This window comes from Ambystoma mexicanum, chromosome 10 (assembly GCF_040938575.1).
Source record: "Ambystoma mexicanum isolate Mex_15411 chromosome 10, UKY_AmexF1_1, whole genome shotgun sequence".
Taxonomy (NCBI): Eukaryota; Metazoa; Chordata; class Amphibia; order Caudata; family Ambystomatidae; genus Ambystoma; species Ambystoma mexicanum.
The window spans coordinates 52,413,759-52,557,937 of record NC_090932.1 but is presented as its reverse complement, the minus strand read 5'-3'; positions in this window follow the sequence as shown (position 1 = coordinate 52,557,937).

The following is a 144,179-nucleotide window of genomic DNA, read 5'->3' as shown; positions in this document are numbered from 1 at the left end:
CCTGTCCTTGTGCACATCCAGATGCTAAGTGTGCAGCCAGGTTTTTGGTCAAAAAGGTTTTCCCTCACTGGGGCATGTGTGATGTATTGAGATATGATAACGGCACGCATGTTTTCAATGAGCTGTTTAAGGAAATAACAGCATTACTGGGTATCAAGTATAGAATGTGCACAATTTCCCACCTCCAGGCCAACAAGGTTAAGTGTTTCCTGTTTATTTTTTGTTGTTAAGAGATCCTGAAGTTATACAGGCATTTTAACCTGCCTACATTTATGTGTAATTACCAGTAGCTGAAACTGGATCCGTGACTCAACCGAAAGCCAGTGCAGAGATCGTCTAGCCACTGATACATGATCTCCCTGGACGAGTCCCATGACTACTCGCACTGGCCCGTTCTGAGTGACCTGCAGATTATTACAGAATGAGTTATTAATACCCACAAGCAGGCTAGAGCAATAGTCAATCCTGGCCCCTGCAATTGCTCTCGCAATAGTCTCTTCATTGGCCTGTGTGATAAGAGGCCGAAGCTGAGCCAAAAGTGTAATATAAAATGCAGAGCTCGACACCAAGCTCCCAACGTGAGCCTTCATACTAAGGTACTGATCAAATATGATGCCTTATGTCTTGTCCTTCTTTAAAGGGACTATTTTTGAGGCCACAATATAAAAACTCATATGCCGGGCCAGGTTTCTGTATCATATAGGGGGATTCGACGAGCAGAAGCTCGGTTTTATCCCTGTTCAGAGCTAGGCTATTTTGAACCATCCAATTCTCTATTAGAGCATACACCTTATTCAGCTGCCCTTCATCATTGTCCAGAATCCCAGTATTAGGGATGACAGACTGCGTATCATCAGCATAGTTTGTAAATCCCACCCCCTCTTGTGCCAAAAGGGCAAAGAAATTGTACTGTACGGACATGGCAATGTACATGAGCCCTGCGGCACAGCAAATTTTAAGGTTATGGGCATCGCTGCGGCCTCCTTAAAATATACTCTGCTATCTCGGTTACAGAGGAAGGATGATATCCACTGAGCTGCTGATCGAGTAAAGTTTGCGATATCCCTCATCCTGGTGACCATGATGGAATGGTCCAACAGGTCGAAGGCTGCCGACAAATCCAACAACATCAGCATGGATGCTTTATTCTTATCCATATGGTCCAAGAGCCTGGCCTTCAGTTCCAGAAATGCCGTCTCTGTACCAAACCCCTGCCTGAATCCTGATCGTTGATCATCGAGAACGGGAAATTTATTCAGATGCTCTGCAGTTTGCATACATGCACCCCGATCTAGAATTTTTTAACACGAAACGGGTATTGGTGATCGGCCTGTATTTAGTTGGGTGTCTATGGGTAGTCCTGTTTTTTTGAGGATTGGGGTCTTCCATGCTTTTTTAAAATCCTGGGGCACTGAGCCCTCAGCGAAGGATAGGTTAACGAACTTGCAGATGGCTTCTAAGAGAGTTGGGGAGCACGTTTTTATAATAATGGCCGAGCAAGGATTACTTTTGCATTTTGTGGCATTCATCTGATCCACTATAATAGCTAATTCAGCTACCGTAATAGCAGAGAAACTAAATTGCAGGATGGAAGGGCATCTAACATGAGCCCCACTAGGATTTTCTCCTGCTATCTGGATAAGCTCTCTTTTTGTAAGGCAATATCAGCCCTTATACCCTTTAGCTTGCCCTGCATGGCATCCTGAATCTCTGCGCACCAGACAGTGCCCTTAACTAGCAGTCCTGAGTCAGGAGAGTGCATATTTTCTTGTTCTTTTAGAATCTTAAAAAGCTCCCTAACGTCTGATTGTGCATTCTGAATTCTGGAGTTGAACAAAAAATGTTTAGGTTCAACTATCGCTAGCCTGTAACATTTGACTTCTCCTCTGTAATCTGCCAATGCTAGAGGGGTGGAATTAAGTTTCCATTCATAGAAAAGTTTGAGTGTGGATGATTTAAGTTTTTTGGTACTGGAGAGAACCATAAGTTGTTTTTTTCACTTCCTTATGCATTCTCTTTTTTAATGGAGCTAGAGTATTTAGTGATGGGGTCGAGGTTAGAGGAGAGAAACTTTGACAGCTCATCGAGGATTTAAAAACCGAGAAATCAGCCACTGGGCTCAGAAGAAGTTCTATCTGTTCCAATGTAATGTACTTAAGATTTCTGGCCAATACCCCTTGCGTCCTTCCATCTTTTACTTTCCTAGGAAATCCTGCCTGCACAGTAAATTCCACAAGGAAAGGATCACACCATGGACAGGGTGACACTTGAAAATCCTTGGAGACGACCATGTGAGTGGATACCCAGTCTAAAGTATGCCCCAAACAATGAGTAGGTAAGTGGATCTTTGGTTAAAGCCCAGACCTGACAGGGCCAGCTGGAGATTGGAAGCTATGTTATCCTCCTCATGCCCCAACCAAAAATGAACATCACAACATGACAATATTTCAAAACACAATTTTGTAGAAGCATTTTATGCAAAAGGAGAATGGTGTTAGTTTAATATCAGCCAGTCAACTATACAAGTACTAGAATATTAATTGATGTGAGCTTAAAAGATTTCATGTTTTTTTTTTATTGTGTTTTAAAGCTTTCAAAACACCCCATGCACAGACTTGCAGACTTGTATTTATGAAGTGCAGAAGTACCTTTGACATTGAATTAAAAAAATAAAACCATTGTTTGTGCCAAATAAGCAGACCTGAAAATATGTTTGCTAGACGCCTGTGACATTTGCACCGCTCTCTTGTGTGTAAAACCTTTCCACTCAAATGGCCTACATAACAAGAATGATCTTTCAGTGGGCTAAACAATGCTGCTAGCAAGTGAGAAGGCACACCTTTTCATGTAAGACACCACAGCACTATGCAGTGAGATAAGATGATTTGCCCAGGATCAGTGTATGCTCACTGATCACTGCAGGAAAAGCCTGAATATGAGCCGCAGCACTTTGGTTCCACCCTCTCGAATTTGACTACATAATCACTGCTCACAATTTACACTTTATGCTCTCCATTTGGGGATGGCTTCCAGTTTTAAAACCCTCGTTTCGAGGAATCAAGCTCTAGACCTGAACATACTGATGCTGAGTTAATATAATTTCTATGCCAAGCACTGTCTGGTACAGGCACGTTGCTATGCAGCGCAGGAGGTGTTAAGAGCACATAAGTATACATAAGCACACACACGTTTATCAGCTTCAGACATTGGAAAGGCTGAGTCAACCTGACTGGAATTTGGTACTGTGATCTGGCATATGAACACAAATCTCTAACCCACTGAGCTATCCTGGCATGTGTTATGTTTGTTTTAAAATAAGTGCACTGATATCTACGAATCAGTCAGCCATGTGGGTTCCCTGTCACCCATTCAGGCCTCCTGCCAAGGTGGTAGCCCACAGCACCTGCCCCTTTTGCCCTCCCTTGAAGACGCAGCTGAATTCGGGTAGTGCTGGCATTCTTGATTCCCACCAGCCCTGGCATCAACCTGTTCAGGCGGCTCTTACAGGGTCAATTCAGAAAAAAGTTCCCTTCGCTTGGGTGTGTACAAGTATGTGGAGAAACCCCCACATTCTGTGGGTGTACGGATTCACAAAACTAAACATGTATGGGCACACAGATGGGCACACAGAAAGTTGCTGTTATGTCGCGTCTTGAAACACTTGTGTATAGGCATGTTATAAATGCCATATCATATCATCCCTGATCTCTGTCGGGTCCGCTAGTTTTATGCAGCAGCATTATGCAGACAGACCCCATAGAGATCCAATGTTAATGCTGCACGCCGTGCCCGCAAAGCATGCAGCGTCTACAACTACAATGAAACCCTTCCCAACAGGGTTTAATTCCATTTGGGAACACTGCTTACTATTCAGTTTAAGGTAAGCAGTTTACAACTTTAAAGACTTTCCATATTAACAAAGGGTGCATAGCTGTCTTTGTAAAATTAGGCCAGAAGGAACCGTTGATGGATTTGCTAATTATAAACATATACTGGCGGCCGGATTGTGATTTGAAGGAAAACTGGCAGCCGGATTGTGATTTGAAGGAAAATATTGAGTCAATAGACTTAGTCATCCAGGAATGCCAGGATATGAGTAATGAACTGTACAATATTATGTGTTGGGACTTCAACTCTGAAATTTGTTTGGAAGATGGTGTTGGGGAATGCACTGCAGGACGACTGCTCAATGAAAGGGGTGATACAAGTAAATCCTATCAAGGGGACATATGGGCTCAATTCCTGGGAGGCTGGGGGATGCAATGTGTACATAATTTAGTGGAAGATTGAATGGAAACATGAACTTGTTCAAATGGAAAGTGGCACTGCACTATTGATTCTATGTGTGTGTGCCAAGACTTTCAATCTTGTACAAGAGTTTAGGCTGATCTACACTCAGGAGAGTGACCATAAAATATTAAAGATGACACTACAGGTAGACCAGGATAGGGGTGAGGAGCAAAATGATAGACCGATGGTATCAGTCAATTCCTCACTGCATAGAATCTCTTGGCATAGTACGAATATTGAGAAAGTAAATATGCTTTTCCAGGTAGACTTTCAAAAGAATGTTTACGAGCAAAAAAAAAAGATGTATGCACACGACTCTTTTGTGAATTATATTGAGTCAGTAATAAGAGGAACAGCGGGAATAAAGAAAAATCCTACAAGCATAGAGATGCACAAGCATGCATTCTCGGAAGAAATGAAAACTCTTAAGAAGGATAGGAACCGTGAAATCCGAGCCCTTTATACACACTGTAAACATTCCGGTACAGAGTTGGATCTATGTGTAATTAACAGCACAAAGAACAAATGCAAGAGAAAAGTAAGATGTCTGCACGCAAAGCTTTATCAGGGGGATGCAGAGAACATGTTATTATCTTTGCGTGATGCCAACACATGAACATTTTGGGCCCTGGTAAATATGGGAGGGCACGAGCAAACTAAAGCCCAAACAATATGCATCAACTCTGAGATATGGGAAGGTCACTTTGGCGAACTATATAGCCCCCCGATCCTGAACTGGAGTCCTCCGATAGACATTAGAAATGCTGCCTGGAATATTGTAATTTGTATAAAGGATATCGAAAGTATCATTCTGAAAAGCTCCCCTTTTAGAGCTCCAGGTCCGAATCTGCTCTGCAACAGGGTTATGAAGGGCAACGTAAATCTATGGGCCAAAATGCTATTTCTTTTATTTAAAGACATTCTCAACACGAAAATCATTCCAACAAGCTGGAGAATGTCATACATAGTGCCGATTTATAAGAAGGCGGACTGGTGTTTCCCAACTAGTTACAGACCAATAGCCCTTCTGGACATTGATTCCAACATTTTCGCAGGTCTTGTTTTAGAGCACATTCGGAGTTGGATTGACAAATTTAACGTCTTGTCACCCAAACAGTTTGGGTTTAGAAAGAACGTGGGTACAGACGCAGGCGATCTACTAATTAACATTCTGCAGCAATTTGCGTGGACTTCAGGAAATCTTCCAATTTATGTGGCGTCAATTGACCTAACGTCCGCTTTTGATTTAGTGGACAGATAAATTCTGTGGACTAAATTGGTAAATCTAGGAATGCTATCGTCCCTGCTGTCAATTGTATATAATATGCATGAGGACTCAAGATTAAAAGTGCGACTCAATGCGGAGGGGAGATTAGCACAAGAAATCAGGGTAAAAAAACGGCCTACGAAAGGTTGTATATATGCACCAACATATTCAATTTATACTTTTTGGATGTGGGAAGGAGTTTAAAAAACCTGACTATAAATTCACCAAAAGTGAAAGGCACAAAGATGCATTGGACAGCATATGCAGATGACGTGGCCTTATATGACCACACCCCCATAGGCCTTCAGCGTCTCCTAACTGCTTTTAATGAATACAACTACATGAACGCTTTAAAGATTAATTACAGCAAAACTGTGATTTTATGCCTGACCCACAAGAAAAAGCAAAGAACATGTTCATGGTTCCTGAATCATGAGAAAATGGCCACAAGTACGGCCATAAGATACTTAGGTTATCCCGTGTTTGGAGATAGAAAAAAGGCAAATTTTCGGGCTCTTTTGGATGCGAAAATCAGCCAGATGATAGCACAACTATGCAAAATTGATTGAAAATATGGCAAATTCTCGTTACTACCATGCATACGTTTGTATAAAAACAGAACAGTAGCCCAATTATGCTATGGTCTAGAATTAGCGCCACTGTGGTGCAGGGAGGAAGCTTCAATATATGAATCCAAAGTGGTAAAATCGATGGTGAGATGTTTTCCCAAATGTGTGCCTCTGGCAGCGATTCGTTATGAGTTCGGATTGCATTCAATCAGAAGTGTTATAGAATGGCAGAGAGTATAACTATATTGGAAACTTATAACCAGCAATGAAACAACATTACATGACATCATGGGTAAGGGGATCAGGACATCAAAGTATCTTAGAGACATGATGGAGGGAGGCAGCAAATGCCGCCTTGGATAAACTGGGGGTTCCACGAGATATGCTCATCACGAATCCAATGAAGGTAAAAAAAACTACTGCTTCACTTTGATTGGAATCTTACTGTCCACGAGGTTACGAAGTCCAAATTATATAAATATATTGTATTTGACTGCAAAAAAATGGGGGTGCCTGAATCATATTTCACTAAATTCCCTGATAGGGAATGGAGACAGGAATACATGAGATTTCGTTTTAACGTATTGGGAACAGGAGAAATAATGGACATCAGAAATGGACAGAGCAAGTGTTATACTCCCTGCAGATTCTGTAAACAAACGGAGAACTGGGAAACATTAGTACACATGTTGACTGAATGTGATGGATCAAGGGAAGAACGCATCAGTCACTTTAGTCAATACGTACCGAATACTGAGTGTGTTGATTTTGAACTTTTGTGGTTAGACATGTTACACGGTAAACGAGTTAAACTACAGATTGCAGTATTAAGATTTTTGAAAAATATTTGCTGTCTATAAAACAAATGTGTTAGTGGATCATCTGACCAGATGTTATAAGTACTAGTATTGTGGGATACTTCAATGAATTTGGGAGTACTGTTGATGTGTGTTCTTTTTTTTTGAGACAACGAAATTGAATGAGGGAAAATTGAATTTTATATGTATATATGTATTTCGGAACTTCTATGATCCTGTTTTATGGTATAGTTTAAAAAAGAAAAATGAGTATTTTGTAAAAGTTACTATGTAACTACAAACAAATAAAAAATAAAAATAAAAAAAAAGTAAGCAGTGTTCCCAATTGAAATTAAACTGCATGTAGGAGGGTTTAATTGTAATTCTGAGCGCCACTTGCCATGTAAGTATCGCAAGCGGTGCTCACAATTAAAAGTAAATGCTGCTTGACATGCCAGCGGGCCAGGCAGCATGTATTCACTTTGCACACTCCAAGGTGAAAATGATGAAAATTTGGCAGCGGGTGCCGTTTACGTTTCAGTGCAAACATAGTTCTCCGCCATCCAATCTCATTTCAAAAAAATGAGCGCCATGGACTTTCAAAACTATCATTCATGCAGAAATAGCATGATATTGATTTTGTGAGAAACGACCACTTTTGATGTGGATTTGCGAATGGCATGAGGCCAGAAATGTTTCAGGCAACAATGATGATGCATAAATGTATGTTTTGGAAATAAGTAGCATCTCAACTCTTATTGAAAATATCAGTTTCGAACTTGGAATAAGAGATGCAGGCACTGGGCCTCATTACGACCCTGGCGCTAAGTGACAAACGATGGCGGTAAATGCTTACCGCCATCGTTTTCCGCCAGGTCCGATCATGACTCCTGACCGTAAACTACGATGCCAATAGCGGCATCGTAGTTAACGCTGCCGCTAACTGCGCTAAGGGTGCGCGCACGCGACCGCCCACACCGTACTTAGCGCCATGGCGGAAAGGCACGCAAATGCCGACCCAAGCGGACATGCACCTAACGCCATCACCGAGGCCGCAAAGTACCTTACCGCCATGGTGCAAATAACGCCATCGCGAACCAACCGTAAAGGGCCAATTCAAGTGAATGCAGCTGCCACAGGTGCACAGAAACAGCACAGGTGAAGGCAATACAGACTCAGGGGAGTACAAAAAGAGCACACCCCACCCCTACCCACACCCAGTCACACTCCACAATGATGCCAATACGACTAGCAATGTTGGGGCTGGAGGACCTGATAGCAATGCATGTGCTACTACAACAGCAACAACAACAACAACAACAGGCAGCACAGAGGAGACGCAGGAGGAGAAGGAGGGCAAGGCAGGCCCAGCAAGCCCCACCAGCACAGCCAGTGCCACCACGCAGGCAGCCCCCAATCCCACGCATCAGAGCCAATCCAAACAACCTCACTGCTGAGCAGATCCACACCCTGTACCGTTTGGACCGGGACACCATCACCGCCATCGTAGACATGATACACGATGACATCGTCAGCATGATAGAAAGTCCAACCGCCATCCCCCCCCTACTGAAGGTAGTGGCTGTACTCCACTTCCTGGCCACAGGCACCTACCAGCACACAGTGGGGCACCTGCATGGCATTTCACAACCATTATTCTCACGAACACTCATCCAAGTGCTCGATGCCCTCCTCAAGCACACAGACGACCACATCTCATTACCACGGACTGCCCAGGAGATTGCAAACACCAAAGTGGGTTTCCATGCACTAGCCAGCATACCCGGTTGCATTGGTGCCATCGACTGCACCCATGTGGAATTGGTGGTTCCACGTGCCATGGAGGTACCGTACCGCAACCGGAAACAGTTCCACTCTATCAACGTGCAAATGGTCTGTGACTCCAACAAGATCATCACACATTGTTGTGCCCGATTCCCCGGATCAACCCATGATTCCATGATCCTGAGGAACTCCACAATACCACGCTACATGGAGCGACATGCAGGCCCAAGATCCTGGCTACTCGGTGAGTGCTATGTCATGGAAGTGGGCATGGGAATGACGTACCAGTGCATACTCCACCTGGCAGAAAGGGGGGGGGGGGGTGATGCATACTCCACCTGGCAGGAAGGGGGGGGGGGATGATGCATACTCCACCTGGCAGGAAGGGGGGGGGGATGATGCATACTCCACCTGGCAGAAAGGGGGGGGGGGGATGATGCATACTCCACCTGGCAGGAAGGGGGGGGGGGATGATGCATACTCCACCTGGCAGAAAGGGGGGGGGGATGATGCATACTCCACCTGGCAGGAAGGGGGGGGATGATGCATACTCCACTGGCCTGTGAGTAACACAGAGAACGGATACAGAGGAAGGGCACTCACAATGCACAAAACCCCTCTGCATACATAGGGTGATGGCATGCAAAACAGGCCATGGCAGCAATGAGCATATACTGGTTGCATAGTGTGAATCAATTAGTGCATGTAGAAGTGAGCCAAGGTAACAGTTCCATGCCAGCCATGGTGGAACATCATGTTCCTGATCAGACAACATGACTGACACATACATTCTCGCCTACATACAGGTGATGCAGCCTACCCCCTGAAGAGGTGGCTCCTCACGCCAGTCCGGAACCCGCAGAACCAGCACGAGGAGGACTTCAACCGTGCACATACACGTACTCGTGTGGTCATAGAGCAGACATTCGGCCTCCTGAAGGCACGGTTCCGAAGCCTCAGCAGGTCTGGTGGGGCACTCCTGTATGGCCATGAGAAGGTGGCAAAGATCGTCATGGCATGTGTCATGCTGCACAATATGTGCGTCAGACGGAATGTGCCCCTGCCCCCTGACGCAGAACTGCAACCACCTGACGATGAGGATGAGGATGAGGAGGGTGCAGATGGGGCGCCACCACATGGAGGAGGCGATGTACAGGAGGGGCGTGCCATGCGCCAAAGTATCATCAACCACTGCTTCTAGCACACACGGCTGGTGTTCATCGCATGGAGACTGCACTTGGGGCACTGTGTGTCTCTGGGGCATGCACACTGTGGACTGTACACCAATAAAGCACACATACGCAATGAAAATGTCCACACATTTCCTTTTTTTGAAAGAAAAAAGTGTATTGGAACCATGAACTGTCGTGTCACACCCCCTCCCACCTCCCCCCTGCACACCCCAACACACCCCCTCCCACCTCCCCCCTCCCCCCTGCACACCCCAACACACCCCCTCCCACCTCCCACCTCCCCCCTGCACACCCCAACACACCCCAAGTAGCTGTCAACAGATGCCTGTGACAGTGTCCACAGGCCGTCACAAGCCCCCTCTCCCGGCACCCGGGGCACCCCTGGCTGTGGAGCGCAGGTTGCGTCCGGAACGGCGCACGGGGCTGCTCTGCGCAGAACTGGCAGTGGAGGATGTCCCTGGCTGCTCCTGTGCATGCACGTCCTGTCGTGTGTGGGTGAGGCCAATGACCGCACGACGCAAGGCCGCAAGTTCTGCACAGATGTCCCTGGACATGGCCTGCATGGCATCCCTCAGGGTGGCAGTGCTCTGCGCCACTTCCGCCCTTAGTGTCTCCGTGGCCTGTTCAATGCTAAACCTAGCCCCCACACATTCCGCTGCATGCTCATCCAGCATTGCGGACAGTTGATGCTGCCGTTGAGTGATGTCCTCGAGGGACGGCTGGCCGTGCTGGCCCATGGCCAGTGCAGGTGGAGTGATGGAGGGGCTGGTCCCCTCCTGTGGAGTGTGGACAGGGCATGGGGTGGAAGGCCACTCCTCTGCCTCAGTGTGCCCCTGTGTGTCGCCCTCATGGGGGCTGGCGTCTGAGAAACAGGGGGAATGTAGTTGGTCAGTGGGGTTTCTGACCTCCTGCTCCATGTCCGAGTCAGAACATGCAGCTGTTGCAGCTGTCTCCCCGATGTTGCTGCTGGCCGCTGACCCCCTGCCTTCTGTGGCAGGCAATGTCGGTGGAGGTGGAGCAGCAGCTGCTGGCCTGCTGCCAACAGGGGTGCTTGCCGGTGGGACCTCCGGTATGCCTGCAGTGGGACCTGCTTGTCGTGGGGTCTGCCTCACTGCAGCTGAGGTTGAGGGTGCAGGGAGGTTGTTGGTGGACTTTGCCCTCTTCGGCGCAGGGGTCTCCTGGTCCTCTGGGTGTGATTCTGTGCCTGTGGTGGAGCAAAGGTGGGAGGGCGTTATTGATGGGTCTACGGACTTTTGAATGACAATGGTTGACATTATTTTGGCCAGTGGATGAGGCAGATTTCAGGCAGTGCCATGCAGGTTGTCTCCTTTTGGTGTGGCATGTGGATGCAGGTATGCGGGTGCCAGCAGTGTATGCAGGGTGGTGCTCGCATGTGGCTATGGGCAGTATTGATTTGTGTTGCATTTACACTCTAGGGCAACCTTGTGCTACACATGATTGGACTGCTGTGACTATGGCATGTCTTGTATGAGGCACCTACCTTCATCGCCTGATGTCGGGGCTCCCCTTTCCATCCCTCCAACGCCTTCGATGGATTCCATGCCGATGGTGGCAGCACAGATCTCCTCCCACGGTTGGAGTTTCAGGGGGGATTCTGACCCTCCACCGGTTCCCTGGGCAAGGTTGCGGTTTGCCGAGATGACGGCTCTGACCCGTATGCGCAGGTCATCCCAGCGGTCCCGGCACTGCTGTGGGGTGCGGGGTACGGTCCCCACCGCGCTGACGCGCTCAGCCACCAGGGCCCAGATGGCCTTCTTCTTCCCGATTGCTGTCCGGCTCATTTCAGGGGAGAAAACAACACCTGCGTTGTCCTTCAGGGTCTCCGCTAGCATGCAGAGTTCCTCCCGGCTGAATCGCTCCTGGCGCTGGCGGTCACAGGCCTTTTTCACGCATTTCGGCATTTTCGGGAACTTGGGTGGGTGGGTGTTTTGTCGGGACAGGTGTCAGGGTTGGGTCTGGTGTTGTTTGGTAGGATGGCGATGGATTGTGTTTTTAAAGATGGCCGACGGGCTGCTTCCCGTTCCGGCGCGATGACGCTATTTCCGGTTTGGCCTTTTACGGCCACCGTAAATTACGGTGGCCGTAAATTATGCTGGCCGTAAATTACGGTGGCCGCTACTTACGCTGGCGGATGGGCACCTTGCTCGCTTAGCGATGGCGGTAGGGGCCTTTTCCGCCATGGCGTTATTTGCATTACCGCCATGGCGTAATGCTCGTGCGCGATGGGTCGTGATGTGGCGCTCTTTACGCCATCGTCCCACGGCGTAAACGCTCTTTACGCCATGGCGTTAATGACGGGCGCTTACCGCCAGGGTCGTAATGAGGCCCACTATTTGAGCATTAATACCAGAGGGTGGGTGGCACAGCTAATCAGGGTGCTCAAATCCCACCATCCAAGCTTTTTTTCCGAACAACCGGGAGGCTGCTTGCACCCGTCCCGTCATGTTCCCCCCACCACCTCTCTGTTCTCTGCTCCTCTCACCCCTGTCATTCATCTCCACCACCCCATCCCACTTAACTGTTTTCTCTGGTCGCGACACCACTGCTGCTCCCGCACCCCTGGCCTCAGTGGAAAAGAAAGAGGACTTACATTTCCATGGCAGGCATGTTAGGTAAGTATTTGTTTGAATGAACGGGACACCGCGGGCGCACATCCCATTCATCCAAACAACTTGATGGCTGTCAACACCCCGGATTTAAAACCTGGGGGGCTATTAGCAATACCACTCTCGGTCAGCGGGCCGGATGGCTGGTAACGGCACCGGAAAGAGTAGGATTTGACTAGCAGACAAACGTCCTCCTATAGTTCGGGGTATTTCCTTGAGGAGCTCCTGAACACACCCTGTGTCCCCTGAGTTTCAGCGCACTCCTTCCAGCATGGTGGGGAGTTCAGGGTGCAGCGGGTGGGGGTTGAGGGGGGTATCATTCACTCCATCGAATGTTCAAATTTGAAAATTGTTTTCATCTTCAAAAGTCTCAAGATCACTAGGGCTTTTTGGACCCACAACCTCTATTGACATTTGAATTTTGGATTTTGGGACAGTGGGTTAAAGAGGATTGTCCTGGCCTTTGGCCATACCTGGTGACCTGTAACTAGAGAAAGGGCATGAAGGATATGGCTGCAGTGCGCTCTGATGTTTCGGGAGGATAGATCAGGGGCAACGTGCTCGCTTTGGAAGCAAGACGACCCACAGGTTGGAATCCCCGGGTCTGCGCTCAGAAACCTCGGTGTATTAAGCTCGTTATAAATAACCAATCATCTCATGCAGGAGCAGCAGGTGGCGGGTGGGTCAGTAAGCCCCCCTCCAGCACTGTTCCCTAATCACACAAACGAGCAGGTGCTTTCTGTTTATCTTCTATTCACTCTACACTGCCAGGATGTTATGCAAGTCTATGCAAAAAGGGCGCGCATGCTCGTCCTTGGCACATAAGTCAAAGAAAGTCAGATAGGCCACCTCCAATCCTGCACTCTCCTATCCCTTCATTTTGTGTCTGTATACAGTATTTACTAAAAGAAGCTTCTCCCTGTTCCCAAACGACCTCAAGGCTCCCAATGATGTAAAAACCAAAATGCCCAGTCATTTGTTCTGGGGAATTCCAAGTGCGCTTCAATCAAATAAAATATTAGCAACGATAATGACAATTCCTGACATCAGACCTGTAAAACTACTGCGTGGCTATCGCAACATATTGAAATCTAGAGCCACCTGCCTGGAAAGAGCAGGGGTGGAGTTCAGGAACTAAGTTAGCAGGAAGTAGACGAAGGTGGGAGGGAAAGAGACCATGATGCATGAAGTTTTTTGGACAAATCAAAAACTATAGTTAATTTTATTCTGGATGCCTATAATATATAGGAAATGCAATATGTGAGCTAAGGAATACCAGGGCGATATGAAGATAAATATATGCCCATTAGATACATGGCGGGTCCTGGTGAAATGACTTAAGGCTCTGAAGAAGCCCTGGAGCAGTGCATTGATTCTGCACATGTGCGAAACACGCGCTAACCACTGTCAAGGAGCCATTGTTAAATGGTATGTTATTACCATTCAATACTAAAATCCACTAAAATGAGGAATTGACTAATTGTAAACAAATGGTGTTATAATATTATATTTTTCTAGGATGAGTAATTGTGACTCTAGATGCAATGATGTGATTGATGTGTGAATGGTTTGTAATTCCTGGATATATGGAATTAATCAATAGGTAGTCAGTAAAACCTTTGTTATACAGATCAGATTTGAGAAATTGTTAATACATTTACTAACATTTTAGTTTATTGAAGCGCACTTGTAAGATCCCAGAACAAATTACTTGGCCTTTAAACATAACCATACACTGTGTTCAGGCTCACAGGGTTACATGTTTGTTAATGGCCACATTTTATTCCTATGCACTTTTTCTCAAATGGAATTTGGCCAATTTGTGTTTCTATAATGGGGGTCCCCCCATGACTCCAGCCTATGGCCCCTAACCCCCCCCACGCCACACCGCCCCTATCCCACCACCCTGCATTCCCCAGTCCTCTACCCCTACATACAAAATAGGTTGGTAGGTCTCGGGAGGATAGCTCAGCGGAAACATGCTCTCCTTGGAAGCAAGATGATACAGAGCAACACAGGTTCGATCCCCGGGTCCGTGCTTAGAAACCTCTGGGTATTAAGCACGTTATAAATATCATGTGTCTAAGAAGTCAAACTATCAGCTGCACCTCCTCAAAGGTATTCTTCCTTTCCTCACTTCCCCCAGAAGCTCACTGTCTCCAGAGCTCTGGTCCTCTCTAGGCTGGACTACAACAGCCTCTTTCTAAATCTTCCTGCCTCTACTCTCCAACCTCTACAACTTATCCAGAATGGGACTGCGAGACTTGTCCTTGGCCTCAAGCCCAGGGATCGTATCTCTCCAGCTCTGAAATCTCTTCACTGGCTCCTTGTGGTGCCAAGGATCACGTTCAACAACCTTTTCATCGTCCACAAGGCTTTCTGGGTCCTAGAACTCTGCACTACCTCCAACTCTCCCTAAATATCTCCCTTTTTGAGCTCTCCGCTCATACACTTCCAACTCTGAGGGTCAATCGCTTCTCCAAGAAGAGAGTTGGTAGCAGATCTCTCTCCTCAGCTGGGGCCTCCCTCTGGAACAGCCTCCCTGCCTCTCTCAAACTTGAACAGAACCACCTCTGGGTCCGGAATCAACTCAAGACCTTCCTTTTCACTCCTGCTTTCACTCTTCCTATCCCCTGCTGATGCACCTGACTGCTCTGCAAACTGGTCACATGAATACCCTCTGAAGTCGGGCCAAGGCTCCTGCATATACAGTTGCCCTTGCACTGCCTCCTGGCTCCCCCAGCACTTAAGGGTCCGTACCTGCAACCCTACAGTCCCTTCTCTCTGCACTTATGAGCCACCCGCTGGCTGAACTTGTGAGTACACTGCACTTCCTCTTTCCCTGCCCCTGGCACTTCTCCCATTCCCTCTTCCCCGCACCTGTGTGATCTGAATGTCACAAGGCCTAGTAAGATCATTGTTTTGTCCTCCTGCTGTTTCGCCCCCCTTGTCTTGTCAAGCCTAGAAATACGTGTGTACAGGCACATTATAAATGGACGGAAGGAAGGAAGGGAGGGAGGGAGGTAGGGAGGGAGGTAGGGAGGGAGGGAGAAAGGAAGGAAGGAAGGAAGGAAGGAAGGAAGGAAGGAAGGAAGGAAGAAAGGAAGAGAGGGAGGGAGGGAGGGAGGGGGAGAAAGGTGAGGTAGGGGAGGGAGAGAGACGTCACATGTCAGGGATGCATTATGTGATTTAGGGGGTCATTACGAGTACGGCGGTAGGGGGTTAACGGAACCGGTAAGGATGCCGGTGCCATTAACCCCCTTCTGCCACATTCCACGGTCCCTTAGCGGGTCCCACTAGGGCCGGCTGGTTTTACCAGCTGCCCTTAGCGGGACCCGTTAAAGGACCAAGGAGCTAATAACGGGCCCGCTATTTGTGGGCCCGTTATTACCTCCTTCCCCAGTCCCATTGAGCCCTATGGGGGCTCAAATGGGAGTGAGGAATGGTTTTCAGAATGGGGACTTACCGGGTCCTCCAAGGTTGGAATGACCCGGTAAATCCCCATTCCGACTACCCGGACACGGGCTTGGAGGCAGCCATGGTGCTAATAGAACCAGGGCTACCTCCAACCTCGGAATGACCCCCTTATTCTGCATCCCCCTATCAGTGATCCATCCTTATTCATTACTTGCTAAGGAACCTCCTGGGCCTCATTACGAGGTCAGCAGTAAGGGGTTAACGGCAACAGTAAGGGTGCCATTGCCGTTAACCCCTTACCGCTGCATTACAAGGTCCTTTAGCGGGTCCCGCTAAGGGCACCTGGTTTTAACATGCGCCCTTAGTGGCAGCAGCTAAAGGATCAGGAGCTAATAACGGGCCCGCTATTTGTGGGCCGTTATTAGCTCCTTCCCCATTACCATTGAGCCCTATGGGGGCTCAAATGGGAATGGGGAATGGTTTTCAGAATGGGGACTTACCGGGTCCTCCAAGGTTGGAATGACCCGGTAAGTCCCCATTCAGACTACCCGGACACGGGTTTGGAGGCAGCCATGGTGCTAATAGAACCAGGGCTACCTCCAACCTCGGAATGACCCCCTTATTCTGCATCCCCCTATCAGTGATCCATCCTTATTCATTACTTGCTAAGGAACCTCCTGGGCCTCATTACGAGGTCAGCAGTAAGGGGTTAACGGCAACAGTAAGGGTGCCATTGCCGTTAACCCCTTACCGCTGCATTACAAGGTCCTTTAGCAGGTCCCGCTAAGGGCGCCTGGTTTTAATAGGCGCCCTTAGTGGGAGCAGCTAAAGGATCAGGAGCTAATAACGGGCCCGCTATTTGTGGGCCGTTATTAGCTCCTTCCCCATTACCATTGAGCCCTATGGGGGCTCAAATGGGAATGGGGAATGGTTTTCAGAATGGGGACTTACAGGGTCCTCCAAGGTTGGAATGACCCGGTAAGTCCCCATACCGAGAACCCGGACCCGGTAGGCGGTAAGGGGTAGCCATGGTGCTAATAGCACCATGGCTACCTCCATACTCATAATGAGGTCCCCTGTTTCTTCTGGTAGTATTGCAGACCAGACATCTCTTCTTCTGCCAGTCACTTCAAATCATGGTATGGACCCCTTATAAAGGCTCTGTGCCCGAACCCCTGAACCTCAGCTGAACTCACTAGCCTTTATTGGTTGGGGGACAGTTTGAGATCTGGTGCACCTGACCTAAAGAGATTCAGGAAGTTTAATACGTTTGTGGAAATCTGCTTTGCAATCCAGTCCCACAGCAGAAAAGTGCAGATCTCTACAAGTCATTGCGCATGAGATTACCAGAGCACACATATACCACTGTAGTGATCACAGGCTTTTGACAAACTAGACGGTATATTACTGTTTCCTTCGCTCGCATTAATTAATTAATTCACCTGGTATAACCTGCTTAATACCGGAGACCAGCCTCTAAGCACGGGATGTGGGCAGGAAGGCCAAACACTGCCATGGTAGGACCTCACGGTATAGCAATTAAGCAATTAGCAAAATAGCGTAGGAGCAACATGCGTTCTCAAGGATTTGCGCAGAGACGCAGCAACATGTCCTAGGAAAAAATGATGCTCAGGGAAAACATATTGCTGGGATCTTAGGGGTTAAGGAAAATAGTGCAGAAGGCAAATATTGGAATGTGGATTCTCAGGGATTTTTTTAGCGACACAGCAATTTGGCTTATGGACATAAGTGCAGGAGGCATAATATTGCTGGATTCAGGATCACACGTATGTGTGTAGAGATGCTATAATTCAGCTTTGAAAAAACAATGCAAGAAGCTAAATATTGCCATGTGCAGGGTCTCTCGGATTTGTGAAGCGACACTGCAGCTCAGAGTAGGGGAAATAGTGCAGGAGGAACTATCCCTAAGTCTGGGATCTCAGGGATTGGTGCAGAGAGACTGCAATTCTGCTCAGAGAAAATAGTGCAGGAAGCTAAAAACTGCCGGGTCTCTAGGATTTGTGAAGAGACACTGCAGCTCAGAGTAGGGGAAATAGTGCAGGAGTAAATATCCCAAGTTTGGGATCTCAGCGATTGGTGCAGGGAGACTGCAATTCTACTCAGGGAAAAAAGTGCAGGAGGCTAAATATTGCCATGTGAAAGGTCTCTAGGATTTGTGCAGAGACACTGCAGCTCAGAGCAGGAGAAATAGTGCAGGAGGAAATATCCCTAAATCTGGGATCTCAGGGATTGGTGCAGGGAGACTGCAATTCTGCTCAGGGAAAATAGTGCAGGAGGGTAAATATTGCTATGTGAAGGGTCTCTAGGATTTGTGCAGAGACACTGCAGCTCGGAGCAGGAGAAATAGTGCAGGAGGACATATCCCTAAGTCTGGGATCTCAGGGATTCGTGCAGGGAGACTGCAATTCTGCTCAGGGGAAATAGTCCAGGAGGGTAAATATTGCCATGTGAAGGGTCTCTAGGATTTGTGCAGAGACACTGCAGCTCAGAGCAGGAGAAATAGTGCAGGAGGAAATATCCCTAAGTCTGGGATCTCAGGGATTGGTGCAGGGAGACTGCAATTCTGCTCGGGGAAAATAGTGCAGGAGGGTAAATATTGCCATGTGAAGGGTCTCTAGGATTTGTGCAGAGACACTGCAGCTCGGAGCAGGAGAAATAGTGCAGGAGGACATATCCCTAAGTCTGGGATCTCAGGGATTCGTGCAGGGAGACTGCAATTCTGCTCAGGGGAAATAGTCCAGGAGGGTAAATATTGCCATGTGAAGGGTCTCTAGGATTTGTGCAGAGACACTGCAGCTCGGAGCAGGAGAAATAGTGCAGGAGGACATATCCCTAAGTCTGGGATCTCAGGGATTCGTGTAGGGAGACTGCAATTCTGCTCAGGGGAAATTGTGCAGGAGACTAAATATTGCTATGTTCAAGGTCTCTAGGATTAGTTTAACGATAAAGCAAATGTGTGTAGGAAAATAGTGTAGGAGGCAAATCATTGCTACGTGTAGAAATCCCAGGGGTTTGGGTAGAGATACAGCCATACTGCTTTGGAAAATATAGTTCCCAAGTGCAGCATGCCTGTATGACTCCCAATGTGCACCCACACAGTGAGGCAAGATGACCACCGCTATCCCGCACCCCTCTCCTTTAGAGAGCAAGATGGGAGAGGTATATCATTTTGATTTGCCCCTACCTTCCCACATCCCCAGGAGAATTCCTACACCATCCTTACACAGAAGTAACACTACGGGCTTTGCAAATGCTTGCTTTTCTAGTTGACATCGTTATGTAAGTACAAAGAGATTGAGGAACTACTCATGACTTGTCATCCGTTTTTTGGGAATCGTGAGGGGCCTGAAACCGGCAGTGAAGGTCAGACGCCTGTGTGGTCCTGGGCTTGTGAGCCTTTTGCTCTGAACATTAGATGACAGATAAATCAAGAATGGATTTGTGCAGGAAGCGATGGTTATTGGGTGCTCAGCAACTTAATGTAAAAGGTTTTCCTGTAATGATGTTAAACCGAGGGAAATTATTTGAAAGGATTTTCAGTGGGTTCTGGACTTGCTGCCAGGGTCGCTGCGCCGCTCCCTCGTCCGCTTTCTGTCACTTAGGCCGCTGATATCACTTTAATTGGCAGAGCAGGGCATGGCGTTCTGTAGATGGGTGAAGGCTAAAGTAAAATGGCTGGCCCACCCCATGCACAAGGGTAGGATTTCTGTACTTGCTGTTCATTGGTGTCTACTTTCTGGCAACATAGTTATACCACAAAGCAAGCATTGACAAAGCCATTCGTTTTCAGTGCATTGTGTGACCCTGTGGTCGGGCCGACTAATGTCCCACCTGATACTCGATTCTGGGAGACTCGACAACACTTCTATATTGTTCAATTTTAGTCACTTTGGGTTGGACCAGTGCATATAGGGTCTAGGGCAAATGCTACAACCAAAAAGGATGTCTTAAAAACAGAACGGTGCACCAGGGATCTTAGCACAGAGGCGGGTTTCCTCCCCGGTGGCTAGAAGCTTAGCTCAGAGGCGAGTTTCAGCCCCAGTGGCTAGCACAGCGGCGGATTTCCTCCCCGGTAGCTAGAAGCTTAGCTCAGAGGCAGGTTTCGGGTTTCCTCCCCGGTGGCTAGAAGCTTAGCACAGAGGTGGGTTTCCTCCCTGGTGGCTGGAAGTTTAGCACAGAGGCAGGTTTCCTCCGCAGTGGCGAGAAGCTTAGCTCAGAGGAGGGTTTCCTCTCCAGTTGCTAGAAGCTTAGCACAAGGCGGGTTTCTTCCCTGGTGGTTAGAAGCTTAGCTCAGAGGTGGGTTTCCTCCTCAGTGGCTAGAAACTTAGCACAGAGGCGGGTTTCCTCCACAGTGGCTGGAAGGTTAGCTCAGAGGCAGGTTTTCTCCTCAGTGGCTAGAAACTTAGCTCAGAGGTGGGTTTCCTCCCCGGGGGCTAGAAGCTTAGTTCAGAGGCAGGGTTCCTCCCCAGTGGCTAGAAACGTAGCTCAGAGGTGGGTTTCCTCCCCGGTGGCTAGAAGCTTAGCACAGAGGCAGGTTTCCTCATCGATGGCTCGAAGCTTAGCTCAGAGACAGGTTTCCTCCCCGGTGGCTAGAATCTTAGCACAGAGGAGGGTTTCCTCCATTGTCGTTCGAAGCTTAGCTCAGAGACGGGTTTCCTCCCCAGTTAGCGCCGAGGTGGGTTTTCCTCTCCGGTGACTAGAAGCTTAGCACAGAGGTGGGTTTCCTCCTTGGTGACTAGAAGCTTAGCACAGAGGCGGGTTTCCTTTCCGGTGGCTAGAAGTTTAGCACAGAGGTGGGTTTCCTACCCAGTGGCTAGAAGCTTGGCAATGCAGCCCCCAAATTATAAGTTCAACACCTGATCTTATGAATCCCTGTCTCTCCTCGAGAGACCCTAATCTACAAATGAAAGTTCCAAAGTACCGGCCAAATTAAAAATGTTCTAGCTCCTCAAAGTTACCAAGGATTGGTGACAAATAACAGTTCAATACCTATTTTTAAACATTCACCCCTATTCTTTGGCAACAAACAGAAAAATGCATTGCGGAACGTCTTGTAGTGGGTAGTGGTACCCACACTCTGATTCAGGCGTGCTTCTTCATGTCTTTCACCCAGGCTTTCAGGGTGCACCATTCCTACTAGCGTCAGGCCTTTGCTGGCATTCCTGCAAATACTTCTGGGCTTCCTCCAGCCTCTTTGGCTTATCAAAGGCCCTCAACAGGTCTCTCCCTGACTTTGATCAATGTTGTCAATAACACAGGTCCCGCCTGCACTGTGAGTTTCTCTACAGATTCACAACAGGTCCCTCCTGGACCTTGGCTTTCCTTTAGGTTACAAGCAGGATCCTCTTGGACTTTGGCCTTCTGTCAGGATCCAAGCAGGATCCCCCTGGACCCTGGCCTTCCTTTAGGAATCAAGCAGGATCCTCCTGACCTTGGTCTTCTATTAAGATTCTAGTAGGAGCCTCCTGGACCTTGGTCTTCTGTCAGGATTCATGCAGGATCCTCCTGGACCTTGGCCTTCCTTTAGGATTCAAGTAGGAGCCTCCTGGACCTTGGCTTTCCTTTAGGATACTAGCAGGATTCCCCTGGACCTTGGTCTTCTGTCAGGAGTCAAGCAGGCTCCTTCTGGAATTTGGCCTTCCTTTACAATTCAAGCAGGATCCTCCTGGACCTTTGCCTTCCGTCAGGATTCAAGCAGGATCCTCCTGGACCTTGGCCTTTCTTTAGAATTCAAGCAGGATCCTCCTAGACCTTGGCTTTCTGTCAGGATCCAAGCATGATCCTCCTAGACCATGGCCTTCTGTCAGGATTCAAGCAGGATCCTCCTGGACCTTGGCTTTCCTTAAGGATTCAAGCAGGATCCTCCTGGACCTTGGCCTTCCTTTAGAATTCAAGCAGGATCCTCCTAGCCCTTGGCCTTCTGTCAGGATTCAAGCATGGTCCTCCTGGAACTTGGCCTTCCTTTAGGATTCAAGTAGGACCCTCCTGGACCTTGGCCTTCTGTCAGGAGTCAAGCAGGCTCCTCCTGGATTTTGGTCTTCCTTTAAAATTCAAGCAGGATCCTCCTGGACCTTGGCTTTCCTTAAGGATTCAAGCAGGATCCTCCTGGACCTTGGCTTTCCTTAAGGATTCAAGCAGGATCCTCCTGGACCTTGGCCTTCTTTTAGAATTCAAGCAGGATCCTCCTAGACCTTGGCCTTCTGTCAGGATTCAAGCAGGATCCTCCTAGACCTTGGCCTTCTGTCAGGATTCAAGCAGGATCCTCCTAGACCATGGCCTTCTGGCAGGATTCAAGCAGGATCATCCTAGACCTTGGCCTTCTGTCAGGATTCAAGCAGGGTCCTCCTGGACCTTGGCCTTCCTTTAGGATTTAAGTAGGAGCCTCCTGGATCTTGGCTTTCCTTTAGGATACATGCAGGATCCCCCTGGGCCTTGGCCTTATGTCAGGATTCAAACGGGTACCACCTGGTGGCAAAGCTAAAGGTATGGGTTTGAATATACATCAATAAATAATTTATTATAAAATACTAAAACCTGTCAGAGTGATAATAATACTCACCCTTTTGCAAAATGTGAAACTTCTAGCGGGCCAGCATACGAAGGAGGAGGACATATGAAATCCTAGTAGAAACGCATAGCGTTCAATCACCTACAATATGCAAGAGGTATGTTCTCGGAATCGATTATCAGTCATGTAATACATGTAGTTCAGATATACAGTTACTGACTAGGTCTACTTTTCTTATGGATGAAATGTATAATTTAGCTAGTTCACCGTGTCTGCCTGGAAATGCGGATAGTGTAAATTTAATGTAGAATTAACAGTGATTAAATCTAAGAATGAACGATCTTTAGAGCCCAAAAACAAAAAAAAATACTTTGTTCTATGTTACCTCTCAACTATCAGAATCTACCTTACATACACAATGACGCTCTGCTTTTAACAGAGTCTCATGCGCAGAGAAAGCGTACGCTATTAGAGGAAAGGCAAGAGAGTTTCACCCAAGAGCGGGATTTATTCACAGTGTTCTAGAACTACACAAAGGTACTTGTGAAAAAAACAAAGGTTGTCATTGGCTAAAATAACTTAGGAGCATCGGCCTCATTATGACCCAGGTGGAAAACCATGGTGCTAATAGCACCATGGTCCATGCCGGTAATTTACCGACTCCGCCATGGAGAAAGGGGAATTACCACCCCATTACAAGGTTGGCAGGGCGGTAATTCCCCCTTCCTCCATGGCCCTTCCCCATTCCCATTTTTGCCCCATAGGGCTCAATGGGAATGGGGAAGTCGGTACCGTACTTAGCACCAAGGTCCCTTTGTGGGTCCCTACTTGGTGTAGACCAGCCGTTAAGGTCGGGTCCTGCAAAGGGACCTCGTAATCAGGCGCTAATGGGTTAACGGCGCCGCAGCCTTTTACGGCGCTGTTAACCCATTAGCGCCAGGGTCGTAATGAGGCCCCATGTCTTTCGATATTTCAATGTCATATTCTGATGGCTGATAGGATTGTAATTGTAATTGGTTATTTATAACGTGCTTAATACCGAGACGTTTCTAAGCGCGGACCCGGGGATCGAACCTGTGGTGTTCCGCGTCGTCTTGCTTCCAGGACGAGCGTGTTGCTCCTGAGCTATCCTCCCGATTCACGACCTCCGTACAGAGGGGCTGCTAGGAGGTGTTTCAGTAATGGACCCGCAAGCTCTTCCTCCTAAGGGATCTAGTATTTAGCTCAAGCCTTCTCTGCTATTATCAAATCTCTGCACGACTAAAAAGGATCCCAAACAAAATACGTCACAAAATAGGTCATTGATCTGGTATCCCTTGATTGACAGACCAGACCTCCATGTGGTGTTGATTTAAAAGGCCATGGTACTATATATACATATGTAAGTGTTAACACATCATAAATCCAGCCCATGCAGATAATGAATCTGTGGGGAGAGTATATCCAAATGCATAGGACAAAAACAAGGGTAAATCCGATATCACGAGGTTATCAGCCATTGAGTCTTGCAATGAATGGCTTGCTGACAGCATGAAGGATTATGAGTCACTTATGTCATGGAACTCAGCTGGAGCACAGCACGAACTGCTTGGTCACATCCCTTCTGCACGAGACCACAAGCATCCCCAGACATGTTTCAGCTTTGTTGGGCTTCATCAGTGAGAAGTAGCTTGGGTCTCTAGGCCCAGCAGGCACGGGACTCATGTCTGGGCATACCTGCCCCACTCAGGGTGACAAAACAAAAGGAGTGCTGACTGGATGGTTTATAATTAATCCTAACCTCTGGCATTGCACTGGGCAACACCCCCCAGGCCATCGTTCTTCGCCTGCAAGCCCTTACAAAAATTGGAGCATTGCAAAAGACAAGTTTTAAAAAATACTCTGAAGGCATTGAAGTGGCTAAGAAAGAGGAGGACTACAACTACAAAATATCAACAGAAATAAGTAAACAGGAATATGAAGCAGAAATATGGTTAAAGCTTCAGTCTATTTGGAAAGGGATACTAAACTTTTGTGGTAAATAATTGGCAGTGGGGAATGGTCTAACGAGGAGGCATTTGTAGGCAATATTGCTCCTGGTCACTGGTTTCATCATTTCTCGCAATTTATTTCAGGTCATAAGAAGCCTGAATTGCAATGGAATCTACCCTTGTTTAACCTCTTCTGCCAAAGGACTAACTTTGGATAAGGTTTACTGCTATCTCCCAGATAATAGGAGACCTGATGGGTGTCTGGGGACTTGAACAACAAATGTCCTAACCTTGGAGCCCCATTATTTACAAATATCTTAAGCGCTGTTTTGTTATCAAGAGAGTTTCCTAAAAACCTAGTCTCAGTCCTGTATTATTGCTATTTAGAAGAATGGCTGAAGTAGAGACCCGGCCTATCCTTGACCCATTGCTCTGAGAGACATTCCCCTAAAGATATTGGGAAAATTAGCGTATGAAAGTCTTGACAAATAACCTATATTTTACACACAATTGAGGTCTACTAATGGGTTAGGAACATTAGAAACATACTAGAACAATGTTTACATGTGCCAGTGTTATTGGATCAATGGTATGAAGAAGAACTAGTCGCCCATCCATGTGGCCTTCATGGATTTTTTCACGGCTTTCAATAGATTGTTCCTCTTTTGGGCCACAGACGGCCTCAGTAACCCCTTAAAATATTCCTTTATGAATTCATGTAAAATAAAGGTGAATGTCGATAAGTCACGTTTTATTCATGCAAAGAGGAATCAAGAAGAACCTTCTGAGGTTTTACAATAATAATACACAGATCTACGCTATTCCTAATTTTGATTACATGGGGTTTAGGTTTAATGGAAAAAAAGCATGCATTCAACAACTTGAAGAATCTCTATCCTGAGATGTAGGTTAATGGTGCTCTTTCCGATTAGGTGGCGATGCAATACTCCCAGCCCTGAAGGTTTATGAAGAAAGAAACTGCTGTATGGCACGACATGGCACAGGAGAATAGGGCTAATGAGCCTTTGGACACAATCCCTAAAACAGAATGGGCCTCATTATGACATCGGTGGTACCTGTGCCTGCTGCCGGTGCCATTTTTTTCACAGGCGCCGGCGAATAGACAATTACTGGGTCATTACGGCCCTGCCAGACACGGTAATTGCCCATTTGCGGGTGCCGGAAAAAAGCTGCTCCACATTCCCATTCGGCCCCACAGGGCTGAATGGGAATCGGGAGGTCGGATGCACCGGCACCATTAATAACGGTGCCGGTGCATCCGACGAGCTGTGCTCGTGGGTGCCACTCTGCCTGCCAAGGAGCAAACAAGGAATTCCCCAGGCATCCATCTTCCTTTAGATAGTGGCACGGTTTACCTTGTCAAATGTGGCAGTGAAGTCCACATAGGCCACAATACCGCAGAGATGAGAAACGCTTCTCACTGAGAAAACTCTACCGCCCTTATCCCAGGCGGGTATAACGGGACATAGGGACAATCTGAGCTGAAGATGGCAAAAGCAGTCAAGCTAATATTGTAACAGTACCAGGTGTAAGCATTAGACACAAAGCAAGCATGCACTCCACATGAAGAACACGTACATTGGGTAATATATGCATTTATACATGAAGAATATTAACAAAGCATCCATAAGACATGAAGAACACTAACATAACAGATGTATACGTTGAATGCAACAGGAACGATGCACGAATATAGCTCAGAATGCTTTTAAATAAACGAGGGGCCTTGGGACTTCCAGAGAACTCGAAATGCTAAATCCAGAGAAATACAGATCTGTGCAGAGCTCGATGGTTACTGACAATTACTGCAAAGGTTAAAGTGAAATAAGGGAGGAGGGGAAAGGAAGATCAAAGGCACGAGAAAGCAGTCCCCAAGATGCAAACAATATACTCCAAGATTAAAGTTTTAGAAGAGTACAACCAGTCTTTGTTAGCCAGGTGCAGTAAAACAGAAAGCCAAAAGACTCTATGAAGAATAACTCAAGACTGTCCGTAGTGGAAACAGAAAACACGACACATATTAATATTATCTAAAATCCCAATAAATAGAAGGTTATTCGATTGCATACACTGTCTTATAACATGTGACCTATAATTGGAGAACACTGGTTATTCATTAGAAGCCAACAGATATAACTCCTGCATTACTCCCTAAAATCACATATAGACACGAGCTGCTCTACAAGGTCCAGTACAAAGAGATTGCCTGCTCTCATGGCCTGAGAATGAGGGATGGCAATTTCTTTAATTGAAAATGGCAGTCCATGGGCCTCTTTCCCCTTACTCTTTGTCTGGCCCATATCTTGATGGCCTGTGAAGTGTCCAAGGTTGGTTATCAAGAAACCAACCTATCACAACCCTTAGTGTTACACCACCCATTGAATAGTAGGCCTACCAAATGCTTTTCTTAGAGGTGATGTATTTTTAACCTTATAAATATAGGGATGGGTCCAGGTGGAGCTGTCAGATATGTCTAACCCAATAAAATGTGTAACCCCTATATGTTCTATATATGGCCAAACCCACTAACCAGTGCCCAATCCTGATAGGTTTGATAAATTGTGATTATGTTATGACATCGTAGATTACACGTTTGTAGCACTTACACAACTGTTTTGTATTAACACACGAGAGCCATGAGATTCTAATGCTTGCATGCTGGCCCTGCTTTATTTGGATGATAATATTGCTGGATCTTGCCTTGCACTTGACGTCCTCTATCTTTGAGCCTGGTTTTCTTCTTCTTTAAAATGTACTCCGGCTTGGACCATAAAAGCATCAAAATACAAAATACAATATGCAAACTACAAATAATCATAAACACAATTCTTTATATTCTTGTTGTGTGTGACCACATAAATGTACAACACCTGTTAAACTATAACATCTACTACATCCACAACAAATACAGTTCTAAAATGAGGATCCCTATATTTCCATACAACATAATAAATAATCTGTGAATGAAATCTTTGTTACAGTTTGTACAATCTGAACACATATTATAGATACTCAGAGCTTGTTAGTTGAGTTCTCCAATACGACTCAGCACCTTGGCCCTTCTCAACCACACCCTGACAATGGACCTCATTACGGGTCTGCCGGTCCAGATATAAGGGTGCCGGCTCCCTTTCCAGACCGGCAGCCTACAACTCGGCTTTCCTGGCCCTGTGCGCCCGGCAGGTCTGATCTGCTGGGCGCAATGGCCCAGGAAAGCAGAGTTGTCACAGAAGTATCGGCACTGTTAGCAACAGTGCAGGTGCTTCTGTCTCCCAACCCCATGGGGTCCTAAGTGGCTCCATGGGAATGGGGAACAGCAATTTCTGCTGCCTGATATCCCGGGCTACTGGGACTTATAATGTCCTAGTGCCACCGGGATGTCAGGCGGCAGAAACAGTGTTTCAGTCCGGCGACAACCCGACGGTAGCATTGGGGGGTTACCCCAGACTTATGATGAGGTCCAATGTATTTAGCAATAAAATATAAAATATTGACATCATCACATCTTATGCAGTATTCCAGTGCCTCGTGCGCCCTCTGAAAACCTTTTATCTTAAAAATAGGCAATACATACATTACTCAGAGGTCGTATCTGGGGCAAAATCACATGAATTGGAGAAGTGACTCATTCAATGCGCCACAGCAAAAAACAGTCTCGACCATTTAAATTGCTCCATTTCCTCGGGAAGGCGGCTACGCGCATAGTTCCAGCTCACAAATATAATACTAATGAACGAGCATGGCTATGGGTAATAGCATCTAAGTAGCTTTTATAGCTGAATGGGCCCTTGATCCGCAAGCAATGCTGGCCACAAGAGAGCTTCTCACAGGCTACCACCAAGGCCCGTCTATGGAACATCCTGCTGGCCGTTTGGAGCACTTCCTTGCACTCAGAGTTCATAGTTGCAGGCCGCTCCCAGTAGTGATCACGGCCCGAGGTTGCACACCAGTGTTTGATGTGCCTCAGCCATGCTGTTGTGCACCTGACTTCCAGTGCTGGGATGTTTACCAGTAGCTCTTTAAACGTGTGTAGCCCGGGTGCTGTCTAGATACAAACCCATAGAAACAAAGCTGTGATGGCTGCTGAATACTCAATAGGGCACACATCGCATTCTAAATGTATTTGGGGGCACTATTCGATTGAAGCATTATTATTACAGTTCTCCCCTACTCCTAAATTCGACAGTTTTTCAGGACCCCAAATCTCTGCACTGTATGTTCCTGCTGGTATGGCTTTAAACGTATATAGTTTCAGGGCAGGGGTCAGGGCTCTCTTCCCATGCATAAGATCAAATCTCCAATGCCCCCACTATACTTAGAGTCTTGGTGGCTTTTGAAACTTGATCATGCCATGTGCCATTTTCGTTAAAACACAAGCCCAAACAATTACACATGGTAACCTGCTCCAGCACAACCCCTTCATTTTCTATTCGCGCTTTGACATGCCTAGCTGTTTTACTTCTAAAGACGAGACTTAGGGCCTCATTACACGGTAGGGCCTCATTACACCATGGCGCTAATAGCATTACACAGTATTTTACTGTGTCCGCCTTGGTGGATGGCGGAATTACCACCCTACTCCAAGGTGAGCGGGGGCGGTAATTCCGCATTCACCAAGGCCCTTCCCCATTCCCATTTTTGCCTCCATAGGGCATAATGGGAATGGGGAAGGTGATAATTACGGTACTGCAAATTGGGATACCGTAATTAGCGCCAAGGTCCCTTTGCGGGTTCGTTTTTTAACGCCTGCTAAAAGCAGGCGTTAAAGTACCAACCCGCAAAGGGACCTCGTAATAAGGCGGTAAGGGTTAACGGTCACCGGTACCCTTACCGGTGAACGTTAACCCTTACCGCCTACCGTGTAATGAGGCCCTTAGTCTTAGGGCCTCATTACGACCCTGGCGTTATGGGTTTAACGGCGCCGTAAAAGGTGTCGGCACCGTTAAACCCTTAACGCCTGATTACGAGGTCCCTTTGCAGGACCCGACCTTACTGGCTGGTTTTACCAGTCGTTAAAGTAGGGTGCCGCAAAGGGACCTTGGTGCTAAGTAAATTGCGGCACCGTACTTAGCGCCTTCCCCCTTCCCATTCCCTTTTGTTTAGTGCCGGGGTCGTAATGAGGCCCTTACTTTTGTTAATGTCCAGACTAGGATTTTCACAGCTCTTGACAAATCCTCACACTGGGTGCCTTAAACCCATTGGGGAGTAATAGAGTGCCATCCGCGAAAAGGAGAGCTGGAAAACAAAGGTTGCCAATCCTCTGGGTCGGTTTGGGACTTTTGGGACCAGCCTAACAACAGATTGCTGTTTGAGAGACCAAGCGCTCTCAATGAGAGTTGTCAAAATCAGTATATTATCAATGGTGGAACAATGCTTCCTGCAGCCCAGCTGATTAGGGAGAAGTATCTTCTCTTGTTCAGAGAGGAATTACGATAGCATTTCGGTGCTGGACTGCCCATGTGGGCGGGACAAAGACTGATATGCAAATGGGTATTTCCCATCTGTGAAAGGTACAGTGAGCAAAAAGCAGATGGCTGCGAACTCTGAAAGTGGTTACAAACTACTGAACAGGGTATCATGCTGTGTTCTTTCGAGAGAGGGGCGCCTCCTACCTTTTTTATATTTTTAGGGAGAAGTATCTGTATATTATCTGCCCAAGTAGTCATCTCCTCCAGCAATACAGACCTGAGGAGTATACCTTCTGGGGATGCATTTAACCAGAAGTTAAATACATATCTCTTCCATTAATGGCCCAGCTTGTCTCCGAAGGCCTTTGACCCTTGTGGATATGGTTTCTGTAGGGTTCTGTCATGTTTGTCTTTAGTTGGTGTGTTAGCATCCTTATGCCTGTGGGCCGATTGTGCTGACACTTTACAAATAATAAAATTTTTAAAAAAATACGTGGGCAAACATCTTGGAAGGCGCATCGCTAGTATACGATACCTACCTCGGCAGGTACATGGGCCTCTCTTATATACCAGTACAACAATCCTCGGTGTCCACGTAGTGGTAATATACCTGTATGGCTAATAGATTTATTCAGGAGATGCAGTACCGCACCCCATTTTTCTGAATATAATTTCATCAGGGAGTTACAAACCCCGTCCGGACCTGGGCTCTCGACTCCTTACTATGTTGGATGAAAGTGGCGCTATTGTTGACATTAAGTGAGTACTGCCATTTCGCATCCTCCCAATTGCTTGAAGTCGCTTCAGGCATAGCAGGACTCAAGGCCTTACGTATGTGAGTTTCCCCTTCACTCGTGGATGCTCCCGCTAGTATAGTGGGATTATAGGGGAAGTTGTGGACGACCTTCTAGAAGGCTCTCTGATCCCTTTTACTAACTATTTCAATGACATTCCTCCAATGCTCTATTTTAATTCCAGTTTAATAAGCACAAAGTCAACGCTGATAGCATTGCTTTAATGGATTAGAGCGAGAGCTGGTCAGGAGAGGGTCATTCCCTTCCGGGTGAGCCGGTCTAAGATGTTTTCTCAACTCATGTTTGTGAACTCCTATGAGGCTATCAAAGCGATGTTTATGGGACTTACCCCGATGGCATAAATTAGGAGGACACACGTTGCTGTGGAGTTTGGGGGGAGGGGGTTCGTTCAACAACCGCACCAACCAGGGAATGATAATTCTCTCAGAAGTTGGTAGGGGCTGTTAAATTGCCCACATCCCATCCAGGGTGAAGGGAAATGCAAGATGAGTTATCGGATTGAGTTTGTGTTATCAATTTATCTGCTACTAAGAGGAAGTAGCTTTTTGCCTGTTCCATTTTGGATGGTTTCTAAATTATACGATTACCTCCTTGATTAACATCTAGATCAAACGCCCCTGCATAGGCAAGAGCGTTTGTGCCCACTTCATTATCAGTAATGCATCTAAGAACTAACAGGAAATGATCACTTTCTTCCCTACTTAAGCTAGTCAGTCCTGTAATAAGGGAATAAAGGCATGATCGTATGAATATATAGGGCCTCATTATAAGGTTTGCAGAATGGGTTAACGGGCTCCGCTAATGGAGGCGGACCCGTTAAACCTATTCCGCAAAATTACGAGGTTACCTCGCGGGATCCGGTAAGGATGCCTGGTAAAACCAGTCGTCGTTACTAGGTCCCGCGAGGGGACCAGGGAGCTAACAATGGGCCGGTCGTAATCGGCACGTTGTTAGCTCCCTGCACCCATTCCCATTGAGCCCTATGGGGGCTCAAATGGGAATGGGGAATGTCCGTGCCCGGGTTCCCTGTAGGGGGAATTACCGGGCCCTCCAAACTCGGAATGGCCGGGTAATTCCCCATTCAGGGAACCCGGACCCGGTTTTGGTGGCAGCCATGCCGCCAATAGTGGCATGGCTACCGCCAAAGCCATAATGAGGGCCATAGTCTATGATCGACACACTCTGGGGCGAAACTCTGGTGAAGCTTATCGGTATGTCTCAACATAGTGAGGCTGTATGCCTTCATGATTGGGTGTCATTTATACCCTTTGGGATTATAGATCTGTTCCTTAATTACTGCATTGGGGATACCTAGGGCAATGTAGGCCTCATCTAGCAGGTGATAAGGTATGTTTGCATTAAGATCTCCCATTATAAATGTGGGGCAAGTACCTAGTCGCCTCCAATAAAGGTTTAAGCACATCCATAATGTGCTGAGTTTTTCCCAATCCGGGTGGGTTGTAGATGTTAACCAGAAGGACCCTGTGATGATTACCCAGCCACCCCACGTCTAAAACCTACAAGTGTCATGAACCGTCGCCTGCGTCCATTCTGGACTTCGTGGTCCCTGACCCATATAGGACTGAATGCTGTGATCCTCCCAACATGGCCGCTTGATACGGAACGCAGCTTGCCAGTCTTTGCGCGCCACGCTCAACGTTCTACTAAACAGACATGCCCCTGCGGCTCTGCGCATCTCAACGCTACCGCTCGCTGTAGTTGGATGTGTGTTGCTGGAGTTCGCTCGAGGCTTTCTTCCGAATCCTGTTTCCCGGTTCCTTGAATCCTTCTCCTTTCCTTTCCTTTCCTTGAACTTACCTTCGAGCTTCTTCCTGGATCTTCGCCTGCACTCGGGTCACGGCGTCCCGTGCCTCCGAGCTCGGACTTTGTTCTTTCCTGGTTCCCGTCCTGGACATCTGAACGTCTCCTGAAGTTGGATTGCTATCCTCACGCTGGAACCCGAAGACCAGCACACGGGTTTATACAAATCCCGGACCGTGTGAAAGAAATCATCAAAGAAGGTCGCAAGCAAACAGGAAAAACAGGTGAGAAGGGGAGAGACTTGTGACAGATTGAGGCACCTAAAAATGATACGGATACAGAGATGGAAGCCACGGTTCAAGACCTCATGCGAGGTATGCAGTAGCTAACCACAGAAGTCCAGGACCTTAAGGCAGAGAATGCTGCTTTAAAGCAGTTACTCTTGTCTTGTGACTCTGCAACTAAGGAAAGTGTGTTGTTGGGAGGAGTAGTGGACAAATATGATGGCTCTTCAAAGAACCTTCGTGCCTTCCTTGATTCATGTTTGGTGCACTTCACCTTCAAGCCCTACTACTTTTCCACCCCGAGAGCAAATGTGGGGTTTATGATCTCACTGGTAACGCCTGACCTGGGCATCCCCCCTAGTCAATTCGGGCGACGCCCTCCTGGATGAATATGATGAGTTTCTGGAAGCCCTAAAAGCCATGTTTGATCGTCCAGAGCAGGTTTACAGTGCTCAAGAACGACTACTTGAATTTCAACAAGGATCCCAGGACATGCTTACTTATGTGACCCGCTTTAAACAACTTGTGAAGGAGGCTGATTGGTCCCAAGAAGCCAGCTTCACCCTCTTTTGAAGAGGCCTGAATGAAGAAATAAAGGACGAGTTAGCCAGGGTGGCTCGCCCAAGCTCCTTCCAGGCCCTCATGGACCTTTCACTACAAACCGACTTTCGAATCCAGGAAAGAAAGGCAGAGAAAAAGAAGTCTAAGTCAACATTCCAAAAGGCTGCTACATACCATCCATACAGACTAGAGCCCACAGCTTCTCCAACCTCGGATCCAGAACCCATGCAATTTTGGGCCTTCCGTGTCTGTGCATGTACTGCGCCTCTGATAAACACCTCGTGAGAGAGTGCCCTATCGCTCCTACACGGCGTTCGGGAAATGCCAGCTCCCGATCCTAGATGGGGCACAGTTTCGGGAGAAAGATGTCTGCTCCTCATCAATTCCTGCCTTGAACTCTCCTGGACAAAATAATCTTGTGATTCTACAGGCATTCCTACCGCCTTCCAAGAAAGAATCTTACCCCATTCTGGCATTAGTGGATTGCGGAGCCATGGGCATATTCATAGAGCATGATTGGGTCACTACTCTCAACATTCCACACGAGAGACTATGCAACCTGTTGAAGCTATTGATGGGAGACCCCTGTCTTCAGGACCCATAACCCTTCAAACCAAAGAGATTCTTCTTTCTATAAATCACCACCAATAGAGGATTACATTTGATATTATAAGGTCTGCCCACTATCCAATGGTTCTAGGCATTCCCTGGTTATAGAAGCATAACCCCTACATCAATTGGGCAGCAGGCTCTTTGTTTCTTGGTTCAGAACATTGTATGTCCCACTGTTTGTCCCTAGACACCTTACCAAGGTCCTGTGAAGACTCTCAAGAAACTCAGAAAATTCCAGTCACCGTCTCTAACATCATTCGGATTCCCAGGGCCTACCAGGCTTACACAGATGTATTCTCAACAGCCATTGTTCAAGCTCTACCACCCCACAGACATGAGGATTGTGCCATTGACACTGAACCTTCAGCCGTAATTCCTCTCGGAAGAATGTTTATTTTGTCAGAACCTGAAAAAAGGGCCCTCCGGGAATACCTTGATACCAACTTGGAAAATTGAACTATTCAACCATCCAAGTCCATGGCGGGTGAATCTCTTTTCTTCATTCCCAAGAAGGATTCCAAGGAGCTTAGGCCATGACTGGATTACCGTGGCCTTAACCAATGCACTCTCAAGGACTGTTACCCATTGCCTCTCATCTCGGACATCCTGGAAGCAGTCAGAGGTGCAGTCTGTTAGGCGGAAACCTGTGCAGTTCCCTCTGGGACCACTGCAAAAGATTTAGGACTACAGGCGTTGGCGGTGAACCCACTTGGTAGCAGTCTGTACCACACAGATACACTTGGTAGCTGTGGCTGAGCAGTCAGACTTCTCTCAAGAAAAGTTGGTCAGTATGTGGAGTATACAACATAGAGCAATTCTTCGCAGCAAGACAAGCAAACACGCAACGAGGCTTAGTGTAAAGATAGTAAGTTATTTATTTATAACACTACATCTATGGAAAACACTAAAGCAAATCACGGCAAACAAATCAAACACAATTACTCTATGGAGTAGAAAACGATCAATCCCCCTAGCAAAATATTGACAACTCTAGGTTCTACCGGTACCACTTATTTTCAGACAGAGGTGTATACCTCAACCTAGATGACACTCGAATATTAGTTAGGACGGGAGAGAAAAAGATAGGCAGGTTATGAAATCAACACAGTTCAATCCTAAGCGGATAAAATGCAAGGCAGGAAGGCAAGAATCACAATAGATCATAAAGTTCAGAGGCCAGGCCCACTCGGAGAGAGGCAAGGCGCGATGTCCCAAAAAGTCTCTAGGGGATATGCATTCAAGTCTTTATAGCAAATTGTTATCGGCAGATTGAACCAGTTCAGAACAAAGAATGAGCAAAGCTTGGAGGCGACCCAGCGGAACGGAGAGGATTAAGACACCTCACTCGAACCGATCGAAAGGGAAGCCAGGCGGACACGGTACCTTGTTGTGGAGGGCAGCTCCGGCGGGGGCAGTTGTTCCTGGTGGTGGATGCACGTCGGGTCTTGGCCAAGAGTAGAGATGATCTCGTCGTCGAAGGAAAGTAAAGTCTGGTGCACCACCAGGGAAGAGACCAGCCGCGGAGTGCTCCGTCACAAGGCACCACCTTTTGGTTGCGGTACAGGGGTAGTGGCTATCCGGTTGCCGAGGTGTTCTGCACGGGCAATTCGACCACTGCGTCCTGAGGCGAATAAAAAGCAAAGGGGACTGGTTGTTCCCACCAGTCAGGGGAAGAGACTCTCCGGCAGGGAGATCTCCTCTGTCGTCGGGAAGTGGTGAGTCGGTTCCGCAGGGCTCCACCAGAGGTGTCGTCGTGCAGGTCGGCTCAGCGTTACCCTCATCGGATTCTTAGGTCCTGTGGCAACTTCTGAAGATCCAATCCCAAAAGCCCTGCTTTTATGCAGACGACCCCCATTCATTCAGCTTAGCTGTCAATCAACACATGCTAAGTGGTGAGCGGGAAGGCTCACCACCTGGGCCAATCACTCCAGAGTGCGACCTGAGTTGTCAAGGCAACTCGGTCCAGGGTGCCTAAACAACCTCCCACACCCCTGAGGTAACCCAGACAGAATGGCACCACTTTGGAGGGTCTCTGTACAGAGGCCCGCCAAAAGTGGAACAAAGGGCTCAACCTTTGGTTTAGGAGTCACAGAGACGAACACAGACGCCATTTTAAAACCGAGTTCTGGCAGAAAATACCACTCGATAAACTTATTTAAGATAAGTAGATCGGTGGTACGTCAGAGATTAATGAGAAAAAGTATCAATCTCCAACAATGGGACAAATCCCATAGGGTTATGTTCGGGATCGAACATAACAAGTAGTTTCCACTGCCACCAGCCAAAACTCGACGAGGGAGGACGGGACAGTGCCCCCTCGAGTAACAGATCCAGGAGTAATCGAATTACCCCTACTAGTATGTCCATAATAAGTAGGTTGGTACTAGTTCTGTTAGTAAATTTAGGTCTAGTAAAGCCAATGGTGACTTTACATGCCCGGGGAGACAGTAGTCAGTCCCCGGGTATGGAGTCTATGGTGGGGGACCCGCTAGGGCGCCCCCGTGTTACGACATGTAGGGTGCGGTGTAACACACATAGAAAAACATATGAGACCCTATGGAGTAAAAGACCCCATAGCCCATCGAACACATTGACATTTCAAAGGAATTACACACATACATGTCCAAGAGTGGGAGAAAAGAGTCTCACTCTTGCCAGGATGGAAAAACCAAACTCCAGAAATCCAGCAAAGCTGCTGGGGGACTCACTAGGTTAGGAAATTCAGCCTAAACAGAGAATTCTCCCTAACACAGTCATCTTCAGAAAACTAGATCTCAGGGGTGCCTACCATCTTATTCGTATAAAAGAAGGTGACGAATGGAAAACAGCCTTTAGAACACCCTTCAGCCATTTTGAATACTTGGTCATGCCCTTTGGACTTGCTAATGACCCAGCAATCTTCCAACGTTTTATGGATCGGGTGTTTTCTGATATGCTGTTCCTCTTCGTCATTGTATATCTAGACGACATACTGATTTACTCCAAGGACCATTTGAAACACAAAGAGCATGTAAGGGCTGTCTTACAACGTCTACGTGAACATAAGCTCCTGGCCAAACCCGAGAAGTGTCTTTTCCATGTATCTACTGTTCACTATCTCGGATTCGTTCTTAGCCCAAAGGGGATTGGAATGGACTCTTCTAAGGTTGACTCCAATCTATCCTGGCCTGTTCCAACCACTGGAAAGCAAATTCAATCCTTCCTGGGGCTTGCTAATTTCTACAGGATATTTATACCAGCATTTTCTGAGATTGTGCACCCTATTGTTGCATTATTAAACAAAGACACCCCCTTTCAGTGGCCCTCAGCCCAAGATTCAGCATTTCAACAGTTGAAGTCGGAGTTCACACAAGCTCCCATCCTAGCTCAACCCGACATTGATCGACCTTTCCTTGTTGAAACGGATGCCTCTAACTACGCCATTGGGGCAGTCCAGAAACATGGATTGGGCGACAAGTTAGAACACCCCATCGCCTATCTCTCCCGCACCTTGACTCCCAGTGAAACTCATTATTCCGTCCTGGAGAAGGAATTGTTAGCCATTTGTCAAGCCTTCACTGATTGGCGTCATCTTCTTCTGGGAGCCAAACACCCAGTACAAGTCCGCACGGACCATCGGAATCTTCAGGTCCTACAGTCCCAAGAATGTAGAAACAGTCGCCAAGCCGTTGGGCCTTCTTTTTAAATTTCAAATCCATCATTTCCCTGGAACACATAACATTATAGCCGATGCCTTATCCTGACATCCTGATTACGAACCCCTTGAGGATCGGACCTTTCCTAAGATGTTTCCCAACACAATATTTGTTGCTCAAGTAATAACTCTCCTGGAGGATATTCGAATCCAAACTCAGTCCTCTGACCCTTGGAAGGAGTTTAGGAGAAACAATCGATGGAATCTCAAAACAAAAGACGGATATCTATTCAAGGATAATCAGTTGGTCATCCCTACTCCTGGACTGAGACAAAAGATCAAAAGCCTATGCCATGATACTTTCCATTCAGGACACCGTGGCATCACCAACACCCTCCATCTAATACAAAGACAGTTCTGGTGGCCAAGAATGAAGGATGATATCAAGATCCATGTCCAGACTTGTGCAGTCTGCAATCAGAACAAAGATGACAATAAAAGACCAGCAGGTCTCCTGCTCCAACTAGCACTACCAACAAGACCCTGGGAAATCATTGCCACAGATTTTATCGTGGAACTACCTTCTTCCAGGGGCTACACAATTATAATGGTTACCATTGATTTGTTCACACATATGGCTCATTTTACGCCTCTATACAAACTACAATCCTCATCTGAACTTGCTGGGATTTTCGTAGAACACATATTCCGGCTTCATGGGCTACCTTCCAAAATCATTTCTGACCGAGGACCCCAGTACATACCCCAGCAGGAAACAGCTATGTCGAATACTGGGAATCCAACGTGCATTGTTTTCAGGTTATCATCCACAGACCAATGGAGCTACCGAATGAGTAAACCAAACCCTGGAACAATATCTCTATTGCTTCGCCACCAAAGTCCTGGATGATTGGTCACTCTTAATACCTGTGGCCGAATTTGCATACAACAATTCGGATCCTTCTGCTATCAAGACCAGTCCCTTCTTATGTAGTCAAGGATTTCATCCTTCAGTCCTACCGTCCATTCTTCCACATCCTACTCCAGTTCCTGCGGTTGATACCTGGATTGAAACACTAATCAATGTGCACAAAGAACAAAGGAACACCTAGAAAAGGCCCGAAGAGACGTTAAACATTATGCTGACTCCAAAAGAAGGCCTGGGCCTTCCTATTCAATAGGCGATAAGTCTGGTTATCCTCGAAACTCCTTCCTCGTCACCTACGACCAAACAAATCGGCTCCCAGGTATTACGGGCCCTTTTCTATAAAAGAAATCATCAATCCAGTGGCCTTTTGACTCCGACTACCAGAGTCATGGAAAAGGATTCATCCAGTCTTCCACACTTCTCTGTTAAAACCATATGTTCAGCCCTCTCGAACTGCACCAAGATCTACCCCAGTGATTGTCAATGACCAACTCGAATACGAGGTCTCCAGAAATTGTGACTCTAGGTACCGACGTGGGCAACTACAGTATTTGGTCGAGTGGAAAGGGTATCCTCCCAGTGAGTGCACCTGGGAACCTGTGTCAAAGATGAATGCCCCCAGGCTGATTCGAAGATACCATTTCATCCATCCAGGCAAACCCGGAGGAGCTGGGCTTCAGAGGAGGCATACTGTCATGAACCGTCGCCTGCGTCCATTCTGGACTTCGTGGTCCCTGAACCATAGAGGACTGAATGCTGTGATCCTCCCAACATGGCCGCTTGATACGGAACGCAGCTTTCCAGTCGTTGCATGCCACGCTCAACATTCTACTAAACAGACACACCCCCGCGCCTCTGCAGGTCTCAACGCTACCACTCGCTGTAGTTGGACGTGTGTTGCTGGAGTTCGCTCGGGGCTTTCTTCGGAATCCTGTTTCCCGGTTCCTTGAAAACTTCTCCTTTCCTTTCCTTTCCTTTCCTTTCCTCGAACTTACCTTCGAGTTTCTTCCTGCATCTTCGCCTGCACTCGGGTCACGGCGTACCATGCCTCCGAGCTCGGACATTGTTCTTTCCTGGTTCCCGTCCTGGACATCTCAACGTCTCCTGGAGTTGTATTGCTATCCTCACGCTGGAACCCGAAGACCAGCACACAGGTTTATACAGATCCCGTACTGTGTGAAAGAAATCATCAAAGAAGGTTGCAAGCAAACAGGAAAAGGAGGTGAGAAGTGGAGAGACTTGTTACAACAAGTACCAGGACCGAATGGAGATCGACTTTGCGAATGTTGAGGTGGCTGGAGATGCTCAACAAGAGGCCTCCCTTAGGTCTGCCTCTATGGCAGAGGTCTTCAAACTATGCAGTGCGCCACCCATCGGGGTGTGGCCACATACCGGGGGGGCTCAGGGGGCGCGAGAGGCCAGCATGAAATGTAAAAGCATAAAACTGTCTCAGGCACCAATGAAAAAGTGGCCCGCAGTTCCAAATGGATATTCATTCCTTTAGTCACAGACTGTTTGAATAGTTCCCAAGGCGGTGTTTTTTGTTAAAACGTAAGCTAATTGTGATATTTAAAGAATATTTTTTTCAGTAATAATGATCAAAACTACAAAATGCATAGTGAAGTAACTCATCAAACTGGCCCACATTGGCCAAAACAGGGACCAATCTTGACTGGCCCACACAAGCATTTTGCATTTTTGGTACGGGCATTGCCCTGTTGCCCAGTCCGAGCCTGGCCCCCCCCTCACCCATTATGGAGGAGCCAGCCCAGTGAAACACTGAGCACTCCCTCAGCTGCCTTTTCCAGCTGAGGGAGTGCTCCTGGGCTGGCTGAACTGTCAGAGATACACTGTTTCCCTTTGACATTTCAGTTCTGTTCCCCAGCCCCATATGCTCACTGAGCATTGCAAGGCTGGGGGTGTTTTGCTTTGCCAGCCATGCATAGCTCATTGGAAATGCTAGCTGGGGCAATGCATGTTTGTATGTGCGAGGGGGAGCTCATGCGCCTCCTCGCACATACAGAAAGAGCAGCCTGGAGCAGGGCGTTACAGCACCCACGTGTAGGCCCCTGCAGAAGGTACATTTATGTTCATTTATTTTTATTTAAATATGTTTATGGCTGCATGTATGCTTGTGTTAGGAGTGAGTGTATGTTGATGGGTGCTTGTGTGAATGAGTGATTGCTGTGTGAATGTGTGTGTGTTTGTTTTGGTCCATTGATCTGATTTTGGCGAGTGGGGGGGGGGTAGAAGGGGAAGGAGCGTTGGACAACAAAGATATTTTAAAAATGCCTTTGTTGCACAATCCCCCTACCCACCTGGCAAAATCAGCTTTCCTTCTGAGGCGCTGTGGAGCCCAGGGGACAGGGATGGTATTTTTTACTGGATATCTATCAGAGATGTCCCATCAAAAATGCCATGCTTTCCGCCTTGGCCCACCCAGCGCCTTGCATACACACACAATCATGTTGATTGTGTTAGGCGCTGTGAGGCCCAGGGGACAGGGATGGCATCTTTCTAATGGACATCTATCATAATCATAGATGTCCAGTAAAAAATATCATGCCTGCCCCCTGGACACCCCAGTGCCAAAGCAAACAGTTTGGCTTTTTACCCTTTTTTTTTAAAGTATGCTCTAAAATGCAACATTTTAACCCATTATTTAAAAAAAATTCACTGGGGCAAAAAAAACGAACCCCCCTTGATTGGTTCTGGCTCCCTCTCTGGGCTCGGTTGCTATGGCATATCTTTTGGAAATATTTATGCCGCTCCACTTAAAAAATTCACCAGCCACCACTGGCCCTGGGACTGTGCTAGGAGCAGGGTGGGAGAGCCCACGAACTTTGGTATGAGCAGGATGGGTGGGAGCCATGGGATAGTGCTGGGAGCAGGGTCTGTGGTGGGGTGGGGAGAGCACAGGCACTGGGCTAGGAGTGGGATGATGTAGTTCAGAGACTGTGAAGAAAGCAGGTGGGGGAGCCCAGGGACTATACTGAGAGTAGGGTGTGGTGACGGCGTGCGATAGTCATAGCCATTTGGACTGAGTGTCCGTTTGGCAACTTTTGGGGACGGCCTGGTCTGCCGACATTTATCTCAGGGGGGCCCAGGCCTAAAATGTTTGAAGACGACTGCTCTGAGGCCATGGGTTGCTAAAGTTTCAATGTGGTTGTACCATCACAAATGAGAGAGTCAATAGCCCATGTTTCTTGGAGTGCCACGACGACAAAGTTATCAATATGTTCCCATAATCCATCTTTTTCCAAATAGCGGCCGTGACCTCTAGTGTTCCAAGAAAGAAGAACGTTACTTGGGCTATGGTCTTCCAATCATTCTGGGTGGGAGAACCCCTGCCTACCGGGGCCATCCCGCCTCCTCTTCATCAACCTGCCCTGTAGTTCTAGACATGTTAGCAGAGGTTCGCCTGGTCCCAGCTTTCTTTATTTCCACGATTATTGAGCCCTCAGAACCCAATGTATGTGACTTACGGCTGCGCTCATCAAGGCACAATTGAAAATGAGGGCACCCCTGTTTATTGCTGCTGTTTCAACACCCAACTTCAAGAGGTCACGAGCAAATGAGAGCATAGTCATTTTCACTTAATGAGAATAAAAGAACACTCTACCCCTCGCCCTAGAAACATCTTCAAGTTGGTCCACTATCCCTATACCCTCATTGTTAACCATACAAAGGGGATTTGTATGGTGCGCAAGTTTGAGAATTCCACTACTGTTGAGTATATAGGTTTCTGGGATACAAAATAAATTCCGAAACAGGCCGAATCTAAAACATTATTGATATCGGGCTTAGGAGCATTAAGATCAAGATTCCTATTTGTCTAATCAGGCAAGGTACTAGTGATGGCAAAATTTGCTCTTTCCGGCATATAAATATGGTTACTCCCAGACAATAGATCCATTCTGGGGACCAATCAAAAGCCTGTTTACTTCAGAAGAGGAGCATTTCATGTTAACTGAAGGACTACCCACATATTTACTCTCCCCTCTTGCTTCTCCACTCTTTGTCCTGCTTACTCTCTGTTCTCTCCTTCTCTCCCTTTCTCCCTTTTCCTATCTCCTCACATTACTTTCTTCCATGCACTTACTCTATCAAAATTGTCCCTGGACCTATTATGATAGCAATCTCGTCTATCTCCTCCCACCTCCCCTTACTTGTCCCCCCCTCCAGCACTATCTGAAATGTCTTCAGGCCTAGTGCGATAATCGCTTGTTTTGTTCCTCCCTTCCCTTTCTGCACCTCTCTCACTCACCTTTTGTTTTTCTCTGGCTCTACCAGAAATGTCGTCAAGCCTAGTACGGTAGTCGCCTGTCTCTTTCCATTTCCTTCCCTCTCTCTCCCTCCCTTCCTTATATATGTCTTAGCTCTTGTACTATCTGAAATGTCGTCAGGCCGAGTACGATAGTTAATTTCACATCCTTACTGTTCATGGCCTATAAGAATGTCATTGTATTTTCCCTCCCTTCCTTGAAGCGCTTTGAAACACATTGTGTATAGCCGCTATATATATAGAGTATCATATCCTATCATATCATTTCCCCCTATCCAATTGGATGGTTCCGTGATAAATTAATTAGCGTTAAAGATTAGATCAATACCCTCCAGGTTAAGGGATTTGTCAGATTGTATTTGAACACTCTTTGATTGTGCCAGCTGAGCAGAGTCCCAGTAATGCCTAATATCCTTCTTCCGCTTTGGTGAGGTAGGGTGTTTGTCACTCTTATTGTGAATTAGGGTACCTGAGGATAAGTCATCTGCAATGCGCACCCTCGCTGTGTTCCTTTGGGGCTTTGAGTGTGGACCTTTGATATTAGCAGGAGCCTTCTTCCTTCCTCTAATCTTCTGGGCTACTCAAAAAGGTCCATTGCCGCTGTTAACAGCTGGGTGCTGGCGGCATCTGATATCATGCTTAGCTTTCAAAGCTCTGGTTTACTTGATAACTAGCTCATGATTCCAGCTCAATTATCGAAATTGTCGGCAGATGTTAGGCACAGGCCCCGGAGATTCCTCTAAGTGAATAAACGGAGGTAAGGGCAGAACTCTGGTACATCGACCCACATCGTATAACTTGGGATGGAGTGTACCTTTGGCTATGTTAGTAATGGACTCAGAGATAAAAACCTAGGTGGCCAGTGATCAGCGTCAAGATTTCAGAATGAGATTTGACTTTGCAGTATAATAATTCGCAATGTTTCACTAATGAATTCAGGAGAAAGTCAAGGGCTTGTTTCTTTAAAGTGGAGGATAATGAGTTATGCGAGTTAGCAATATCTTCAGGCCTCAACATCCAGCGAGTCTCATTACATCCCTCAATTATGGGCATGGCACCTACAGTCTTACTGCACATGGGTCGAGCAGCCGTGACCCTCTGCTTACCCATGACATAGACCGGTAGGCAACGATGAAGGAACTTCCAAATCTCCAGCTGACAACTCCTGAATGTTTGAATTAAGTAAAGGGGAAGGAGGAGTTCGTAGTATACCAATGTCCAACCCCATCCCCACGTCTTGGTGTACCTGGATGACTACGTTGTTCACCGGCTTTCTCGTCCCACTGATAGCCCCTTTGTCAGAGTCTGTTGGACAATCTAGATTTGACTATGTACTTGCTAGACCCTCCAAGTCCTGATGCAGAGCCTCCTTCAGCAGGTCCAATTCATCAAAGACTTCTACCCCAAAGCTATTTAGGAGAGATCTTGTCATTTTTAATCTCAATTAAACTAAGGATAATTGTACTCGCTGTAAAGACGTTGCCAGGACATCCACACACTGTTTTTTTATTTACTTTTTTAGTGATTTTGGAATTAGCAGATGTATCTGCAGCTTGAACAATAGGATGGTTATCCGTGCATTTGGTTTTTCCAGGAAGATTCCTTAAGGTGTATGTTTGTACATTAACAGTAGATAATGGCTTAGCCCAGTCCAGAGTACTTTCTACTCACCGATCGTCCAGGTGATTCAGCTCAGACGTAAAGACAGCCATTTTCACCAGCCGTCCAATCCCAGCCTTCCCGGGTTTGCCAATTGACTGCGTGGTGGTAACATGGTTTGCACACTTTGCCGGAATGCTTGCATCGAAATTGTGTCCCTCACGCGTTGTTTCAGCGTGAGCACCTTATAGAGTAGGCAGCTGCGGTAGGTTCAAAGGGCAATAGCCCGACCGTTGTCCCCGCAACCCTTTGGTGGAAGTAGTTTTGGCACAGCAGGTTGCAGGAATAGAGCATTGCTGTGCAGCAAGCATCGGCAAGTATCAGCCACATTTCAAGGTTGGTTTTTAAATCCAAACACATTCTACATGAAATATTTGGTACAGCAAATGGAAGATCTCTTACATTAGATTAAGCAAGTGTCCAGGAAGAAAAGAAGATGAGATGTCTAGCCATGTACTATAAGGCATAAGATACCCCCTACAGCACGTAAAAAGAAATGTGCAAGTCACCTCGGAGTTCCGTGACCTTATGAAGGAACTCGGCCCTCAGGCCCATTCCTCTGTTTGGTCACAGAACTTAACTTCTCTGCGACGTGCAATATCCTTATAGCATACAGTAGGGGCTACGTTATCCCATATATCATGTTATGTATTACCTCTCACATATCCCATTCCAAAGGCGATTGTGTATGTACTGCTTTGCAATGTTATGTATTGCAGCAGGGATGCATTCCTTTACTGTGTGTTGACACTGGCAGTCTGACATCATTACACACTGTGACAGTACTCTATTACAGTCCTTCTGTGAATGTACATTTCCTCTAACAGCTGAAGACATCTTATGGGAAGGGAAATAGATGAAGAACACGCTCAGAAAACTCTTGCCCACAATAACACCATCTGTTCAGTTAAGGATAGAAGAAGGCTATTGTATGAGCTCTCCTTTTAGTTTTGGCCATCACTGGAATGCTTGAGCGCCATCTATAAACCAACAGGATTGCATTGGAGTACATCTAAAATGGAGATGTGATGTGAGAGACAAAGAGCTTGCGGGTATGTCTTGATTATTTACCCACCCATTGACTATCCATGGGCATGCTAATCCCTGTGGCCCCTCCCACAATCTGCCTACCTGCCCAGAACACATCCTCCTGGGATGTCTTTGAGTGAGCTCTGTCAAGCAGTAACATCAAACTCTGGCCTTCCAGTGTTATTTCCAAGCAGTCTACTTCTGAGAGTTAATGGCTGAATTGAAGCTGTAAATATGCTACTGGTGTTGTCTTATCCGAGTGTGCCTTTAGCCACTTGATTTATAAGACAGTGGGCCTCATTATGACCCTGCCGGTCCAGAAACAAGGGTGCCGTCAAGCTTACCGCCACCATTGTTTACAATCCAGCATTTTACAGGTCTGTCCGCCGGAACCGCATGCCGACAGGTCTGACCCTGCCGGGCACAGCGGGCACAGTAGGCAGACCGGTCACGGAAACATCGGCACCGTTAGCAACAGTGCCAGTGCTTCCGTGTCCCCACCCTAATAGAGGCCTATGGAATTCTATGGGGATGGGGACTTACATTTTACCAGCACCTGACATTCCAGGCCGCCGGGGTAGTAATCTCCCAGTGACACCGGGAAGTCAGGCACCAGTAAATATTTATGGGTCCAGCGGCAACCTACCAGTAGCACTGGCAGGGCTACTGCTGGACCCGAAATGAGGCTCACTCTCCTCAAAAGAATTCTCTATTACCTCATTGGGCTCATTTGAAGCCAGAAACCTTGGAGTCATCTTCGACTCCTCCCTTTCCTTCCTCTCTCACATTCAGGACCTTTCCACGAAGGCCCACTTTCAACTCTTCCTCCTCATAGGAATTTTCCCTTTCCTCACTTTCCCCCAGAAGCTCAATGTCTCCAGAGCTCTGCTACTCTCTAGGCTAGACTACTGCAATAGCCTTTTCCTTAATGTACCCTCTTCTTCTCTACGACCCCTCCAGCTAATACAGAACAGGACTTCAAGACATACCCTTGGTCTCAAGCCCAGGGACCGCATCTTTACAGCCCTTAAAACTCTTCACTGGCTCCCGGTTACTGCAAGGATCAAGTTCAAATCCCTCTGCATCATCAATAAGGCTGTCTGAGGCCGGGGACCTCACCATCTACAACTTGCTCTCACTAAATACTCTGCCCCCAGATCTTTACATTCCTACGCCACCAACTGTCTCTGTGTGTCAAGCTCTTTGCTAAACAGCGAGCTGGAGGCTGATCTCTTTCCTCAGCAGGTTCCTTCCTATGGAACAGCCTCCCCCTTCCTCTTCATCTTTAGCTGGATCTCCTCAAATTCTGGAAGCTCAAGACTCTCCTTTTCACCTCCTCCTTCCCTTCCTCCCTCCTCTGCTAATACCCACAGCCGCTGAGATATGTGACCAGGTCCCTTATGTGTCCTCTTTGGCCATGACCTCCAACCCCCAATCGCCTTCAGCCTCCGCCTGCTCCCAGCACTTGCCGTGGCACCCACTGGCCTATGCCACCATAGGCCTGCACATACTTATTTTTGGCAGCTGACCCCTCACCAAGGCCCACTCCCTCAATCACTAGCACTTCCCTCTTGGCACACCTAGCACTTACCCCCACTCCCTCATCCCTTCTTCTCTCTCTCTCTCTGCACTTGCACGTTCTGAATGCTCACAAGGTCTAGTAGGTCTGCCTCTTCCTTTCATTCTTTTATTTGATTTTCATTCCCATGTACCATCCCTGTTGCCCTGTGGGTGCTTTGAAACACAGTTTACTTGATGCATAAGCTCCTTACAAATGCACAGTAAAATAAAATAGAAAATAAATGTGCATCACTTCCTTGCACTGAAGTCTTATTAGAAACAAGCATTGGCAGAGCAGCCAGTTTGGCTTGTGTGTAGGTATTAGACATTTGCCAGACACTGCTATTACATGCTTGTGTACTCACATTCCTTTCCAGATGTTGCACGGTCGTGCCATTATGGCAGTGCCTAGCAAATGCCTATCCAATGCATACTTAAAAGCCAAAAACTGTTGGCTTTGTTGATGCTTGTTAACTGTATAAGAGCAAGCCTGTCAAATAGTGTGAGCAGAATGTATTTTTCGGGATGGGGTGCGGATAGATCACTGTGGTCTGCTGAGTGCTTTCCAGCTCTGATGGTGACCATAAGCACTTGAAAGTGTGAGCAATCCTGCCAAAGTGCAGAGAGGTGCCTGCTCTGCAAAGGAGTGAGGTCAGGGACACATTTAACTGAATTAAAGGCGTACAGCTTTGGACCTTCCATTGAAAAAAGCGTCCTGGGGCCAGATAATTGAAACTTTGCACCGGTGTAAGTGCAAAGTTTGCACAGTATTAGCACTAGGGCAAAGATTGCCCTGTTTTTAAAAAAGATGGCACACATTAGAAAACTATTGCACCCTGACAATTTAGGGTTCCTAAGTATCCTACCTGGTAGGATGGGGTAAAGGTGTTATAGGGAAGGGGATACCGCGTCTCACCATCCGGCATCCCACTCCCACTCCCCGAAGACCCCTCACCCAGGTGATCCTCCTGCACTGGTCCACCCCCAGGAACTGGATCCAAGAGCAATGGCCGTGTCCTGGCCACCTGGATGACAGAACCTCGGGACTAGTGGTTGAGACACCTTCTGGTTTCTCACAACTGCCACACCATGATTTTCACTAGCTGCAGGCCAGCACCAATAAGAGATGCTAATGCCAACTATGTTAGATAAAGCATTGGCCTGCTTTTCTTTTGCAGAAATAACCCATGATGCCTGCACAGTAGTGAGGAGGTAGTGGCTGAGGAACTGTGGGCCCTATACCGCGTATCAGAACACGGTTTTGTTTAAAACGCCTAGTCAGCTTATTACTGGTCAGGTTAACATTTGTAAGAGGTACAATCCATTTCTTACTACATTTTCCCTCTTTATTGGGTGTCTCTTGTAGGTTATCCATTGAGGTCTGTAGATATAATTCCCTAAAGATGTTTCTGTATTGGGGGCTGGGCATGCTCACACTGAGACATCAGCCCCTCCGCATCTAAAATTCTCCAGAAACAAGAAGCAAAAGAGTCCTTATACCTCATTTGAGTGGCTGATGTTCCGGCCATTGTTTCCTCACATCAAAAAACTTAAGATGACCGAATGAGTATGTATGGTTCCTGGTTACAAACATTTTAATGTTAGGGTGAGTGTTGTGAACAGCGATGTGAGTGCCAAGCCTCGTGTCTTTTATGTATTTACTGATTCACACATAATACCCTTTTATGACAGACTTGTTTATCAAATATAGAGATCTCTGGCCATTGTTATATTCCCGAAATGTTCTGTGATTTAATGTAAATCAGACAGGAACACTCATTGATGCTATTTGTCCCCTTTCCCTCTCTCATAGGGATATTCTGAAAGACTACAATAGACGTGTATCAGACTGTCCACCTTGGAATGATAACCTTCTATCAGAAAATAATTCATACAGTTAGTCTAGTGTTCCGCCTTATGAAAATACAAGTGAGGTGGTTCGAACAGAACACCTGCAACACAGGGCCAGTGGTCCGTGGGCTTTCTGACCCCGGCAGTCTAGTCACACCACAGTGTGCCAGTACGGCCAGTTTGAAACTGCATTCGGGCAAGGCCTTTGTTAGGAGCAGGTGACAGATGATCCCTTTACTTGGGCAGCTGTGTTTTCACATTGGATTTCTTATGTTAAGTACTTGATTTACAATGTAATGAAACCAGCTTCATTTGTTTAGCAACAGTTAATTAATATTGTTTTGTTGCGTGACACAGAGGTGTAGTTTTGTAGTGATATGTGCCAAACAGCGGCGCACATTCTAGGGTTTTGCCATGGGCACCAGGTTGGCTAGAAACTGCCCTGCTCCCACCCGCTCTCCCTCTCTCTCCTCTCTCTCTCGCCCCATTGTTCTTTCTCCTTTTTTCCTATCTTTCTGGTAAATCACCCTCTTTCTTTTTCTGCCCCATCGCCCCCCTCTCTCGCACACACGTACACACACATATTCTTGCACTCTGAAACCATACCTTCTTGCACACACTTGCCCCATGTCTATTTTGCGAGCAGTCTCTCGCACCTTTGCTCCCTCGCTTGCACCCTCCCTCAGATTCCTCCCTCGCTTGCACCCTCCCTCAGATTCCTCCCTCGCTTGCACCCTCCCTCAGATTCCTCCCTCGCTTGCACCCTCCCTCAGATTCCTCCCTAGCTTGCACCCTCCCTCAGATTCTTCTACTCTGGCGCATTTGCACTCTTGCAGAGACCACCCTCGCTCTCATACCATAGCTCTCTTGCACCCTCGCGTCCGTCTGAACCACCAGCCTGTATAGTGTGACATATGGCTGATACTTTTTTAGGTAGACATTGAAAACAACCGTTGCCAAAGCCAAAAGACATAACAAACACGGCATACACCATTGTACATGGAAGTCTCTTTACTATGTCCATTACTAATGCTATGTGCATTCTAATATTAGCTTGCAGATATTTGTGGGATATTCAAGGTAATTACTTGCTATATAGTGCCCAAGTATTTGCAGCATGCGTCCCTACAAAGGTCAAATGCATCAGCAAAACAACAAACATCACAACTATTAGCTTTGCCATTTCCTGTTCAGAGTGGAAGTGATTTCCACAGTAAGGAATGCGTGCTGGCAGCCAATCCCTACACCGGCGGTGACGTCAGATGAACGGATATGGACATCAACATTGCATTAGTTGAGACATTTGCAAAGATCCACATTTATTAACAAGTAGATCCTACAGTTGACAGAGATTTCTGTTGCCTAAATTACTGCAGGTGCCCTCTTGCAAGCACCTTTGTCTGTAGCTCTTCCTGTGCATTCCTTACATGGAAGCTCTCAAGGCGCACACCACGTCCCCCCTATTTAGAGGGATCCCTCTGTTGAGCTTCCAGAAGGAACTTGGAGGTCTATACTTGTTCTTGAATGGGAAAAAAGTGCTCCCGCTGAAAAGAAATCACCAAATTGTGTTCTCTAAATTGGCTGAAAAGATTCTGGGCTAATGAGCCAGATGCATCACTAGTTCCATGGCAACGCCCATTCACTGGAAGCCTTCTGATAGGCCAGTAAACCAACCGTGGGTGTGATTCAGTCCAATTGAGGCACACTATTATGTAGAGCAGGTGGGACTGCTGGCTTGTTGTAACCAAATCAATTAATGATATAAAACATCCTGGATTTAATTAATCATGTATTTATTTAAAGTGAAGATGTCCACTTGGGTATTGCCACCAGATGAGTAGGTTACCTGGACACCACTTTGCTGCCTTGAGTTTTCCCTTTACAAATCATTGGTGCTCATGTCTAATTTGACCAATTGAAAATGAATAATAATTAGAGCAGGTCCCAGAAAGAATGAGCTTGTTCAGGGAAATTCGTGGCCTAGGAAATGGAGGCCTGGGTAAAGGGAGGAGGTGTCAGGTTGATGGACAGGGACCCTGTGCGTCAACCATTTGAGATCATGTGCACACAGATTTCAAGGTAATCTGCCAAGTTTTGGCCACCTACATCTTGTGCTCTAAGTTGATGCAGCCAGGAAGTGGACATGCCTCACCACCCACTTCGTTTGCCCCATCGGTCCAGCTCTCTGCCTCACACAGAGGATGGCACTCTTGGACCCCCACTCTCCCAGCCAGCTCCATGGCCCATGTCCCTTACGGGCCATGACTGGGGTATTGCATTAATAGGGGCTTAGGCAGCTGAGAAGGATATGTTCCACGCTGTCGCAAATCCACAATCGTGACCCGTGCCTTGCACAGGGGAGACCGGAGCATCTGTAAACGTGGACCTGAGTCCATGGTGACACAGTCACGTGACTCAACCCACACAGCCATGCTATCAGAACAGCGCCTCCGCTCCGATCAGGATTGGCAGCCCACATAGACGTGGGACCCCCGGGGTCCTATGTCACCTGATGCTGAGCTTATTGACAGCAGTAGGAGAAGCTCTGCCCTGCAGGCTGCCCTGAACGCAACGTGAAGTGTTTATGTCAGTTTCCTGTTTCCACTGACGCAAGCATCACGCATAAGAACTAGTCAGTTAGTAGCATTTCATGGAACCTTCACTTCCTTAAATGTACCGCTCTATTAATCCCCTTTATGCAGTTCGAGATACATTTGGGCACTCGCTGTCGTTACTGTGTAAAGTGTCCCTTTAAACTTGTCTCTATGCCTTCGACCGAAGCACAAGACCCTTCTTCACCTTCCACCAAACCTTCACAGGGCTGCATCGACATCCCCTGAATCCTCAGATCCTTGCTGAGTCCCCCAGTGCAGAAAGAAACCATGCCCCGTTTACACTGTGAACCATAATACAGGCATGGCTCTGTGCCAGACCTGCCATCACCAGAGCCACACTACTCTGCAGGCTCCGATAGTGTATAAGCAACACTGCATTGCTGGAATCCAGACCATACTCAACTTAACTGCACATTATGCTCGTATCGCACTATAATCTCTCCACCTGCAGAGTTCTCGCCTGTCATGTCAATCACTTTAGGTAACAGTCCATTGTTACACACTCTGGGTCCCCTCACCCCAAGTTGACTTCCAGGGGCTCACTGCGCCCTAAGAACACTGTCTCTTTCTCTAGGGCAGGGTTGTCCGACTCCAGGTTCTGAGGGCCAGAAACCTAATGGGGTTTTAGGATATCCCTCATTAATTTTCATGAGGAAAAATGTGCATACATTTAGAATCATTGTAGGCAAATTTATCAGGAATAGTATGAAAATCCGACATGGATCGGGCCTTGGAGGCCTGGAGGTGGGCAACCCTGCTCTAGGGGGTCTGAAGCCAGGCATTGCGCTAGTGATGCATATAGTTTGAAGATGGCAGCTCCCATGTACAGGAACCTGGTCGGGGTGTCTGACCTGAGAACGGGAACCACTTCGGCTGCCCTGTCGAGCGCAAGTAACTCTCTGCCCACACCTCCACGCCAGAGCAGAACGATATCATATTTTTTTTATCCGTTCATCTGGCATTCAGCTACCACATGCATCTCTCCTACGCCGCTACACTCTTGCATATATGCTGCCCAGCAGTCTCCAACAGGCCTCAGCATCTCTGCCACGCACTCTCTAGAGGTCCTGGCTGAACACACTGAACGTGCCAGTGGATCCCCTCTTTATAGTGAGGCGTAAACAGCCAAACCCAACGTGTGGTCCACTCACGCCAACTTTCATCATCGTCCTAGAAAGGCCCACCTCGCTCCCTCATGAAACACACCATGTCCATACAAGTCAGAGGGACCTCGCCTTGTCATGGCCCTGCAGAGTGGGCATTCTTCTGAAAACTATGGGGTCGTACCTTTTCCGCCATGGCGTAAACTACGTTTACGCCATGGTGGTTGGCGGATTTACCGCCCCATTCCAAGGTGAGTGGGGCGGTAAATCCCCATTTCCCATTTACCCTTCCCCATTCCCATTTTTGCCCCATAGGGCATAATGGGAGTGGGGAAGGAGATAATTAAGCCACCGTAAATTAAAGTGCCGTAATTATCTCCAGGGTCCCTTAGCGCCATGGATTTTAACGCCTGCAAAAAGCAGGCGTTAAACTCACCATGGCGCTAAGGGACCTTGTAATCAGGCGTTAAGGGTCGGCGCCGTTTACGGCGCCGTAAACCCCTTAACGCCTGACTCGTAATGAGGCCCTTACCCCATACTGTATGCCACCGAGTTTATGATCATTAACCGTAAAAGGACGAGCCACATGATTAACCCTTCGGATGCCGCAAACGATATACGATATACCAGCACAGGCGGATCAGACCAGAGCTTGTGAAAAAACAGGGATTTTATAAGACAAGCACATCTTTATCACACTACCAGAAGACGTAACTGCCCTGCAGAGAAGGGATCCATACGTTTCACAAGTGAATTTGCTATGGGCATTATGACTTATTAACTTAAAGCTTAACAACTCAGCATCTTCAATGCTCCTCTTTGCAACTGGGTGGGTGGAGTTAGGGGCAATGTAAGAGAAATACCAACCTATCATACATCTACCTGTTCTGTAGTACTACCTTTGGCTCAGCTGGTGTTTTGGACTACAACTCCCATGAAACCCTATCCAGCATAGGTAGTGGTGAGGGATCATGGGTATCGCAGTCCAAAACATATGGGTAGCCCCAGGTGTCAATCCCTATGCATAGTGCATTAACATCCGTGGTGGCATGTGATACACGGACAACCAACATAGAGATCTGTTATTTTGAAAAATATGCCCTAAAATGGTGCCTCTTTTCTGATGTTCTTAATGTAATCTGTTGCTTTACAACAGCAGCCATATCCAGACCCTTTGGGGGACCTTCACATGGAGCCATACCAAAAGGTTTGGTGTTCTGTGACATTGCCTTCGGAGCCGAAACATATGCTGCTTGGTTCGACTTGATTTGGTGGTTTGGCCTCCTTCGTAAATATCATGGTCAATCCATGGCCAATCCTGGCCAACCTAAGAGAAACCATCTAAGCCAGTGGTAAATAGCTTGAACCCTCCATGAACCCCCACTGGGGACCTGTGCAAACCACGGAAAGACCTATTAAATATCATGGACAAACATGGCCAAGACCATCGAAATCATGTTACAGTTCCCGCCTGATGCTTCACTCAACTTGGACGCAGCGACAGAAGAGGGGGGGGGGCATCTTTGCCCACCTACCTCTACTTATCTCGACGTGTTAGACACTTTTCGCAATCTATCTCCCCGCCACAGCAATCAGGACCCATTCATCGAATTCCTCTGCGACTGACGCAATAGACACCAAATATTCATGTTGAATGCTGCACACGTGAGAATGAAGTCGGGACACCATTAGACGGTAGGTCTTTTCTGAGGCCATGAATCCTTTCCTGACTGCACCCCTTGCACTATTCAGAATGCCATCGGCAGCTGTTCTTTCTACCACTAAGACTAGCGTTCAAGCCGCGCCTGTTGCTTTGCAAAGGACGCAAATCCGCATACAAGGAGCTAATTAGCCTTTGAATTTGCCAATCAGCCTTTGCTGATCCGTGTAATTTTAGGCATTTTCGTCAATTGAGACATGAGCTTGTCGTACCGCTCAATGTGCTCTGAGTGGCACAGGTGTAGCGCCGCGTAAGTGAGGATTCCTGAATGATTGAAGCTTTGTTCCATGGCTGCCAATGCTTCAAATCCACCCGAGCTGTAATTTTAGTTTTCTCCTGAAAGACTCTGGGTTTTTCTGTAAATGTGTTACATGTTTTTAAGCAGTGACAACTCAAGTTTTATCTCCCTAACAGATCCCCGGCAATTCAGACTTCAACTTGTTTCGTGGAACAAAACATGCTGCATGTTTCTTACAAAGCAATTCGATTTACATAATCATAAAATTTGATCACCGAACTTCTGGGTGACCGCCTCATCTCCGGAGAAGCCTCAGCTAATGACTTCCAAAGGCTTTCCATTGGAGAACTCTATAGGAAAGCGTGGAATGAGGGGAAAAGGAGGGAACACATTTGTACCTGGTATACCAATCTGCCACTGTTTTAGGTTTCCTCAAGAAATACCTGCCTGTATTCCTCTCAGGAGACAGAATTCCCAAAGGGGTTTTGCTATATCCGCGAGAGACTTGGATTGTGCGCCCCCCAAAAGATTGATGTATCAGACTACTGAAGCATTGTCGATGGATCACAGAATAGATCACCAAAGCTTTGTTTTTGGAAATGTCTTTATTGCAAACGAAAAAACAAGAAGCTCTCACAATTTGATACGTGCCCTTAACTCCGTTGGAGACCACGGACCTCTTGTCAAGGTCTTGCCACATCTTGCTCCCCAACCTAGCAGGCTTGCATTGGATTCTAATGGTATATGTGGATAAAAGTCAAAGATTGTTCTTCCTTTCCATGCTTCCAAGTGACACCACCTGTCCTCCCTTTTTATCTTCTTTATTAGGGGAATTGTATCCAAGTATGATTTTTCTTGTATCAGTTGTATTTCCGTCACGGCAGCGCAGGAGAGCGTACCCGGAAATACTGTCTGAATTGATGAGGTTGGAAGCTCCTAACACTCTTGCCAGATGTTGAAGGGAGATCACTATAGAATCCACAATCCTTTTCAGTTCTCACTTTATAGATCAGAGCTCCGCCATTGGAAGACACGGAGAGCCTTGTTTAGATCAAATATGGAACTCTATAAATGTCATGTTCAGGGTTGGCTGTGTTTCTGACTTATCCTGATTTACAACTAAGCCTAACAAATGCACACAATGAATTGCCTGTTTCATATGCTGAAGTCATTGGTGATGGGATTACGACATGAGCAAGATGGTGCGCTTGTGGCACCAGACTCACTCACCCCCATAGGATAACATTGGGGATTGGACTTGTAGTGCATTGATGGGGACAAGATGGATGCCCCCACATATTTCGGTTCCCAGAACTGCATGTGAAGTCTAGTCTTTTGGGTGTGGTTCAGCACAGAGAAACCTGGGATACCCAGACACTATTTAAGCCACGCCAAGGCTGAGAAACATGCTTTGTGTTTTCTGCAACTGCAGCGTGACACTCACTGTGTTCGGATTGGTCTCCAGTAGGCCTGCATCTTTCTTCTGCGCTCAGCTCCTGCAAGAACAAGAACACCGTTAGGAACAGCCTTACCTTGCGGCGCTTCTGCCCACCATTCATCGCTTCTTCTGTTCTGCGGGCATCTTCGCCGGTGTCATTCCCATCCCGGCACGCCGCTTCCTAAGGAAAAAGGAAAAGAACAGAAAAAAGGCATTAGTAAGCATTCAGCAAATCTTTGCTTATTTTTAGAGACTGTACGAGCTTCAAACCCTTACCTGAATCCCAGCCGCTCTGAGGGAACTCTGTCTCCGGACCTTCTCATCCATCTGCAAGAGGGAAAAGACACTCCAGGTTTGCGTGGAAACATCTAAAGGCGCTGCATACCGCGCTTACTCACCGCATTTCTTCTTCATAACCGGCATCCACGCTGAAAACGTCGCAGCACCTAAAAGACACAGCAAAAGAACTCAGTTCAATACAAATACAAAAGGGTTGCATCGTGCATCGCGCTCTCACTCACCTTCAGCGCTACTCATCTCAGCAGCACGTCGCCATCCCCCGACGCCGGCCATCATCTAAGGAAGGAAAGGAACAAAGTTAGAGAACTGTTGAAAAGACTCATTATACTTACATGTTTGACTCTTGCCAGTAAAGTAACTAGACATCAACGAGCCTGCATCAATCAACGCGCCCCTGCGCTGAAAGCAGGATGGAGAGCACACTTTCCAAGAAAACAAGGTGAGCTGTGGATCAAAGGGAAGGGTTGGACCCCGGGGAAGAAGGGGTTCAAGCACACAGAGACAATAGGGAGTTAAACTCTACAAATCCTGTGTTTCAGGCCCAGTCTCCAGTCGAATAGACTCCAGGGAAGGGTTTGAGGTCGTAAGAGGTCAGAACAGGCTGAGTGACTTCCCCGTGGATACCAGGTGAGCGTTACAGTAGCTTCAAGGAAAACCACACTCCTTGGACAGTCTTAAAGGAAGACATGCATTGATGAGAGCTTCTAAGGCCAATGGAATCAAAGATATGTTCTGATATCTATGGGAATCGTTGTGTATGTGTCATTTGCTTACAATCCTCTACCCTGGAAGAAGAGGATCCCTGAATAGTGCAATGGTCTCACTCATTCTGAAGAAGCGATAAAACATCACCTGATTGAGAAGCCGGAGGATGATACCCGGGCCGAAGAGCTTGTGTTTCTGTTGAACTTGAAAGAGATTGCTCCAAAAACCTTGCAAAGGATGGAGGATCTTTCTCGATCATCTGCACATTCATTAACTTGAAATCGTCTTGGGATTTATAGTTTGTCCTTTTTTTGAAAACTCAAAATTGTTTGGAGCATAAGCCGAGTTTTGATACTTGAAGGCAGCCTACCAGAAAACTGTATACTGTTTGCAGAACTCATCGATCCGCTAAAATGTAATCCCAATTTTTTCAAAAGTATTTTAAACATCCCCAAATATTCGATGGGAAGATAATGTTGCCAAACTCAACATTAAAACATCCCCTCCTCCTTGTGTTTGATGGAATTCTGTCTACTTAGTGCAAACAACACTCTCTGGATATCTTAATAGTTGGTTGGGAACCGATGCCCCTGCTGTCACTAAAGGCTGATATTAGTGTTGATAAAACCAGCCCATAAAATGTACAGACGTCCTTAACATAGATATCCCTGAATAGTAAACCTTCAGTGTTGGTAGTATGTAGGTCACCAAGTTGCCCAATCTTTGATTAATCCGAAGTAGGATTCTCTTTATTGCTTATGAGCTGATGGGTGAAGAACATACCCAGAACATGTATTGCTTTCTGAATCCACTCAATCAAGACTTCTGTGTCAATGGCTTTACCTTCAAACCTGGAAGCTCCAGCTAACTCTAATCTTCACCAAGGGTCTTGCCCCGTCAAGTATCATTCCTCACGGGTATTCTGGTTTGTCCAACCCTTTTCTCGGATTGAGTTGATCTTTTTCACAGAGTAAAATGTGCCTGTAAATGTAGAGCAATATAAGTAGGAGGACGCCCTTCTTTGGCATGAGGGTAAATGATGAATTGAGGGTCTATTGGATCTGCCTGAAGAAATAACAAAGGTCCATCCCCAGGGCGAGCACGCGATGATACAAGAGCTGGATCCCTTCGTGCTCTCTTGGCTGGCCACGCACCCTCGGCATGCGGGGGTCCTTGTGGGATTTCATCTTCTTTCGGTGGATTCACCGTTTTAGAAGCCCTGAGATGATCTGGCACAGAGGTAAGTACACCAGACTCACCCACTCTGCGTAGGTGTTTCCTTTTCTCAGTATGTCGTTGGGGCCAGGCTATGTCTTTCGTCACATCTGCTACATTTTCTAGGTCTTTGAAAGACCTATTCTGAGGGAAGAATTTCCCCAAAAAAGACAGAAAATCTTTGGGCATTTAGATCTTGAAATAATTGGAGAATATTTTTTTACCTGTGAAATATAATTTAGCCCTCAATAGACACTGATCAATGGGATGGAGCCGCATAATCTCAAGCTTCTAATGTGGTGGAGTATCAACTCCACTGGCTAGATAGCTTATGCCCCTACTCTATACGGACTGACACGTACGGCTCCGGTGCACGGTACGTCCATTCCAGGTTCCACCCTGAACCAAGTGCTGTTGATTTGTCTACAGGCTAGACACACCACTGCTAGGAGTGGCTATGATGAGGAAGGCGCTTAGGCTGCTCTCGCCTTACCTTCCCAGCTCCTGCTTCCATCTGAGGAAACCTCATCAGCCCATAGATTTAAGATCTCTGCGGCTTACGTGGACAGGAATACAAGAGGGCGAGCAGCTTCAAAGGTGCCAATTTGGTGGTTTCTGCACCTATGATTGTATCCCAATGAAAGTTCTGTCTCAGAAAAGGAGATGGGGGCCCATGTTCAGCCCTGAGAAGGGGGTAATCATTGGTAGTGTGAGCAGATCTGGAAATGGAAAAGATTAACTGGAGGATCCAACCAGCGACCCGGCGGGGAGGAGGAGGCATCGGGAGTCGGCGAAAGCAAGAGAGGAATGTTTTCGATGGTGCTGCAAGCAAAGGATAAAAGGTGCACAACTTGTAAGCCTACAAAGAGTGCTTAAATATTTTCTGCAGCGTGTACTCCTGGCAGAGATACTCACATGCCTCCTGACTAGACGTTCAAGTGGTCTACTGGGGAAGTCTCTCGACTTTCATCCCAAGGACCGGTGTTGGAATCCCGGCTTTGGCACCAACAAAAGCGAGTAAAACGCATTAAAACTGTTGAAAGGCATGAATGGATTTGGCGAGACATATTTTGCCGGATCAAGGATCGGGGAAAATCCATCCTAATGACCAGCACTGAATGCGAGCCATGCAGGCATGGCAATGAGAGAAACACGTTTCTCCGGACACCGGAGAGACCGATTAGAATGGGGCTCTTAGCGAAGGACCCCAAAGGTAAAAATACACCATTGCTAGTGTTCAACTACCCTTGTCTTCTTATGTCTTATGTCTTACATCAGCTTTCAAAAGACCCTCTTCCCAGACTCTACACCTCTTCCACCAAGTGACACATCCTGCACGTGGCCGATGCACGCCCCCACCCTGCAAGCTTGAGTTTGTCTCTCTGGACACAAAGCCCCAGAGGCCCTCAAACATCACACTCAGCAGGGTGCTGTGCACACATAGCTTGTGGTACTTCCGATCTGCACCATCAAGACTACGCACTGCAGTCTCGCATGTTCCCTCTCCTCCTAACTAACCAAACGCCTGGAGGCCACGCGACTGGCAGCAATGCGCTGTACAACGCCTAATGAGATTACACAATGGCAGCCAATCAGATTTTGACCGCAAATGCTAGGATCCCACAGTGTATCTGCTTACTGGAGACCTGCTGGGATCTCCTGGGAGATCTGCTGAGATCCCTTCAATGGATGAAGTTAAATCATGTGATGCTTGCTGGCACTAGCTACAAGTGCCCCAAGCTTTGGCAAATACGGAAGATGTCCCAGGGAGCAGATACTCGCTGCTATCTTTCCCTTTGCTTTAGTTATCATTTTCGTGTACATTTTCCCGCGCACTTTTCACCTTCCCCCATCCCCGCACTTGCACGATCTCCTAGTTCTAGTTCGCGCCTTGAAAAACTTGTGTAGAGGTGCGTTATAAATGCCATATCATAAATACATTGCCTTGTTACAAAGGTATTATTTTGTACAGATGAATCCTGCACAAACTGATTAGGTACAGAGTAGGCAAGCTTAGTAGGGGCATTTCCCAGAGGTAAGGAGCTCACACGTGGTACTTGTTCCCTGCGTAAATTACGCTCACATCTCAAATTACAACTGGACATGTTTCCCACAAAGAGCCAGGACTAAATAATGCGTAACTTGCGCGCGCACAAATTGCATGCTTAAGTAGTTAGACATGAGAAAACGTTCCCCCGGAAGTTAGTAGGGGGGGTCCATGCTATATATACTGAATTTGTGTGTGGTATGTCAGGAGTGCAGAGCCCTTGGTTAGGGACTATCAGAGGGGCATTTAAAAGTGCGCACTCTTATCTTGCTTTTTGTCTCCAATTGTCGCACACAGGCTGTCATTTGAACATAAACAGGCGCACTTTCCCGCAATGTCTCCGTCGTGCATTTCTAGACCAGAGAGGAGCAACGTGATTGTCCAGGCAAGGGTGATACATGCGCTATGGACATGTCTGGGATGCAACATCCAAGTGATGGCTGCGTGGCTGGTCACCTCTTCTATTCCCTCGGCGACCCTGCCCTGGCAATACCCACTTATGCAAATCCAGCTCAGCAAACTCTGGTTCTGCAGATTTGCTGGACTACAACTACCATGATCCCACTCCATTGACTCTACTAGATAAGGCTGATGGAAGTTGTAGTCTGAAACCGCAGAGACTACAGTACACCCTCTCAATTTGGCCGTGCCCAAGTGAAATTCTTCTTTTGTCAGCCTTGCACAATGCCTGCATTAGGTAACCCGACGTTTCCTGGTGTGCGCTTCACCTAGGCCTAAAATAAGCCCTGTGGGGCCCCTTGCACGCGTTGGCTCTGCCCAGATGAAGGCATGATTGAAAACGCTTTTCACGGTGCATTCCATGACACCAGGTTACGCTCCCTGTAATTACCCAGAGCTCGACGGGTGATGCCACTCTTTTTGTCAATAACCACAGGATGCGGGCACGGTTTTGCTTTTGGACATGAGCATCAGGGGTGTGTATAAGAGGGTGTTCTTGTCATTCATTGCCTTACATATTTAGGAGAACCTTTTAGCCAATTGTTGTAAACACGCCTGCTAGGGGGCTTCCGAGAGTTAACAATTTAAAAGTGTGTTTTTGTAATGTTAAATGTTAATGTTAAATGTTAAAGGTATTTGTACCGCGCACCGTCACCAATGGAATTGGTCCCCAGGCGCTCTGGCGGATCTGTAAATGATACGATGGGGTGGGGTGGGTTAGTAAGGTGAAGAGGGGGTAGGATAGTGAGGGGAGTGGTGTTCTGTTGGCAGCTTCACCTCGGTATACACCGGGTGCTGAGCTTTGGTGCGGGTATTGGATCAGTGTCAGTCCGCGTGTGCTGTTGCTCCGGCTTATGTGTTGTTGCAGTGTTGTGAAGTGAGTGCGGCTTGTTGTGCGAGAGATGGTTGTGTGAGTTTTTTGAGAGAGATAAGTATGCAGAGTTTGAGCTTATATTGGTTAGTGTGTTACCTGACCTTTGGCATGCTAGCAATGAAATGAAAATAACCTTAATTAAATATACATAAAGCACAACGGTGTCTAAATCTGGGCCTGGAAGCGGCCCCTGGGCTCCATCTTGCACCTAATATACCGCCAATGAATAAATGATACTGTAGCAATTATATGTAAAATGACAATATGTCGGAATCTCCCAGGTACCGCTATAAAAAGGACGCGCAGAGGCTTCTGGGAAAGCTACAAACAGTTTCTCAGAATATGGAGATTGACCATGAAACCCCACGTTAAATGCAGAATGAATGAGTTGTGTTTTTAACCAATTATGCACAAAATTGTGTCTGAAGTAGATGGGTGACTGCTTACTTCCATGCACTGTTCTTTAAGTGTGCTCACTTTTCAACTAATCTCTATATGGGGTTCAGAACTCCTGTCTTTTTCTGTCATAAGCATTAAGATGCTTTTATAAATACGAATATGATTCCGTAATATTAGGGAAGGAGACACATTAGAAATGGTTATATTAACCGGAGCTGGAGAGCCTGCACAACTTGGCTGGCCTCCTTTGAGTCTGATTTCCCCTGGGACAGGTTAACCGGAAATATTGCGCTAAATTGTTTCTTTTTTCCCCACACAGTAATTTAACCAAATTCGACTGAGCCTAATTGCTCTAAATCATAGTGTTGTTTCATGAACATTCTCTGATCACCTCAAGTATCCGAATCCCTGAGCGCCCCTTGCGGGCAGTAAACAGTGGCACCATTTTATGAGTCAAACTTGGCAGCCATTTTGTGCGTAAACCACAAGATGGTGCACACGTAAGCAATCGCGTTGAACGCTGCTGTATTGGGGTTAATCACCTAGTCCTACCTCTCTACTGAATACTCAAGCGTGACTGGGGGTTACATAGAAACCTTTCCCCGCAGGTAATCAAGGAACGCGAGGCTACTCTTGCCTTTTGGAATGAGTTCTGACGCTCCCAAAACAACACCTTGCAAAGGCGAGTTGAAGAGTTACTCTCACTTTCCTCCTGGACACAATATTAGGATCACTGGCAGCCCTCAACTGGCAGGGGACAACTCCAAATGACAGCTCATGGATTTGATGTGATTTGAGGCATTTATAAACACGCACAAGGACAAACCCAATCGCGCAGAGGCGCAAATGGTATTTAAAGAAGCAGAGCAAAACCAAAGTGTATGGGTTCATTTTTTCAGATGAGAAATGGGGCATATTAGGAAAGAGACTCAGCAACACTGACGCCACAGCAGCCAACGTCAATTAAATGGATACCTGATGAAATGTATTGACCAAATGCAAAGTAATGCAAAGTAACCCGTCTTGCATAGCGCACGGCTGCCATTTTGGTGGCGTCGTGACACAGTAAATGGAGTAGACATTGCTAGTATCACAGCTAGTGTGCTCGGTACCGAGGAGCTGTCGACAACTTTCCCAACCATCTCCACTATCACGATTGCGTTGCCCCAACGGGTGGAGCGCGTTCAACGTGGAAAGTGAAGCAGCCTTAACGATTAGACCAAAGAGCGTGGGATTGAGTGAGAGGGTGGGTTTGGTCTGGAGGGTATAATGATATGGACAGAGTCAGGCACACACGTATGAAAGAGGCAAAGGGATTCTACGAGGATTTGATCAGAAATGAGGAGCTAGTCGAGGCGATGCAAGCCGTTGAGATGTGACTATCTGGACAGCGCAAAGGAAAAGTGAACCAATGAGTTTAGAATTGTCTTGAGCATCGTAATACTATTAGCTTGGGAACATACAAACTGAAAGTTAACGTAATCTAGATGTACCCCGGATGTGAATAATTACCCTTCCAACTGTGGCGGCTCTGTTGGCTTGAGGTAAGAAGTGGAGAACCAGTATGGCATTGCAGCCCATGCAAGACATGCATTGCTGCACAATGCAAAACCATATTCCATGATCATGATGTTCACAGAGGATATCCAATTGCCGTCAGTTTTGAGGATAGTTCAGAAAAGGATCATCTGCTCTGTTCAAAGCACCAGATGTTCCTGTCTGGAGGCATCTCCAGGTTTACATTCGGGGTGAGAGTCCGGAGAAGCAGCTGGCGTCCAGAGATGGAATGTCTCCTCAGCCTGTGTATAAAGTAAGAATTGATGGGCCGTGGACATCCCTCACAGGTCCTCATCAGCTGGAGCACTACATGATAATCCTGAATAGGTCACCGTAAGGGTCAGCCTTGACTGTGGAGGGGATTGGTAAGGCTGCATGCAGAACACACCAGGAAGGGAGTGCTGTTCTGTTTGCTCCAGGGATGACTTTCACAGGTTCTGTTTCAGATGATTGGCAATGAGAGGATACGTCGCCTTCCAATCTGGCCTGAGCAGGTGGAAGCCATCTTGCCTCTGGGATTTCTTCTGTTTGATGGTGTCACTCTACAAGTTCTCAAGGTAGTCCGAGCATTGACGCTAGGCATTTTTCTGCATGTAGTTATGACATGTTGGTTTTCACGCACTCATGCATCTAAGCATTTTTAATGTCTGTCCCATAGAGAAAAAAAAAACTTCAAAACAAGCTTCTCCATTGAATCCATCAGTTTCTTTTTATTCAGTTGGGGGACAGGTTCTCCGGAGCAGCACATATATAATGCCACATTCCGATTCAGTCCCCACGGATATAATGAATGGCCGCCATGCTGAACTTCCTTCATTGGAAATCTGTGATTTATGTGATCCAGGAGGTGTCACTTTCAGGAGTAGGATCAGCTGGGCCTGTTATACAGTCATGGGAAGATGTCTTCCATTGAGCTGAGGATGGAAAATGGGTTGGGGCCAGTTTGCTGTGTAGGGTGTTCAATGCTCGGAAATTGCTGCAGCTGGCTGACGAACAGGGCAATATGAGTCCTGGAGGTGCCCCTCTACTGCTCCCTCAAAGTTACAGGACCACTCAATGAGGTCTAAACTATTGGAGAAGGGTGCCCATGAAAAAATCAGAAAAACATGTCAAAGTAGAAAAGACAACGTTTTTTTTGGCAGAATTTCAAAAATGTCTTTAGGCTTTTTTCAATAATAAAAAAAAAGAATGTGGGGAGAGACCCCCACACTCGCTCCATTACCCCCTACCCAATGTTATACCCTTACCCCACCCACATCTATTTTTCAATAAACATGTGCGAACGTTTTGAAAAAAAGTGACCAAAAAAACTCGGTCGTTTCTACCTCGAACATGATTTTTTACGGTTTCCATCGGAGAAATGTCATTAAATCTTAGCTTGAGAAGGGACGTTATGCCTGATGCTAGGCGGTGTCTCTAATCAACCAGTTGCCCCGCCCGCTCGATCATATGTCGCAACGTAAATGGTTACTGGACATTCACAAAGCTTTTGCACATTTATTAACTGAACCTTGTAACCCTCCTTTCCCTAATGCACTGTTCTTAGGACAGAATCAATTACATATTCACGAGTAACGAAGTAACACCAGGCTCTCAAACTGTGAAATTAGCCAGCTAATCACACCATAGCAAGCACCAGTTTGGACGTTACTTGTATGGAGGCAAAATTATATTAATTGGATATTTAAGTATGACCTACTCAGAGATAATGACTTTCTTCTCTTGGTGAGTAATTTCACTAATGATGTTTTGTTAAATGAAACTACTTAGATCAACATCTGTGGGCGATGCTCATGCAACATAACACACTGCAACCACATTATTGGCTCACAGGCAGCCAATCAAACAAGCATTGCAAAGGCCAGCAGTTTGGGATTGTGTGAACGCATGGGATAGGCATTTGCCAGGCACTGCCTGTGAGGATTTTGACCACCCATACGGTGGGTTTGCACTCACCTGGGCTTTTTCGAAATTTTACATGAAATTGATTGATTGTAGATCAATCTCAGAAAATGTGTGGGGCTAATCTGCACACATTTTCCTATGATCACTGCATGACAAACAGCCTTGTGTACTATCGGTGAACACAGCCTACAGGTGCAGTCCTCCCTGTCACATTTAATTGCAATGTGACACCCATAGTTCATCAAGGCATCTCAAAACGGGGAGGACACAATATTCCTCCTGCCATGGCTAACCTAATTAAATAATAAAGGCTCCAGGGATCTGCCCTATCTTGTGTTGGCCCTGCAGGATAGTGGCAGCAATTAAACATAATTAACACACTAATAGAATATACTTCAAGCAGGCCCACGTGGGGCATAGCTGCAGAGGCTTACAAAAGACAGGAAAACCTCCAACAACCTTAGTTATGCACTGTGTCAACCTGAAGCCAGCTCCTGCCCCTCAGTATCAAGAGCAGGGAAGTGTCATGTCTGGTGCATGTGTTTACAGTAGGTGGGGGATCCCATTCAGCAGGTAGGAGTATGTGATTTGATGGAAACAAAAGTCTGTTCTCAGTACAACTTCAAGTGAGACCTGCCTTTAATTAGGAACCGCAGAGAAAACATTAAACCAGCAAGACCCTTTGATCCACAACAGACAGGAAGATGGTTGGAACTTAGTAGTACATGTTTTCTCCCCCTTACCTTTCCTGTTGCAAATCATTCTGGTTATGACCTTACGCATAACAGAAGATTGTTGGTGGGGACCCAGGATTGCTTCATTAAGGTAGGCTTAACCTACACCTATCACTTGGGCCCATTTGGCTTTAAAAGAGGTTTGAGCCCCACTTTTGGCAGATCAGCTGAAGACTTTGCAATGAGGAAAGAAAATAACTAATTTGGACCCTGGCTGAAGATACAGTCTGCCTTACTGCTTCCGCCAGTGAAGGAAGGTCAGTATTTCCAAGAGGGAAGCTAGATTCCTCCCCTAAACATCTCGCAATGAACAGAGGGAGATACTGACCTCAGATGACCCTACAAGCAGCTCCAGAACCAGTACCAAGCCAGAACACAGAGTGCCCTGCTAGGCTCTGCAAGCAAGCTTCCTAGGTGGGAAGTGCCAGAGAGTCTCTGAACCAAACCCAGGACAAGGCCGGTGCCTGCAACACTCTCCTCAGCGTTCGCCCGTCCGCCTTAAAGGATGACACAGCCCAGTGAAGAAGCTAGGAGGAGTGCATTGACAAGCATCAACCAGCGTCTGCCTTAAAGGACATTGTTCGAGCCAGTCGAATCCCTCGAGCTGCAACCGACTGCACCACTGACTTTTGTCATGCCGCAGTCGCTAAAGTCATACGAGATAGCTCAACCAGTGCTTCAGACCCACCAACCAGCACTGAGACAAGGATTCCAGACCCTGAGCCACCTTCTCGGACATTCTGCAGCCATCCGTCCAGCCTCACTCTACGAACTGCCTGCCACCTGATATCTGCAGTTGTCTCCCAACTTGAACTCTGTCGCAGAAGCTGCAAAGCGCTCTGAAACTGACTACCCTGTCGAGCACCAAGAACCGCTACAAGCACAAGGTATATTGTGGTTCTGTCCCCCTGATCCATCCCCGAAAGCCCCTAGTGACATTTTATGATACATTTCTCCCTTTGTGCTGAAACCAAGTATCCATGAACTATTGCAATTAATCAGTTTACTGAATCCCTCCTGTCAGTATCCAGAGTGCATCCCTTTTCCTTCTTGAAACTGTCTGTCCTCTGCATTCCTTTACAGGGTGGCTTGTATTCTTTAGTGTTCTAGAACTGCCAGTTGAATAATAATAAACTCAATATTTTATACAACCTTGACTGGACAGTCCCTTTCATCTTTGGGTAACAATTGTATTTTCGCTGTGTTGCAGCTAACCAACGATCCATGACCTTGCGGAGATAAGCCTGCCGTTCTGTCCAGGTTACCAAAATTGGGCAAGGAGGCTTATAATTTGCTTGTGTTTCCAATCTGTTTGGATCCCTTCTGGTGTAAAAGAGGTGTGGGGCTGATTGATGGTTTAGAAACCAATATTCATCCCCTGACCACTGGTGCCTAGGAAGTTGATTTGTCACACTGCCATAATGACACTAACTGGCCATAACATGGCAACAGCTGGAAAATAGTGTGAGTTTTGGGGCATATGAGAGCAGAGACTGGCAAATGCTTCTCTAATACCTACACGCAAGCCAATACTATTGACTTTTCCAATGTGTGTTTTTAACAGGAATTGAGTGCTATAAAATCAAGCGACTGAAGGCACACTTGGTTAAGACATTTGTCAGCTGAAATGAAAACATTAACTCAGAATACTGCTTGGAAGCAGCACACACTTTGATGCCATTGCTTGATAGGTATAGCTCAAAGAGTTTCCAGGAGGATGTGTCGTCGGTGGGGAGGAGCAGGTAGTGGATGAGAACAGCTGTATGGATAAGTAGGGGCATGAGCAGTGAATGGGTGGATAAATACCAAACAACGCCTATACGCTTTGTGTACCTCCTGCCCTATCATCTCTCTCCTAGCTGTACTACAGTACAACAGTTTTGGTGTATAGGTGGGGCTTGTAGCCAGGCGCATGTTTCGTGATGTGAAGCGTAGACTGCAAGATAAAGGGGTGAAATACCACGTGCTTTTTCCAACAAAGTGGATGATAATCTGGAGGGAGAAGGCACATTTTTTCACACCTGCACAACAGGCCTCTAAGTGGTGGACGCTATGTGAAAAGTATTATGAGCGCCAATGAAACTTTGAAGATGATTAGCGATGATAAGCTAAGATGCTGGGCTGGCTGCTCTGCAGAAGGCAATTCAAGTCCAGGTGTATCAGTGTTCCTAGGCGGGCTCTTGCTTGAAGCGGCCCCTCAGAGCGAGTATCGGGGTGGTTGATGGGGGTTACACTGGAGGTTGGGATTTATCCAGTGAGGTTGTGGGAAAGCGAGAGAGGGGAGTGGGAGGGTACATATTTGGTTGAACTACAAGTCTCACTAGGCAAAAGTCTAAGGAACTGGGACTTAATGCCAAGATGCTTCAGTTTAAAGCTGGAAAATGTGCTACGAGCAGTGAGCAGATAAGTAGTCATATACATGGCTATTAGGCAGATAAGTCGTGATAGGCCTGGCTAGTAGGCAGATAAGTAGTGATAGGCATGGCTAGTAGGCAGATAAGTAGTGATAGATATGGCTAGTAGGCAGATAAGTAGTGATAGACATAGCTATTAGGCAGATAAGTAGTGATAGGCCTGGCTAGTAGGCAGATAAGTAGTGATAGATATGGCTGGTAAGCAGATAACGTCATAGACATGGCTAGTGAACAGATTAGTGATAGACATGGCTGATAGGCAGATAAGCAGTGATAGACATTGCTATTAGGCAGATAAGTAGTGATAGACATTGCTATTAGGCAGATAAGTAGTGATAGGCCGGGCTAGTAGGCAGACAAGCAGTGATAGATATGGACAGTGAGCAAATAAGCAGTGATAGACATGGCTAGTAGGCAGATAAGCAGTGATAGACATGGTTAGCAAGCAGATAAGTAGTGATAGACATGGCTAGTAGGCAGACAAGCAGTGATTGATATGGACAGTGAGCAAATAAGTAGTGATAGACATGGCTAGTAAGCAGATAAGTAGTGATAGACATGGCTAGTGCGCAGATAAGCAGTGATAGACATGGTTAGTAAGCAGATAAGTAGTGATAGACATGGCTAGTAGGCTCATACGTAGTGATAGACATGGCTAGTAGCCAGATAAGTAGCAATAGACATGGCTACTAAGCAGATAAGTAGTGATAGACATGGCTAATAAGCAGATAGGTAGTGATAGACATGGCTAGTAAGCAGATAAGCAGTGATAGACATGGTTAGTAAGCAGATAGGTAGTGATAGACATGGCTAGTAAGCAGATAAGCAGTGATAGACATGGTAGTAAGCAGATAGGTAGTGATAGACATGGCTAGTAGGCTCATAAGTAGTGATAGACATGGCTAGTAGCCAGATAAGTAGCAATAGACATGGCTACTAAGCAGATAAGTAGTGAGAGACATGGCTAATAAGCAGATAGGTTGTGATAGACATGGCTAGTAAGCAGATAAGCAGTGATAGACATGGTTAGTAAGCAGATAGGTAGTGATAGACATGGCTAGTAAGCAGATAAGCAGTGATAGACATGGTTAGTAAGCAGATAAGTAGTGATAGACATGGCTAGTAGGCTCATAAGTAGTGATAGACATGGCTAGTAGCCAGATAAGTAGCAATAGACATGGTTACTAAGCAGATAAGTAGTGATAGACATGGCTAATAAGCAGATAGGTAGTGATAGACATGGCTAGTAAGCAGATAAGCATTGATAGACATGGCTAGTAAGCAGTTAAGCAGTGATAGCCATGGTTAGTAAGCAGATAAGCAGTGATAGACATGGCTTGTAGGCAGATAAGTAGTGCTAGACATGGCTAGTAGCGGGTTAGGTGATAGGGGAGTATTATGTTGTTGTCGTGGAAAGTCAGAGGCTTCAAAGTGTTGGTGAAGAAGTGGAAAGTCATTGCTTATTTGAAAAGGCGCAACTGCTCCATTGCACTGATACAGGAGACGCACTCGACCCAAGTAGGGCATGAGGGATTGTGGAAAGGTAGAACGCATAAGAAATTGTATTCTTCTTATAACAACTATTCAAGGGGGGGGGGGTCATGATAGTGATTTTGAACAATGTGAGGTTCCAACACCACAGAAAGATACATGATCCGGAGGAGAGATATATAATAGTGGCGGGGAATAGGTCAAGGCATTGTGTGGTTTTTATGAGCATATATGCCCCCAATATAGATGACCCGAGCATTTTTCATGCTGTCAAGAAGAGGCCACTAGAATGCATAGATTACACCATACCCATAGCAGGTGATATTGGAACAGTCACAGACCTAGGGCTCGACAGATCCACAACCGGATGCAGAGTGCTGACGGGATCTGCCAAAGCGCTGGTGAGACTGTGTGAAGTATGTGAGCTGACGGATGTTTGGAGGGGTGCGCATGGGCTGCAGCGAGGGTATACGTTTTATTCATTGGTCCATGACTCTCACTCCTGCATTGATAAGTGGCTGATCTCAAGGTGGTTGGGTAACATGGTTGGAAATAGCAATATCTTACCCTGCATGCTTTCAGATCATTCCCAGTGATGCTGAAATTGCGTATGCCCACTGCTCAGATTAAAGGTAGGGGCTGCAGATTCAAGTGAGACTCGCTGTGTGACACAGATTCTACAGCGGAACTGCAAGAGGAAATGAAAAGGCTTGTTGAAATGAATGAGGGTTCAGTGGAAAGTGTGGTCTTATTTTGGGAGACGTGTAAGACATATCTCAGAAGTATTTGTATCTCCAAAGAGAATGGAGTGCTCAAGGCCTTGAGGGGTACAGTCCACAGAACAGAGAAAGAGCTATGAGATCTGGGGGTTCAATATGCAAAAGATCGGTCTGAGAAAGTGCTAGCGTCGATAAGGGAAAAGTTGGAGGACTCTAGGGACACTGTGGCCTGTGAAATTAGGTTTTTGGGGTTTGAGGACTTAGCGCAAAGATACCGAATGGGAGACAGACCGGGACGTCTCTTATCCTGGGCTGTGTGGACTGTTAACCTTCCCATGCAGATTAACGAGATACTAGTGGATGGGGAGTCAAAATGGGGGCAGGATGCCGTTAAGGTAGCGTTTGTTGACTAATTTCTACATTAAATACCATGAACTAAACTCGCATCTAGGATTTGACCCTAGACTTAGAAGAAGATTGCCTTGATAACGACTTATGTCGAAACATGTGTTGGCTGACACTTTGCACCAATAAAGACATTGATGATGGACTTTTGATTTTAGCAGCATATGATTGTGCGCTTTGAGATTCTTAGAATTCTTTGGGCAAGAGTGTGTCATACTCTAAACAGTTACTCTTCACTATTAGGTGTAAGTGGGTACGGTTAACTTTTGACATTCGCAACGCAGTACAGCCCCTTTCTTAATCCATTGAAGTGAGCATAGCGCACAACCATAGGCCCTTCACCCACAACCATAATTGTGTTAACTTCACAGATTAGGTGGATGTGTTTAAACTGGACTGGTTTCACTTTGTAAAGGGCTCGCCTATTAGCTTGGGTGATGCTTGTTCTCCTCTTAGTATTGTAACTTCTTGAAATAATAAAGAATGTCAATTCTGGATAATACAAGGATCAGTCTTCAAAGTGAAAACATAATTGGGCACAAACGACAACTCTTTAAGGAAGATTTCTAAACTTAAATTGTTGCATATATTTGTTTTCCCGTGTAGTCTTAAGAAGGCAACTTCTGACTTCTCTCAGGAAACACAATTGGTCACACTTGACCTTCCTTTGATGACATTGTCACTTATTTTTACTTGCAACTCTTTTAAGACATTAATGTTAGGTTTTTGGAATGGAATCACTAAACGTTGCTTCTGTACAATTAAGGACACACGACCACTCCGGTAAATTAAAACGAGTTGAACAATGGACAGAATAGCTTCTTACTTCTCACGCGAACAACTCAGTGTTTGGAATAAGTGTGAGTTCTAAATTTCCATTGTTAACCAACAGTTTAAAGATGCTGCACAACTTTTACTCACTTTACATTCTATGTGACCTATTTCGGAGCTGGTTACAGTTACCGGCAAGGCTTCTGAAGTGAATCTGAACGCTGTACTTCACTCACCAGCTTCAGGGACACTGCTGTTGCGGGTTGCTCTGCTTCCCCAACTTCCTCGACCACTGCTACTACTTTGAGCTCATTTGGGACCCACACCCCTCTCCAGCACGGGTGTCTCTGGTCTGGCCACCTGAATTGGGCGTCTCTTTCACTCCTGAGAACCTTGGCTTGCTTTCTGCATCTAGTCTTAGCTCCTGCACTGTCTTGGTTCTGCAATCACAGTGACTCAGGTCACATGGGCAATACTTCATTTACAGCACATCTTCCTCTGCGCAGTCCCTGAAATACAGGGTTTGGGAGCAAAGGACACTCTCAGAACTTCCAGGTGAAATCTGCTGTCTCCACGTTCCGGCGTCCCTTCTGCGCTCCCACTTCCTCATGAATTGCCATCCTTGTGCTTCTCCTCTGCTATACCTACTGCCAGCCTGCCAACTCCAGGCAGCTCCAGCTCCTTCTCCCTCTGCTTTCCTGCTGGGGCTTTTTATACCTCAAAGGTTTGTCAATAGGCTTCAGATGTGAGTCATTAGCTCCAATTGCCTGATTCCTGCAATGGCGACTAGGCTTAATTGCCTGATCCTCTATATCTACATGCCTCTTCAGCCCTCTTCTTTGTCTCAGTTCCTCTAGGATCCTGGGACATAAAGTTTGTTGTAACAAAGTTAGATTTTTTAACTTCTCTTCGCAACCACAGCAAATACAGCAAGCGCCAGTTCAAATGCAATCAACACAATGACAACCACAACAAGTGCATATGCAAGCCCAAAAGGTACTGGCCCAGCAGGTGCAATCACAACAGGCCATAATGCCACAATGGAACATGAATACAGGAATACTGCAAGCACCTGCACAAAGTCTAAGGACTTTGACTGTGGTAGGAGGAAATCCTTTTACATGTACAGGGATACATTTAAACCCACAATAGGAGAGCCCACAGAGTGACCTGATGTGTTCAATACTATCAGTGACACCAGACCCCTAATAGGAACAAAAGGATCAAGATGATGATAGGAAGCAAGACATTTTCATTTCTTGTAGACATTGGAGCAACTCGTTCCAGTTTCCGTGCGGGAAAATATCCAATGTCAGGCATTGCCATGAATGCGCAGGGATTCTCTGGGGTCACAATTTTAGTTCCTTTTACAGACCAATTGCCAATCTCTATAGGAGAACATGATGTGTCTATGGGACGTGACGAAATGACAAAACTTAACATGACAATATCTTTCACTGATGAAGGGATAATGTGTTCTACTCCTTGGATACATTACATGAATGTGGGAGAGTTTAGATTAGCCTTTTCAGGCCAGAAAGCATTGTAAAGAGTTCCTGTAGATCCAGAAGTATTTGTGTCTTTATTTGGGAATGATGGATGATGAAGAAGAACAAGTGTTATTATGGCATTTGCCCCAGTGTCCCTTGGTCTCGGTAGTTCCATAACACAATCAGCAAAGTTCAAAGAGTTTGTTCACTTGCTGCTTTATAACAAAACATCAAGCATTTCGCAGAGACTTTCGAGCGGGCTACTTCCTTTCACCGGACCAGTCCGCTACAGTGTATCACTGGCTTCACAGTTATTGGTAACTTTAGAGTTTCTTTTGCATCTCATCATCCTGCGCACAACCTTCAATTGTGAGATACACTGTTGCAATCTTTCCGTGACACAACTGGCCGTTCATGTCTTTTGCTAACTCACCGGGTGTGTGCATTCCTTTCTTGTCTCTGCGGCTTTGATTCATGAGTCAAGGTTGACACCACAGGCTTGGCCATGCCTTTTAAACTCTGTCGTTCGCCCGGTAGGGTTGCTGTCATCCTTGACACACAATGCAAGCTTCTTCTTGTCTGGGATGTGGCTTTCTCTGCATATCTCTCACAGTTTCCCAGAGGCAACAACCTCCTGCAGGGACCTTCAGGGTTTCCCTACACTTCGCTCTGGTCCTTCAATTGGTCGTCCTGCTCCTGTGGATTCGCCTTTTAATCCATGTGGGGGGGAGCTTATGGGTATCAGATGTATGTGATCAGAGCCAAAGCCAGGGTTATCTAACAAGTGAAGTGTGAAGCTAATGTATTTGGGCCGATGACAGTGATATTAACATCTGTAAATGTTCACACAATGCTGCTGAGTGGGCATTTCTAGATTTTGGGTGAGCCTTGCCCGCTCAGGCTCTACCCCCTCCATGCCTTTGTATGTCATTAAGGTCAATTGCCTGACATTGCCTGACCTGATTAACGGCACATGTACAGTCAGATATGTAAGTGTTAGCCTCTTTACTCTCAGTTTCCCTCTTCCTCAGCCCAGTGTTTGTGTAGAAAGGGGGGCGGGAGTTGGATGTTGGACAATCCTATAAAATAGGATGGGGTATGGGAACAGGAAAGGGGGGATACTGTGTCTCACCATTGGTTGTCTCACCCCCACTCCCTGAAGATCCCTCAGCCAGGTGATCCTTCTGCACTGGTCCACCCACAGGATCTGGATCCCAAGGCAATGGCTGTGGCCTGGCCACCTGAAAGGCTGATCCCCAGGGACTAATAAGTAACACACACACCCTTTGGTTTCTCACATTACCCTATACTCTTTCTCTGTGAGTATAGTCACATCTTAACTGAATCTTCTCGTCATCTTATTTCTGTCTCACTGTGCACTAAAATGTCATCTACATATTGAATAAGTTCACTCTTGAGTTGAACATTGCCTAGCACCATCCGAAGGACTCTCTTAAAGATTGAAGGAGACTCATGGTACCCCTGTGGTCAACAGGTATGCTTCTGTAACGCTCACCTGGTATCCACAGGGATGTCACCCAGCCTGTTCTGACCTCTTACGACCTCAAACCCTTCCCTGGAGTCTACTCGACTGGAGACTGGGCCTGAAACACAGGATTGGTAGAGTTTAACTCCCTATTATCTCTGTGTGCTTGAACCCCTTCTTCCCTGGGGTCCAACCCTTCCCTTTGATCCACAGCTCACCTTGTTTTCTTGGAAAGTGTGCTCTCCATCCTGCTTTCAGCGCAAGGGCGCGTTGATTGATGCAGGCTCGTTGCTGCCTAGTTACTTCACTGGCAAGAGTCCGACAGGTAAGTATAATGAGTCTTTTGAACAGTTCTCTAACTTCGTTCCTTTCCTTCCTTAGATGATGGCCGGCGTCTGGGGATGGCGACGTGCTGCTGAGATGAGTAGCACTGAAGATGAGTTAGAGCACGATGCGCGATGCGACCCTTTCATATTTGTATTGAACTGAGTTCTTTTTCTGTGTCTTTTAGGTGCCGCGACGTTTTCAGCGTGGATGCCGGTTATGAAGAAGAAATGCAGTGAGTAAGCACGGTATGCAGTGCCTCTAGATGTTTCCACACTAACCTGGAGTGTCTTTTCCCTCTTGCAGATGGATGAGAAGTTCCGGAGACAGAGTTCCCCCAGAGCGCCTGGGATTCAGGTAAGCGTTTGAAGCTCGTACAGTCTTTAAAAATAAGCGAAGATTTGCTGAATGCTTACTAATGCCTTTTTCTGTTCTTTTCCCTTTTCCTTAGGAACTGGCATGCTGGGATGGGAATGACACCACCGAAGATGCCCGCAGAATAGAAGAAGCGATGAATGATGGGCAGAAGTGCCGCAAGGTAAGGCTGTTCCTAATGGTGTTCTTGTTCTTGCAAGAGCTGAGCGCAGAAGAAAGATGCAGGCCTACTGGAGACCGATCCGAACACGGTGAGTGTCACGCTGCAGGTGCAGAAAACACAAAGCATGTTTCTCAGCCTGGGCGTGGCTTAAATAGTCTCTGGGTATCCCAGGTGTCTCTGGGCTGAACCACACCCAAAAGACAAGACTGCACATGCAGTTCTGGGAACCAAAATGTGTGGGGGCATCCAAATTGTCCCCATCAATGCACTACAAATCCAATCCCCAATGTTATCCTATGGGAGTGAGTGAGTCTGGTGCCACAAGTGCCAAGTCAGACTCGAAGTGGGTCTTTGGAGGGATGTAGAGGCCCTTGATGGCCATGTAGATGATTGTGGCCTGGCTCCAGCCTGATATCTTGGTGGGCTGGGGACATGAGGGGCAGGAATCATGACAGCACTCCCCCCCAAGGCCCCTCTCAAGGTGGCTCTTCTGTCTGGTCTTGGTTTGTTTGGATGGTTTTGATGAAATCATCTAAGCAAGCGAGTTGCATGGATCTACTCACAAGGCTCCCATGTCCTGTCTTGTGGACCATACCCCTTCCAGTCTACTAAGTAGTATAGTTTGGATCTGACGTTCTTTGAATCCAGGATGTCCTTGACTTCGAATTCTGGCTCCCCGGCGACTACTACTGGCTGTGGCGGTGTTGCTACCCGGGTCCCAGGGTGAACAGGTTTAAGGAGAAACCAGTGGAACACAGATGAATCTGCATGTTTGAAGTTAAAGCTAGTCTGACTGCCACAGGATTTATCACAGAGGTGATCATGAATGGACCCAGGTATTTTGGACGGAAGGTTTGGGTTCCTTTAATGGACACGTGTTTAGACGCCAGCCAGACTTTGTCTCCCACTTGGTAGTTGGGGGCCTTTGCTCTGTGTTGATCAGCAAACTTCTTTTGGCGATTCTTAGCTTGAAGTAGGTGTTCAGCTGCCCTTTTAAAGGTTTGAGAAATGGTTGTGTGCAAGGTTTTGACTGCTGGCATTTCCAGGGTTGTAGGAACGTCCAACTCAGAAGTATGTGGGTGCCTGCCATACATGGTATAAAAGGATGTCTGCCCAGTGCTGGTGTGTAGGGAATTATTATAAGCATATTCAGCTATCCATAATAGGTCGAACCAGCTTCCTTCAGCTTGGTGTAACATGCAACGCAGATACTGCTCGAGCGTCTGATTTGTCCTCTCGGTTTGACCATCAGTTTGGGGATGGTGACTGGTGGATAGCCGGATGCCGATCTGGGCCATAGAGCAGCATTTTCTCCAGAAGTTAGGTACGAATTGAGTACCTCGGTCTGAGACTAAAACTGAAGGAAACCCATGGAGCCGTACAATGCCTTCAAGAAATACCTTTGCCAGAGTGGAAGCATTTGGGTGTCCCTTAAGAAGAATGAAATGTGCCATTTTTGAAAATAGGTCCACGACCTCAAGAATAGTGTTAAACCCTTGACTGGGTGGTAAGTCAGTAATAAAATCGAGGGACAATGTGTGCCAGGGTGCTGGTGGGATTTCCAATGATTGTAATAGCCCAGCCGGTTTCTGCTTGGTTGACTTGTTTTGAGAACACACTCCACAAGATAGGATGAATTGGATAATGTCTTTACGCCACGTGGGCCACCAATAATTTTGTTTAACCTTGGCTAGGGTTTTAGTGGTGGCCCTCGATCAAGGAATCATGATAACCGGACATGACTTGTTCTCGTAGTTCTTGGTTTGGTAAGAATAAACGAATCTGAAGTAGGGCAACTGATCTTTTATCATGTAATGTTCTCCTTCTGCACTCCACGCTTGTAATTGCTCCGGACTCATCAGGTTTTGGATTTCTTCATGTAATTCTTTTTGAATTATGGTTGCTGTGATTCCTAGGGGCTTGTCACTAGGGATGATTGCTATTGGGTCAGGGGTCTGATACCCTTGCTCTTCCACCCCCATACGGGAAAGGGCATCGGCCTTCCCGTTTTTCACCCCTGGGCGAAATGTAATCACGTAGTCATATTCAGCAAAAAAAAGAGCCCAACGTAGTTGTCGTGAGGATTGGGCCTTTGACGTTTTTAGGTACTGGAGGTTCCAGTGGTCAGTTATTACGGTGATTGTGTGTCTGGCGCCCAAGAGGTAGTGCCGCCATGCCTTAAAGGTTGTCTTAATGGCCAGGAGTTCTTTGTCTGTGATAGCGTAATTGAGTTCAGGGGTGTGAATTTGCACGACCAGAATGCAACAGGGTGTAACTGGCCCGTTTCGGGTTCCTTTTGTGAGAAAACGGCTCCCATAGCCATGTTTGAGGCGTCCGTTTCCACCAGGTATGGGAGATCAGGGTGAGGGTGGCGTAAGATTGGGGCAGATGTGAATCTTGCCTTGAGTTCCTGGAAAGCTTCCTCGGCTTCTGTTGTCCACTGGAACTTTTTGTTGCTTTTCTTTAGCAATGACGTAATGGGATGCACAATTTGCGAAAATCCTGGGATGAACCGGCGGTAGAAGTTTGCAAAACCCAGCATACTTTGAACCCCCTTGAATGAATTTGAGGATGACCAGTTCAGGATAGCATCTACCTTGTGTACATCCATTCAGATTCCATTCGGGCTGAGAATAAAGCCGAGGAATTCCACCTCGTAGATGTGGAATGAGCACTTTTCGAGCTTGCTGTAGAGCTGGTGTTGACGGAGTTTCTCCAATACGGATCGGACGTGGTTAACGTGGTCCTGCTTTGATGCGGAATATACTAGAATATCGTTGATGTACAATAGAGCACATCAATTCCCGTAGGACATCGTTCATGAAGTATTGAAATGCTGCAGGCGCGTTGTAAAGGCCAAAGGGCATTACTTGACATTCGTACAAGCCGTATTTGGTGCAAAAAGCGGTTTTCCATTCGTCCCCCTGTTTTACGCGAACAAGGTGTTATGCCCCTCTCAGGTCTAGTTTTGTGTAGATTTGGGCATCTTTGACTTGATCAAGCAATTCAGGGATCAGTGGCAGGGGGTAGCGTTTTTTTACGGTAATCTGGTTCAGTGTGTGATAGTCGATGCACATTCTCAAGTTCCCCTCCTATTTTGGTACGAAGAATAGAGGACTGGCTGCTGGAGACTTTGAGGGACGGATACACCCGTTGGCCAGGTTTTGGTCAAGATAGGCCTTCAGGTGCTGGTTTTCTGGTTCCGTGAGTGCGTAAATTCACCCACAAGGGATTTGTGCGGAGGGTATCAGGTCGATTTGGCAATCGTATGGTCTATGCGGTGGCAGAGTATTCGCCTGTTCTTTCTGAAAGTCATCTTGAAAGTCCTGGTATTCACTTGGTAGGGTGCCGATTGCCACAATCGCAAGCGTGGAGGTTCTGGTGTCTATTGGTTGTTTCTCTTGGCGATAACATGTGTGGGCGCAAGTCTCAGGAAAGGCCAATTCTTTTGCTCGCCAATCGATTCGAGGATTGTGAGCTACCAACCATGTCATTCCCAAAATCAACCGGAACTGTGGTGCCTTAATGAGGTTGAAAACAATATATTCTTGGTGTCCATCCTGGCACAGAAGGGTTAAAGCTGCAGTGCATTGGAATACTGGACCAGAAGCTATTTCCGTTCCGTCGACAGTGGAAACAGTGTCAGTGGTTGATTTAGGGTGTAACGGAAGCTGTAATGTCTAACTTCAAATCTTGTACTATTCATCAAACTCAAGCGTCAACATACAAGATATTACCCACCTCGAGACTTGATTGTTCCCTGGTGCTTGAAATTTGTTCTATTGAAGGCTATGAGGTTCCTCGTAGGGATCCCTTCACCTCCCGCTCCAAGAGCCAGGACGCAAAGGAGCCTCCAGGGAAAACCCCCAACGGGGGGGGCAAAAACCCTGTGTTGGGCTGCTAGGGTCCGTAGAATCCTGAGGACAGCTAGGATGATGTTCCGCAGCCACAGGGTAGTTGGTGATCGTCAGTGGAACAGGAAACTGGGTGTAGTAATACAAAAGGTAACAGGCTACTAAATACTTGAGAGTAGAAAGGATAAGGAAATGCGAATAGGGTGGAAACAAGGATTACCTGGGTGTTATTCAGTCAATCCTAAATGTAATAAAAAAGCGGGAAGCGGGAAGAGGCTCACTCCTAATCTAAATGAGCTAAAGAAGGATAAGGTCATTAATCTTCAAGTTTCGTGCAAGTGGCTTTGTCTTGAAACACTAAATGCTTCCCTTACCTCCTGGGCCAATAAACCGAAGGAAAATCCCTTTCCTGTACCTCCGGGTAGGATCTCCTACTTCTGGTGCAGTGGCTAGAATAAGAAGTGCTACGGGGAAAATAGGATTAGAACAATAATAAAGAATCTCCAGAGAATGATTGACAAAAGTAAAGGGCCGTAAGAATAAGTACGTAGTAACGCACCTGATAGAGTCGCTGAAGAGACTAGCAGAACCCGTAAGGGTGGAAAGACCATTGGCTGGAAGCCCGCTGGGTTTCACTAAGAAGAAAATAAAGAGCATCACAGCTATTAGAGATAACAGCGTAAAGAAGTGAGGAAAGTAAGTAGTAGGATCAGATTGAAATCTAATACGAACTTACGGAGCGTACAGCTACTCAGAAAGAGAGAAGCAACGCGCGTTGCCACAGGTTGAGTGTCCGGATATACTGTGCGGAAGTCTGGGGGCATGGCCAACCTTCAGTTGAGAACCGGTAAAAACGCTAGAGCGTTACAGCTCGTTCTGCAAAAACCCAGAACAGCTTGCGCAGCGTACGAGAGTCGGGATATAGAAGCGACAACCATGTTAGGTGTAACAGTATGCCCCTCTTAGGTTTAATCTCCCCTGGTTTTCCAGGGTGTCTCTGATGAAAACGTTTTATCAATTGTGGTGCATGCACCGCAGATTTCGGTTCCCAGGTTCGATCAGAGGCGGTGTAACCTTTCCAGTCAACTAAATATTGGAGTCTCCCATGATGAAGGCGGTAGTCGCAAATATCTGAGACTTCATACTCCGGTCCTGTAGGTGTGATAACTGGAGCAGGCCGAGTGGAGATATGGGGTGGAATTCACTCCGTCGGTCTGGTTTCAATTGAGAAACATGAAAAACTGGATGTATGCATGCCCATGTTTTAGGAAGTTTCAGTTTGAATGCTGCAGTTCCCATGGGAGCCACCACCCAAAAAGGACCCATAAATTTAGGTGAAAGTTTAGAGGGTCTCAGATGTCGGGGAAGAAACCTAGAAGAAAGCCAAACCCAATCCCCTGGTTTCAATCCTGACGCAGGGGTTCGATGTCGGTCTGCACACCGCTTCACTCTGTCCTGGGTTGTCATACCGCGAGGCAGGTGGAGCCTGTGGAGCCGCTGGCGGCGCAGATACTAGCACTTCACAAGCCCTGCTCACTCGTCACGTACTCCTGAAGCTCCGTTCTAGTGTTGCGCGCTGACGCGACTCGGAAGGTTAAAAGCCTACCGCTTCCGGTTTGCAGACACGTTGCAACGCTTCCGGTTTCCTTGAACCCTGAGAGTGCTCTACGCTCTGTGCTTTTCGCAGCTTTTTAGCTCGTGTATTTTCTCCGTTCGGTCCCCAATCCCTATCTCGGGTTCCGTTCCTACTCTCCTACTAGCCTGTTCCTTTTTTTCACTGAGCTTGTTGTTCCCCCTGTTTTCTTTTCTGTTCCTCTAATTTCCCCTTACTCTCCCTCCTGTCTTCTAGCCCACCCCGTCCCATCTTACTTAACTCCGATTTCCTTACCACTGCTCTGTTCTGCCTTCTGTTTCCGTCTCCTCCTTTGCCTCCTCTCATCTTTCTGCTGGATTCCCTGTGTACCAGACCTCGGCCTGTTATTTTCGGATTGTCTACTCTTCTGCCTGGATGCCTTCAACAGTTGCTTTTTGTGTACCAGTTCCTGGCCTGCTATTGGACTGCCGACTACTCCTGATTCTTTTTCCTTGGATTGGGTTTCCACCTAGTGATCATCCTTTCTCTTTGGACTGACTTCCTCCGGAGCTCCTCCAGTATTTCTTCGCCGACCATCTCATCTGACTGACCCCGTCTCAAGACGACATCTCATGGGTCGCTCAGGGGTTTTTTTGTGCCTTAGGGCTTTTCCCCCTTGTTGGCCTTCCCGGAAGGGGGCCCCGGGCACCCTTTCTTGGGTAGCATGGTGGCTTCCTTCCGTGGCCGTCCATATCTTCACAAAAAAAAGGAGCGACCTAGAAGAAGAGGAGAGAAGGGTACGGAAAGGAAAGAAGAAGGTGAGGAGCTAGGGGAGGGTGGAGAATCCGAAACAACATACTCTGACGAGGATTTCCCAGACCCCAGTGACAGTTTGCAACGCCAAAAGTGTGAGATCACAATGGCTACGCCGCAGCAAGTACAAGAACTTGTAGCAGCAGTCCACAGTCTAAACGTGGAGATGCAGAATCTAAAGGCCACGAATGCCGCCCTACAGCAAAGGATGACAGAGAGAGAACATTTCCCGACTAACTTACCACCGTTTCCCCTTGTTTCGGGCAAGTTTGATTGCTCACCAAAAAAAGTCAAAGAGTTCTTGGATGCCTGCAATTTACACTTTTAATTTCGTCCCCAAACCTTTGCCTCGGACCACGCCAAGGTGGGGTATATGATCACTCATATGACAGGTAATGCCCTTGCATGGGCCACCCCGCTTGTGAAACAGCCTGACCCTGTCCTGCAGGACTATGATGCATTTAAAGCTTTGATGGAGCGGACCTTTCTACATACAGAAAGCACTTTCTTGGCATCAGAAGATCTTCTCGATATTCGTCAAGGAAATTCAGATCTGTTGACGTACATAACCGCCTTTAAACAGATGACAGCCGAAGCCGGTTGGCAGGAGCAGGCTCAGTATGTGATTTTCCGGAGAGGTCTGAGAGAAGATTTAAAGGATGAGCTAGCCAGGATAGAACGACCCGTATCCTTTGCTGAACTCCTGACAGCCACCCTCCGAATTGATTTCCGCATGACAGAACGACGCATGGAAAAGAAAAGAACCAAAACAAATGTACCCCCTCTTACAGAGACTCACCTGGCTACGTCCGTACCCTTCCAACGAACCACCAAGGAAGAGCCAATGCAAATTGGAACGGCTCGAGCCCCGCTTACACCAGAGGAACGCAAACGACGCAGGGATGGCGGCCTGTGCATGTATTGCGGGGCATCTACACATATGTTACGAGACTGCCCGGATGTTCCGCCCAGGAGGTCGGGAAACGCTCGCCCTCGGAAAGTGTTGGGACTCACTACCGAGGGGCTGGTTCAAGTCCTTATGCTCCTCTATCTGTCTCCTTGTCGGAAGTCTCAGAGGACTCCCGTTTGATGGTTCTCACGGTGACTGAAGTGACTACCTTGGCTCTACTGGATTGTGGGGCAGCCGGCAATTTCATAGATACCCAATGGGCTGAACAAAAGGGTGTTAGAAGAATTGCCAAACAAGAAGACCAGAAAGTTGAAGCGGTGGACGGGGAACCATTAAGTTCTGGCTTGATCACCCACACCACAGAGGAACTTACCTTGTCGATAGAACAACACTCAGAAAGGATTGTTTTTGATATCATCAGAGCCGTGCATTTTCCCATCATCCTGGGAATCTGCTGGCTACGCAAATACAACCCCTATATTGACTGGTCAAGAAACTTACTGAATTTTCAGTCCACCTTTTGCAAATCTGAGTGTTTACCCGAACCAAGATTTGAAACTGTCAAGACTACTAACAGCTGTGAGACCAAGACCGTCCATTGCTTGCCCCATTACCTAAAGGAGTTTACGGAGGTAGTTACAGAGAAGAAACCCATCGAGCTTCCTCCACATCGTCCCGAGGATTGTTGCATAGAATTAACTCCAGGAGCTCTGGTACCATTCTGCAGAATGTTTCCGTTGTCATTAGAGGAGAAACAATATCTCAGAGAATACTTGGACAGCAACATGGCCAATGGCCTCATAAGACCCTCAAAGTCTCCCGCAGGGGCCTCCATGTTCTTTATTTCCAAAAAAGAATCCAAGGAATTGAGGCCATGCATTGACTATTGAGGCCTAAATAAAGTCACTGTGAAGGATCGATATCATATGCCTTTGATAACAGAAATCCTACAAGCTGTCCACGGAGCCAAGATTTTTACCAAACTTGATTTGAGAAACGCCTACCACCTTCTCCGCATACAGAAAGGGGACAAATGGAAGACGGCCTTCCGGACTCTGTTCGGACTCTTTGAATATCAAGTGATGCCGTTCGGTTTGGTAAATGCACCTTCAGTTTTTCAACGTTTTATGGACAGATTGTTTTCTGATCTGTTATGTCAAACCACTCTAGTATATCTCGATGATATTCTAGTATACTCCAACAGTCCTGAAGAACATGAAGGCCATGTCAGGGAGGTTTTTCGAATACTTTGAGATAACCATTTATCGGTTAAACTCGCTAAATGTGTGTTTTCAGCTTCGTCTATCCCCTATCTGGGATTTATCCTGTCTAACCAGGGTATTTCAATGGATCCCAACAAGGTGTCTTCCATACTAGAATGACCTTCACCCTCTTCGGTAAAAGAAATCCAAAGGTTCTTGGGTTTGGCCAACTTTTATCGGAGGTTCATTTCTAATTTTTCTCAGAAGATCCTACCCATTACTTCACTTCTCAAGAAGTCCTCAAATCCATTCAAATGGTCTGCAGAGGCTGAAGACAGCTTTCAAGACCTTAAGAATGCATTTTGTACCGCACCCATCTTGCTGCAACCTGATCAAGATCTGCCCTTCGTCCTTGAAACCGACGCCTCATCAGCCGCCATAGGAGCTGTTCTACTCCAAGAAATCCAGGGAGTAGAGCATCCAGTCGCATACTATTCGAAGACTCTTAACGACAGTCAAAGAAACTACTCTGTAATCGAACGTGAATTACTAGCCATGAAATCTGCCTGTGTGGAAGGGCGTCATCTCCTTCAGGGAGGCAGACATCCATTTACTATCCGGACCGACCATAAGAACCTGCAGGTCCTGAAACAATTTGAGTCTTATAACAGCCGACAGGCCCGTTGGGCTCATTTCTTCGCCCAATTTGATTTCCACATCAGTTACATCCCTGGGAGATTGAATGTCCTGGCTGATTCTCTTTCACGTCGCTGTGATTATTCACCTGATTCAGACTCTCCTCCTGAGCGCATGTTCCCTCAACCCAAGTGTATCGGAATGGTTTCCACGTTTCTCAGTCAGGTAAAAGAAGAGTCGGGAGGGCGTTTTGAGGTTGATCCCAAAGATCTGGCGTATGAAATAAGAGATGGTCTTTACTTGGTAAAGGGCAGACTCTACTTACCCACGTCCGCCTTTCGCAAGAAGGCCCTGAACTGGTGTCATGATTCTAAACTTGCAGGCCATCGAGGCGGAACAGGCACTCTTGAGTATCTTCAACAACACTTCTACTGGCCGAAAATGAAGGAGGATGTGAATCGTTATGTCCAGTCTTGTATCGTCTGTCTTCGGAGCAAGTCTTCCTGTCAACGACCGATCGGATTACTTGAACCTTGTGCAATACCTGAAGGCCCTTGGAGCTCTGTTTCAACTGATTTAATTGTGGATCTGCCCATTTCTCAGGGATGCACGTGTATTATGGTGGTTGTTGATTCTTATTCCAAGATGGCTCACTTTTCCCCTTTGCCCAGAGTTTCTACAGCCGCCAGGATGGCTGAAGTGTTTCTCCAAGATATCTTCAGATTACACGGAATGCCCTCTAAAATCATCTCAGACAGGGGGAATCAATACACCTCCCGCTTTTGGAAAGCCCTCTGTGAGCGGCTGGGAATTGAAAGAGCTCTCACTTCGGGTTTTCACCTGCAGTCCAATGGACAAACTGAGCGGCTAAATGGAACCCTTGAACAATACCTGAGGTGCTTTGCCAACTCCCAGCAGGACAATTGGTGCTCGCTATTGGCTTTAGATGAATTTTCCTACAATAACTCTCTACATTCTGCTCTAGGGTTCAGTCCTTTTTTCTGTACCTATGGCTACCACCCTCGGTCTATTCTTTCTATCTCCTGTCTTTCTACCAATGTGCCATCTGTAGATTCCTCTCTCACTCTCCTTAGAGAAATCCATAAGAAGGCAGGGGAAAGCCTTAGGGCAGCGCAAGATCGGTACAGGTTTCAAGCCAATAAACACCGTCAACCTGTCCCTGGCTGGGGAGTGGGATCTCAAGTAATGCTTTCCACGAGATACCTCCCACGTTGGGCCCATCCATCCAAGTTGTCTCCTAAAAACTTAGGACCTTTCAAGATTATTCAAAAGATCAACCCTGTGGCCTTTCGTCTCAAACTTCCAGCCAGCCTTAACCGGGTCCATCCGGTCTTTCATTCATCCCAACTAAAAGACTTTCATGTCGACACCTGGACTCGTCAAACTGAGAGAGTCACTATGCCTTTGGCTTCCACTCAGGAGGAATATGAGGTAGCTCAGATTTGCGACTCCAGGTACCGCAGAGGTAAATTGGAATACTTGGTACAATGGAAAGGTTTCCCATCCTCGGAGAACTCCTGGGAACCCATCTCCCAAATTACTGCCCCTTCCCTGCTGCGCAAATTTCATTTATTTCATCCAGGAAAACCAGGGGGAGGAGCCATAAGAAGGGGGCATACTGTCATGCCGTGAAGCAGGTGGAGCCTGTGGAGCCGCTGGCGGCGCAGGTACTAGCACTTCACACGCCCCGCTCACTCGTCACGTACTCCTGAAGCTCCGTTCTAGTGTTGCACGCTGACACGACTCGGAAGCTTAAAAGCCTTCTGCTTCCGGTTCGCAGACGCGTTGCAACGCTTCCGGTTTCCTTGATCCCTGAGAGTGCTCTACGCTCTGTGCTTTTCGCAGCTTTCTAGCTCGTGTAATTTCTCCGTTCGGTCCCCGATCCCTATCTCGGGTTCCGTTCCTACTCTCCTACTAGCCTGTTCCTTTTTTTCACTGAGCTCGTTGTTCCCCCTGTTTTCTTTTCTGTTCCTCTCATTTCCCCTTACTCTCCCTCCTGTCTTCTCGCCCACCCCCGTCCCATCTTACTTAACTCTGATTTCCTTATCACTGCTCTGTTCTGCCTTCTGTTTCCGTCTCCTCCTTTGCCTCCTCTCATCTTTCTGCTGGATTTCCTGTGTACCAGACCTCGGCCTGTTATTTTCGGATTGTCTACTCTTCTGCCTGGATACCTTCTACAGTTGCTTTCTGTGTACCAGTTCCTGACCTGCTATTGGAATGCCGACTACTCATGATTCTTTTTCCTTGGATTGGGTTTCCACCTAGTGATCATCCTTTCTCTTTGGACTGCCTTCCTCCGGAGCTCTTCCAGTATTTCTTCACCGACCATCTCATCTGACTGACCCCGTCTCAAGACGACATCTCAGGGGTCGCTCAGGGTTTTTTTCTGCCTTAGGGCTTTTTCCCCCTTGTTGGCGTTCCTGGAGGGGGGCCTGGGCACCCTTTCTTGGGTAGCACGGTGGCTTCCTTCCCTGGCCGTCCATATCTTCACACACAAAAAGGAGTGACCTAGAAGAAGAGGAGAGAAGGGTACAGAAAGGAAAGAAGAAGGTGAGGAGCTAGGGGAGGGTGGAGAATCTGAAACAACGTACTCTGACGAGGATTTCGCAGACCCGAGTGACATGGGTGTTCTTTAGTGCTTCCTTAGCAATCTCTTGGCCATGGTGAATCTGTTTTAATAAAGAGTAAATGTCCGGAATCTTATCCTCTGTTCTCTTCACTGGAAATGGCGCTGGATGAAACCCATAGGTACAATAGAATGGAGATGTCTTTATAGCAGAGTGGTAAGAATTGTTGTAGGCATACTCAGCAATTGGTAACAAATCCTTTCAATTGCCTTGAGCAGCAGAAATGTAATTCCTTAGGTACCCTTCCAGAGTCTGGTTCAGTCTCTCCATTTGGCCATTGGTTTGCGGGTGATAACCTGAACTTAAAGCTCGAGTAATCCCCAATCTTTGGCAGATATGTTTCCAGTATACTGGGATCCTCGATCCGAGATTATGGTTTCAGGTAAACCATGTAGGGAGAATACTCGAGAAATAAAAGTACGTGCCATCAAAGCTGCCGATGGTAATGCTGCTAGTGGTAGAAAATGAGCTAGTTTAGTGAACGAGTCAATAACTACCATAATGGTGGAACATCCTCCTGAGGGTGGTAGTTAGACTATGAAATCAGTAGAAATTATTTGCCAAGGTCGCACAGGTAACGTCATCTTTACCAAAGTTCCAAAGGGAGAATGTCTAGGACTTTTGGACTGTAAACAATAGGGGCAAGATTCCACATAGCTACGAATGTCCTCCTTGAGAGATGGCCACCAAAAGTATCGAGAAATTAATTCATAAGTGGTAGCATAACCACGATGGCCCGCCGTCTTAGAATCATGGCACATGCCCAGCACTTCTTTTTGTAATGATTTTGTCGGTACGTAAGCTTGATCACCCCTGAAATAACATCCTTCCTTTTTAGAAAGGGTGCCTTGTTCATTCTTTGTGAGTGGCTTTAGGTTGGAAGGGCCAGAGTGTTGTTCCAGACGTTGTACGAAATTAGGGTATTTGACTAAACTCATAGCTAGACAAGGAAAGATGCGTTCAGGTCTAGTCGACCGATTAAAAAAAACATCCTTACGAGACAGGGCATCAGCCTGTAAATTATTCCTCCCAGGAATAAAGGTAAATATAATTCTGATATGGGAAAAGAAATGAGCCCATCTAGCCTGACGGCTGTTACAGGTTTGAGCATATAGCAGAATCCGTAAGTTCTGGTGGTCTGTTCTCACTTCTGTAGGATGTTGGGCTCCCAACAGTAAATGCCTCCATTCCTCGAAAGATCTTTTAATCGCCAGCAATTCTTTTTCAAGAACAGTGTAATTCAGTTCTGCCGGTGAAAGAGTTTTGGAAAGATAAGCAATGGGTCGTTCTATATCTTGTTCATCATTTTGTAAAAGGACCGCTCCTAAAGCATACTGAGATGCATCTGTTTCGATGATAAAACCCTGGGATTGATCCAGAGTCTTTAAAATAGGTGCTGTGGAGAATCTTCTTTTTAAAGTGTCAAAGGCCTTTTGCGTCAATTCGGTCCAGAGATAAGGAACACCTTTCTTCAGAAGGTTGGTAAGGGGCTGAGTAAGAGCAGAGAAGTTAGGTATGAACCGACGATAGAAATTAGAAAATCCCACAAATCTTTGAATGTCCTTGCATGAGTTGGGAATCGGCCAATCTTTAACAGCAGTAACTTTTTCAGGGTCCATAGCAATGCCTTGAGCAGACAAAATGTAACCCAAGTATGTTACCTTAGGTTGGTGAAAAGAACACTTTTCAAAATTGCAATATAGATGATTATTCAGTAGTCTTTGTAAGACTTCTTTAACATGAATCTTGTGTTTCAAATTATTCTTAGAAAATACCAAGATGTCATCAAGGTAAACTATGACATAATGAAGCAGCAGGTCTGAGAATAAATGGTCCATAAATCGCTGGAAGATTGCTGGGGCATTGGATAATCCAAATGGCATGACTTGATATTGAAAATGTCCAAAAGGGGTCCGGAAAGCAGTCTTCCACTTGTCACCCTTTCTTATTCTGATGAGATTATATGCACCCTTAAGATTCAATTTAGTGTAAATGCTTGCTCCTTTGACAGCTTCCAAGATATCCAGGATCAAAGGCATGGGTTACCTATCTGGGATGGTGATCTCTGAAATCAATACATGGCCTAAGCTCTGTAGAATTCTTCTTGGGAACAAAGAAAAGAGACGCTGCTGCTGGTGAGGTGGATTCCGTTATTAATCCGTTCTTTAGATTAGTGTCTAAATAGTCTCTCAAAACCTCCTTCTCCGAAGTGGACAAAATGTACATCCTGCCAAACGCTAGTGGTTGTTCCGGGATAAGCTCAAAGACGCAATCATCTCTCCGGTGAGGTGGTAGTTGAGTATATTCCACCGGGGAGAAAACCTCTGAAAATTGTTGATATTCCATAGGGAAACCTGCTACAAAATTATGCGATGTTACCGGTCTGCAGATACTCTGTCTGGGGGCTTCAGCTTGAGGATAGGCTTCTAAAGACCCCTCCTCCGTGTGACCGATAGAATGGGTTAAACAGAATTCTGACCCCAAAAAGAATGACCCAGCCATCCAGTTTATGAAAGGATTATGCTTCTGAAGCCATGGTAATCCCAATATAATGGGATAATGAGCTGCGCGTATGATGTCCAAAGTAATGAACTCCTTGATGAGTTGCAATAATCATTGATATCGAGCCAGTTTGACTGATATTAGGGCCGGAGATTAGAGGGCTACCATCAACACTCTCTACTGGAACAGCTTCTGCCTTGGCAATCCTGGGTATATGATGTTGCATAGCTCAGCCATCATCAATAAAAATTCCAGCTGCGCCACAGTCCAGTAAAGCAGATACTTCAGGTAGAACATGATTTCCAAATTTCAAAGTCACACGTAACACCAGCATATTCGTGGCCGGTGGAGTAATGCCTTGAAAAGTCTGCAAAAGGGTAGAGGAACCTGGATTAGAAACAGGATCCCGGACCGCGGTTCCTCCTACGGCCGGGCGTTGGCGTTTTCCGACTTTCGTGGAGGAGCCACAGTACACTCTTGAACCGTGTGTATATTAGAACCACAATACATACATAGCCCCGGTGACCTTCTGCAAGACCTTTCTTCTGGAGGAAGGGGCCCTCTCCCTGTTGCACCTAACTGCATAGGTTCTTCAGAACTTGTTCCCTTATTGGTAGAGACAGGAGCAGAAAAAGTACGAGTGAATCTTCCTTTACGCCTTTCACTACTTCTTTCCTTCAATCTGTAGTCAATCTGCATAACCAGTGTAATAAACTCAGTAAGGGAGGTTGGACGAGGTACTCTAGAAATCTCGTCCTTCAACTCCTCTGAAAGACCCCTCCGAAATAAGGTTACTTGGGCATCATCTGACCAAGTAGATTCACTAGCAATTTGTTTGAATCTAGTGATATACATAAATATATCCTGACTTCCCTGTCTTAAATCTAGCAGATGTTTCTGAGCCGCAATTCTTATCTCTTTTCTTCCGAACATTGGGCCTCATTACACGGACGGCGGTAAGGGTTAACGGTCACCGTTAATGGCAACGGTGACCGTTAACCCTTACCGCCGTACTACGAGGTCCCTTTGCGGGTTGGAGGAATCAACGCCTGCTTCTTGCAGGCGTTAAGTACCAACCCGCTAAGGGACCTCGGAGCTAATTACGGCACCGCAATATTGCGGTGCCGTAATTAGCGCCTTCCCCATTCCCATAGAGCCCTATGGGGCAGAAATGGGAATGGGGAAGGGCAATGGCGGAAGGGGGATTTACCGCCCCTCCAACCTTGGAATGGGGCGGTAAATCCCCTTTCCGCCAAGGCGGTGCCGGTAATTTACCGGCATGGTCCAGGGTGCTAATAGCACCCTGGATTACCGCCTTCCGTGTAATGAGGCCCATTGTCTTAATACTGTTACAGAAAGCGGGATAGGAGTCTAGAATGATGTTATTTGTCATAACCAGAGGAGTGGCCCAGGCTAGAGCTGGGCCCACCATTTGGGAAATCATATATCCAACTCGATCTCGGTCAGTATGAAAAAAAACATTTTTAAAGGAAATCTGAATAGAACAGGCATCAAGAAACTCCTTAATCTTGTGCGGGTTTCCATCAAACTGATCCCCGGGCAAGGGCCCCGGAGGGACTTCAGAACAATGAGGAACTCTATTTACAGCTGCCTGTTGAGCTGCATATTGAGCTGCCTGTTGCTGATTCTGTTGTGTCTGCCATAGATTGGCATTTTCCTGCTTGAGGTTCTGAACCTCTGCAGTCAAAGACTGTACTGCAGTTATCAACTGTTGGATCTGCTGATCCATGATCAATAATATACTTGTATGTTGACCCTTAGTTCTGGGCCAATCGGGCGTTGCTTGCTGTAATGTCTAACTTCAAATCTTGTACTATTCATCAAACTTAAGCATCAACATACAAGATATTACCCACCTCGAGACTTGATTGTTCCCTGGTGCTTGAAATTTGTTCTATTGAAGGCTATGAGGTTCCTCCTAGGGATCCCTTCACCTCCCGCTCCAAGAGCCAGGACGCAAAGGAGCCCACAGGAAAAACCCCCAACGGGGGGAAAACCCTGTGTTGGGCTGCTAGGGTCCGTAGAATCCTGAGGACAGCTAGGATGATGTTCCTCAGGCACCGGGTAGTTGGTGATCGTCAGTGGAACAGGAAACTGGGTGTAGTAATACAAAAGGTAACATGCTAGTAAATACTTGAGAGTAGAAAGGATAAGGAAATGCGAATAGGGTGGAAACAAGGATTACCTGGGTGTTATTTGGTCAATCCTAAATGTAAGAAAAAAGCGGGAAGAGGCTCACTCCTAATCTAAATGAGCTAAAGAAGGATAAGGTCATTAATCTTCAAGTTTTGTGCAAGTGGCTTTGTCTTGAAACACTAAATGCTTCCCTTACCGCCTGGGCTAATAAACCGAAGGAAAATCCCTTTCCTGTACTTCCGGGTAGGATCTCCTACTCCTGGTGCAGTGGCTAGAATAAGAAGTGCTACGGGGAAAATAGGATTGGAACAATAATAAGAATCTCCAGAGAATGATTGACAAAAGTAAAGGGCCGTAAGAATAAGTACGTAGAAACGCACCTGATAGAGTCGCTGAAGAGACTAGCAGAACCCGTAAGGGTGGAAAGATCATTGGCTGGAAGCACGGTGGTTTCAATAAGAAGAAAATAAAGAGCGTCACAGCTATTAGAGATAAAGCGTAAAGAAGTGAGGAAAGTAAGTAGTAGGATCAGATTGAAATCTAATACGAATTTACGGAGCGTACAGCTACTCAGAAAGAGAGAAGCAACGTGCGTTGCCACAAGTTGAGTGTCCGGATATACTGTGCGGAAGTCTGGGGCGTGGCCAACCTTCGGTTGAGATCCGGTAAAAATGCTAGAGCGTTACAGCTCGTTCCGCAAAAACCCGGAACAGCTCGCGCAGCGTACGAGAGTCGGGATATAGAACCGACAACCATTTTAGGTGTAACAGAAGCCCCATCTTTGCCCAAGATACTGGTCGATGTAATTCCCAACGGCTCCACTGACAGTGTACGCTCTTACTGAGTGCATCCGCGATGGTTGTTGTTGATTGATCAAGACCACAGATAGTGCAAAATGGGAGGTCTGTAGTTCACTTTCTTCGCTCGACAAGTGGACCCGTACACTTGCCGGGCTGGGGACTTTTCCGATTCCTTGATGGTATCGTCCTTGTCCGTGGCCCCTACCGTCCTCCTCGGTGGCTTCACAGGGCACTCTTTAAGGAAATGACCTGACCTTCCACAGTACAGGCATAACTGCTGCTGTCTCCTTCTGGGGATGGCGACGTGCTGCTGAGATGAGTAGCGCTGAAGGTGAGTGAGAGCGCGATGCGACCCTTTCGTATTTGTATTGAACAGAGTTATTTTTCTGTGTCTTTTAGGTGCTCCGACGTTTTCAGCGTGGATGCCAGTTATGAAGAAGAAATGCGTGAGTAAGCGCGGTATGCGGTGCCTCTAGATGTCTCCACGCTAACCTGGAGTGTCTTTTCCCTCTTGCAGATGGATGAGAAGTTCCGGAGACAGAGTTCCCTCAGAGCAGCTGGGATTCAGGTAAGCGTTTGAAGCTCGTACAGTCTTTAAAAATAAGCGAAGATTTGCTGAATGCTTACTAATGCCTTTGTTCTGTTCTTTTCCCTTTTCCTTAGGAAGCGGCGTGCAGGGATGGGAATGACACCACCGAAGATGCCCGCAGAACAGAAAAAGCGATGAATGATGGGCAGAAGCACCGCAAGGCAAGACTGTTCCTAACGGTGCTCTTGTTCTTGCAGGAGCTGAGCGCAGAAGAAAGATGCAGGCCTACTGGAGACCGATCCGAACGCGGTGAGTGTCACGCTGAAGGTGCAGAAAACACAAAGCATGTTTCTCAGCCTGGGTGTGGCTTAAATAGTCTCTGGGTATCCCAGGTGTCTCTGGGCTGAACCACACCCAAAAGACTAGACTGCACATGCAGTTCTGGGAACCAAAATATGTGGGGGCATCCATCTTGTCCCCATCAATGCACTACAAGTCCAATCCCCAATGTTAGCCTATGGGAGTGAGTGAGTCTGGTGCCATAAGTGCCAAGTCTGACCCCAAGTGGGTATTTGGAGGGATGGAGATGCCCTTGAGGGCCATGTAGGTGATCGTGGCCTGGCTCGAGCCTGACATCTTGGAGGGCTGGGGACATAAGGGGCAGGAATCATGACAGCTTCAGATGAATATTTCTATATAGAAATTACGTCAAATCTTGGGAGTCCTCATGAAGGGGAATTGAAAAGAATACATTTTTTTAAATCTATGACTGTGAAATATTTGGCCCTAGCTTGGATGTTACACAATATTGTCGCAGGATTTGGAACTAAAGGAAACTCTGCTTTGACTATATTTTTTAGGTGTTGAAGGTCCTGTATAAATCTCCATGAACCCCCAGTCGATTTCCTCACAGGGCACACAGCTGTGTTACATGGGGACTCAGATAGCACCAATATGCCTTGCTTCATTACAGCAGAAATTGTTTCCAATGTATCTTCATCCGCCTCTCGGGACATGGGATATTGCTCTGTTCATTGCAGAATTGTTCCTGGTTTAAGCTTGATTTTAACGGACCCTGTCCCTTTTAATAGACACACACCATATGATCTTGCGGTCCATAAAATATTTGGCACTTTCTCCTAATCTTCCTGAAAAAATTTTGGTTTCTTTTTTACCATTGCCCTTCTCTGCGGTATTTCCATATTCTCCACTTTAATCCAATAAGTGAAACTTATAAAAAACACTAATTTATCATCTGAATAATTACCCCTAAAATGCTCTTCATCTGTCAGGTCTGTCAACCTATTTCCTTCACTGAGAGCTATCAATGCTCTCCATCCTCTCCCCTGATCTGTCCCATGAACAAGCACCCTTTCCTATGTGTGGGAGCGAGGGGTCGTTTAGGCTCCCCTCATGCATTCAGCACGATGTGGACTACTTGCTCGTACAATACTGGGGGGCGCCTCCATTGCTCTCATGCATGATAACAGTAGCAGATGCGGGGCTGTTGTGTGGGACACTTGGCTTCCATTTTGTGTGTCCTCAACTCCATGTTTGGACTAGGCCTCACTGCAATAATACGAAAAGGCCTCTCTCCCCTGTGCAGCACCGCGCACACCGCGTTCATGGCCCCTTTTCTCACTCTGTCTGAAAGCTTCATAGCTCCATTTCTCACGGATGCGCCGGGGACAATTGAAACAAATATACTAATTAACATCTCCCTCTTCCTCTGAGATCACTGTCCTGTGTGTGAACCAGCCAGAACCATGCTCATTCATCTCCACAAACCTGCCTGTGCCCTCTTACCCCTGCTGTTGGAAAATGACTGCCACGATAACCCTGTGCCCCTTAAGTTATTCCCTTGATGTACCAGAGGTGTGACCCCGCTGTGAAGCCCACCCCAGTGTGCTCCCTACTAAAACTAGACCTCTGTCACAGTATATTGCACCCTAGAACTAACAAATGTCAGCATGCCCCAAAGTTGCTTTGATGTGCACAGACCTACCCCATGATCGATGTTATCACACTTACCAAGACCCCTAAGCCCGGTACTCCATATAAGCCCCAATGAGTGATGTTCTGATTGAATGCATGTAATTTATAGGTTCAAAAGGATTTTCTTAAGAATAATACTAATGATCATTGTTTATTATATGTCTAATGGTAGTTTTTTATGCTAGCTTAGTTAGTGTCTGCCCTGCCTCACCGAGACCTGACCCTCACCCCTCACGGACATTACCAGCCGGACCACGTGACGTGCACCCTCCCGCCAACGGAGCAACCAATCCGGATGAAGCAGCGCCCACAGCCCATAGGTGTCCATTTCATTCATCCAATCCCAAGTAATTGTAGTCCTGTATAGAGTGATGTCAATCATGATGCTGTTTCCCTTCATAAGTTCATGATTTTGTAATGTTTGCCAGAGCGCTCTCAGGCAGCAGAGTTCTCTGGATGCCAATTTTATATAAACAAAACTTAACTCTTGCAACCTGCTCTCTTAGTCTCATTCCCCATTGGGGTGTCTCATATTTATTGCTATTGCATGTGTGAGTCGGGAGTGAGCCTTTACATTTGGTGACGCCGCAACGTGATTGGGGCAGGTGTGCCGAGGCCCCATGCCGAACGGCAAGATCAGGGACGCCCCCAGCAAAACCATTGCCTCTGCGGTTGACCAGTTTGCACACGCAAACAAAAGGTTCCAAGGGTCCCCGTCATCTTTGCAAATACCCAACTAAAACTGCTCGCCAAGGCGGGTCATGGCTTGGTTGGTGTGGTGACCAGATTTTGGATAGACCGTGAACCACCCTACTGAACATGTGAGTACTGGTTGCGAGACTCTCATGGGAGAAAAGAAAAAATTGGAAAAGGGGTATAAAAAAACAAGAGGGACAAAATAGTGGGAAAATAGAAACTGAGGGTGAGGTTCAGGGCCTGTGTGAATGTGACCGAGGCTTTTTCTTATCTATCCTTTATATGGCCATTAGGTTGTTGTGGAAATAGAGATAAAAAAGGAACACGTGATCATAGCTATGAAGGGGGGGTAGAAGGCGGCTCTACATAGCATTGTCTTGCCCAGTGCAGGGAACAGGTGGAGATAAAGAGGAAAAAAGTAGAAGTCTCATATATTTAGTAGACTTGGAGTAGCGATTTAGAATATTCTTTTTCCATGTGAGCAGAATTCTTTGAGAGGTAGCCTAAGGGGGGTTCAGAGGTAGGGAGTGACTGAGAAGATAAGAACAAGGGGTAGGAAACTAAAGTAATCAAGAGGGGGAGTAAAACTGAAAAGTAGTATATGTTACATGTTCAACGTGTTAAAGTCTTCTGTGTTGGTTTGTCAATAAGTGCATGTGTATCTGTGTATTCTCCAATATAAGGTCTGATGCGAAATGTTGATAAATAATTTGTGATTCCTGCAAAAGGGTGTATGTAAAAAATGTTGTTAATATTTTTTGATGATGACAGTAAAATAAGATCGAAAAGAGGTGTCAAAGAAAGGAGTTTATTTGGTGACTGCCATTGTGTAATTATATCTAGGAAAAGAGTGAACACTGGTAAGAGCGAGAAATACTGTATCATGGGAGGGACCACACCGTTAGCGCATATCTGCTAACATCTCCCTTTGTATAGTGAAAAAATACAAAAATACCACGACCAGTGGTTGTCTGAAATAAAAGGAGAAAGTGTGTCGCCAATATGGCCTGAGGGAGGGTCTTTTGAGAAAAGAGTATTAGATCTTGTATCAGCAAATCTGCTAGCAAAATACAGGGGGAAGCAATTCCAAAACAGGAGGGAAGTACTAGACTTATGGCGAATATTCAAAGAGGTAACCCCTAGTGGCGAGGTAAGTAAAGAGACTTCCACAGAGAAAGAGAATGCCCCGGAGGGAGGGGAGGGTGCTACAGGTGAGGAATGCACAATAAAAACAAGAGAGAATTATCTCATTAGCATGTACCCGTTATTGACAAGGCCTGCAGTGGGATACAGTGAACCCATATATGTGCCGGCAGCCACCGCACCAAGCACCCAGGCAGCAGCGGCTGCCACAGCCCCACCACCATATGAAACGGGAGGGTTATACGGGCCGACTAGGGCCCCTCCACTGAATTTAGCACAGCTGACTGGAAATTTAGACAGGCAGCTCGCACATGCCCAAATGGAAATAACACGATTAAGAGCCTTTTTTGATAGGGCAGATGTTGCCAGTGGGAGGGGAAGTACCACCATTAGCAGCAGTTGACCTCACACCTCTGCCAGGTGTTGCACGGGGATCCACACCATCCCCGCCACCGCCAGCACCCATACTGAGGAACAAGAGTGGCAATCAAGAGAGCTCCTCTTCCATTTAAATGGCAAACCTGTAAGAATAATATGACCTGGAACTCCAGACAGCCAAGGAGGGGAGGGACAGGGAGAAAGGGAGTCAGAGGAAGAGATAGAGGAAGTATGGAGCGACCTAGACGAGTATGAAGATGGGGCAGCAGCAGCGGGGTCTCTGCTGCCATTCCCGTTTGACCAAGAGGATGAGAGGGGCGCCCCAAAATAGCTTGGGAGGTTAAGGCAAAGAGTAGGGAACATGCTGGTCTGAACACTGTTCATATTTGTATTTGTTTATCATTCAAACTGATTAAGCTGTACCACAATTCTCCACTCCCTTATTTTCTGATTTCACCACTATCCATTCTTGGATGTTGCCTATCCACATTTTCATTTTGTGCTAACACTGCTAAGCGAGTCCTTGCCCCCATTCCATTGATAATGACATTTAAACCCTTGAGAATGTATTTGAGACACATGTTATAGAAAACCTATAAATACCCGTGGTGGCAAATTAAGAAAGGTCCATCAAATCTCTGCCCAGCCCTTTGACACTAACAATCTTCAGATAGTCTGAATAAGGCAATGGGCCTCATTACGAGTTTGGCGGCAGCTGTGCCGGTAAAACCGGCTGCCGCCAAACTCATGAAATTACCAGCACCCGGCAATGGGGACGTATGGGGCATTCCAACCCCGGCGGACCCGGTCCGTCCCCATTGCCGGGTGCCGGTATTCATTACTCCCCATTCCCATTTGAGCCCGATAGGGCTCAAATGGGAATGGGGAGGTCGGATGCACCGGCACCATTCATGAATGGTGCCGGTGCATCCAACGAGTTGTGCTCGCGTGTGCCGCTCTGCCCACCAGGTCAGACCTGGCAGGCATAAAGGCACCCACAAGCACAACTCGTAGTTTGCCAGTCCGGTAGTAACGGCACTGGTAGCTTACCGGCGCCGTTACTACCGGACCAGCAAACTTATAATGAGGCCCAATGCCTCAGGCTCCAGCCATTTCTTCATCCACTCTTTTTCCTCACTCCAGGCTGGATGTGCACAGACATTGTAGTATGTGTTGAGATATGTGCATATTTCTTGGAAGTATGGTGCAGGGGTGATTGACCCTTGTCTTCTGGTTGTTCACAATTGTGAGAACTTCACAAGCAATGATTAATTATTGAATACGACCCATTTATGTGTTATTCACGGTATAGTGTAGTTTGCCAACAGGGTTTTTTTAAAGGAATTTTTACCAAGGAACTTCCATTGAAAAGACTCATTGAACTATAGAGGGAATTAAGGGGATAAAAGGGTCGAGAGGGGCTTGGGTAGGTATAGAATATAGGGAAAGGGGCTTCGAGGGAACCCCCTAAATATATAAAAAAATGTTGATGAGTTTTTTCGATGGAGGTTTTTCAGTAAAAATTCATAAAAACACTCCTTTCGGGAAAATGACATATAACCATTATTCACAACCTTTTATTTCCCTGGAGCATGTATTTTCTTGACAACAGATTTAGACACATGCACAACATTGATGTGTTGGTGGATGTGTGTCAACCGCTCTCATATGACGACTGTGGCTAAATTCAAATGCCTGTCATTGGCTAGCAATTCGACTTCTACATCTCTGGGTTGAAAAAGTTCAATGAATTTTACAAAACCATGTTTCTTCATCGCAACAGATGGTGTATATTCTATTACCTGGACTACCATAGAGTTACATTCGTTTTAGTCTGCATGTCTCGGAAATTATACGTACAATGTTTGGCACTAAATTCAAGACTGTCACACTGCACATCACCCGCCAAACAAGACTTTTTCCTGTGAGGGCATTGTCCAGTGCTGTGTCGTCCTGTTGGCATACCTCATCTATTGCTGGGAAGAGGTATTTTCTCTGGTATCCGAAGGAGTTATTTGACATGAACCGTAGTCTGAAAAATGTCACTATAATTTGTAATTTCAGAGAATGTCAAAATGCTAAAAAAAAGTGCACATGAGCTAAGCAGATCCTCTGCTGCAACATTTTCAATGGGTGATTGAGTGGAACAAGAAAGGCTGTGGCGTGCATCTTGACAGGCACCTCAGATTGTCAAGTTCAGGGGCGTTGCTAGGGGGGGGCTAAGTGGGCTATAGCCCCTGATCCTTTGGTTGTAGCCCCGGATAGAATCTCAGGAGCTACAGCCAAAAGACTAGCTAGCCCCCAGTCCCAACAGTTCCAACAGCAGCTTAGCCCCGGGTCTTTTCCAGACCTAGCAACTCCCCTGGTCAAGTTGGTTGTAATTACATTTGTCTTTAAATGAATCTATGGGTTGCCGGAAGCAGCAGTACCATGAGTTAAAGTGGTGCTTTTCAGCATCTTTCAGATATACAGCAGGCAGCCGTCAAGCACAATATATTAAGGGTCCCACAAAAACCCTTGGTTTGGTAAGTCACTTTCTTTAGCCTCAAACGTGATAGTGATTTCTTCTATATTAGCAACAGTGTTGCCTGTGTCCATTTCTTAATTAGCCTCCATTTTATGAAGTTCTTATTCACCTTCAAAAAGGGATAACTTTGGTGCATGGAATCTAGTCATTGGGAAAATGGTCCCTGAACTTAGAAATCAAGCTTTGATGGTAAAGATTGTGAAAGACATTAATCTGCTCTGAATTCTGTTACCTCCTCTGCTATTAATAGCGTCAGCTGGAGGGGAAACATTGAGTGACAGCAGTAGTCTTACTTAACCTTTCACGACTCTGTGCAGGTGTTGAACTCTAATTCGGGCCACTGCACATACCCTCTTCCATGAGTGCACACTGTGATGCTTTGAGTTGCTGAAACATGAAATCTTCCCACATCCCTATTATTTGACAGCCCCGCATCCCTTGTTTGTCTCTGTTTCTAGTCCAGCTTTTTCCTGGGGCTCGATTGGAAAGTAATGCAGTTCAAAATCGTGGGGTAGGGTGCCGTCTTTGAAAATTAAATCAATAACTCTGAATGTAAATCTATTTAAACAAAGTGATTAGACATTGCAAAACATGCGAAGCAAGTATGCCAACAACGTGAGCAGGAGCGACTCTAAAGATTCATATATAGTGTCTAGGTGCACAATGCTGATTTGTTGGGTGACTCTTTCTCGAACTATGCACATTCAGCAGACATTCACAGTTTGCACACTACCAAAGGGGGCATTCTCGCGAATGGGCAAAGCAGCCTTGAGTGGCAATCCTGAGCCTGTAATGTGTCGGATGGTGGGAGGAAACGCTGCCTGTCACCGTCTCCTCTTGAGGGCAAGAAATGAAAAGGGCCAAGAGAAAAAGACACAGTTTTGACACGAAGGAAGGAATAGGAAAAAGCTGAACGGGAAGGTCGGATTTGCAGTGAGTTCACTGTGAATGTTATGCTTCGCAGGAATGCCATGCCATGACTTGGCATAATGTGGGAGCGAGCGTCAACATGTGTGTGCTTGTCAAGGCTGGATGGAGACTTTGAGCGTGAATATGAGTGTCAATGAGCGTCAGCAAGATAATGAGTGTGGTGTGGTAATGTGTGTGCTGAGTTCTCCCATAGCTGTCGGTGGCACAAGTTAATTTGATAACTGGGCATAATGTAAACTGGCACTGATGTGCTACGTTGATTTACTGGAAACCAGCCATGATATGCTAACTAGGCCTAATGTAGACCGATATTGCTGTGCTAGCTGGGTTCTAATAGGCATGCCTTAAACGCGAGAAAAAACATGTATTCGTCAACATTTTAGTGCCATATGTTGCAAAAATGGGGAATATTATATACTAAAGTTGGAGGAAAGAGCTATCCTTGGTCGTGGCCAGCCTATCACTTGACTGCAATGTCTCCACTTCTAGCACTGCCCAGATCACTCACACCACTCACCCACCCCTTACTAGGATGCTCTGATGCATAAAACCCTCTTCTTGGGGATCTGCGTGGCCAGGGGTGTTGCTAGGTCTGGAAAAGATCCAGGGCTGGGCTAATGTTGGGACTGTTGGAACTCGGAGCTAGCTCGCCTTTTGGTTGTAGCCCCTGAGCTTCTATCCCGGGCTACAACCAAAAGACCCAGGGCTAAAGCCCCCTCCCACAACCCCCTCTAGGCACGCCTCTGGGCGTGTGGCCTTTACCACACAGGTTTGGATCCTGGTGAGTGGTCTCGTCCCTCATTTTTATTGAGTGCAAGCTGATTCTTAACCATGCTTGGCACAAGATGCAACAGCAAAAAACAAGATGCGCCCAAATCCACAAAAGCTGCCTGAATGCGTGCATTTTAGATGCCCCTTTTCACTCCCTTGGCACATTTGCACAATGCTTGGAGCCTGCGATAGATCACGCTTCCGACACTTCAACTGGGCGGCAAGCGCAACTCTGCACTGCCGTTCAGTCCCCTTTGAAATGCCCAGGCCAGCTTTGAGAATAAGGTGAACTGTACATGTCTGCAATGAGCGCAAACGAGAAAAGCTGAATCTCTGCACTTTTTCATTTGCGATCATTTTGGAGAATCTGTCCCATTTAGCGCTATCAGTCCTACAATGTGCACAACAGTGCTAAGAAGCAGGAGGAATGCCGGTCACAAGTCGAGCATGCACATGGGGGGCCAGCATCTGCCCACGCTACAATGTATCATATTGTGATTGTACATGCGGTGAATATTTCTTATGATTAAAAGTTGCGCAGCTTTTATACATTGCCAGAAAATTGATTAGTAAATGACTTCTTTCGGGCAGTGGCGACCTTAGTGGCGGCAGCACCCCAAGCAGAAAAAGAGCAATTTGGCACCCTCACCCATCCCAGGTCAATTCAGGGTGGTGGAGGCGTCAAATGTTTCTTTTTGGTGGTGGGAGAAGTACTTTTTTAATTAAATGCTCTCGCAGGGAGCGGGTGCCTTAACAATAGGGTGCTGCAGTACCCTATTAAGAGGATTATCTCCCCACTCCCGAGCCGCAGCAGGGAGGTAATTATCTCAATAGGGTGCCAGCACCCTACTGTTGTTAAATGCACCCGCTCCTGCGAGCGCATTTAATTTCAATAGGACACTTCTCCCACCACGCCAGCTCAGGGTAGCCCTTGAAAGGCTCCCCAGCGCTGGTGCCCTGGGGGCTAATGGTGTCTTAGGGGGCTATGGCTCCCCGGGCAGTCGCCCGGCCCTCCCTGCCCTAAGGCCAGCCCTGCTTTCGGGTGTTGCTTATTAATCTTCTAAAAGACCAACGCCTATTTGTCCCCTGCAAATTCTTCGATTGGGAAAGTACTTTGCAAATTGCACTTTCAGTTCCATGCACTTCCTGTGACATCACTTCCTATTGTGCATACTAGAGAGTCCGCCCACCTTTTCCTTTAGGACTTTTGCCTTGTCATGGAGGATTGCGTTATTGATTTCTGTGCTTTGCTGCTTGGTCAGTTTCCTGGAGAGAAATCTGGCGGGAAGGCCAGAAGCACACCTGGCATTCGCCTGGGCCGTTCAAGGCAACATTGCAGGCATCCACGAGGTGTGCTCACAATCCCATTGAAATAGCTGAGCAGTCTCGCCAGAGATCCCTAGCCCTGCTCTGACGCCTCTCCAGGCTCCCTTCCCGGGAGGGCTAATGAGCGTTTGCTGTATTAATGCCGACCCGGATAATTGCAGCCGGGCTCAGAGCAATTCAAGAGCTGAGGGGCAATGGGCGCGTGTCTAATCTTCACGCATGACTAAACGTTGAGGTATTAAACAGCGAACATGTACGTCGACAAGAGGAACCGCGAAATGAAGCTGGAATAGTATCATCCACACGACGCAATTAACATCTTATTACACAGGCTGATTGCACCCGCCAGTCTTGCTTTGCTAAAACGCCATGGCTGTCCTGCTTCTCAAACATCACTCTCTGTAGCCTGCACAGACCCTTGAAGAGTAAGGGCGCTCACACTGCCTCGCGGGGCACCCACACAGAGAACCCTAATGTGTGCCCTTCATGCACTCTGCACCGCGTCCAATCTGTGCGCCCAGGACCAACTCTGTGCTCCTCCAATCTCTCTCTGTGTCCCGCATCGCCCACAGTGGGCCCTTTCTCCTATACACTAGCTCTGAAACTATCAGAGCAACAGCTTAGTCTTCTTAGTGTTTCCTGAAAGTTGGAGACCCCAATTTAGCACAAATATTCCTACTGAGCGTGGCCTTTCAGATTCACGAAAGGACACATCATAGCGTGTTTCGCTGTTTTACTGTTTCCTTCCTGTAGCGCATTCATCCAATCCGGTTTTTGATTGGGCGGCCCTTCAGGCACAACCTGATTGGATGACTGTTGATGTGATCACTCATTCATAACACCACGCTACTCCCTACCAGGCCATTTCTTATTGGGAAACAAATGCATATTTATACTGAGAGTGTTGTTAGATTGGACTATTTGTGCAAATCTTGGCTGTGTAAAGTCCTTGATGGAAGTCAGAAGGGCTTCTATACTTTTTTTTTGTAAGTTGTATTGTACATATACTTTTCTTTGAAATGGTTCAGTTTTAAAATAAAAGTGTAGGAAGAAGTTGAAACTTGCTCTTCAGTGCCCTGCACTGAACATCCCTTTAAACAGCAGGCGTGTTTGTTTAGGGGTTTGGATTGTCCATGGGAGAGGGCGTGGCAATGGGGTTTGTGGGAAGCGGGGGCAGGCCAGCAGGGAACCTAGTTCCACTACTTCTTTTCGTACACTTCCACCACTGCGTAAGGTAACATTGTACGGGACACCCCAGGCACGTGTAGGATTTTGTGTCTTCATTTATAGAGAACGTATCCCAAATGACTCTTGCTGGAGTGCGGGGAAAGCATAAACATAATGGGACGCCGTGTAGGTGTCAGTGCTAGAAGTGTACAAAAGACCTGGGCGGGGTGCAACGTGCAACACGTTTTTCAGGGGTTGCAGGCATGCTGCTACACAGCCAATTGAGTTGAAACAGATTTCAGTTTAGCTGTAACTGCTATTGGGAGGTAAAGTAGAGAAATGTGCTTTAACTTCACAAGGAACAGTTTCCGGAACGGGGAAATGGTTGCAATAAGTCGTGGAACTGTTAACAGTAAAAAATAGTAGTGGAACTCCGCTCCTGACCGTTTACAGTCACTTCGACCAATGGTGTAAGGTTGGCGTTGGCCGACACTCCATTAAGCAGAGCTGCTGGCTTCCCGAAGACTTGGTTCTTTCACACTTCATGTCATAAATATGACACAGAAACGTGTGCAGTTGTACTACCTGTGTCCTAACCAGTGAAAACATACAATACACACAGTATTGTTGCTGCTCGGTTGGCAGACTGTAGGAGTAGATGTTGGATGGCTTTCAGGTCCACTTTGGTTATAGGTGCGTATCAATTTCTGGTCGCTGTGTGAGTAATTGTGTTGTACAGTTTAGGAGGCAATTATTATAGCTAAAAAAAAAATACACACATTGAAGATCAGGGCTATATTTCCCCTCAACACACAGACATGGGGGGTCATTATGAGTTTTCCAGTATCCCGCCGGTAATTCCTGCGGGATTGTGATGCTGGAAATGCATTGCAGGGACAGGGCCTCCCTGTCCTTGTCCTGCAGTCCTTTTTCATTTGTGTTCTCTATTGTTTTCTGCCCAGGAGTCCATGTGGGACTCCTGGCAGTGCAGCTCTTCCTGTTTTTGGTTTGGTGTACAGACCCATGGGATACCCTTATGGCACCCATGGGTGTGGGTGAAACCCTGTGCCCCTAGTGTATGTTTTTGGGCACCTGTGTGTGGCCGACAGAGCAGGGTATGGGCTGGTGGCAACACCATGCTGAATTTGACAGGTGCTCTGAGTATCCTGCATTTTGGGATACTTAGGCCCTGCCATTGGAATCAGTTGATTCCAGAAAGGAAACAACATGGCCCCTGCGGCCTCTTGCTTTCTATTGCCTGTTACCTTGTTTTCCCAAAGTCCTGGGAAGCCCTGACTCTGTCCCTTCCCCCTGACTGGCTGTTGGGTGGAAGTTCCATATATGGTGTTGTTGTGAAGTCCAGGCCAGACTGGCTGCAGCCTTCCCAGTGACTGTATGTTGTGGGTGGGACGTGGGACTTGGGTGAATGGAGTGTGTGACCAATATGCACTTCTTGTTGTGGATGTCTGATTTCTGGAATGAGAAACAATGACTGAGACAGCCCTGCCCGAAACTGGCATGAATGCAGTGTGTAGTGTTGAATTGCTGGGTACTTGTCCCAATACACATTCCTTGTTGTGAGTGTCTGAGAGGGAGGAGTATGGCCTGAATGCACTGTATGCCTGATTGGCTGACTGACTGCATGAATGCCCTTCTGTATGATTGGCTGCTGAGTGTGACCCAGCAGTGTGGATGAGAGACAGAATTGTATATCTGGGGACCTCTCACCACTGGAAATTGTTCAGAAGCTGAGTCGACACTTGAAGAGTAACTGGAACTGCTGATCCTCGATGCCCAGCTGGAAGAAGAAGAACTGCTGCTGCATTTGCTTCGACCCGATCCGAAAGCTGTCGAGTTCATCAAGGACTGATCCGAGAGAGGACCTGATTAAGCGCCCTCTTCCCGTGCTCTGAGGGACCATCGAGCACCGCTAACCTTTGCCGAAGCTCCCTGGAAGTCAGACCCTCCAAAGGCTGCCGACCAGAGACGGGGACTGCCGAGGAGAACAAAGTGAAGCACCCGGATATCGATGCCATCAAAGTCTGTTGCCATTCTTCAGAAACTCTTTGCTCTCCTGAACTATCAAACGCAGAGGTGCCCCGCACACCTCATCCTCACAGTACGTCGCCAACGAGCACCGCCTGGATCGACGCCGTGGTCTTGGCACCATTGAACTTTTCATCGATGCTGTCGACGTCAAGTTCACCTTCTTCGACGCCTCTCGATGATCCATTGCTCCTGCTTTAAAGGGAATAATTCAAGAAGGATCCATCGACGCCTCTTCGAAGAACTCTGCTCTACCAGGTACATTGGGGGGAGGGTAGAAACATTATAGAAGGAAATAAGACTATTGAACAATATATGGACTGGGCTTGTGGTATATCTTTACTTTACAGGTAGCCCAGGTGGGGGGATCTCCACACAGAACTGTGTCTAGTGGTAGGGGCCAGTATTCTGCCAATTGTTCTAACCAACTGCTTTCCTCCTATGTCTATTGTTGGTTGCCTTTATTAAGTGATCTCTGTGACTTTTGATCAGAGTATAGTTGATGCACTTTAATGAGATCTAATAATAATTGTGGTTCCACTTTAGAACTGTATATATTTGCCATTGTATATTTTCTGAGTACAAAGTGAGTTATTGTGATAGTCTACATAACCTTGAATATTAATTATATAAAGATTGTGTTTTAACTAATACAGTGTGTGGACATTCCTTTGTGGGGGGCTTGGGGACTACACTGTACTTAAGAACCAGCCTTCATCACCTCTTGAGAAGCTAGTCCATGGTTGCTCGTCCAGCGCTACCCTATAGAGAATCTTGGCTGTGGTCCTCTGTGCCTCTCCTCTGCCATACAGAGAGCAGAAGTACAGACCCCCCTGTGGGATGTATTTACCCATGCATCCGAGCCCTACCTCAAAACTGTGCAGTACTGACATGAAAACATCATGATGGCCAGAGCTTCCCAGAAAATGCACAGGGAAATGCAGGAAGAATAGGCTGCCACCCATTTTTGCCGATGTTATGGGCACAGAAGGACGCTGCCTAAAACCACCATTGGACTACCCGCACAGTAGTCTTAAACCATTGGGAATGGCAATGCTGATTGCCAAATGCAACCTAGAATTGTGGGGAATTCATTTCTTAAATCCCAAAAATGGGTGCAGTACCAGTACTCACCACTATCCAAAAGCCGGCGTTTTAAAACCACTCTGTTTCCCTGAAGGCAAGTCAAAATGCCTATTTTCAAACATTGCAATATGTGCAAAATATTTACTGAACACCAGCAGACATTTGGCAGAATGGAGTGTTGTGTGCCTACAAAATCTGGGAAATGAAGAGCCCAAAACAATGCTTATAACAAAACTGCTATGGAGTCAGCAGTTTAAGTTGCACTGGATTTAAAGACACTAAAATCGAAAATGTTTAGATTAAATGAGTGAGCTATGTTTGGTGTCACATGCCTTTGTAACTGTTTAAATGTCATAGTTTTAAACTTAGAATCAGCCTTCTAGCTGCATATGTAAAAATGTTTAGTTTTATTTGAATGCAGAAACTGGGGAACAAAAAGTGACATTTTATCTGAAACCCGGCTTAAGGAACTGAATTCTGCCTGGCAACTACCCCCATCAGGAGGGAAATTTGAGTCACCACTGTGTTCCCAGGCCAACCTTCCTTTTGCTGCCCACACGAAGGATATGCCATCTATCTGATAATTGAATTATCTGTGCTCTGCAGGAGAGTGAACAAAGCCCTCTTCACTCAGGCAAAGGTTTTTATTACCGCAGTCGTAAAATGTAGCTTCCTCTTGGCAAGAGCTGGGAGGGGCACTGCCTGTGAGAGCAAGCTGGCTTGGCAGAAACTGGAAAGACTGGTTTCTATACCATGTGACCTGGGAAACCACACCCCTTTGGAGCCAGAACATAACTTTAAAAAGATGAATAACTCATAGAGCGGACATGTGAAAATTTTATAAATGATACCATAATTCTTGTGATTTTTCTGCCCACATTTTAAGAGGTTTTTCGACCCCGTGGCATGTTCAGGGGGGTTTTAGTGGAAAAGTGGATATTACTCTAAATGTATGCATGTTAAAAATCTGAAACTTCATCAGTTAATGTCCCTACTCCCTGCACACATGTATGTAAAGTTGGGTCAATGTCAGAAATTGCAAAATCAGTTAAAAAGTGAAATATGTGCCATTTCTGAATGCAAGCTCCCAGGAAGAGCAGAGTTTGAACAGGGTATACCTCCTGTAATGCATGATGGGTGCATATGATTTTAAAACAATATGTACCTCTGCAAATATGTATTTGTTTCAAATCTAGATTTGTGTGTAAGTTGACAGGAGGAGTGGACTTTCTGCAGGCTGTAAAATGACATCACTCTGACTCACAGTTCATTCCCCAATCAAATGATAAATGGGAGTTTGACCAATTAGAAGCTGAGAGAGAGGTAGGGTCAGTGATGCTAGAACACACCCACATTCTAAACACATAAAAGCAGACAGACAGGACAGATAGAGCTTTCCAAATCCATCTGCAGCGGGACGCTCTGCCGGAAAAATCCATACTTACCTCCATCAAACCTCCAGAAAGCCAAACTAGAGACTTCAATCTATCCAGAACTAGAGACCCAGACCAGAGAGAAAGCAGTGCTGTGCCCAGAGAGAGACCCGAGCCCAGTCCAAAACCCTGACCAGATCCATGGCGAGGCCCATTTCACTCAAGAATATAGTGTGAGTACCTAGAAAACTGTGCAGAACCAATCTCTTAGTTAAAATAATATAATTCAATCTATTTAACCTAAGTAGAACTGCCTCCTAACTGTCACCTGTCATTTGTAAAGCTGTCACTTGTCATTTTTAGTTGCAAGCTGCACTTGTCTTTTGGAACTTTAAAATTTCAAATCTGAAAAACGACCTCTATTCAATCGCTCATATCTCCGCAACCGTTTGTGCTAGAGACTTGCAATAACTTTCATCTGAAAGGTTAGAATCGTGGCTTTCCTACGAACCTAGAACTGCATTCCTACCCCTTATAGTTTTACCGCAATCGCGGAACACGCATCCGCGAATTTTACCGCGATTTGCAATTTCTTCACATGTAAAAACTGCTGCTGTTTGCTTTCCATTTGTCAGAAATTCGTTTAACCTGCTAACTATCCCTGCATCATTGCTAGTGTGAGCCTGGACTAATATTAACTAGATACCACTCACCCTGAACCTCTGAAAGGGAATTAAAAGCGTTTCCAGCATATTTCTCATTCATTGCCAGCACATATCAAAGCAATTTGGGCCTGTGATTTCAAAACTCCTATCTGTTTTCTGTTGTCTAAGCTTGCTGGATTGAACTGAATCACATTTGATTGCATTTCTGAGAACTGTGTGCTTCCTTCCATTTCCTTGCATTGCATCAAGGGGGGGAGGGGATTGCCAGAGAAAAGTGATTACATTGTTTGGTTGAAATCATATTGAGTATTTTCTGTACTGCATTCATTGAATATTGCATCCACCTGAGCTTACATAAAGCATCCTCTACCACATTATACTTTTGTTCCTATTTACCAGTGTGCTATCTTATCCATTCATGTCAACTCATTAGTGATTATAAGAAGTGTGCTAGTGCCAGATTCTCCGTTGTTGATCTTTATCATATCAGATTAAGTGTGCTATTCAATTATTAATTTATTATAAAGTGTCATATATATATCTATTGTTTAAATTATCAAATAAACCTTTTAAACTTGCAAAACAGAACTACTTCTTGGCTCAGTGGGGTCAGGGGGATTCCAAGAGGGGGGTGTTATATAGGGGTAGTCATCCAGAACGCATGAACTGGACCGAAAGATATATCAATAAGGGTTTTCATTCAGTATTATAGACTAGGCGTTGACTTAGCTGTAGTGTTGAATTGAATCCTCTTACAAATTGGGGGCTCGTCCGGGATACATACATCCGGTCGGATCACCACGCTGCATTACGCTGTGAAGCATTCCTCAAAAGGGACACTCCAAGAAAAGTTCTGTTCTGCAAAAATAAAATACAAACTTCTGTAAGTCAGGACAGAGACCAATCTCTAGAATGACGACCTTAGTAGACATGAAAATAGCCAGAGAGCACCTCTTGCATAAGCTATTTGTGAGAGGTGAATGGACCGAACAGGGCCAGGATGCGTGGTTGCAGGCCATCACACAACAGGTCACTGAAACAGGGTCAGATATATATAGAGATCAGGGTCCCTTACATGTGGCCCTGAGTGAACTATATATGGCTCCTAAAGCCAAAGATGAACACAATAAGATTGCCAGGGTAGCGGCGTATTTATATTTACATATGGGAGCCGTGCAGGACAAATGTGCTGAAGGCCAAGATCTGGCGAGTAGGCAACTGCTGGCATTACAGAAGGTCCAATCTGACCTGGTCTCTTCTGAGCAGAGGCTGCAGAGGAGCCAGGAGTCAGAAAATGACAGTAGACTGTACATCACTAAAATGAGGGAGGATATGGATGTGCTGCAAAAGGAAAAGTCAGAACAGGATACCAGATTTCTGGCCCTGCAGAAGGAGCACCAAGACAGTTTGGACTCCTTACTGCAGAGCCAGAAAAAGCTGGAGCAACAATTAGACTTTAACAGGGCATGCACGGAGCAGGTAGCCACCCTGCAAAGTCATCTAGATAGAGTGAAGGTAGAGAGCAACAAGCTGATCTTGAAAGACCTGGATACCCAGGCAGAGTTTGATGAGGAGCGCCAAAAAGCTGGTGCCCTTCAACGGCAAAGGGACGACCTGGCGGCACAAATGCAGGCTCTTAGTCAGGAAAGAGACGCCTTAGGCCAGGAAGTCTGCCATTTAAAAAGAAAAATGGAAGAAAATCACCTGGCCCACCAGGGACTGGGTGATCTCCAAAAAGAACACCAGAACTTGTTAGAGCACACCAGGAGGGTGGAGGATGCTCTAGCAAGAAAGGAGCAGGCCAATAGGGACACAGCTCAGGAGGTAACCCTCCTGCAGCAAAGACTGGCCCAGTTCTCCAGGACCAACCAGGAAGCACAGAGGGAAAACGAGGCCCTCTGTGAACACAATGATAGGCTCCAACAACAGGTAGCGATGCAGGAGAGACTGATAGAGTCCAGTAAGGCCTTAACTGAAGAACTGAAGGCACAAATGCAGGCTCTTGCATTGCAACAGGGAGCAGGGGCGGATAGAGATGAGGTTCGCTGGGAAAGGGAAACTCCGGAGCATAACCTCAGGAGCCCTAGTACCAGAGGCCCTCATACCTCTCAGTCCCTGGACTCTGCCACCCCCATGTTCCCTGGCGCACATGAGCACAGGGCCACAGGGATGGCAGATTACTATCCAGCTAAGAGTATGGGGCTCATAGGCCAGAACCACTCAGGAATGGAGGGGTGGGCATCCGGGTATGGGCACCCAAGTACAGTACAGTTCAATGGGGAACCCCAGGAGAGTAGGCCCATTAAGGGCATCCTGAAAACCTCTGCCCAGTTAGGTCAGTGGAGGGGGTACCCATCAAATCCTGGCAGCAAGGAGGAATCTGAAGACTCCTCTGAACTGCGCAGGACACAGGAGACCAGGTCCCCACATTCTGCCAGCCATTCCCAGGCTCGCAGAATCCGGGAAAACCTGGAAGAACAGACGGGAACCTCTGGGAGCAGTGCCTCTGAGTCCGAGGAAGAATGGACAAGGGTTACCCGAACCAAAAAGGCCAATAAGGCAAAAAGGGCCTTGCTTAAGGACCCTTTAAAGCAGATTAAGGCGATCAGGAGCGTCATCACGCCTTACCATAAGAACGCTAAGTATTCTGTTTGGGAGCACTTAGAGTTGTTTGAGCAAATGATGGAGACTTTCCATATGAAGGACAGCCAAAGCTGTATTCAATATGTAAAGTGGACCTTCTCCCCGGAATACTCCAGTTTCTTTGCGGGGCTGGAGGACCAAAATCATTTAAGATGGTCCACATATAAGGCGGCCATCCTGAAACATTTTTCTGTTCACAGAAATCCTCAAGAGGCTCGCAAGGCAGCCTACAATTTGCAATGTGGGGAGGATCAGGCCCCACAAGAATTTGTGCAGGAGTTAAAGCGTGCTTTTGCACAGACCACAAGAAGGGTGCGCACGGATAGCAGGGAATTTATAAATACGTTTTTCCATGCCTTGCCCAAATATATCATGACCCAGCTCGTGAGGGATTTTCACGAGAAAAGATCTTTAGACTGGGTCATTGAACAGGCTACCCGGATCTATGAGGTGCAGAAACCGATAGATAGCAAAAGTAATGCCCAGAAAAACCCCAAAGCCAACAGCACCCCTGCTGCTGCCAAGGTGGCAGAGGTAAAGGTCACCCCCGTTTTGGATTTGGAGATGGGGGGGCCTAAAAACCTGCCTGCACCTAATAATGCTAGGCCCAGGAGGTCCTCGGGTCAGTCACAGACAGGGAGCCAAGGAGGCAGCCCCACAAATGGGGTCCCTCGCTCTCCTGATTATGTAAGTCCCCGTTACAAGGGAAACCGACCCATCCTGGGTTATGTGTGGACTCCTCCAGCCCAAGGGGGGGGATCCAGACAAGCACCTAACCCAGGGAACTTCCCTCCAAACTTCCCACAGGAGGGCAGACATTTACCAAACCCTGGGCAGAACTTTTTCCCCAGATATCCACCCGACTTTCAGCCCCAAAACCATCCATCCTTCTTTCCCCAATTCCCTGAGCCCAGACCACTGAATCCGGGAGAGGGGAGGCCAAGGGTGGAGGGGTACCCAAATCTTCCCAACCCGGGGTATTACCAGAGGAGGGACAGCTACCCTTCCCGGGATCAGCCCAGGGGAGAAAACAGGGCCCCGTATCAGCCTGAGCGGGTTTCCCAGTTAGAGCGCCAGGTTCAAAACATGGCGCGGGATCTGGGTCACATACTGAGGGCTCAGCAGAACCCTCAGATGGGCGTGCCGGCGCAGAATGCACCCAACTCTGGACCTGGTGCTCCAGAACAATGACGGGGGCAGCACCCCGATAACTCACCGGTTCCCAGGGAGGAGGCACAAAGGGAAGGGGGGTGTAAAGGCTTGGAGGAAGCTTCCTTCCTCACTTGTAAACAGCCCCTGGAAACCCCGGAACCGGGAACAAAATCTCTTGCCCCTGAAAGTCTGCCTCCTAAGGAGCAGAGGGGGGGTAGGAGAAACAAAAGACCCAAACAGACTCAGTTTGAGGAGGAGGTACAGATCTTCCAATTTGAGGGAGAGGGATCCTCAGAGGATCCTGGGGAAAGGATCTTCTCCTTCAGAGAGGGGGGAACTCCTCCCAAAGAAAAATGGGTCCCTAGGGATGCAAATTCAGACTGGGGAGATGTGGAGACTGAGCTACCGCCGCCCACTATCTCATCCCAGAACCAACAGCAAGAAAATCCCCTGGTTCAAACCCATCCTGGTGACTGCCTCCAAAAAGGGGGGGGCGGCCCAGAACCGGAGCCAGGGGAACCCACAATGGCTCTGATCTCCAGTTGCCAAATTTTTCTTTCAGATTCCCAAGGCTCTCCACAGAATTCTGCCCAAATCTCTTCGCTAGCGATGTCCAAAACCAGAAAGTTAGCCCACCAGTTGTCCAAAAATGTACATTATCTGTGCCCCCTTGAGGAGAAGGAGGGAAGATATTATGCCCCGGTACAAGTACAGGGGCAGGGTACAATCTCAGAGCTGGTGGACACTGGATCTCAAGCTACCCTTCTGTCCAGAAGGGCCTTTGACGAACTGAATGCAGGAAGGGGAGAGAATTACCAAATTCCTCTCACCTCACTTCCTGGACAACTCCAGAACTTTGACGGGAAGGAAATTCCCGTTGAGGGGACTGCAGATTTGGACATTAAAATTGGGCGACATAAGTTGAAACACCAGGTCATAGTTGTGACCCCAGAGGGCACCCCTTGTTTACTAGGGAATGACCTCCTGAGAAGGTTGTCACCCCTAATAGATTGTGTAAACAAGGTCCTCTGGACCCAGACTAGCCGACTCATAAAATTAAAACAGAGTGTCAACCATGTTAGTTTAAACGGCACCTGCCACATGGTTGAACAAAAATCTGACCAAGTAGAATTTCACTTCCAGAATAACCAAATTCCAGACGTGACAGTAATAGCAGTAGGACAACAGACTGGTGATGGGGGGTCCTCTCTATTTCTGAAAATCAACCTTCCTTCCAGTCTAAAGTGGTATTCCACGCTGGAAGGAAACACTTTGAAATTCTATACCAATCCACAATCTGAAACTCCCACTCCTATAGTCCAGAAAGATGTGAAATCAGCTCAAAGCCTGGCTGATATTCAGCAAATTGGAGAGCAGTTGTTCATCCCTGTTCAGTTAAATGATGGGAAGGACTCTGTTCTCGCTCGAGTGTGTGTGAACAACGGTAAGAGCTTCATCAGCGAAGCCATGTTTCGCCAACTCCCAAAAGATCCAGCCATTCCCACCTTCAAACTGATAGACAAATGGGAAATGGACCTGGAAGCACCTAATTCCAAACATCTCCTGCCAAGCAGGTGTATGCTCAAAATCTCCATTGGCAACAAGAGCATAGTCCACAATTGTTGGGTCGTGCGAGACGTCCCTGCCGCCTTTTACTTAGGCAGTGACATTCTCAATCGCTTTGCCATTAGTTTGGACCTAATAAACTTCAAAGCTTGGTCCCGATTAGCGGATAATCCCATGGGCTTTGATGATCCAGAAAAAGCATTTAGGTCAGCTCAATTGCTACCTTATGCAGTTGAAATTCAGGTAAAAGAGGAAGTCACCATCCCAGAAAGGACTCGACAATTCTCCCTGGAAGTGAAAGTTAAAAGGGGACAAGAGTTGAAAAACCCTGATGCTTACATACATCTAAATGCTTCTCTCCAACAGCAAGGGTTGGGGGTAAACCCAACTCCATTAGTCAACATAGAACATGACACCATTCCAATAGAGGTGGACAACAGCGACTTAAAGAGTATTACTCTAGCCGCAGGCACCATTATCGGAATGGCGGTTGATGACCGACATTTTTCCATCGACTTAGTAAATGAACTGTTAGGACCAATCCCCAAGGACTGTTTTGACAGTGACAGTGAGGACAACACAACACCAGACAGGATTTTTACCCGGCATGGGGGGAACTTCCTGGTGTACACTTCCTGCCCCTATGGTAAGGAAGATGTGACTTGTGACTTCAGGAGGGATGAGGTGATTTTCCAGGTCCATGAGGGCTGCCTTTCCCACCTGAAGCCTCCGGTCCAAATCAGCACTCTGACCAGGGACTTCTCCACCTAGCTGGAGGAGGCCGCGGAGATAGCCAAACCAGAAGTCTTTCCAGGCTTCAGGCAGATGGTGGAAGAGAGAGTCAACCTAGCTGATGCCTGTGTGACTCTGGAACAAAAGCAAAAGTTGAAACAAGTTTTCTTGGATTTCCAAGATCTCTTTGCGGTAGACTCATATGACTGTGGTCGCACTGACATCCACACAACAACAATCCCCACGGACCCTGGCATGACTCCTGTGTTTGTGAAGCAATATCGCTTGCCTCTCGCATCAATGGAGTCCCTTACTGAAATAATTAAGAACCTTGAGTCCCGGGGAATAATCCGTCCAGTCCACAGCACCTTCAATAATCCGGTGCTGGGAATATTGAAGCCAAACGGCCAGTGGAGACTCTGTGCTGACCTTAGGGAGCTCAACAAACGGGTCCATACTTCCCGATGGCCTCTGCCCTACATTGACCAAGGGCTGGCCCAGATCCAGGGGTCACAGGTATTCACTGCAATAGACCTGACCAATGGATACTGGACTGTGCCTGTCAGTAGGGAGGACCAATACAAGCTGGCTTTTACCTTTGGGGGCCAGCAGTACACATGGACCCGGACTCCCTTCGGATACCTCAACTCCGGCAATGAATTCAACATTTTTCTACACAAGGCCATGCCCGACTTGGGTGCAAGGGGTAACCTGGCTTATGTAGATGATGTCCTCATCAAAAGTTCATCTGTGGAGGAACACATAGCGGAGATCCGTTATGTTCTGACACAGTTGAGGGCCGCCGGAGCAAAACTTTCCTTTCAGAAAGCACAGTGGTGTAGAACCCGTGTTAATTTCTTGGGGCATGAGATTACTCCTCAGGGCCTCTGTCCCCAGGAAAAGAAAGTGGAAGCACTTCAGAAACTGAAAGACCCCACAACTCTGCGGGAACTAAGGAGCCTCCTTGGACTGACTAATTACAGCAGAAAGTTCATTGAGGGCTACGCAGAGATCACCAGACCCCTGATTCATCTCCTGAAGGGGGGGGTCAAGTGGGAATGGGGTCCAGAACAAGCCGAGGCCGTAAAACAACTCAAAAGAAGCCTCTCACAAGCGCCTTGCCTAGCTTACCCGGTCAGAAACAAGGAGTTCTTCCTGGAGACAGGGTTCTCTAATACGTGCTTGACGGCAGTATTATATCAAAAGCATGACAAGGTCAATAAAGTAATCTCCTATGCGAGCAAAACTTTATCCTCTGTGGAGGAAAAATTCAACGATTGTGAGAAGGCACTCCTGGCAACGGTGTGGGCATTGAAGAATTACCGCCCGTTTATCCAGGGGGAACACATCATAGTGGAGACTCCACACCAGCCTCTTCAATATCTCCAAAGTGACAGAATCCGGGCCGGAAATGTGAGTAATTCCCGAATTACTTCTTGGATTCTGTCAATGCAAGGCTTTCCTGTGGAGGTCAGATATGGCCAAAACAAGAAGAGTCCCCTCGCGCAAGGTCTGGCTGACTTGCATGATTGTGCCAGAGAAAACTGTCTCGAGGACGAAAGTCTAAAAATAAAGGACAACATGGAGGCATACCTTAATTCCCCCCACAAAGTCTTTGAAGAAGACAAGTGTGAGGGAATGCCCACTGTCTATGTGGATGGATGCTCTTACCATGTTGACAACAACGGGGAGAAAGAATTGGTGGCCGGCGTAGGGAATGCATGGGTGAATGAGTCCCCAGAACCCTCCGCTGGATACAAAATTGGTCCCCGAAGTAGTCAGGTGGCAGAATTGATGGCTGTGCATCAAGCCATCCTCACTGCTGTCCAGCATCAACTCCACGAACTGGTCATAATCACAGATTCGGATTATGTACGGAACGGGTTCGTGGAGCACCTGGTTAATTGGAAAACCAGAGGCATGTTATGTGCTAACAACAAACCCTTGAAACATGGGAAGTTGATCCAAAACATTGATGATCTGGTCACCTCGAATGAGATGACCATCTATTGGAAAAAGATCAAGGGTCATTCCAAAGTAGAGGGACCAGACAAAACTGGAAATGACTTAGCTGATCAGCTGGCCAAAACCGGGGCCATCCAAGGGGATCTAATTGAGATTGAGTCCCTGTTGGGGGAAATCCAGGTCACTGCTATCACTAGGTCCCAGACAAATGCTCACAATGACCTTTCAATTGCACAATGGAGTAAGGAGACCCCTGATGCTGATTTGATTACTGCTCAGAAGGGGGATCCAATAATTGGTAAATTTTACCAGCACCTTGAGGATCCTGAGAACTTTCCCCTGACGGATACCGATTACATTGGGAAAGAGGACCTAAGAGTGTTGATGAAATGTCCAAAAATGTTCCGAATCCAAGACGGTTTGCTGGTAAGGAAATCCAAAGCTGGCCACGATCAGTGGGTGGTTCCTACCTCATTCCGAAGCCTGATGTTAAGTCACGCCCATGATGCGGCCACCGCCGGTCATAGGGGGTTTCACACAACATTGGAAATCTTAAGAGAGGTTGCATACTGGCCACACATGGGCCAGGACCTCAACCAATATTTGAAGGGTTGTCTTGTGTGTGCACAATTTCAGCCGACATCCCTCACACACCGGGCGCCTTTACAAAAGAGGGGAATGACACTGCCATGGTCAGATTTACAAATCGACTTTGTAGGCCCTGTGATTCGCTCGGCTAGGGGGAATAAGTACATGTTGACTGTGACATGCTTGTTTACCAAGTGGGTGGAATGTCTCCCAGCCCCAAATTGCAAGGCAGAAACTGCAGCTGCCTTGATGATTAACCACATCTTTTCCCGTTTTGGTCTACCTCAAAGGATTGAGTCAGACAGAGGTAGCCACTTCACCAGTGAAGTAATGACAAAGATGTGGGAGATACTGGGGGTCAAGAGAAAGCTGCATATTGCTTATAGACCAGCTTCTTCTGGGGCAGTAGAGAGATATAACCGGACAATTGTGAGCATATTAAAGAAGTTTGTGGCAGATTCTGGGCCAAGTTGGGATATCCGATTACCTCTGGTCCTAATGGCCATCAGATCTACCCCTTCATCTGCAACCAAAATGTCACCATTTGAGTTGATGACTGGACGCAAGATGGTGCTTCCTCAGCATTTGCTCTACAGGACCCAAGAGCAGACACTGATAAATGCCTCCACTACTCATGAGTATGTAGAGAATTTAAGGAAACACCTTCAACATGCTTTTGCTTATGCTCAGCGGAATCTAGAAAGATCAGCTGATAGCATGAAGACCCATTATGACCTGAAAACTTCCAGGAAGGAATATCAGGTGGGAGACCGGGTCTATCTATACAACTTCCAAAGGAACCAGGCCAAGCAGCGCAAATTTTTGCCTACATGGAAGGGACCCTTTGAGATCGTCGATAAGATCTCCCCTGTGGCCTACAAGATCTGCATCCCCAAAGGCGGTTCGGCAGAGGGGGAAGACAAGTGGGTACACATAAACCAGTTGAAGTGTTGCCATCCCAGGCACACTCTGCAACAACTGGAGGAATCCTCTGGAATCCTAGCGGGTACTGTATCAGACTAATTCAGTTCCAACCATAAAACATACCACATCTAGTCTCTAAAATATTGTGATTTGCATGAAACTGTCTCTTAGTTATACTGTTTTTTTTTATCAAAGTAAGAATGTAATGTTTCGTCATGATGAAATGCATATGCTGTCCCACCATCTCAACAGTGGTGGAAAAACGTCTATGAGTAGGTATTGCTGCTCTTCCTTTGTCGTCCTAGGAGAAAGAAGACCTGAAGACGGGCCAAGGAGGATGATACGGAGACCGGGAACGAAGATCCAATGGGCCCAGTGGACCGCCCAATATTCCCATCAGGACCGGCGAGGAGAACTGATCGATCAGTACCGGATGGAGGAAAAGATGCTGAACTGTGCCATCTATTGGAAGAAGATGAGGAAACATCCCAGATCTTGCGAGTCCCATCAGTGAAACCGAATGGCCATCGCAAGAGGGGGGCTTGTGGGATGTATTTACCCATGCATCCGAGCCCTACCTCAAAACTGTGCAGTACTGACATGAAAACATCATGATGGCCAGAGCTTCCCAGAAAATGCACAGGGAAATGCAGGAAGAATAGGCTGCCACCCATTTTTGCCGATGTTATGGGCACAGAAGGACGCTGCCTAAAACCACCATTGGACTACCCGCACAGTAGTCTGAAACCATTGGGAATGGCAATGCTGATTGCCAAATGCAACCTAGAATTGTGGGGAATTCATTTCTTAAATCCCAAAAATGGGTGCAGTACCAGTACTCACCACTATCCAAAAGCCGGCGTTTTAAAACCACTCTGTTTCCCTGAAGGCAAGTCAAAATGCCTATTTTCAAACATTGCAATATGTGCAAAATATTTACTGAACACCAGCAGACATTTGGCAGAATGGAGTGTTGTGTGCCTACAAAATCTGGGAAATGAAGAGCCCAAAACAATGCTTATAACAAAACTGCTATGGAGTCAGCAGTTTAAGTTGCACTGGATTTAAAGACACTAAAATCGAAAATGTTTAGATTAAATGAGTGAGCTATGTTTGGTGTCACATGCCTTTGTAACTGTTTAAATGTCATAGTTTTAAACTTAGAATCAGCCTTCTAGCTGCATATGTAAAAATGTTTAGTTTTATTTGAATGCAGAAACTGGGGAACAAAAAGTGACATTTTATCTGAAACCCGGCTTAAGGAACTGAATTCTGCCTGGCAACTACCCCCATCAGGAGGGAAATTTGAGTCACCACTGTGTTCCCAGGCCAACCTTCCTTTTGCTGCCCACACGAAGGATATGCCATCTATCTGATAATTGAATTATCTGTGCTCTGCAGGAGAGTGAACAAAGCCCTCTTCACTCAGGCAAAGGTTTTTATTACCGCAGTCGTAAAATGTAGCTTCCTCTTGGCAAGAGCTGGGAGGGGCACTGCCTGTGAGAGCAAGCTGGCTTGGCAGAAACTGGAAAGACTGGTTTCTATACCATGTGACCTGGGAAACCACACCCCTTTGGAGCCAGAACATAACTTTAAAAAGATGAATAACTCATAGAGCGGACATGTGAAAATTTTATAAATGATACCATAATTCTTGTGATTTTTCTGCCCACATTTTAAGAGGTTTTTCGACCCGGTGGCATGTTCAGGGGGGTTTTAGCGGAAAAGTGGATATTACTCTAAATGTATGCATGTTAAAAATCTGAAACTTCATCAGTTAATGTCCCTACTCCCTGCACACATGTATGTAAAGTTGGGTCAATGTCAGAAATTGCAAAATCAGTTAAAAAGTGAAATATGTGCCATTTCTGAATGCAAGCTCCCAGGAAGAGCAGAGTTTGAACAGGGTATACCTCCTGTAATGCATGATGGGTGCATATGATTTTAAAACAATATGTACCTCTGCAAATATGTATTTGTTTCAAATCTAGATTTGTGTGTAAGTTGACAGGAGGAGTGGACTTTCTGCAGGCTGTAAAATGACATCACTCTGACTCACAGTTCATTCCCCAATCAAATGATAAATGGGAGTTTGACCAATTAGAAGCTGAGAGAGAGGTAGGGTCAGTGATGCTAGAACACACCCACATTCTAAACACATAAAAGCAGACAGACAGGACAGATAGAGCTTTCCATATCCATCTGCAGTGGGACGCTCTGCCGGAAAAATCCATACTTACCTCCATCAAACCTCCAGAAAGCCAAACTAGAGACTTCAATCTATCCAGAACTAGAGACCCAGACCAGAGAGAAAGCAGTGCTGTGCCCAGAGAGAGACCCGAGCCCAGTCCAAAACCCTGACCAGATCCATGGCGAGGCCCATTTCACTCAAGAATATAGTGTGAGTACCTAGAAAACTGTGCAGAACCAATCTCTTAGTTAAAATAATATAATTCAATCTATTTAACCTAAGTAGAACTGCCTCCTAACTGTCACCTGTCATTTGTAAAGCTGTCACTTGTCATTTTTAGTTGCAAGCTGCACTTGTCTTTTGGAACTTTAAAATTTCAAATCTGAAAAACGACCTCTATTCAATCGCTCATATCTCCGCAACCGTTTGTGCTAGAGACTTGCAATAACTTTCATCTGAAAGGTTAGAATCGTGGCTTTCCTACCAACCTAGAACCGCATTCCTACCCCTTATAGTTTTACCGCAATCGCGGAACACGCATCCGCGAATTTTACCGCGATTTGCAATTTCTTCACATGTAAAAACTGCTGCTGTTTGCTTTCCATTTGTCAGAAATTCGTTTAACCTGCTAACTATCCCTGCATCATTGCTAGTGTGAGCCTGGACTAATATTAACTAGATACCACTCACCCTGAACCTCTGAAAGGGAATTAAAAGCGTTTCCAGCATATTTCTCATTCATTGCCAGCACATATCAAAGCAATTTGGGCCTGTGATTTCAAAACTCCTATCTGTTTTCTGTTGTCTAAGCTTGCTGGATTGAACTGAATCACATTTGATTGCATTTCTGAGAACTGTGTGCTTCCTTCCATTTCCTTGCATTGCATCAAGGGGGGGAGGGGATTGCCAGAGAAAAGTGATTACATTGTTTGGTTGAAATCATATTGAGTATTTTCTGTACTGCATTCATTGAATATTGCATCCACCTGAGCTTACATAAAGCATCCTCTACCACATTATACTTTTGTTCCTATTTACCAGTGTGCTATCTTATCCATTCATGTCAACTCATTAGTGATTATAAGAAGTGTGCTAGTGCCAGATTCTCCGTTGTTGATCTTTATCATATCAGATTAAGTGTGCTATTCAATTATTAATTTATTATAAAGTGTCATATATATATCTATTGTTTAAATTATCAAATAAACCTTTTAAACTTGCAAAACAGAACTACTTCTTGGCTCAGTGGGGTCAGGGGGATTCCAAGAGGGGGGTGTTATATAGGGGTAGTCATCCAGAACGCATGAACTGGACCGAAAGATATATCAATAAGGGTTTTCATTCAGTATTATAGACTAGGCGTTGACTTAGCTGTAGTGTTGAATTGAATCCTCTTACACCCCCCCCTCCAGTCTTTACAGGGATACCAGCAAATTGACCTTAGCGTTTCCGGTGCCTGATATCCCAGTAATACCGGGATGGACCAAGTGGCGGGAACACCAGTAAATCTATCCCATGGGTGTCCATGGAGAGGATTGCCAGAATTACTGGCAAAAGTAATTCTGGTGCCGGTAATTCCACATTTCTTTGCCAGAGGGGCCTGATTTACTTCCACTTGGCTGGAGTTAAATCTGTGACCCCCAGTGGCAAACTTGTGTTTTGCAGGTCTGGAGGAAATTGCCAGTGCCGGAATTACCGGCAATTATACCAGCACTTTTTCCTGTCTAGAAAAACTGTAATGAGGCCCATAGACATGTTGTGTACCAATCCCTTTCTTTATTTCTCTGACTCTGTAAACTGCCAAGCCCAGCTGTTTCCTTGCATGCCCCAATGGGGTTGTTTTTCTCCTAGCATCTTCCCTAACTCTGTCCTTGCCCACATAAGAAAGTGGCTATAGTGCCATAAACAGAAGGTGCCGGGGGGAAGCCACCTTATGCTTCTCCTCAGTCCAATGAGCTCTCCTTGCGGTCTGCTTTAGAGCCCGTTTTAAACAATATACATATTGGTACACAATGACATTGCTGCTGGAGGCCCATCTCTGAGGTGAGCAAAAGCCTGTAGGCTCCGCCCACCACAGCTCACTGGATTTCAGGAGACCAAGTTCACATCCTGTTGGATGTGCACGTGATATTATTTCTTGTGCCAGCTTGCCTGTGGCAGTCTTCCTAAATCCTGCTGCTCGGGACAAGAGAGTAGATGAAAACCACATTCAAGGCTACTTTAAAAAAAAAAGTCTTTGTATAAGTGCATGTTTTGAATTGCAGGCAATGTATGTGTGCGTGCTGGCGTACACTGTAGGGACAACATCAGTAAAGAGTTTTACAGTAGCACTGCTGGTATATGTGGGAGACAAAGTAAACTTGAAAACCTTGTGTAATGCTTATGCTGTACTGTGGGTAACCTGGCATATCATGTTACCCTACTGAACCGATTCTAAAATGAAATGATGTTTACCTCATGTATCTCAGAAATTGTGCTGTAAATTGCACAGTGGCAACATATTAGTTTCTAAAGACAATTTTCTAGAGAGGAACAGACCCAATTACCATTACATTACTTTAAAAAAGAAATACTTTACATTATTAGTATTATTATTATTATTATTATTATTATTATTATTATTATTATTATTATTATTAAACAACTTTATTTCAGTTGTTCAACCATAAAAGTACATTCAGAAAGTCATTACAATCATAAAATTCATAAAAGACTGAGGATATACAATTTGGGCGTAGACTGAGAAATACATTGGTTTCGTATATTGCGCTTCATGACAAAGACCAGCCTATACGCGTGGGACTATGTACCGAACCTATGTTTCTCAGTGTGGTCTTGCTTCCAAGATGAGTGTGTTGTCACCGAAATATCCTCCCGGTTTGGGTCTATTTGACCTAAAACATTTGAGCCAATCACATTTGATCAGATTTATTTGACCTTTTTTTCGGTCTAAAATGCGGGGGAGACACCCCGCAACTTCACCCCACTTCCCCTCAACCTAATCTATACCCTTGGGTGGGATGACAAACCTGTGGATAATGGAAGGCGCTGGGGGGGGGTTCAATAGTCCAAGAGTGTAGCAGTTATGCTTAGGTATTGATTCATGGTCAGATCCGAGGAGTCGTATTGGTGCTTCTAACTTTCTGCTTTATTATTTCTTTTGCAATTCCACAAACAAGCAATTTAGAAACATTATAGCGGTGGATAACGCCTATTGTTGAACATGGGTGAAAGCAAACAGCCGATGCGCGTTTCGACCTAAGTCTTTTTCAGGGCCAATTAAATGATGTGGAGTGCTCTCTGTTGAGGGCTGATAATTGGTCCTCCCGTGTCAGGGTGCCAGGGTGGCTAATTAGCCCGATCTGGTGCCGTGGTCGACAGAGCGGACCGATGAGCCTGTGTCACGAGGAGTAATCTATACCCTACCCACCACCATATATCTATTTAATTAAATTAAAAAGGTTAAAATAATTCTATCAACTGTTTTAGGTCACATGTTCTTTGGTCAATTAGGCTAATACCATCCTCCCGGCTCTTGTCCAGGGCTCTCTCACTATGCTCAGTCCCTCATGCTAATTTGGGGAAAATATGAGTTCCCAGCAGCATCCCATTGAAAATGTTCATGAGTACCACTGACCTTGAATCATTGAGATTCTTGGCTCCTCCTAAGGAACCAAATCTGCAGCTTGGTGTCTAAAATTGCTTTCACCACAAAGTATGGATAAGAGACAGCAGCGCCAACTGCTTACACCGGAGGACCGCACTGATTGGAAAATGAGCAACTGACGCACACCCGTCCCTTTTCCACAAATTCAAATTGTCACAACGGCGGCCATGTTCTGCTGCCGAAAGTCATTGATGCGGCCTGTCACATCCCACGATTTCGCTTGGTTAGACCACGTGTGTTCACTCTCCTGCCCTTGCACACGCAGATTTCCTATCCACTGCACAGTAAGCAGTGCTGTCCTCACAGTCACTCATGCGCCCATGCTCACACTCATCTATCCATCCCTATATGCCTATTCAATAATCCAACTTACATTGTTAGGTTGCTGTGTTTAGTCTTGTTCAAGAATTGCATTGTTAGGTGTAGGCCTCTCTCCCCCTATACATGATTCTCAAATCTAGCTGTGTTTAGTCCCGTACACAACTTGCATTGTTAGGTCGCTGTATTTAGTCTAGCCGATGGACTCTCAATTCCAGACCCGACATACAAGCAACTCTCGCAGCCTATGGTATGTATTGCTCACACCACTAGTGTGGACACAGGCTGCAGGCACGGCCATGCATCCACGCACGATAGAACACGTCTACGGCTACGCACATCCGGCCTAGTTTCACACATAGCCGTCCAGACTGAAACATCTGACGTACAACAACATCTCTGCCACTGGCATACAGCGACCACCACCCTGTATAGCTGGCTTCACATAGACTCTCTCAACAACCGCAATCTATCTTTAACCTCAAGAGCACCCACCCACGTGTCTGGCCACTACTGGGCTGCTTAGTCGAGCCTTGCCCGCCACCCAAGTCTTAGAATGGCAATCATGCACACACGCATCTAAGCTAATCCTCTAGAATCTCTAACCACACCGACTAGGGTCACCAAGGGCGTTCCAACCAAGGAAAAAGCGCATTGAGGCCACACAAGTGGGGAAATAGCACTATATAAATAGCAAAATACAATACAAAATACAATACAATGCATATCACACCAATGCATATTTCCATCCATGTGTTCTCACACTGCCATATGCACTTAAGATATCGCTCATTCAACCTTACAGCAGGATACTCGTACCCATTCATCCATCCTCATCATCTCGTAGGCACACATTCACCCACTGAGCCCTCTCTACTCTCTGTCTGCGTATCCTCCACCGCTCCTCTCTGTCCAAGTGCGTCCGTGTGCATGACCTCAGAGCATGTGGTCATCATACAGCAACCTGAGCCTTTCTTATTGCTGATTCAATGTGGATATTCCTTACAAACCTGAACGCAAAAGGAGCATGAGATAAGCGTTTGCTCATGCCTGCCCAATGAGAGCTGTGCTCCTGTGTCTTCTTAATACTCATCGCCCGTCCCCTCTTTCTCTCTCTCTCTCTCTCTCTCTCTCCCTCTCTACCCCTCATCTATCTGCCGCTGCCCGCTCATTCTAATTTCGTTGTCTCTCCCTATTGTTATCGTTTTCCATTAATCTTTTTCTTGCTCTGTTTCTCTATTTCCGCCCTCTCTCTTTCTCTCAAACTCACCATCTCTCCTTTCACCCACAGCCTCTCCTCCCCTCCTCTCGTGTCCACTCCTCTGCTCTTCTCTACTTTCCTCTTCGTCCTTCTCCTTTCCCTTTCTCTCTTCTCTCTTCTCTCGCCTCTACTCCTTCCTTCACATTTCTCCTTCTCTTGGTCTCCAGCGCTCTCCCAGGCACTCACTGTTGCGCTCTTGCGTTCCCTCTAATGTCTCTGCTGTCTTTTGCACTCTCTCGTTCAGTCTTTCTCCCATTCTCTTTCTTGCTTTTGTTCTCCTTTTCTCCTCTCTCTCTCTCTCTCTATCATTCTCTCCTCGCTTTAAATGTCGGTCTCTCTACCTTCCCTTCCTCTCTCGCTATCTCCCTCTTTTTCTCGCTCTCTCCTCTCTCTCTTGCTCTGTTTCTCTCTCATTCCTTCCACTCACTGCCCCTCTCTTCCCCTTTCTTCCCCTCCTTTCCCCGACGTGTCCCTCTCTCTCCCTCCTTCCCAATTTCTTTCTCTCTCTCTTTCTTTTTCTCTCTCTGTCTGTCTCTCTCTCTCTCTCTCCCCTCCTCCCCACACTCTTCCTATCCCTCTCTCCCTCCCTCTTCCACCCTCTCAATATATCCCTCTCTTTCAATCTCTCTCTCTCCCTCCCATCCAATCTCTCTCTCTCCCTCCCATCCAATCTTTCTCTCCCCCTCCCATCCAATATCTCTCTTTCCCTTTCTCTCTCTGTCTCTTTTTCTCTTTGTCTCTCTCTCTCGTTGTCTCTTTCTCTCTTGCACTCCATGCCTTTCCCCTGGTGTGTAACTGGCTGTATAAAGTGTTATTTTTGCTGCATGGACGGTCTCTTTGAGACCCCAACATATTTTCGGACTCTTGCTTTCTCCAATCCATTTTTTTTGTGTTTCTCTGAGAAGTGAAGTGCTTTCCCACTGCACTTGCCAACGTGACTCTGTTCTTGGAGCAAGCACTGGTCAGTCGCGGAGGCTCCCAGTACAGGGCCCTCCTCTGCCTCATTTGCCCTTTTACCTAGCACCACTACAGCCCGCATGGCTAGTAGAGTAGGGGCGCTCTGCTCTCTACACTGCTACTGCTATGAGTCTCTTTTTCATCTGTATCCAGTGCGCCCTTTACAGGCGGGAAACCATCTGCGAAGCACCGAGAGGACATTGAAGGACACAAGTAGCCTTTCTTCCAGGCTCGCATTGAGAAATCCCCGAGAAACAATGGCACTGGCCATCGCACTGAAGTCTATACCGAAGAATAGGCACCAAAAGAAGGGACGGGGGGCAGGGGGGTGTCTCTGATGCAGACATGAGACCTACACTATAGTGGACTACTTCTCTCTGCATCTTTAATAAAAGCCATGATGAATACCCCTCTTTAAGAGAGATATATTGGCCAGGTCTGTGCAAGACTTTCATTACCTAAGAACTTGGCGCTGAGGCCTCTCTCCAGGGAAACTGAAAGCTTAGAAACTTTGTGGGAGTGGGGGGTTCAATGGATTAGGGTTTAGCTTATCCGACCAGACATAATATTGCCTTGTCAGAAAAAAAGAACATGGAATCGAGGAAGCTACATTTGTTTGTGTCTAGTTATGAAATGTGTAATGCCTCGTGGGGGAGCGTGGGGGGGAGTGGACCTGCTGTCTACATAAAGTACTTTAAATGTATTTAAGAACGGGGTGTCATTTCAAACAAAGATGACTTACAGAGTAGCAATGGCAGAGAGTGGAAGCAGCCCTAGGGGGAGGGGGAGGTGCCCTAGGGGGAGGGGTATGAATTCCTAATCGTATTTATACTTCTCATTCCTTCTGTGGCTCCAGAAATGCAAATCCATTTCTGAATCTAGTGCAACTTTCTTTTTCATTTGCTGGCCTTTTCTGATTTTAAAGATGTCCGGCTGAGCTTTCTCTGCACTACAGTACACGCTCCTGCGTATCTCACTTAGCGCCTTCGCACGCTGATATGTCTCCAGAAACTAGGGTTTGCAATATATATGAAAAGTCTGCTATGATTCCTGTAGGCCCCGTGCCTTTTTCTGGGGTGAATTCTCGATTCTCCACACTGCTCCGCTCTACCAAGAAGAAGCGATGGTGATGGGCCTAAACTAAGGTGGTTCCTCTATCACACCACAAGCAAGGGGGCTGGCAATGCTTCCGGCATCCACCCAGGTCATGTCCAGTGAGAACCTTCCTTCCCGGCGTGTCCAGAGGCTAATGTTATGACAGCTCCGACAAAATGGCCCCCACTTCCAACCAAGAGACATTACAGTCCAATGTCCTAAAACTTTGGAAGGTCTTTATTTTATTTTATTTTTTATTTATTGATTTAGCTGATTACTCAACTTTTCAATGTATACAAAAGATTTATCAAAATTTCATAAAATACCTAGTTCAATAGATAGTTCATTTCACTGCAAGTTCAAACAATTAATCACAAATTGACGATGTTAAGCACAATGTACAGAACACAGTAACAATTACGACCTTTAAACATTTAAACACTTAAACAAATATACAAGTATGCAAGTATACAAGTATACAAGTCTATAATAAGTGTATAATAACTTGGGTCATAGTTCATAATTCATAATTCAAGCCACAAAACACGAAACTCTTATTAGCAGCCCATTTCCTATTTTATATTTTTTTTGTTTTTGTTTTATTTTATTTTTTTATTTTATTTTTTATTTTTATGATTCAGCAGGGCTAGGGCTGCTTTCTTGGAAGGTCTCTTTGCTCAGTCAAGCCTGGTAAATGGCTGGGAACATAGCTGCCAGGCTGTTATGCACGTCTATGCAAAAAGGATGACCATATTCGTCCTTGGCACTTAAGGGGTTAAAGGAAGACAACAGTACATTCAAAAACCTTCTGTGAAGAACCAGAGGAGAAATTGAATAAATGAGGCGCCGCCCAACAGATCTATTTGACGTATGTTTTGTCATTCCCGAGTCTCTCATCCTGGATGCCCTCCTTCAGAGGGGGGTCACACTTTGAGGGTTGCGCTCCCTCTCTGTTTTACATAACAGCGAGGATGAGTTAGAGGTAGCAATGGTTCTAAGAACGGGTAAGGGCCTCTCGTAATTGGTTAACAGCCCTTCTGGAGGTGTCTGTGGGAATCTGACTAGCCACTTCTTGGGTGTACCCACCTAGCTGCTGCTCTTTGCCCTCTGTAAGGTTTAGCAAAGCAGGGTGAGGAAGGTTTAGTGCCTTGCTTTTGGAAGTGCATCTCAGCTTCACAAACTGGGTGTGCTTTAAAATGTGGGAACAATGGTAGCGTACGCCTGCACCTGTTCGGAACAGCAGCGTGGGAGTGCACAATGAGTGTGGGGGTTATTTTGGACACTTTCGTGCCTGTTTTACAAGTGGAACAACAGTGCTATAAGCCACTGCAGCCCCACTTACATTTCTATCCCTCAAAAATCAATAGAAACGCTTTTTCCGATTTTATTTTAACATTTGAATGTGCCTCTAGCCCTCATTTTGTGATATCTTCAGCCTATTATAAATTGTCAGGGGTTTGCACCTGGCACTAATGTTTGCAAGGGGCTGGCCAGCACATTCTTTCTGCTGGATCACCACCCCAGAGAAATGCAGAGGACACACTTATGTAATGGAAAGTAGTCTTATATAGAGCCTTTCTACCAATAATGTTGGCCTCGCTGCCACTGGCTCTGTAAGAAAGGAGGGCAGAGGATGTTAGTTGAATAGCGGTGAAGCAGATGTGAAAACCTTTGGTGTTCATGGACCTGTGTGCCGTTGGTCTTGCCGCCCCTGCCTCTGCAAGAAAGGAGGGCAGGGTGTGTTAGTTGAATACCGGGAAAGCAGATTCGAAAAGCTTTGGTGTTGATGCAGGTTGGATGTACCCATTACGTGTATGCCGATATCAACACCTCTGTGTTGTTTGTGGCTGGTACTGACCGGGCAGGATTGCCATTCGTGCAGCACCTGGATTGTGGAATGCAGGAATTGACGGCATGGTGCTCGCAGTCTACGGCATCCCCTGGCATTTTCCTGCTTTCCAGCAGTCTGCTTTCTGTTGCTGCGTTGTGGTGGGAGGAGTGACCCACACAGCCTACAAAAGCTCATTCTTGCTGCAGAGCGGCCGCGGAGCTCCGCGGCCTCTCCGCGGTCCATCTGGCCCTGAGATGCTAACTGGTGAAACGGGCAGTGAGGGGCACTGGCTGCGGAGGCAGGGGACACGAAGTGAGGACAGCGGCCTGGAGCAGCGGAGTCCCCTGAAGCCGCTGAACCGCGTCAGAAAACCGCCCTCCTTGAAAGCGTCCTCAGCCCAGCAAAAACTTAACTCACTCGAAGACCAGATGCCATTGGCCTTAAACAAACTCAAAGAAGACTTTGTAAAAGCCTCATCCGGCTCGGAAGATTTACCCTCAGACTCAATGCCAGTGAAATCGCTTACCCAGAGGGGGGAAGCAACCTGCCCGACTTGACAGCGCTGGCAGTGACAATTTCCAAACATGCCCCGCTGGAGGACAAGAAGACCTCACCCCTCCCCCCTCGCTCTTCCGAAAACAACGCATCGGGACCTACCAGTTCTCAAGCTCCCCACGAGGAAGACCCCGCAGCTCACACAGTTAGCTGCGCCGTCATCGAGGAGGAAGCTTCCGTAGGCAAACTTGCGGAAGGGGTGCACTGCTCCTTTCCCGGGGACCCGCTAGCTGTGCTCGACCGTGGACCGCCTCCTCTCGTGCCGGGCGCCGCCGCCAGCCGGGAGCCCGTCGCAGAGGCGATGAGTGGAGTTGCTGCTGAATAGCCACGTTCAGTGCTGAGTGAGCCGGAAAACACGGGATGGACCGGCGACGCGGAACGGGCTCCCGCTCAGAACATGCAGCCCACACAGCCCTCGCTCGAACAGAGGCAAGCAAAGGATCAATCGGCCTCCACGCAAGGACCCTCAGAGTCCGACTCCATCTGGGAGTTTAGAACCGGGCTCTCCTCCCGCCGAAAACCAGGAGTATCCAAAAAACAAAGGGGACTTCCGAACCGGGGGTGCACTATCCAATCATCACCCCCATGAAAGCACTAAGTCTATCTAAGCCCTCGGTAATCACCATTTCATCAGCCAAATTAGCTGACCCTCTGAACAATGAAGTAACTAAAGCGCAAATCCACCAACCACTCAAATACGAGGACTCTCCTAGTCCCGTTAAAAACAGAGTAATTTATACGAAGAATAAATGTCAGACGGAACTTCTGTGTAAAGCCTCAAAGAATTGAACCGATAAAGAAGCGAGGAAAATAGTCCTATCTTCTCCTAGAAAGCCTAAGCACGTGACCACACCTAGTGATAAAAGCAAAGACCGTCAAGCAAAAAGAGAATTGATAAGATGCTCGGCCAGGTCCACCAAGACCCGATCTTTTACCCTGAAAAGTATCTGGAAAGAAGACTCCTCTTCCATCCTTAACAGGAAAACCATCCTAAAAATCTTGCATCTGGTTCCAGCACTAAAAACTCTATCCACAGAAGACCTCACAATTGTGGAATTTCAGGATAAAAAGCGAGTTGACAGTGTCTATCTACACATACAGTCTGAAACTATAAAATCCACCTTATGCAAGGCAAAAAATAAATTGAGATCTCTAGGATACGACCTCACAGATTACATAAGCAAGGAAGGTCACAATCCCAAAGAATTTTCATTAAACTCCTCGGAAAGACGCTCTCGAGAAAAAAAGACGAAAGCCCACGGTACCAATGATTCCATATAGCCAAACGACCGGGCTCGCCATCGCCAAACAGGCGTTATCCGAAATCCACCATGCGGAAACAGAACGAGGACTATCGGCCGAGCTCTTTAGAACTAGAAAGAGTCCCGCCTGGCCCTCAGAAAAACTGGAACATTACCATCGAACAAGACATCCCAATTAAAGGAAACAAGAAGCTAAACATTGACAGGAAGCAACCTAGCACAAAGGAGGATCCTAACTGTTGGGCCTGGTTGCCCAAAGCTCTATCAACAAAACAAAGACTTTAGCAATCAAACATAAGCCAGACAAACAAGGAGCATTCTGGCAAGTTGCAAATCAAGGACAGAACCAACTACCAACCTAACTTTGGGCTCCTGGAAAACCCAAGGTTTCACTCACCTGACGCACTCCTCTGATGTTAACCTGGGATCAACTGACATCTGGTGTTTTCAAGAAACTTGGATCCAAAACAAACCATTAATAGAGGGCTATGCAACCATCTATTCCCCAGCCCTGAGAGGAGCCTCAGGCAGACCAAGGGCTAGATTACTGACTGCGCTGCGAATTGGATCCAACCTTCAGTTGCTTAAAGTAATAAAGGTGGAGCTGCACATCCTGGCAACTCTGATTCAACGAGGTCGTAACCATCAAGTCGTAAGCAAACAAAAGATAACAATTTACCTACTAGTAAATCTGTACTGGAACCCGAAAGAATATGCAACAGACCACTTTCTATTGAAAATCGAAAATATTCTGAAGGACGCACTATCAAATGAATTAATTGACAGCATAATCATGTGTGGTGACCTAAACGTCAAGATCAGGAAGAAAGAACATGAAAGCTTCCAACCAAAATCAAACATTTTACAACTGCCAGAAAATTCCCTAGAAAGAGGAAAAAAACGGGCTAATCTGATGGACACCTTCGATCTTCACAACGCCCACGTTTTGGGCAAAACTTCTCACCGGGTCCTTCCCACTTGGGAATTAGCAGGAAGGCGCGCCACCCTAGATCACGTCTACCTTTCTAGAAACCTCCTGCCTCAGGTCACAGGCTTTGAGATCATCAGAACACGTAACAGTGACCACAACCACCTGAAAATGACGTGGACAGCTCCCAGTCTTGAAGCCTATGAGAGTTCGAGCGCTTTGAGAACGACCAACATTGAGACCCACGCCAACTCCACACGCTTAAGGTTGAAAGGCTCAGTCATCACGACACTAATTACAAATTATTGTCAAGCAAAAGCTCTGAACAACTCAAAAGAGGCAGGCCGCCTCACGGACTACTGCCCACTACTTCAACCATACCAGAATCAAAAAACTGGTAACCGAAACAAAGTGAAGACTCACCACCATAACAACTTGATTCTCAGAGAAAAAAGGCTGGAGACAAGACGAGCCACAAGAAAGGCCAGACGGTTTCCCTCAATTACCAACATAGAAACAGCCTGGACCGTCACTAAGGCCTATAAGAACTTGCTAAAAGGCTTCAAACTCCAGCTATATCAAGACGACTGAGCAAATGCTGTGAGTACTGGCTGGCAAGCAAACAAAGGCATTTTGGTCATTCATCAACTCAAAAAGTTCATCAAGTGACAACGTCTTATCATCCAGTGTCCCAGAAGAAGCCTGGATCACTCACTTTTCCGCTCTCTTCAGACCATTGGACAAAGGGACGGAATCTGGGAAACATCGAAGTACCCGGTGGGACACTGATCCTGACCCAGCTCGCATCGAAGCAAAAATTAAGAAACTAAAATCATCACGAGCACCCCGGCCCTGACGGCCTGTCAAACATGGACTTAAAATCCAATTCGGCAAGCTGGTCTATCCTGATGGCAGAAATCTTCGAATCATGCACGGCAACTAGATACATTGCGAAGTCTTGGAAGACAGCAAACGTGGTGCCAATTTACAAGTCAGGTGACAGAAGCGTTCCGAACAACTATCGCCCGATAGCACTCCTTGACTGTATTGGCAAACATTTTGGATCCTTCCTACTTGACAGTTTCAAAACCTGGGTGTCCTCTTCAGAAGGCTGGGACAACTTCCAAACTGGCTTCAGAAAAAACCTGAGCACCATGGCAAACATATTCACCATCAACATCCTCAAGGCCAGATCCAGGAAGGGGTGCCTCCCCTGTGCATGGCTTTTATCGACTTATCGAAAGCATTCGATAAAGTAAAGAGAGAGAAGCTTTGGACAAAACTTACTAACTGGAACTGCCCCCCGTCCTTGTTGGATCCTATACAAGAACTTTACTCTGAAACATCTATGAGAGTGAGACTCAACGGCACAGGGCAACTCTCCTCTTCAATCGGTACAACTTGTGGAGTAAAGCAGGGATGCCCTATGGCACCGGCACTTTACAACGCCTACAGCGGCGACTACCAACACGCCGAAAGGAATGTAAAAGCATTCTCCCCCTCTCTAGGGTCTGAAAAGGGCAGCAGACTGCTCTACGCAGATGACATCATTTCAATCGACCAAACGAAGATAGGGCTCCAGCGAAAATTGGATAATTTGAATGAATACCTTCATACCAACGACCTGGAAAGCAACGTCTTGAAAACTAAAGTGATGCGACTGACAAAAACGGCCAAACGAAAAGCTTCAGAGGCATGGTTCTTTAACAATACCCGCCTCGAAGAGGTGGACGCCTTTCGATACTTGGGCACCATGTTTAGTAACAAAAAGAACGAGTAACCAATGCTAGACCTCCTGATTAACAAAAACAAAACCTTGACAAATCAATTGATCATCATGGACAAAAAATGTGGCCGCTTTTCAGTAAAGGTGGCTACTCATTTTTACAGGATGAAAGCAGTTCCAGCGCTTACTTATGGCATGGCTGCCATGTTCGGCATTCCGGACTCAATTGGGCTGAAATTGGAGGGTTCACTTTGGAAAAACGTCCTCCGACTGCCTACCTCGACCCCAATAACTGTGATAAGTAGAGAACTCGGCCTTACCTCACTTCAAGGCACAGTATCCCTCAACAGTTTGATGTTCTACAGAGAAGTGATATCATCCGTTGAGAACATTTATACACTGATCCAGGAAGAAATTGAGAAAGGCTCAAACAAAACGCTCAAAATCTGGATAGACAAAAATCAAACTCTCCTAAAATCAATAGGTAGTTCAGAGGACGAGCTTTTGGTCAATCCGAAAAAAACAGCAAAAAACTGAAAGAATCAGACTGGTGCGACACCCAACAGAAAGCAACCAACTATAAATCTGCGGACCATCTCCCGCCCTTTGCACAAAAACTAAACAAGCCTACCAGTTATCTACTGAAATTTCTGAATTAGACCTTTCGCTCGACTTTCTTGAGAGCAAGACTGAACATCCTAAAGACTAATGAGGTCTTGAAAACCTGAGGCAAATCTGCGTTGGACTCCTGTCGATTCTGCCAGAACCAAGACTCAAAGGAGAGTCTAAAACACCTGATTTTCCAATGCCTAGGAACCACTGGCAACAGAGAAACCCATTTAGGTCACCTCTATTCAACTCTCTCAAGAATGGACGAGGACTGCTGGTGGTCATACTTAATGAACAGGCTAAGTCGAAGACCAGTAATCGCAGTGGTAAACTTCTTCACAGCTTGAAGCTGGACGTTCTCTGTGAATGATCAGAAAGACCCTGAAAGGACTTAGCCCTTGGATAAGCAACTGGAAAACTCACTGGGAAAAGGGATTTTCTTCTTCTGTTGTAAAAACTGCTAAAACAGTTAACACAATAAAAAAAATAAAAAAAAATTGACGGCATGGTTGTGGATGAAGATGGATAGAGTTCGAAGCTATGAAGTACACTAGAGCAGGTGGTCGTCTGAAGGAGTGTGGGTGGTTTAAGGATGCAAGATGTTAGTAGTGAGGAGTTAGTTGACAGAAGAGGTAGGTGGAGATGGGGGGACTATGGGTGTTGTCACTTCCTGGCTCTTGAATGTAGAGTTCACTGAGATTAAGGTTTGAACCTGAGTCACGCAGCACAGGTTCCATGAATCTAATTGGTTTCCCGCAGATGGTGGTGCCAAGAGTTTTGAAGATTGCTCGCTGTAAATGAGTCCATTTTTCTGTTGGTTACTATTATTTTTAATTTCTTTCAGAGTGGTTGGTTCCATAGCCAGTCCTTGAGATGATCCTGAAAGACAGGTAGTCCACTTCCAGGTGGAGAGGTTTGAGGAGGGTGTTGCACCGTTTTTTATGCGTAAAGTCACCTACTCAGCAAAAACAAAGAGGTGATGGCTGGAAGGTTTAGAATTAATCTTAACCACTGGCAATGCTCTGGGCAACCCTCCAGACCACCGTTCTTCGCCTGCCAAGCCATTACAGAAGGGAAAGACCATATGCAAATCAGGCTTGGCCCCACCCCAAAAGGGGCAGTCCAGCCCGAACTGCTAGGCCACATCCCCTCTGCACGAGACCACAAGCATCCCCAAACAGGCGAAGAACGATGGTCTGGAGGGTTGCCCAGAGCAATGCCAGAGGTCAAGATTTATTCTAAACCTTCCAGCCATCAACTCTTTTGTTTTGCTATTGTCACCCCGAGTGGGAAGGGTATGCCCAGACGTGGGTCCCTTGCCTGCTGGGCTTAGAGACCCAAGCTACTCCTCACTGATGACGCCCAACAAGGCTGAAACATGTCTGGGGATGCTTGTGGTCTCGTGCAAAAGGGATGTGACCTAGCAGTTCGGGCTGGACTACCCCTTTAGGGGTGGGACCAAGCCTGATTTGCATATGGTTTTTCCCCTTTTGTAATGGCTTGGCAGGCGAAGAACGATGGTCTGGAGGGTTGCCCAGAGCAATGCCAGAGGTCAAGATTTATTCTAAACCTTCCAGCCATCAACTCTTTTGTTTTGCTATTGTCACCCCGAGTGGGAAGGGTATGCCCAGACGTGGGTCCCTTGCCTGCTGGGCTTAGAGACCCAAGCTACTCCTCACTGATGACGCCCAACAAGGCTGAAACATGTCTGGGGATGCTTGTGGTCTCGTGCAAAAGGGATGTGACCTAGCAGTTCGGGCTGGACTACCCCTTTGGGGGTGGGACCAAGCCTGATTTGCATATGGTTTTTCCCCTTTTGTAATGGCTTGGCAGGCGAAGAACGATGGTCTGGAGGGTTGCCCAGAGCAATGCCAGAGGTCAAGATTTATTCTAAACCTTCCAGCCATCAACTCTTTTGTTTTGCTATTGTCACCCCGAGTGGGAAGGGTATGCCCAGACGTGGGTCCCTTGCCTGCTGGGCTTAGAGACCCAAGCTACTCCTCACTGATGACGCCCAACAAGGCTGAAACATGTCTGGGGATGCTTGTGGTCTCGTGCAAAAGGGATGTGACCTAGCAGTTCGGGCTGGACTACCCCTTTGGGGGTGGGACTAAGCCTGATTTGCATATGGTTTTTCCCCTTTTGTAATGGCTTGGCAGGCGAAGAACGATGGTCTGGAGGGTTGCCCAGAGCAATGCCAGAGGTCAAGATTTATTCTAAACCTTCCAGCCATCAACTCTTTTGTTTTGCTATTGTCACCCCGAGTGGGAAGGGTATGCCCAGACGTGGGTCCCTTGCCTGCTGGGCTTAGAGACCCAAGCTACTCCTCACTGATGACGCCCAACAAGGCTGAAACATGTCTGGGGATGCTTGTGGTCTCGTGCAAAAGGGATGTGACCTAGCAGTTCGGGCTGGACTACCCCTTTGGGGGTGGGACCAAGCCTGATTTGCATATGGTTTTTCCCCTTTTGTAATGGCTTGGCAGGCGAAGAACGATGGTCTGGAGGGTTGCCCAGAGCAATGCCAGAGGTCAAGATTTATTCTAAACCTTCCAGCCATCAACTCTTTTGTTTTGCTATTGTCACCCCGAGTGGGAAGGGTATGCCCAGACGTGGGTCCCTTGCCTGCTGGGCTTAGAGACCCAAGCTACTCCTCACTGATGACGCCCAACAAGGCTGAAACATGTCTGGGGATGCTTGTGGTCTCGTGCAAAAGGGATGTGACCTAGCAGTTCGGGCTGGACTACCCCTTTGGGGGTGGGACCAAGCCTGATTTGCATATGGTTTTTCCCCTTTTGTAATGGCTTGGCAGGCGAAGAACGATGGTCTGGAGGGTTGCCCAGAGCAATGCCAGAGGTCAAGATTTATTCTAAACCTTCCAGCCATCAACTCTTTTGTTTTGCTATTGTCACCCCGAGTGGGAAGGGTATGCCCAGACGTGGGTCCCTTGCCTGCTGGGCTTAGAGACCCAAGCTACTCCTCACTGATGACGCCCAACAAGGCTGAAACATGTCTGGGGATGCTTGTGGTCTCGTGCAAAAGGGATGTGACCTAGCAGTTCGGGCTGGACTACCCCTTTGGGGGTGGGACCAAGCCTGATTTGCATATGGTTTTTCCCCTTTTGTAATGGCTTGGCAGGCGAAGAACGATGGTCTGGAGGGTTGCCCAGAGCAATGCCAGAGGTCAAGATTTATTCTAAACCTTCCAGCCATCAACTCTTTTGTTTTGCTAAAGTCACCTACTCAACAGAATCTCACAAGTGAAAGGCAGGGTAACCTTTAATTTACCTGCTTTACCTATTTGACGAAGCCTACGCAGAACATTCAGAGAATCTTGTGGCATCTGTGAGATGCCCTTGATGCAAAACTTAGTGAGTATCATGTAAACGTGATCTCCTCAATGACTCATCAGGCATCTCCAGATTTGCTGCAGGTTTAGGCTTTGTGAATCAAGTATAAGGTGTCAGGAGCAAATCCAATAGGCTCCTGGGCAGCTCCTCATTTCAGCCAGTCTAAATCTATAGCTATCACTCTTGCGTTTGAGGGGACAGGGTGGGAACAGTCCACAAGCTCGAGCCTAAGGTAGGCCTGAGTGTAGTGAGGGCCTCTGTGAGGGCTCGGGGCCATTCTGGGCCCTGTCGCCACCAAACAATGGGATGAGAGAACCCCCCCCCACCCAAATGCTAACATGTGATCCAGACCCCCTGGTATTCTAGCAATGAATTTAAGCATTACTCTAAATTGTGTGGGTCTGCTTAAAAGCTACGGTTGATGAGAGAGCCAGTGAACACCTCACCCCCTCCCAATAAAGGAAGATGCTTTGGGCTATAGGATGTGGCATGCCAACAAAAAGACCTTTTATTTTTCCAGACATACACATATTAATGAGTAAGGCTTAGGACCTGATTGATTGGCCGGCATGAAGCTGAGGGGGCGCGTAACAACTTGCTAACGACAAACGCAAAGTGCTAGGGACAATAGGTCGCCAGCCGGGGAAGGCGTCGATCTATCAAAATTTGAAATTACAAAGCAATTTTATCTCTGTCCAACAACACAGGGACCCTGCTGCGGCCCGTCTTCTCTCTGCTTCCCGGCGTAGCCTGTGTAATTTCTAATCCATTCAGTTTCCACCGCTGCGCTTGTCATGAAAACCATTAGGGTTTATCTGTTGCGCGCCTGCCGGGAGGTGGGCGGTGGCCTCTGGTCTGCCCGCTCACCCTCCATGTGAGTAGAAATGACAGGCATGGCATTAAATCCTGAATCACAATTTGACTGTTTTCCCACATCAGGCAACCTGGTCTTCTGTCGCGCGGTCCATACTTAGCCAATGGCCTATTGAGCCAATGCTGCCATAGCGACATACATCATGCGGCATGATTGAAATAGGTTTCATCAAGGCTGGCAAAGAAATGGGAAGCCTTTAAACATAAGTATATAGTTTTCCCGATTGTACGCCACTAATCATAAAAGAATTGCCTATTAAGACCTAAAGTTCTCGCCATTTAGTTTCCGGCGCATTGGTCGCGCAACGCAGATTGCAATATCCAAGGCTTCATGACTGTCTCAAACTTTCCTTTGAAATAAATTGGAATGACTCCTCCATATTTTTATCGAGTCTTGTTCACTTCCTACTTTTTAAAAAGCCATCTTGGGAATACAAGGCAGCCATATTTGTACTCAGCCCAGCCCGCCATCACTTAAAGGCCCTCGTGTCTGCAGACCACCCACAGGCGTTTGTTCCCTGGTGTTCTCATAACTCTAAGTGTTGCAGGCAGCCGCAAGCTCACATTTTTCAATAAAAAAATTAAATAGAAGCAGCAGCGGCGTATTGTATTATAGACTGTAGCGTTTGGAGTGTCTTTGTAATGGGGAGCTTTAAAAATGCTTAAAGAAGTTATTGAAACAGGAAAGTAAAAGGAAACAGAAACATCATAGCGTCAGAAAATGGCTATCGGTGAGGTCCTCATGGACATGTCAAGGTGCAGGAGGGCAATGCTTATGTATGGTATATGTTACAACCTACTTTCTGATGGCAACTCCTGCTGACCAACTGTAGATGGTTTTTGCTGGGCTCCATTGACAAGTTAGGATGAATATAACGTACATTCCTGTAGCATCCTGACCTGTTCTATGGCGCCTAGGTGTGTCCATTAGATTTGAGTGTGGTTTTCATTTAGCCGGTGGAAGCTCTCTTGGGATTTCCATTAGACATACAGTATATTGCCCAATGTCCAACAACATAGAGGTAATGACTGGATCCAGTAGAAACCATTAGCGACTGGTCTTGTGGAATTGTCCGAAATGTTGCAATAGGACTGCGACAGCAGATGGAGTGGACACGTGGTCCAGGAGGTGACATCTGAAAGGCAATACAGTTTGGTGCACATGTGTATAGTTTGGCCAGCAGGACACAGAGCAGCAGGCAGTGACTGAGGAGCTCTGAGGGCCAACAGACAAGAAAGGGAGTACAGGCTGGGCGAAAAAACATGTGGGCAGGGGCGAGAGGAATGCGGTGCTGCACTGTGGGAGGTGTGTTGTCATGCTGCATAGCCCTCGTGAGTCCTCATCTGCAGTATTGCATCCAGCTCTGGAGGACACATCTCTGAAGAGGGAAAGACAGACTGCAACTAGTGCATATATGATATGGGGGTGTATACTGAAACCCCAAAACCCCATGCAGGAAGGCTTAGGAGTGAGTACAAGCACGCTAGTAAGAAGATGCGGTCTCGTGGCTAAGCAGCACACCATGATGCCTGGAGGTTTGGCCTCTAATCTTAGCTTTGGCATTCGACAACTATTGTGTGATCCTGGTCAAAACTCCTTAGATCTTTGTAAATGAAAACCATTGTGCATTGTGTTATTTCTGGCCCGATTATATGTTCTTAAAAGGAAATCTGAACTGTTTTGCAAAACTGGTTGCGTTAATAAATTTCCATTTAAATATCACTTTCAAGACACATGTGTGCATACAATTATTTCCCAAGGAAAGTTGATGCACATTTGGCAAGCTTGAAAGGATGAAAGGCTGAGCTTGCCTTGCCGAGAAAAGAAGCTGCGCCCTGCAGCTCACGCGCTGATCTCTGCAGCATCGGCAGTGTTTTGCTGATCGCATGAAATCCAAAACATTGATAACATTCAATTATTTCATTTTAGGGCCGAAAAACTCAGTAACCAATATCATCAAAAAATTCACAAAGGTCAGGTTGTGTGACCTCCAACAGATAAATGCTATTTGCAATCTTTCCAGTGTACTTTCTGTAATCAAAACTTAAAGAATTAAATAAACTCTATTTCAAAAATAGCGAGCCTGTTCTAATCAACGTGTTCACACTCTTTCCTGAGCAGCCCAGATCCTCACCCCAAAGCAACTTTCTGCAATGGTCTTGAACTCTGAGCGTGATTTAGAGAAAGCCACTCTAGGTTAAAGGTCAGAGGTCGGCCTAAAGCAACGTGGGCACTTTGGCAACTGCTAAGCTTATATGGGCTTGCTCTGCCTTGCACCCCTTTTTCACCTCCCCTCTTTTCACACCCACCTACAGCCCCCAATGGCCAGTCACTCCCCACCCCCTCAAAACCCACAGCAGTCTGAAGTGGTTCTCTCTGCGCCCAAAGCTGTTCAAAACACCATAATTATCAGGGCTCAAGTCCTAAAAAAAAGAGGGGGGACTCATTAACATACCAATTGGATGAGGCATCACCAGAAATTAGCATATCAAGTTGCTCTCTGAAAAAAGTGGGGGCGGAGGGGATGCCTGAAAAAAAGTGGGGGAACTCTGTCCACCCATATTTACCCTCAACTTGAGGCCTGATAGTTAATTTCCTGGCAATAATAACCTTCACGTAACCAGAGGGAACCGCGTGCTGCCCAGTGTTGTGGCTGACACTTCAGCTGCGTCCACAATTGCGATACCTGCCCCTCCAAATACAGGCCGCAGACCAAGCGAGGGCAACTTCAAACTGAGAAGCGCCCACTGCTCCCACAGAGCTCGCTCAGCTTCTTTGAAGCTCCCACGCAGTCCTATAGCCGCACTCCTTTGCTAGCGCGGAAGGACACGCTTCAAAGGGCCCCAGCTATGGGAAAGAGGGTCCATGCTCATTCCAGTACTATGGCTGCGGCCGCTAACAGTGCATGATTTTCATTATTTTCAAACCGTGCTCTGTTATTTGTCTTTCTTTGAAGGCCCTTGGAACACCTTGTACGACCACCGACAGTGGCACGAGCACTGTGGTGTTTAACAGCCGGAAGGGTGACCCCGTGTGACGGCTGGCACCAGCACCGTCTATCCCCTCTCTCTGCTCCTACCGCTCACCAATGTGCTTCTGAGGGTCACCGCCGCGGCACCAGGCTAAACCCAATCTTGGCCGGTATTTCTGCTGGTCTGCAGGGTGACGCCCTCACCGCCACAGCCACGGGTAATGCGTCTGCCAGCAGGCCTCCTCTCCTGCCTTGTTGCGCCTGCAGCGTTGGAAGTCGGCCGCATGTGATACACGTATCATTTCCCTTGTCGCAAGTGTCTGACCTGCTCCGGGTGAGGGACAGCCATGCCTCACAGCCACACACTCGTGCACAAATAAAGGGATAGAGATGAGGGTTCTCTAACATCTCTTTATTTCTCAACGTACAACCGTCAACTCCCTGTGCCCACCTTCCCCGCGTCACTTCCTGCCTCCACCCTCTCACGCCCCTTTGCCCAGAACTTCCTTGTCAACATGACACCCCCTCAAATTAAACAGTTACCCCACCATGGGTAAAGTGGAATTCTGGGATAATGTGGCTCACCACATCTCTTCGATGAGCCATCGAGGCCTGTTTTGTGTTCGTTGGGGTCTCAAGTTCTCTGGTCCCAACGTGCGCCTTCCCTCAGGGTCACGCAGGTTGTTAGCATCCGAGGCGACATAGTCCTCTCGGTCCCCTTGGTATGAATCGTCCGTGAGATACTCATCACCCACATCTTTTCGCCCATTCAGCGGCCTTGGGTTGATTAGTGGAAATCTCTTAAAGTGTGATGAGTTCCGTGTGGTGGACTCATTGTCACCCTGTGCTGTTATATTGAACCTTTTCTCACAGTGATGACCAACGGTTCACCCTTGAACACCGCTGTGTGCTTGTTGGTCTCTGGTTGCTTTACTTTCACCACTTCTGCTACCTCAAGCGTCGAGTCCCAAACCTTCCTTCACCCATCTGCGTACTCTATCATCCTTTGTTTAGCGATTTGGTCGTGAGCTCTCATTTCTGTGTCTTCAGGCCAAATTGCATCTTGGGTGCCTTGTTGGGGCAGCCTGGTATGAACATTCCTCCCAAACTGGACTTTTCCCTGTGGAGCTATGTGGGGATCTCATGTAGTCCCTTAGCAGTTGGTGAAGGACCTGTTTGAAGGGCTGTCCTGTAAATCAGGCCACTTGTAGCGGTTGTTTGAGATTTGCCATGAAGTGTTCGATCATTCCGTTCGCCTGCGGCCAAATCAGTGTGATATTCTGGTGATGAAATCCCATGTATTCGCTCAACCATTTGAATTCTTGGCCGGTGAAAGGTGGACCATTGTCTGTTTTCACTCTTCTGGGTATGCCATAGGTGGTAAAGATGCGGTCCATGACTGGAATAACATGGTGAGCCGCCGTGGATGATACTAGCTGTGCCCCGGGGTAACGGGAGTACTCCTACATTATGGCCAACACATACTTTCC